The sequence below is a fragment of the Mesocricetus auratus genome, unplaced genomic scaffold (genome assembly GCF_017639785.1).
Source record: "Mesocricetus auratus isolate SY011 unplaced genomic scaffold, BCM_Maur_2.0 Super-Scaffold_100018, whole genome shotgun sequence".
Classification (NCBI taxonomy): Eukaryota; Metazoa; Chordata; class Mammalia; order Rodentia; family Cricetidae; genus Mesocricetus; species Mesocricetus auratus.
Genome location: NW_024429199.1, coordinates 22,477,623 through 22,621,801, shown reverse-complemented (window position 1 = coordinate 22,621,801; position 144,179 = coordinate 22,477,623). Strand labels below are relative to the sequence as shown.

At 41.3% G+C, this 144,179-nt stretch overlaps 2 protein-coding genes across 3 annotated transcripts; one reads left to right on the top strand and one right to left on the bottom strand.

Moving 5' to 3' along the window:
* The first annotated feature begins 18,171 nt into the window (after nucleotides 1-18,171).
* Nucleotides 18,172-21,371, top strand: Ccn2 (cellular communication network factor 2). Its single transcript, XM_005065805.4, has 5 exons — nucleotides 18,172-18,492; nucleotides 18,580-18,799; nucleotides 19,060-19,311; nucleotides 19,449-19,660; nucleotides 20,037-21,371. The coding sequence occupies exons 1-5, from the start codon at nucleotides 18,427-18,429 to the stop codon at nucleotides 20,331-20,333; spliced, it is 1,047 nt and encodes a 348-aa protein (XP_005065862.1). The 5' UTR covers nucleotides 18,172-18,426; the 3' UTR covers nucleotides 20,334-21,371.
* A 52,954-nt stretch (nucleotides 21,372-74,325) lies between these two features.
* Nucleotides 74,326-137,970, bottom strand: Enpp1 (ectonucleotide pyrophosphatase/phosphodiesterase 1). 2 transcript variants are annotated; one of them, XM_005065803.3, is made up of 25 exons: nucleotides 137,785-137,970; nucleotides 111,264-111,336; nucleotides 109,862-109,978; nucleotides 108,512-108,637; nucleotides 106,939-106,999; nucleotides 104,983-105,080; nucleotides 102,825-102,904; nucleotides 102,554-102,673; nucleotides 101,772-101,881; nucleotides 98,298-98,363; nucleotides 97,604-97,676; nucleotides 94,832-94,940; nucleotides 93,258-93,389; nucleotides 90,753-90,784; nucleotides 90,095-90,222; nucleotides 88,829-88,898; nucleotides 86,799-86,886; nucleotides 85,966-86,132; nucleotides 85,190-85,241; nucleotides 83,633-83,787; nucleotides 82,209-82,338; nucleotides 81,074-81,154; nucleotides 80,159-80,291; nucleotides 78,462-78,624; nucleotides 74,326-75,600 (listed from the first exon to the last, which is right to left on the bottom strand). In XM_005065803.3, exons 1-25 carry the CDS (start codon nucleotides 137,968-137,970, stop codon nucleotides 75,430-75,432), a joined length of 2,721 nt encoding a protein of 906 aa, XP_005065860.1. In that variant the 3' UTR covers nucleotides 74,326-75,429. The 2 variants fall into 2 exon arrangements, with proteins under 2 accessions (XP_005065860.1, XP_005065861.1); XM_005065804.3 differs by having other exon boundaries at nucleotides 83,633-83,784.
* Nucleotides 137,971-144,179: the final 6,209 nt, after the last annotated feature.

The following is a 144,179-nucleotide window of genomic DNA, read 5'->3' as shown; positions in this document are numbered from 1 at the left end:
GAGAACTACAAGGCAGTTTGGAGCAGGTTTCCTTGTGGAAGGCTTTTCCTGTAGATAGGAACAGGACTGACAGTGTCTCCTGGGTTACCACCCTCCTTCCTGGCAGATAGAACACAGCAAACAATGTTCAGAGGCCAAATACAGAAGATATGATGCCTAGCGCTACCAGTTAGGCCAGAAGTGACTGTGCATGCCGTAATCGCAGAACTCCAGAAGCAGGGGGGAGGGGACTACATATTCGAAACCAGCCTTGGCTATGCAGCAAGACCTCAAAATTAGCAAACATTCCTAAGAACCCTTCCCCAGGTCATCTAATTTAATCAATTATATATTGTTCATGTCCAACAAATACCTAGTTTACTAGTGTAAATATGAAACGGCACGATCTAGTCAGCCTTTTTACAAATATATTCTCTCTGTCTGTCTGTCTCTCTGTCTCTCTCCATTCCTTACTCCCTCTCTCCCTCTCTTCCCCTTTCTCTCTCTGTATGTACAAACAGTTTCCCTATATGTGTGCGCATGTCAAGTGTATTCCTCAATCACTTCTCTACCATATTTTTTAGACAGGGTTCTCACTGAATCTGGAGCATGCCGTCTCAGTTAGAATGGCTGACCAGCAAACCTCAAGAATCTGCAAGTCTCTGCCTCCCAGGGCTGGGTTACAAATCTGTACCACCAAACCTGACTTTTAAACAGTGTGCTAGGGATCCGAACCCAGGTCCCCCCTGCTTGAGCAGCGAACACATTTCCTCCTGAGCCATCTGCCCAGTCCTGTTCCCTTCTTTCGTACCTTTATCAGAGCAGGAAGCCACATTCCATCAGCTCCTTCTTCGTTCTACCACAGGAAGCCCAAGTTCACAGTGTCACTTTCAGAATTCAAAAGAAAGCTCTTGATAATACGGTGTTAAACACCTCTAAGTTCTCTTGTGAGAAGTGCAAGTTCAACTTTATATGCTTTAATTTTTAAAGTTTAAAGTTAACATCAAATATTCGTCCACAAAACAAATGAGTACACAATCAAAAGGAAAAGGTTTGCTTTCAGGCTAACGTTCCCCAAGTCCTTGGGTGTTTGTTATGTGTCCACTAAAACTGTCTCTGTATTATTTAACCCTTTCATTTTATAGTTCAATTCTTGGTTCTTGTTTGATGACAATAACCCACCATGGCACTGGACAGGTACATAATTCTCTTATAACATGCTCAACGAAAGGGACTCCACTGATTGCCATGTATGTATAAACATATTAGTAAAATACAGTCTACTGGGGACTGGATTATGCAGTGTGTCAGAAAAAAAATCAGAGAGACCTTGCCTCAAAAACAAAGTGGAAAAGGAGAACCAGCTCTTGAAAAGTTGTCCTCTGACTTTCATACTTTCTGATGATGATGGTGGTGGTGGTGATGATGATGATAGTGGTGATGATGATGATGATGATAATGATGATGGTGGTGGTGATGATGATGGTGATGATGGTGATGGTGATGATGATGATGGTGGTGGTGGTGTTGATAATGATGATGGTGGTGATGATGATAAACTTTTTTTAACTCAAAAGGAAAGCTTCTTACCTAAATAATTTTACTAACACTAACAGTCATGTGGCTCAGAGCCTTTCCTTACAGAAGGAGAGAAACTAGACCTGACAAAGGTGGCTTTAATCTCAAGTAAGACACAGTTCTGTGTGCTAGAGAAAAGAAATCTTACATCTCTTCAGATAAACTCAATGCATATCAACTCAGACTACTATTCAAAGTATTTGGTTGGGGCCTGGAGAAAGGAAAGACAACCTCGAGTTGGGCCTAGGGAGCTATAGGGATGATGAATACCTCATAACATCTCTTGAGACAAAACCCCACTTGTGCTGACTCACCGGTTTCCCATGTCAGTTTTATATTTAACTCTCTTTCAGATGGCATTCTTGGCATGAGGTGATGTCATTGCTACCATCCAGCTAACTAGGGCATGGCAATTGCTTCACAATTGCTACTTTACCTTATATGTAAATTTGGGATATTCTGAAAAGTTTTGGAGGAGACTGAAAATTCATAATCAAGTCAATAATAAAATTGTTATAGCTTGTATTCTACTTCTTATGAACAATATTACTAAGGGCTATGTGTGTATCTGTGTGTGTGTGTGTGTGTGTGTGTGTAGTACATATACATTAGTGTGTGGGTATGTGTAGTACATTAGCATGTAGATGCATGATGTCTGTGCACAGAAACCAGAACAAAACATCCCATGTCTTTCTCTATTGATCTTTGCCTTATTGCTTTAAGACAACCTAACCTAAAATGGTAGACTGGCTGTCATGCCTAGGTGTTAGGGATTTGAACTCAGGTCAATGCGCTTGTGAAGCAAGCTCTTCTACTCGCTGGGCCTCATGTTTTCAATTATTTTTTTTAATGAATAAGTATCTATTTCTAGTTTAAAGTCAGTGATCAATCACTTATTTGTTCAGGAAATATCAAAAATGTTTTGTTGGTTGGATACTTAGTCAGTTCACTATTATCTTAAACTTTTAATGAGCACCGTGCCTTTATTAACATGAATACTTCACTTTCATTTTTAAATCTAGATCTCTACTGTTAAAATAATAAGGTAGTAACATTTATGTGGGTTTGAAGAAAGGATTGTATACATTTTAAATGACTGTAATTTATTTCAAGTAAGCTTAAGCATGAAATGTGATTATATAATATAATTAAACAAAAATGTATGGCCTACTGTGGCAACAATTGAATTCAGCCTTTCTGTTTCATATTTCCAGGAAACTGTAATTTACTATAATTGATAATAAGTCTCTTGTGACAAGGTGACAATTTTTTGTTTGTTTTAGGAATCACGTGCTCATTCAGTATTGGTTTATCAAAAACACTAAGTTGGTATGTAAAATTTCAGAAAAAAAGAATTTTGCTTTGCTTGCTTGACATACATGTTACCTGACCATATTCTCATTACTTTGTAAACTGTGTCATAGTGTCTGGGAAACCTATGAATTGGCAGTATGTATAGGTTGAGTAAGAGCCCTGGTGTCACCACCTATCGGTTTCATGATGTTCCCTCCACAACTCGCACCCCCTGATTTGTGAAAGGGAACTGACATTGTTAGGTTCGGTGGAGAGCAGGTAGAACCTATACAACCACTCCTGCACAGGTAACCTGTAAGTGGCAGCCACTACAGGCAGAGTATCTCTTTTCTCCAAAATTCTACAAATGATGTTTCAAGTACTGAGGTATAAAGACAGGTGTCATTTGGCAAAAAAAAAAAGGCTGTGAAAGGCTGGCTCTGGAAATTCACAAAGAAAGTGCATAAGAGCTGGAGAATGGGTGAGGATGGCCAACTTGAACAGCATCATCAAGATAGGAGATTTCTGTAGAAATCACAGTTAGATAAACAGTCTTCAATTAGGACATTGGGAGATGCACCTTTTATTGAGTGAAAGAACAAGCAGAGGAATTTGTGGGGCAACTTGTTCTAGTAATGACTTTTGTCATATTTGTCTCTCTTCAGTATGACTACATCCAATAATTACGTTTTTCTCATCTAGACATACTTTATCATGTAGCAAATATAAACATCACTATGTTCTCATTACTTTGTAAATGGTGTCATAGTGAACCTGGGAAACCTATGAATCGGGTATGTGGGGAGAGCTGGTAAGAACCCTGGTGTCACCACCAATCTGTCTGTGATGCTACTTTACAGTCCACAACCTGTGCATTTGAAGATGAATATTTTCAGCACTTTACAGTTGTTGGATGTATATTGAATACAAAACATCATAGCAGAAGTGGTAAAGAGTCATAAAGAATGTATCTTCCCTCAAGGAGTATATATTAGTTCAATGAATATTTATTGTGCTTTGCATTATTTTCCTATACACATGGAATTTTCTAAAGTATGGTTTTAAAAAGTTAGGTATTATTTACTAAAGCAAGAAGAGAAATAAATAAACATTATCAGTCTAACCCCCTAAATCTGTCATTTACCCTTGAAAACTATTAGGATGTTGCACACACACACATATGCATACATAAGTCGGTAATAGAACACATTATATCCTAAAAGGACTAGAAATGAAAGTGACAGATGAGACATATGAGTAGAAGATATAAAAAGAGCAGGATTAGATTCGGCTTCCATATTGCAGTCCCTTCTTCACCCTTTCCAACTTGTCCTCATATTGCCTTGGGTCCAAGTCATCGTCATCTCTCGTCCATCTATGCCACATCACTCCTGAAATTTTCCACTCTTTGGGTCTGTAATACCGGTTCCACCTCTCTGTTTCTTTTCTTCTAACTGTATCCATGAGAAAAATCCAGGCCAGCTCTTTACACTTTGGTTGCCTCCCCTTCTTCACTCACGGTGGGCTTAGCTCTGTTCTCTCGGTCACCACACAGACAGCCCACACACACACAGACAGACAGGTGAGCAGGGACTCTCAGAGTCATGTCACAATCAGTGCCTCAGATTCCACAGTCGCTCCATGTTCAGGGTCATGACACATTCTATTTCTCTGGCACTTTAGAATTTTCCGTGTTTTACGGATCCCAACTCATACCCATATCAGTACATATTCCTGGCTTTTGTGACCAGGTAAGGATCTTCTTGCAAGCAAGTATCAGGTACCTGCTGCACATATTCCATCACATTTAACACAATGTTAGAAATAAAATGCACAAAATATTGTAGATTATCTTTTTTACTCAGAGGTAAAGTAAGAATAAATTGCTAGCTTTCCGTTCAGTGCCTTGGAAAAGATTAAACAATCTGGGAATTGCATGCTGAAAGATTTTTAAACCTAAATTTTGAGAACATTGACAACTATTTACTTATTTTTAGTTCATCAGCCAGTCAGTAACATGTACTAGTGACACTATCTGATTTAGACTTAGTCACTTTAGTAAGTAACGGCTTGAGTTACATAGGCACTGTATTCTCTAGTGGTTTGGGAAGAATGAACTTACACGAACATAAACCCTCAGAAGTTTTATTTATGTAATCAATAAACACAAAGTACTTACCTAAAGGCTGATAAAAATGTGCTGTATTATAAAGCATCATAGTTCCTAAGACCTTAGTAAGCATGTAATCTCAGATAAATATGAACTATTTATAGGATATTTTACAGTTCAAGCTATTTCCCAAGCTTTATATAAGGAACTTACCCAATGGTAGATTTGTTTATACTCAATGTTATGTGAGAAGTTATTCATAAATTCTCAGAAGTCAGCTTCTGAGAAATACCTTAAATTACTAGAAAACTTTTTTCAGAAGGCAGCAGTTTCCCAGGGAACTCTCTATGGTCTTCGATACCTTGAAATCAAAGGAATTCCTCTACCAGTTCCCCTCCAAATCTTCAGAACTTTCAAAAAGCTTTTACCTCATAATCAAATATCATAATATCATCTTCTATATATCCTATCATGTTTAAAAAAATAAAAGGCTATGAGTTCCTGTTTCATCCTAATGCTATGCAGGAATATTTTAAGTGCTACAAGTATTATGTATTATATCAGAAATATTCATGTAAATGTAAAACAGTATGTCTACCACATTAGCAAATTCTGTGTCTGACAGAATTTTTTGTAGTACAACAACCAGACATCATTTTTACAGATGGTAGATTACTTGAAAATCTCTCTCTCTCTCTCTCTCTCTCTCTCTCTCTCTCTCTCTCTCTCTCTCTCTCTCTCTCTCTCTCTCTCTCACACACACACACACACACACACACACACACACACAGGAATACTATCCAGCCACTAAGAAGAACTACATTCTGCCATTTGGAGGGAAATGAATGGAGACCATCATGTTAAGCTAAGTAAGTCAGACTTACACAAATATTGTCATTTTTCTCTCATGTGCAGAAGCTAGACCCTTGGGGGACTACTCACAAAGGGGAGGGGACCATTAAAATAGGGAGAGGTGATGCGATTTTTGACTTTATGGAGCTGGGATTTGAACCCAAGATTTTATGCATGCTAGATATCTTAGTTATTGCTGTGACAAGACACCATGAGTAAGGCAACCTAAGAAAGAAAGAGTTTGTAAGGGGCTTATAGCTTCAGAGAGTGAATCCATGACCATCATGGCAAAAGGTAAGGAGTGATTGTGCTGGAGCAGCAACTTGACACAGAAAACCAAGAGGCAGAGAGCTGAGAGAGACACTGGGCATGGTGGAGGCTTTTAATGCACCTCCTCCATAAAGGTCGCACCTCCTAGCCTTCCCAAACAGTCCCACCAACTGGAAGCCAAGCATTCACATTCACTAGCCTATGGGAGCCATTCTCATACAAGCCACCATACTAGATAAGTGCTCTATCACTGAATTAAATCCCCAGTCAATGGAGAAGCACTAAAAAATGATAAGGTAAAAGTGCATTACAAATACAATACGCATACACTATCATAATGAAGCTCATAATTCTGTATAATGAGCATAGATTAGTAACAATAACTAAAGGTATATACACGCATATACATATACACATTTAAAGATCTATGCGTGACCTTCTGTCCTGCTAAGAGCACAAATGAATTTAGAGTGGCATTTCTGCTCACAATCTGGAGAGCAGGGAACAATCAACAATGCAGCACTTGAAGAATACAACTAAGGACAGAAGGTTATGAGTTACCCGGATCATAGACTGGCAGAAGGAAATGAGCTCGCAAAGGGACCAAGGAGAATCGTGAGAAAGATGGTGAAAGCTGGCAAAATACCAGCCCAGCGAGATCAAGTTGTCAAAGATCTGAAAGGATTGCAGTGGGAGTGGCAATGAAGAGAAAACTTGGTGGCAATTTGCAGTGCCTGGATCAGTCCTATTGTGATGGCTTGAGTGACAACTTAAACACAATTATTTGGAAACAATAACTCTAAGGTGTCTCTGAGTACCTATGTGTGTGGGCACCATGGTGGGGCATGCCTTTTAGCAGTAGCTAAAGCAGTGGTTCTCAAACTGTGGGTTTCAACGCCAAAAAGACCATCTGAAAACACAGATATCTACATTGCAATGCCTAATGGTGGTAAAAAAAAAAGCTACAGTTATGAAGTAGCAATGAACATAATTTTATGGTTGAGGCTCACAACAACATGAGGAACTGTATTAAAGGGTCACAGTGTTAGGCAGGTTGAGAACCACAGCTCTAGAGTAATGTGATGGGAAAAGAGAAGATGGCTTTGTTGGAGGATGAAAGATCGCCAACATGTGAGAGAATATGCGTACCTGGGTCAAGAAGCAGCAGTAGATAGACAAAGACAAATTGAAAGGCATGAGAAAAAAGGAAAGAGCCCGATTTTACTTCCAGTGGGAGGATGTCAGCTCTAAAGTACCAGAGCTCTGTTTGGATTATATCCAGCAAGGTTCCTCCACCAACAGAAAGTTCTGCAAACTATTCAGTGTGGCGCTGACTAGATATATGTACCACTGGACATACATACTATAACTGAGCAAGGAACTTTTCAATTTCATTCTTTAAAGTACATGTATTTATTTATCAAGAAAGGAATTTGCTGTGCAGCTCTGGCTACCCTGGAAGTTGGTACATAGAACAGGCTGACCCCAAAGTCAAAGAGAGCTGCATGTCCCCCACTCCCGTCCCTGCCCCTGCCCCTGCCCCTGCCCCTGCCCCTGCCACTGCCCCTGCCCCTGCCCCTGCCCCTGCCCCTGCCCCTGCCCCTGCCCCTGCAGTGCAAGGATTAGCCAGGTATCTCACCATGGTCATCTGAGTGCTTTATAAACTGCTAAAGAACTGAACAAAACAGTTACAAAGTGTTGGAAGGAAGGAATCGAGGACCCCTTTATCCGTCCGAGCATCAAAACTGGAGCTGTCCCTACCTCCTGGTCTATACAGGAGCAATCACTGTCCCTAAAGCAGGAGGACTGGTTGAAAACAATGTTGGGAGGCTACATACCAAAGTGGCTACTAAGAGACAGCTGATAAAAAATATTGAGTCATACAGAAGGAACTAAAGCCATGTGTTCAAGTGAAAGGGAAGAAACAAGAGATCAAAGTCTCTATTCAGCCCAAGAGCTGATAGAACAGGTAAGTGAGCAGGACTAGAGGGAGAGGACGGGTGACTGAGGATGAAGAGGGACAGAGCAGTTCTGACTGGCTTAGCAGGAGCAACAGGAACCTGGAAGTGAGTTTGAATGATTGTCATTTGTGGTTTCTGGGCAAGAGAAGATGGCAGCCAGAGTCTGGATGTGAGAAATAGAACTGAAAATTGATTGACATGATCTATGTTGACCGATGTGGTTCTTGATGGAGAGGTGATGATACAGCTTAAAGGTCTGAAAGCCAGAGAGCAGAGGTACAACTTCCAGATCAGGTCTGAAGGCATGAAAATAAGGAGTCCGGAGCAAAAGAGATTCACACTGTAATTCCCGCATCAGCAGAGGAAGGGGAACCCAGCTTCCTCACCTTCAAATCCTCGTGGGGAGTTCCCAACCACATAGGGGAGAGCCTATTTTACTCAAGTCTTCAGTTCACATGCTAATCTTTTATAGAAACACTCTCAGACACTCACCCAGAAATCATTTCTAATTAGATACTTGGGCTCCCTATGATTTCTGGGTAGTGGGGAAGAGAGGGATAAGACAGGAATGGTGGTATCTGTGAGACTGATCTGAGCCTATGAAAAAAGGCAAAGATTAGAAGGCTGAGTGGTGATAATTTCCCACCAGGGAAGGAATCAAACCATTCCTAGGGGGTTTACGTTTTACTTGCTTCAAAAGGGCAAAGGGAGTGATCATGGAATTTGCTTATTTCCTACCATTAACGTAAAATCAGGCCATGGCTTTTGTAACTATTAAGCGCAAAGGTAATATGTAAATGTTGTTCCAAGCTTCATTTGCAGAGTGCTTTCCATTTTGGAATTGCCCTATACGCTTCTGAATTTCATCAGGTTAAATGACTCTGTGTGCACAGGCTGTCATCCCTTGTGAGGCTGTGGTCATGTCATCATTGTTCCAATCATGCTCACCCTCGCGTTGTATATATAGACAAGCACGTTCTCTTCCTCTCTATCAATTCATGATTTTAGTGCAAAACTTAGAAATGTATATTTTCTCCTTCAATGCTAACACTATACACATATGCACAGATGCATACATACACAACACTCATGCAGTCATACACGTAAGCACATGCATCCATACACACACACACATGCACATGCCACAAACATACACACATGCACCCACACATGAACACATACACAACACATACGCACACATACACACATACACATCCTGCCATGTTGCACATAGATATTTTCTATATACTATCTCTACTACTATCACAAAATTATTAAATCTGAGAAGGAACAGTGACTTGTTATATTTTACTGTAAACTTTCCCCTTTTTTGGTAAGGTATACTAACAAAAACTACTTAGGTAATATATATTCTTTGTTTCTTTCTAGAACTTATGTTCCCCTATGATAATCTGATAACAGGAAAAAAAGAAAGAAAGGAGGAACAAGTGGAGGAGGGGAAGGAGGAGGAAGAGGAACAGGATCATAGGAAGGGCAGGATCACAGCTCATATATCATTCACAAATTAAACAACAATACATATGCCTTGCTGGGAAAAAATGTCAATACAATTGTCACGACCTTTGTTATCTCGAAGTGGAGTCTGCATAAGACTGATTGAAGAGAAGGAGGAGAGATCATACAAGCAAGGGTGGGTGTCAAGATCATGACAGGGAAAACCACAGAGACAGCCAACCAGAGCTAAAGGGTAGCTCACGGACTCTGGACCGACAACTAGGGAACCTGCATGAGACCAAACTAGGACCTCTGAATGTGGGTGATGGATATGGAGCTGGCCCTGTTTGTGGGGGACCCCTGGAAGTGGGACCAAAACCTATCCCAGGTACATGAACTAGCTTTTTGGATCCTATTAGCTATGGTGGGATACCTTGTCCAGCCTGATTCGGGAGGGAAGGGGCTTGGTCCTGCCTCAGCTTGGTATCCCAGACTTTGGTGACAACCCCAGGGAGGCCTTATCCATGGGGAGCAGGATGGGGAGAGGTAGGGAGAAGGGAAGGGATGGAGAACTGGGATTGGAATGCAAAAACAGCAAATAAATAAATAAATAAAGACTTTGTCCTGAAAACTGAGTTAAGGGTTGGTATTTAGCAAATACACTAATGAAGAATTGAATATCTGAAAATATTTAGACATATGCTAAAAGAAAATATTCATTAGACTCTAACAAACTTTTGTTGAGTAACTTTGTGACTAACAGCAAACTGGATGCTTTATAGGATTTGGGTCATTTTAATCCTTGCAAGTAGTCAAACCAACTTTATGAAATGTTATGAAGTGATCTTTCTATTGACTCCAAAGCTGAGAGGACTTAGGTAGACTCAGGGAGACATGCACTTAATATGGATAAATGCTAAGCCTTACACATATACACACAAAGTTGATTTCTCCCAAAATAAAGAGAAATACAAAGTGAGTTCTACATTAAGATCAATTCTGTTGTTATTTCAACTGACAGAGTATTTAAAATCATGATAGAACTTGGGTCTTGCTAATTTATACTGGCATCTAACTTTTGGAAGTGCTTTAGATCTGAGGTGATTCTTTTTTATTACAAAATTTCATATTAGAATTTGAAGCTAGAATTGCTTTTAAACTCTTACTTAATTAAATATAAGTCAACTTTATTTTGTCTGCTTTTTATTCTAAAAAGAAAAAACTTTAAAAACACAAAAGGTAAACCCTAAAGTTTTTTGGTGTTTTGTTTGTTTGTTTTTGTAACAGCCCTGGCTGTCCTAGAACTCGCTTCATGGACCAGGCTGGCCTTAAACTCACTGAAATCGCCTGCCTCTGCCTCTTGAGTGGTGGGATTAAAGGCAAGTACTACCACCACCTGGCTAAGCTTATTTCTTTTAATAATGTTTTGCCTAACCTCGTTTATTTTTCTAGGTCAACTATGGTTGAATATGAACAGCCTGAAAGAGCAAAGAACAAAGCTATAGCACTTTCCTGTACCACCCCTGCCAGTAATACTGAGGAAACCCAAACAGAATGCCCCCCAGTGCCAATCCTTGGAAGCCTGCTAGGCAATGTGCTGCTAATGTATTTGTTTCATTGAACTAACTTACGGTCTGCCTCTCTCTCTCTCTCTCTCTCTCTCTCTCTCTCTCTCTCTCTCTCTCTCTCACGCGCGCGCGGGGGTGGGCGGACCTGAGATTTCCTCGCTCACCTTTACCACTTACTGTGGAACAAAAAAAATGGCTTCCAGATGCCATTTCTGCTCAGTCAAAGCCCATTTTCCTTTCTTGGAAAGTTGGCTGTGATGCACGAGAAACATAGGAGTTTGGAGCTCTAGAGTCTTGAGCAAGTAAAATGAGAACATATGAGAGGCAGATGCTGTACTACTATACTGTGGTCCCTTTCTGACAGCTACTTCAGAAGCTGGCCAGGAAAAATCTACTTGACTGGTAAGGGAGGGGCATGCCTGGAAATTGGTCAAAGCCAGAATGGGATAATTTAGCCATGGTCATGCCCAGCCCTATTGAAAAGTAAGACTGGTTCAAAGTCTATCTGAAGCTACACAGGAAGCTTGCTTGCTTACCTACTGGTTTGAAAACAAACAGATGGAACCTCAGGAATCAGATGCATATGGAAAGAGCAGGGCAAAGCAGGATAAAAAAAATTGGCATAGAAATGCTAGAAGTAATGAAAATGCTGCAAAAGATCCATTTGGACTAAATAAGCGTTTCTTATATACATGGAAGAAATACCTTTATGGTAAAATATTTCCAGACATTACCAAGTCCAGGACTAGATGAAACTTTATGCGATAGTTCTTAACTTTCTCACACAGGATGAGTCAATGAGAAAATTCCCTTGTTATGAGCTTGCCATTCCTAGACAACACTCTCAAACCTTGCCACACGCAGTTACCACAGAGATCACATTCCATGAACAACATGAACTGAGACATGTTCAAAGCCAGTCACTCCACGCCTAAAGCGGGGAGAGCGGGAGCTACAGAGACGAGTGTGCATTCAAGGAACCTAGTTAGAGGAAAGCGCATTTTCAATGAAGACAAGGTCATAAAATATACTTAGCATCCATGACATCCAGGGACATGTCTACTGAGGGCCATTCAAGGAAAATCCACGTTTACTGTGGATGTCACCTTCATGTAGATAGCCAGACTCTTTCATATTTATTCATAAGGGCAGCTTATCAGTGAATGGTGCAGTTATTCAAGAAGCCTTTTATGATGTCTGTGGTTGGTCTGATTCTCAGCCTAAACAAGGCAGCGCAGTGTTGGACACGGACCTTTTCAGCGTGGGATAAAGCTGATGTCACAGCAGGGCACACCCTGACGTGAGCCTCTGGGATCCCAGCCATCATCTTGATTCATTTTTGCTGGTTGAGCTTCATCAGCTCATCTGTGGACAAGAAGCAACACATCTGTCTACACAGCAAAATCACAAAACCTTAACTGGCAACAATGGAAATCAATAAAGAAAAGTGCATCTTTAAGTCCAAATTTCTCTTCTAACACAGGCCAGTAACCACTATCTTTCGACTTCAAATTTATCAGACACACCTAAGTAAAAGGCTCCCTTGCCAACTAGCCTGGAGTGTTTTACATGCCTCTCAAGGTGTGTGTTTCAAAGGTTTAAGAGGATCTGAGATAACTATCTAAAGGACAGACACTGTATATAGAATAAGATGGAAAGCAAGTTTGGAAGCAAAGACAAGGGTATTGTTTTTAGAAAAGCGAAATCCAACTTCACACATTACTGCACCACCTCTAGCTACATTTGTGTTATGTGAACATCCTTGCACCTTAATTCCCATCCCTACAAACTGGAAAGAATAATATCTCATAGAGTTAGAATGAAGCTGAAATAAGATGCTGTGTACAGAGCCAAGTGTTGACCCTGCCTACAATCCCAGCCAGACCTTGTCACAATTGTCAGTATAAGTAAAGGGCTTTGTAAATGTGTGATAGCTGTTCCAGGCACCCTGAGCTTTCAGGACTGTTCTCATTAGATTGATCAAATAAAATCTGCGTGTGTTTAAAATACCAGATGAAACAAAGCACAAGGCATTACTTCGATTACTTAGAATCTGATACACAAAGCCTTTAAGGAGAATCATATTTTCCTCTTTAAATATGGTAATAGCTTTGATTTGGAGATAAGATGCCCTCTCTAAAAGCCTTATTTAGTGTGCTTGGGTTCTGTCATATGACTCCCCACAGGCATTCACACACAAGGGAATAAAATAGTTCCAGGGCTGGTAAATGTCAGGTCCAAATGAAACTCATACCTTCAGCCTCCTCTCTTTTCCTCTAGCTCCTGTCTGATGATTTTCAAGCATTAACCCAAGGGCCCCTGGCACAGCAAAACGGGGATTCGGGCTTCATGTTGAGATGGCAGCACATTTCCAAGGATTGGCTGATGCAGTTCATCTAAATTTATCCCACTCCCCACCAAAATTCTGGGGAGTGTTCATGCACAGCTCACAGCAGTTCTTTCTACCGTTTCATTTACTCCCCTTTCTAGGGACAGTCCATCTCGAGTCTCTCCTCCTAAATCTATTGATTAGTACCCCCAAACTACACATTTTAATAAGTGAGCATCTACCTTTTAAATTTTACATAACATCACATTTCATATCGCACTCAGTTTGATTAGGAAAGGGTGTTAAATACTCCCAAATTCTCAATTATAAACACAGACAGTCAAGTTCACCACCAGAGAAAGCTAGGTCCTAGCAAGACGTGCTCTCTAGCACCACCTCCTGTTAACAAGGGACTAGAGCGAGAACAGGCTTCTGAGTCAGCTAACACTGAACAAGTCCAGTTAAACTAGACACAAATGGTAAGGTGTGGGAAGTACCTCATTAAAACACAAAATACCTTCCTCCTCTGCCCTCTGCTCCAGGTACAAGCAAGGAAATGAGCAGGCAAACGCAAAACAAACCACACAGAGCGATTGCCTTCTGACCAATACCTTTGAATCCAAAAATACTCTAAGTTAGAGAATTCATTATAAAAGAGGGAAAAGCAGGAAGGCAATGAAAGTAATTTCCATAGCAAACATCCATGTTTCCTTCCAATTCTGACTCCCATGGGGTGAGAAAGGCGCTCTCCTTAACCTCCAACTGAAGCAAATAGAAGGTCATGGAAACTAAGCTAGGGTCCCTGAGGGTTTTAGAATAATATTTATTACTATTTTTCAGAAAGACTCTGGCATGTTCCCCCTGCTCCATTTTGGTTTTATTCTGTTTGTTTGTTTGTTTGTTTTGTTTTGTTTGTGGAATTCATTGACATGACTGAACCTAGGACATACCAGAAACACTGGGAAGCCCATTCCCTACTCACCTTAGAACAGATCACTGAGTGTCCCCATGCCCTTATATGGCTAAGGACAGACTTCCTATAAGCCTGACAGTTCTGTGTATGCATTGCGTATGGGTTTTGGCTTTGAGTCACATATTGGGACTTTTGATTTACTCTTTGAGGGCTGGCACTGACTTTGGCTTGCTCTTACAAGAAAATGTCTGCAACTGAAAATTGAAAATGTGCAAAATTCCTTCTTTAAGTACACAAACACTCTAAGTCTGGCCACTTTGCTGTAGTCCTGCCAGGTTCTCTCTCTCTCTGTCTCTGTCTCTTTCTCTCTCTGTCTCTCTGTCTCTCTCTTTGTCTCTCTGTCTCTGTCTCTCTCTGTCCCTGTCTCTCTCTGTCCCTGTCTCTCTCTGTCCCTGTCTCTCTCTGTCTCTCTGTCTGTGTCTCTATCTCTGTCTCTGTCTCTGTCTCTGTCTCTGTCTCTGTCTCTCTCTCTCTCTCTCTCTCTCTCTCTCTCTCTCTGCCTCTCTCTGCCTGTCTGCTACCTGGTCAAGCAACCTTTTCGGGGGCGGGGTGGCAACAGAAAACATACTGGAAGGACTATAATACATGCACAGCCAAATGTCCCACAAGACTCAACCAAAAGACCTGCACACAGGATGCCCCATTTTAGCCACACATGCCTTATGTGGCCACCTTAGTGAATTCCTCAACTATGTGGGGGGTCTGGGCAAAAAACAAACAAAAAAACGCTCTCTTAAAGTCATTCACTAACTAAACCCCTGCTTACAAGTGCAAATAAGTATCTTTATTGTGCATACAATTTCAAGGATTTTTTTCTCTCTCCCATTTCTGACCTTCTGTCAATCAAAGAGTTTGGTGTAGGGCAGAGTTGGATGAAGTTGCAAGAAGCTACTATTTCCACTCTACCGCCCAGGTGCACACAAACATTTGCTGACTCATTTATAATAGTGTAAGAATTCAGGTGCCATGGCATGAACTAAGGCTGGGGTGTCAGTCTTTCCTTCTGGATTTCCTGGCACTTAATGATCTGTATCATAATAAAAACATACTTTCCAGTCTATGAATGTCTTGGGTGTCCTCCGTGGCCACCACCTCTCCTCCCGCCTCCCTCCTTCCCCGCTTCTTTGTGTGATTCTCATAGAACGTCTTTTGTTTCCTCCCTTTCGAGTGTTTCGATCAGAAAGGTTCAAATTACATTCAAATGAACAGTACATTTCTTCTGAGATTTTTATATGGGCTATACATTTCAATGTACCAGCGTCTCCTAGTTAAAACCATTCATTTGGAACTAACTGTAGATTTATACTGAGAATCTGAGGTGTGAATTTTATGGTAAAACCACATTATAATGCTGCTGTTTTTTTTAACAGCAGTGCAGAATGGCAATATACTCTTGAAGGACAAAGGGGGGAGGTGAAGGGTGGGGAGAGAAGGAGGGAGGGAGAGATGAAGGAAGGAAAAAGAGTGATGAAAATTAAGATTAGAACATGAAGTATCTATTTTGTGAGAATTTTAACATGATTAACCTCACTGAGAGCTATGAAACTGAAGTTGCTTATCTTCATTTTAGAAATTGCAGCTTGGAGGATGGCTCCTCCTTGTGGCTTCCCTGAGATTTGTGAATGGCAGTTCTAAGAACACAGCCCAAGTTACTCAATTATAAAAAGCCCAGTCACTTACCCCCAAGGCTGAGCTTGCTCCCTGAGCACAGAAAGCCTTCGGTGATTCTCAGATGGTCTTGTGGTTTCAAAGACTGCTCCAAATTCTCTCCTGCGCCCCCACCCCCATCACAAGCTAGAGAGCTCACCTCAGAGCCTACATTCCACCATAGATGGAATCCCGCCCCTTCCTCACCCATCCCACCATTCTGACCATTGGTGGTAGATATAATGACTGGGAGGTTAGCACTTGAAAGAGTTCACTGTGGCTTCCCACATATTTGGGGCTTAAAAAAATCATCAATGAGGAAAGCAAAAGTCAGAGGCCAAGTTGCCTTTAATTGACATGTGGCTATTCACATCACTTGGAATGTTCCTCCTTTAAATAGGAACTCTCAGGCCTCTTCTCTTTGAGGAATGTTTGGAAAGAACATTAAATAACAATGATGAAAATCCTTCCTGCACTTCAGAGGCCACTCACACCGTTCTCTGTTGACATGCAACTGCACTGTGCTGCACTGTGGCTGCCTTAGTGAGTTAACTGTGTGCAGATGATGTGGTCACTGCCAAGGTTGAAGTGGTTATTCCCCACCCCCACCTCCAATCCTTGTGCTATTTGTCCAGGGATGAATTGAAAATTAAAAAAAAAAAGAAACTGGCCAATTTACACCGGCTATTTTCAGGTTACAAATCTATAAAGCGTTGCTTCTGAAGTTAGTCCTTGAAGATGTGCTGGCCTTAAACTTGTATTCAGAAGCATCAACAGAGAGGAAGCCATTCTTGGGTATCACCAGTGGCAAATGATGTGGCATGGAAAAGAGTATGGCCCCAGAATCTCCCTGCAGAAACTGAGAAGTACTGAAGCTATTAAAAAAAAAACCAATAAATAATACAGGCCCTAAATGACTCCAGTTTATAAAATGGGTCCTTACTGAAGCTAAGTAGCAATGTGAAGAAATGGAGACAAGCTTAGGTTCATTGTTTAAACTTAACATCAACAGGCAAATAGGGGATGATGGTCTTCTTTCCTTGAGTTGACCTCCCTTCGCCGGGCTGCAAGCTACTTGAGTAGTAAGAAGCCCATCACTTCTTACTACTTGGGGGGTAAACCAAAAATATATTAGGCATTGACACTTAGTTTATAGACAGGTTAGAACTAGATAAAACATCGTTAGATTATGGGGTGTAGTGTGTAAGTAAAATCCAAGTCTGGAACTCAGTACAGCAGTGTTTAAAACGTCCCAACTGATCCCCTGGGTCTCCCTCCTTCTGCTTCTCTTTCCTTCCAGCCTGGGTCCCATCCTGATACCTACCTAACACATAGCCACTTACTCTGAAATCATAGACCAATTTTTCTAGAAACTCGATGCCCAGTCGCTCCCCTTCCTTCCCTGAACCTCCAAAATCAAGTCCCTACAACTATACAGAGGGCTGAAAATCTCCCCCCAGGAACCTGCATCCTTACACAGAGTCCTGACTGTGTACTCTCTGTTCTCCCTCTCCCCTCCCCCTCCCCACTCTCTCTGCCTGTCGGCCACCAAAACCATTATCTCCAGTGACCAAAGAGCAAATGTCTGAATTTCAGATAAAGAATTCAGAGTTTTGCACATAGGCATCTTGGAAACCGGCATGGGGAAGGAGGTTTCAAATGGCTGTAAGCACCCTTCCGCTCTGATTAGAAGTTCAAAAGACTAGAGTAGAGCCTCTTTAAAAAACTGAAAAAATAATGAAATGGAAATATTTTTGGATTTTTTTCCCTAAATGTAGTTTGCCTCTTCAGTCACCTGAGTTTTGAGTTTTTATGTCAGTGGCTAGAACAGGCAAAGGGATTTTAAAAGAGAAAAGTTGTGAGAAATAACCATTGTCCTTGTATTTCTAAATGATATTATGAGGAGGAGTGCGAAGAGGATACGGAGGAGAAAAAATTCTATTTGGTGTTGTACTGGAAACACAGCGCCCTTTTTTTTCTGGTGAGCTGAAGTGTGCCAGCTTTTTCAGACGGAGGAATGCAGAGTGTCAAGGGGTCAGGATCAATCCGGTGTGAGTTGATGAGGCAGGAAGGTGGGGAGGAATGCGAGGAATGTCCCTGTTTGTGTAGGACTCCATTCAGTTCTTTGGCGAACCGGCCTCCGAGAGAGTATAAAAGCCAGAGCTGCCCGCCCAGCTCACACAACTCTGCTCTTCCCTCCAAGAAGAGGCAGCCAGAGCCACTCCAGCTCCAACTCCGACCCCAGGAGACCGACCTCCTCCAGACAGCAGCCGCCCCAGCCGACAGCCCCAGACGCCGCCGCCTGGAGCGTCCAGACACCAACCTCCGCCCAGAGTCCGCGTCCAGGCTCCGGCCGCGCACCTCGACTCCTCTTGGCCCCGCGGCTGTGTGTCCTCCGGTGCGCCCCGACCATGATCGCCTCCATGGAGTGTCCCCTCTGCCTTGCTTTGGTGCTCCTCCTCGCCCTCTACAGCCGGGTAAGCTTCTGCAATGACGGAAGGAACGGAGGGAGGGCAGAGCGAGCTGTGATCGCAGACTGACCGCCCTCCTCTTCCTCTCTGCAGCCCGCCACCGGCCAGGACTGCCCCGCGCAGTGCCAGTGCACTGAGCCGGCGCCGCGATGCCCGGCCGGTGTGAGCCTGGTACTGGATGGATGCGGTTGCTGCCGAGTCTGCGCCAAGCAGTTGGGAGAACTGTGCACCGAGCGTGACCCCTGCGACCCACACAAGGGCCTCTACTGCGACTTCGGTTCCCCGGCCAACCGCAAGATCGGCGTGTGCACCGGTAAGACCCGAAGCCCCCAATCTCAGTCCTCTGGCCAGAGAGAGCCCCCTTTTGGTGTTGGGCCGCCGCTTCCGTCAAGCCCATCAGGATTCCCTCTAGAAAAGGGAATTGCTCAACTAACTCCTTGTCTGCATCTGCTTCTCACAGGCCCCTTGCAGTCCTGACCCTAGCTTACTACCTTGATATGCACAGTGCCACAGTTGTTCTGATCTCTGCGACCCTCTGTCTGACGTCTACATCTTTCTCTTGCTCTCCTGCAGCCAAAGATGGTGCACCCTGTGTCTTCGGTGGGTCGGTGTACCGCAGCGGCGAGTCCTTCCAAAGCAGCTGCAAATACCAATGCACTTGCCTGGATGGAGCTGTGGGCTGTGTGCCTCTGTGCAGCATGGATGTCCGCCTGCCCAGCCCTGACTGCCCCTTCCCGAGAAGGGTTAAGCTGCCCGGGAAATGCTGTGAGGAGTGGGTGTGTGATGAGCCCAAGGATCGCACCGTGGTTGGCCCTGCCCTAGCTGGTGAGTTCTCTCTCTCTCTCTCCAAGTTACTGTTACTCATTCTCCTCCACCTCTGCCAAGGCCCAGGCACACCAAGCAAAGGGGAAAATGTCCTATCTGGGTGTTTTACCTTGTGTTTGTGTGTTCTGCCCTCACAGCCTACCGACTGGAAGACACATTTGGCCCAGACCCAACTATGATGAGAGCCAACTGCCTGGTCCAGACCACAGAGTGGAGCGCCTGTTCCAAGACCTGTGGGATGGGCATCTCCACCCGGGTTACCAACGACAATGCCTTCTGCAGACTGGAGAAGCAGAGTCGCCTCTGCATGGTCAGGCCCTGTGAAGTTGACCTGGAAGAGAACATTAAGGTACACATTCTGCCCCTAGTCACTCATTTTCACAGGATGACAGTGAAGACAAGCAAAGTTAGGTGTCTCACCTCCCTAGTTATTATAGGCCTGTGATCTCCAAAAATATCTAACCATGGAGCTGGCTGGCTGGAATGAGAGATTGTGTAATAGCAGTCACTAGTTTTCCACTACAAAATTCTCCACACTGCTAGTTAATTCAAGACACTCCAAAAGAGGCTATGGCTATTTTTGGAAAACTGGCAAATGAAACTTGCAGTCTCTCCACTCGGAATATAAACACAAGTCCAATGACATAGGGCTAGACTACAGAGAGAGGGTGGAGGAAGGCCACTCCCCTTGGAGTAATTGCTGTTTCTCTTCTTGTCTTCCTTAGAAGGGAAAGAAGTGCATCCGTACCCCTAAAATCTCCAAGCCCGTCAAGTTCGAGCTTTCTGGCTGCACCAGTGTGAAGACCTACAGGGCTAAGTTCTGTGGGGTGTGCACAGATGGCCGGTGCTGCACCCCACACAGAACCACCACCCTGCCAGTGGAGTTCAAATGTCCTGATGGTGACATTATGAAAAAGAACATGATGTTCATCAAGACCTGTGCCTGCCATTACAACTGTCCTGGGGACAATGACATCTTTGAGTCCCTGTACTACAGGAAGATGTATGGAGACATGGCATAAAGCCAGGGAGTAAGGGACATGAACTTGTCAGACTATAACTTGAACTGAGTTACATCTCATTTTTCTGTAAAAACCATTACAGTAGCACGTTAATTTAAATCTGTGTTTCTAACTGCTGGGGGAGAAAACTTCCCACCAAAGTGAGAACGTTATGCCATTGTCATGCAAATAGTCTGCTAATCTCAGACACTGGTTTGAAGACAGTTTAGACTTGACAGTTGGACTTCATTAGCGCACAGCACCAGAATGTATACCCAGGTGTGTCTCTGAGAGCATCGGGGACACCAGGAGAAAGGCTGGTACTATCCGAGACCATCCTAGAAGCAGCAATGTGCCAGCTGTTTGGAGAGTTACTGGGGGAAAACTATAGCATGCTTACAGACAGTCCTGCTTGAGTAACAGCTGGACTGTGTGTCCTCCTAGATGAGGCTGAGTCCAGCTGTTCTTGAACTGAGAATAGTGGATTCAGCTATGACATTCTAATTCGAACGACAGTGGTCGGGAGTCGGAATCCTGTCTATCAGACTGGACAGCTTGTGGCAAGTGAATTTGCCTGTAACAAGCCAGATTTTTTTTATTGATATTGTAAATATTGTGGATATATATATTTGTACAGTTATCTAAGTTAATTTAAAGTTGTTTGTGCCTATTGTTTTATTTTAAGTGCTTTGGATATTTTAAAGTGATAGCCTCAAATTCGGAACACCATAGGTAGGACATAAATCTTGTCTGTGATTCAAAACAAAGGACATACTGAAGTGGAGATTGTAGTCTATCAGAGCAGAAGGTATGCTGATGGTGAAACACAGCCTTGGAGGTCAGATTTCTGGTAGAAATGTGGCAACCTCACTGTCAGTGAACAAATGGCCTTTATTAAGAAGTGGCTGGCTCGGGGCAGCTGGTCAGATTTCCATGTGGAAGTGTTGGCTTCATCTTTGACTATGACTGTTTTTTGGGCAGTTTATTTGTTGAGAGTGTGACCAAAAGTTACATGTTTGCACCTTTCTAGTTGAAAATAAAGTATATATATATTTTTTATATGAAGGGCTTGACTGTTCATTCTTGTAAACATGTCTTCAGTCTTCCTGAGTGTAAGTTCATATTTATCTTAAGGTAATTCACTTAGGAGTTTACAAATACCGTTGGGATGTCTGAACAACATGAATCACTAGAACTTTGCATGAGCATCCTTTGCTCTGAACCAAATGTCATAGAATCACTGATAGGCACACCACGTTGCATGTGCAGGCATTTGGTAGTCTACACAGTGCTTTAAATTAATTTATCTGTAGATGGTTCCAGCCTCCACTAACCCCTGTGATATCCCACCCAATCCCCTTTACACAGGTACCTCTAGACTTGGTGTTAATTTCTAGTCTTCCACATCACAATTTACTCTGTACCTTGCATGGGTGAAATATTTAAATATTTACATATTATAATGAAATAATATGTTTCATTGTGCACAATTCTGCTTTCCTATTGCCATGACAAATGTAAAAGATAGGATAAGATAATTTTCTACCCATTAGGATTAACAGGAATGGTTTTTATTTTAAAATGATTCCACACTATTGTCCCACATGTTTTCCTGAAATCAGACCTAATAATAAGCATATCCTAATTACCAAAGTGGCTTATAGATGACAAAATTAAATTCTTTAAGAACTCTGATGTAGAGATGATATTGGACATACCTGGCTTCTACTGAACAGTGAAGCAAAGAGAAACCACAAACACTCTAAAGGTAACTAAAAACCCATTTTCTTTTCTGATATGAGAATAGCTGTGGATTCCAGTGAGGAAAAGCAATGCAAGCAGACCACCCTGTCCTGGGTAATTAGCAATCTTGTAGTCACTCTGGGAGACAAAAATACACCTGAAAGTAAAGACATCCTACAAATAGTGTCCACACCACAAACCAAATAAAAAACTTCCATGAGAAAAGTATTTCTGGTCATAACACTGGGCTTCAGGGTGCATCCTCTTAGGTATATGGCAACACTTGCAGCAGCAGTCATACCCTAAATAAACACACCCAAGTGTACATAAGCCATAAATTGCTGGCTCCCATTTCCTTTCCATCAACTGATGTCCAGATGCAAAGACAAAGAGCCACGGTAAGACAGCCTCACTCCTGCAAGGAGTTAAGAACTCTAGAAAAAAATAGAAGCTGTGGTGGAAGAGAGGATTTGAGATTTTTCCAAATCTGCACACAGAAACAGTAATTGCATAACCAAACTCCCATGAGCAGTATGTAATAAAATTAGGAGACAAGACACCTCTTGACCCCAAGATAGGAATGAAGACAAATCACCAATCACCCGAAGGCCTGAGTTGTGTCAGTATGCATGGGAAAAAAGAAAAAGAACAAGGGGACACGTAATGTTTTGGGACCAAGAGAGCTCCCTTGGAACCAGCAAGTGCTGCCTAGAACTACAGCCGTAGGAGAAAAGTGCTGACATGGGTAGGGGTGTTGGGTCACTCCAATACAACTTACATTCAGGGCTGCTTTCCAAGACAAAACACCCACACTTAAAAATGGAATCAAAACTGAGCCAGTCAGGGCAACCAAAGAAAGAAGACTGAGATAAAAATGGGAAGCTTGGCCAGGTGGCAGAGGCCTATGACCCCAGCCACTTGGGAGACTGATTATCTTAAGTGTTTGTTTTGCTACTGTAAGAAAATATCTGGCAAAAGCAACATAAGGAAGGAAGGGCTTACTTAGGCTAACAGTTGAAGGACACAGTTGTTGGGGGATATTCCATCATACTGCGATTCCCAAGTTTGCATTTTCATCAATTACATAAAATTAACCTTGGGTCAGGATGCTGCGTTAGTAACTAGCTGGCAGGAAGTAATCATAGAGCCTCAGAGGGCACCTGGGAGAGGCAGAGAGACACAGGAAGTAGTAGGTCGGGGTTTGGTTTTTCTGTTTTGGTGAAACAGAAGAACAAGTTCCATGGACACCAGCAAGGAGAGAGAGTGAGCTAGTTGCCACCCAAGCCTTTGAATCTCAGGTCTTATTAGAGCAACAGAAATTTACTTAAAGCTTCTTTAAGAGGAAGCAACAGGGCCAGTGCCTATAGGAGCAGCATTCTTGCCAGACTGAGGCCTGAGCAGCCAGACCACTGCTAGAGAAACAGGCTGGTATCTGTGGCATTGCAACTGATGGTTGAGACAGCAGTAGATTAAGGTGCAGCCACTGTGCAGAAGTTGAAACAACCCACAGATCATCGTGGAAGGGAAGTAGAGGTGGCAAGAGCTTGAGAGAGCTGTGTGCTCGGTCAATGAGCAGAGAGAGATGAATGCTAGAGTGTTAGCTAGCATTCTTGTTTTTATTCACTCTAGGACCAGACCACATCCCATAAAATGGTGTGGTCCCACAACTGAGGTGTGTCTTCTCATCTAAATTAATCTAATCTAGGAAACTTCTCTCAAGCATGCCTAGAGGCTTGTTGTTGTATTTCTCTTTCTGTTGCTGTAATAAAACACTGACCCAAAATGACCTTGGGAGGAAAGGGTTTATTTCAGATTACAGTATCTGGTCCATCACCAAGGGAAGTCAAGTAGGGAGTTCAAGGTAGACACCTGGAGGCGGGAACTTAAGCAGAGACTGTAGTGGAACATTGTTTACTTGACTTTCATCCCTGGGCTTGCTCATCTACTTATTCCTATACAGCACAGACCCACTGTCCACAGTGTCAAAGCTCTCCTATATCAGCTAGCCATCAAGAAATTCCTCTAAGTTCACAGGCCAATTCAATGGAGGAAACTATTCAGCTGAGATCCCCCTTTCCCTGGTATGCCAAATTGACAAATGAAACTATGGCATGTTCCCTGATGATTACAGATTCTGTCAAGGTGATAATATTTGCCACCACGAGTCTATGCTTTGCCAATTAGATGTGCAAACATAACACATGTAAGTCACAATCTTCAAGTCCTTATCTCCATGGGCTCTTGATCCTGTTGGCACTCAACACTAACCATCACACTGAACTGGGAATCCAAAAACGATGATTCATCTGTCAGGGGAACAATATTAAATTTGTCTAAAATCAGTTGCTTTGACTCAGCAGTCACAACGGCGAAAACGAAAGATACTAAAGCCTTAGAGGATGGTGTCTATGTTTCTGAAAAAGGAGGGATAGGGCACATAAGTAGGTTAAGTAGTTAAGTAGGATCTGAGTAATCCAGCTACAGAGAAAGATCCTGGATTCCATGTACAAATTGGGATGTCTTTGAATTCAATGAAAGACTTCTACTGAAAAGAGAAATGAAAGCAATGTATAAAAAAGTATGAAGTCAAACCATTAAAAACATATGAGAACTCAAAGGCATACTGATCCAAAGAACGGCTTTTAAGAAACTTATCAGTGAGTCAATTCCAAAAACAAATTTTTGATATGCTAACACAAGGACTTGTTAATCACAATGAATAAAGCACATTATTTTTAAAAATTACTCTTAAGAAGCCAGCAGGAAGATGCCACGTAGCTGTTGGGAAGATAGGACACTGGAGGTTCTCTGGTAGGATAAGACCATGTAGAAATACATTAGATTAGTAGTTATGGGTTACTAATTAAAAGAGAGCTAGCAAGTAAGAAGCCTAAGCCACTAGCCAAACCGTTTAAAATTAAAAATTACTCTTAATGTATAGTCATTTCACAAAATAATAGGCTTTATTTTGATATCGTCATGTGTATCATGGACTGAGCTCATATCCACTCACCATTCTTTTCCTTCTTTTCTTTTCTACTTGTCTTTTACTTCTTCATAAACACCTTCCCCTTCTTGTGTGTGTGTATGTGTGTTTTAAATCCACATCACATTCTCGATACCAAAGAAAATATATAATACCTACCTTATTTTGATGGTCTCCAGTTCCGTTTATTTTCCTACAGATGACATGATTTCATTCTGTTTTGTAGTCGAATAAAACTCTATTGTGTATGTATCCCACATTTTCCTTTGTAATGGCCACCTAGACTGATGCTGTAAGTTGATTATTGTGAATTAGGCTGCAGTTAATATGAATGTGCAGGTATATTTTTGCAATCTGTAGACTCGGATTCCTTCAGGTATATTCTCAGGAGTGTTTAGCTGGGCTGTGTGTTAGTTCTCTTTTTTATTTTTCTGACTCCTCATCAAAAGTGATTGTTCTGTCCTTGATAAGCATTTTTGCCAGGGTAAGAATATACATTATCTTTAGAACTGAGATGAAAAGGGAGTTCAAGAGAGGAAAACACTGCCTACAGCAACTGCATACAGAACAACCACAGTGAAAATGTGGTGAGCTACAACTTCTCTCCAGAACCTGACTTGAAGCAGCATGCATCAGTGAGTTCCCTTTAAAATGTACATATGGGCACTGCAGAGACACCTCAGCTTACTGATCTTACAGAGGACCTGAGTTCAGTTTCCAGCACCCACATGGCTGCTCACAAATACCTGTAATTCCAGTTCAGGGCATCAGAGGACCTCTCCAGGTTTCCCCAGATACCAGGCACACACATGCCGCAATACATTCATGCAAGCAAACATTCATGTATAATTCTTCTAATTTAAAAATGCGCACGCACATGCATGTGCGTGTGTGCCCCCCACACACCTCTTCCCCTGTATATTTCCCACTGGGAAAGCTTTCACAGAATAAGAAGTTAGCAATGAAAAATCTCTAAGCCCAGGTTTAGTTTGAAATGTAGACACTAAAACACCAAGGATTTTCTGGTAGTAGTTGACTCTAAACAGAAGTATTAGAACTTTCAAAGAGTGAAGCCTAGAGAAAGATGGGAAGGTAATTGAGGACACCATTTAAAAAGGATCAACGTGCTTCTCTCATGGACCCTACTGTGTTCCGCAAGAATGAATGGCTAGAAGAGAATGCAGCATGTCCATTGAGTCCTTCTCGCCTCTGGTCCCTCTGCATCTCTATTCTTTCCCCTTCCCATTCATTCCTGTCAAGATGTCTTCCTCCACACTGCAATGAGAATGTGGAATCTTTGACATTCAGCCTCAAAACTGTGCCAACCTACCGTTGGGGGGGGGGAACGCACTGAGGCTGGAGAGATATCTCAGTGGTTGAGAGACCTGGCTCATCTTCCAGGTGACTTGCATTTGACTCAGGACCCACAAAGTAATTCAGAATCATCTGTAACTCCAGTTCCAGACATCTAATGTCCTTTTCTGAGCTCCAATAGCACCAGGCATGTACATGTTATATATACATACATGTAGATGAAATACTGGTCTGCATAAAGTCAAATAAAATCTAATTAAAAATCAGCACTAGCATTGGGTCTTTTGTCATAACAAAAATGTCTGACACAGCTGAGCAGCATCATAATGCACAAAATAAAAAATTTCTGTTATTTTTTGGAGTATACTGCATGTCTCATATAGTACCTCAGAGGAGATTAGCCTCTAATGGACCAAGTTCAGAAATAACCTAGGAATAGCTTTGAAAAAAATTCCTTTAATCTGATAGAAGTTATGACCCAGTTGGGTTTAACAGGCATCTATAGAACATTCCATCCAAACACAAAAAAATATACCTTCTTCTCAGCTCCACATGGAACCTTCTCAAAAATCAACCACATGCTGACAACATAGCAAACCTCAAAAAATTCCTTTAATCAATACTATTATTTCATGATGTTTTGTTTAAAGAAAATGTGTCTTTTTTATCATCCTAGTGTAGTTTACAAATTTATGAAGTAAGCAACATTTCGTTATAGGAAACACAAATGTATCTCATTTCCTCATTTAAAATAACAAAGAATATAACAAAAATGTTGGCAATTGCCATGATTTTGGATTTTGATAAACAGTTCTCAAAAAATAAATAAGTGGCCCGGTTGTCCAATTTAGCATATCTTAATTAGTTTATTGCTAAAATGTATGACCAACACACATGCAGCCTCTATGAAATTAATGTGTTCATTGCATATCCAGTGTATCTGCTTCTTCCTTTTCTCCAAGCACGTTCCTCCACAAGTGTGTAACTATTCTTTACCTCATGAATCATGCTGATTATACATAGGCTGTTACTAAGAACAAAGTAAACAAAATAAAAACATTCCTAAAATACTCAGTTCTAAATCTAAATAGAGAATCCAAGGTAAAAGACACATGGATCCATCTTCTGTATTAGATGTTTAAAAAATAGTCAGAGGCAAGACTGGGAGAATAGCAGTGATTCACTGGGGCCTACACCTCAACAGTGCACACTTGAGGGCTAGAATTATGACTCGGTGGTTAAGAGATTTCACTGCACTTACAGATGCCCCAGGTTCAGTTCCCAGCACCAACATGTCAACTTACAAACATCTATAGCCCAGTGCCAAGGATCTGATGCTTTAGGTACCAGGCACACAGACATAGCATAGACATACAGGCAGGCAATACTCATACATATAAAATAATACAAATAAATCTTTCAAATTCACCAACTGGGTAGCAAATAGGATTTAAATAAATAAGTATAAAAGTTACCAAGACTTGCATTAGTCTATATTAGACTACTATACTCAGCAAAGCTTTCAATCACTATAGATGGAGAAAGCAAAATATTCCATGACAAAACCAGATTTAAACAATATGTATCTACTAATCCGACCCTACAGAAAGTTCTGGAAGGAAAACTCCAACTCAAGGAAGTTAACTACAATCATAAAAACGTTGGCAATTGATAATTACACTTTACCAACAGCCAAAATAAAAAAGGGGTGAAAATCCACGCACAATACCAACAACAACAACTCCAAGACAAACAAAAATGAGCAATCAATGGTCATTAATATTCCTCAATATTTTTTTTTGGTTTTTCGAGACAGGGTTTCTCTGTGGCTTTGGAGGCTGTCCTGGAACTCGCTCTGTAGACCAGGCTGGCCTCGAACTCACAGAGATCTGCCTGCCTCTGCCTCCCGAGTGCTGGGATTAAAGGCGTGCGCCACCAACGCCCGGCTAATATTCCTCAATATTAATGGTCTTAATTCACCCATAAAAAGACACAGGCTAACAGAATGGATTCGAAGACAGAACCCACCCTTCTGCTGAATACAAGAAACATACCTCAGTTTCAAAGACAGATATTACCTCTGAGATAAGGACTGGGAAAAGATTTTCCAATCAAATGGACCCAAGAAACAAGCAGGGGTAGCAATCCTAATATCTAACAAATTAGACTTTAAAGTAAAATGAATCAAAAGAGATGAAGTAGCCGGGCGGTGGTGGCGCACGCCTTTAATCCCAGCACTCGGGAGGCAGAGGCAGGCGGATCTCTGTGAGTTCGAGGCCGGGCTGGACCGATAGCCTCCAAAACAATACAGAGAAACCCTGTCTCAAAAAACCAAAAAAAAAAAAAAAAAAAAAAAAAAAAAAGAGAGATGAAGTAGGTCATTTCATACTCACCACAGGAGAAATCCACCAAAATGAAGTCTCAATTCTGAAGTTCTATCCCTCAAATACAAAGGCATCCACATTTGTAAAAGAAACATTACTAAAACTCAAATCACACATAAAACCTCACACACTTATAGTGGGAGACTTCAACACTCCACTCTCACCACTAGACAGGACCACCAGAGAGAAACTTAACTAAGAAGCAAAGGAAATAATAGAAGTTATTGGGTTTAACAGACATCTATAGAACATTCCATCCAAACACAAAAGAATATACCTACTTCTCAGCACTACATGCAACCTTCTCAAAAATCAACCACATACTCAGGAACATATCAAACATCAACATGTACAAAAAAAAATGGAATAACTCCATGTATCTTATCAAACCTCCATGCGTTAAAGTTAGAATTCAACAACAACACAAATTGCAGAAGCCCTACAAACTAGTGGAAATTGAATAATGAGCAATTTCACAATTCCTGAGACAAAGAAGAAATAAAAAAAGAAATTAAAGTCTTCCTAGAATTCAGTGAGAATGAAGCCACAACATACCCAAACTTATGGGACACTTTGAAAACAGTGCTAGGAGGGAAGTCCATAGCACTAAGTGCCCACATGAAGCAACTGGAAAATAGTCACACTAGAGAGTTAATACCACAACTAAAAGCTCTAGAACACAAAGAAGCAAACTCACCCAGAAGGAGTAGACTGCAGGAAATAATCAACTGGGGGGCCGAAATCAATAAAGTAGAAACTAGGGAAACAATACAAAGAATCAACTTAATGAAGAGTTGGTTCTTTGAGAAAATCAACAAGATAGAGAAACCTTTACCCAAACTTGCCAAACGACAGAGTGTGAACATGCAAAATAACAAAATCAGAAATAAAAAGGTGGACATAACAACGGACATTGAGGAAATCCTGTAGGAAAAGGGGCCCAGCCCAAGAAACACACCATGAGCAGAGCCAAAGAAACACACTTTGGCCCTGCAACCAGAACCAAAGAAATGTACCCTGACCCTGAAACAGGGCCAAAGAAACACACTTTGCCCCTGGAATCAGAGCCAGTGAAAGAAATACACCCTGGCCCTAAAACTAAAGCCAAAAGGCTAAAAAGAACCAGAGAAAGAAACACAATTTGACCCTGAAACCAGATCCAAATCTGACCCTAACCCTGTGCAGAAAACTAACCAATCCTTGAGCAGGAGCTCTAGCCAGTCTGAGCTCAGCATTAAAATCTGCCCAATCCCCACCCTGGAAATCCTATATAAACCCTGTGTCTGTTTAGTTTGTGGCTGTGTGTGCTACCCTGCTGTCCTCTGCCACTCTGACAGAGGGCAACCACTCTCCTGGATTCTTCCCTCCCAATAAACTCCTTCGATGAGCTTCCGGTGAAGACCTTTTGCTGCAGAACAGAGGCAACCCTGGGCATAGCAGAACCAGCAGAGCTGTAAGACTTTTGCTGCCTTCCCTTGGCAGAGAGGAGTTGTTACACTCCGCTGTCCACTCCAGAGCTGAACTGTAGCAACTTCCCCCAGGAAAACTCCTGCCTGAGCAAAATTGCTACACTGGGCAAACATCCCCATCTGGAAGACCCTATCCTGCTGGAGCAGAGTCTATACACTGAGGAAGCCTTTCCCTGGGGCAGGGATGTAAGCTGCTACCTGTACTGAGGCCTGTGGTAGTCCTTGGCTCCCTAGCTCCAGGATAACTTTCCATCTGAGCTGTGTAACACTCAGTATTCTGTGACTCCCAAGTGCCAGAATACCTGTCCCACCTGATCTGCCCGAAATGCCTACAAGTCCAGAGAATCATCAGGTCATACTTTGAAAACCTGTACTCCACAAAATTAGAAAATTTAAAGGAAATGAATAATTTTCTGGATAGAAATCACTTGCCAAAATTAAATCAAAAACAGATAAGCAATTTAAATAGACCTATACCCCCTAAGGAAATAGAAGCAGTCATCAAAAGCCTCCCAACCAAAAAAAAAGCCCAGGCCCAGATGGCTTCAGCACAGAATTTTACCAGAAATTCAAAGAACAGCTTATACCAATTCTCCTCAAAGTTTTCCATGCAATAGAAACAGAAGGGTCTTTGCCAAACTCTTTTTAGGAGGCTTCAATAACCTTGATACCCAAGCCACACAAAGACACAACTAAGAAACAGAACTTCAGACCAATATCCTTCATGAACACTAATGAAAAAAATACTCAATAAAATACTGGTAAATAGGATCCAAGAACACATCAGAAAACTCATCCACCATGATCAAGTAAGTTTCATCCCAAGGATGCAGGGATGGCTCAACATGAGAAAATCCATCAATGTAATCCACCATATACACAAGCTGAGAAATAAAAATCACATAATCATCTCACTAGATGATGAAAAAGCCTTTGACAAAATTCAACACAGCTTCATGATAAAGGTCTTGGGAGATCTGGAATAACAGGAACATACTTAAACATAATAGAAGCTTTATAGAGTAAACCAACAGCCAACATCAAACTAAATGAACAGAAACTCTAGGCAATTCCTCTAAAATCAGGAATAAGACAAGGCTGCCCACTCTCTCCATAGCTCTTCACTATTGTACTTGAAGTTCTAGCTAGAGCAATACAACAACAAAAGGAGATCAAGGGAATACAAATTGGGAAGGAAGAGGTAAAACTTTCACTATTTGCAGATGATATGATAGTTTACATAAGTGGCCCCCAAAAAAACTCTACCAGGGAACTCCTACAGATGATAAATACCTTCAGCAAAGTGGAAGGATACAAGATCAACTCAAGAAAATCAGTAGCCCTACTATATACAGATAACAAAATGTCTGAGAAAGAAATCAAAGAAATATCACCCTTTACATTTGCCACAAACAACATAATATACCTTGGGATAACGCTAACCAAAGACCTATATTGAAAGAACTTTGAGTCTTTAAAGAAAGAAATTAAAGAAGACATAAGAAAATGGAAAGATCTCCCATGCTCTTGAATAGGTAGGATCAATGTAGTAAAAACAGCAATTTTGCCAAAAGCAGCCTACAGATTCAGTGCAATCCCCATTAAAATCCTAGCACAATTCTTCACAGACCTTGAAAGAACAATTCTCAACTTTGTATGGAAAAACAGGATAGCCAAAACAACCCTGTTCAACAAAGCAATGTCCAGAGGCATCAACATCCCTGACTCAAGCTCTATTACAGAGCTATAGTCCTGAAAACAGCTTGGTACTGGCACAAAAATAGACAGGTAAACAAATGGAATCTAATTGAACACCACCACATTAACCTATACATGTATGAACACCTGATCTTTGACAAAGAAGCTAAAAGTCTACAATGGAAAAAAGAAAGCATCTTCAGCAAATGGTGCTGGCATAACTAGATGCTGACATGTAGAAGACTGCAGATAGATCCATGTCTATCACCATGCACAAAACTTAAATCCAAATGGATCAAAGACCTCAACATAAATCCAGCCACACTGAAACTCTTAGAAGAGAAAGTGGGAGGTACCCTTTAATGAGTTGTTACAGGAGACTGCTTCCTGAACATAACACCAGTAGCACAGACACTAAGGTCGACAATTAATACATGGAACCTCCTGAAACTGAGAAGCTTCTGTAAGGCAAAGGACACAGTCAACAAGACAAAAAGGCAGCCCACAGATTGTAAAAAGGTATTCACTAACCCCACATCTGACAGAGGGCTGATCTCCAAAATTTACAAAGAACTCAAGAAGAAAGTCTCCAAAACACCAAAGGATATGATTAAAAGTGGGCTGTAGAACTAGAGAATTCTCAATAGAGGAGTCTAAAATGCCTGAGAGGCACTTAAGAAAGTGCTCAACATCCCTAGCAATCCAGGAAATGCAAATCAAACCAACTCTGAGATACCATGTCACTCCTGTCAGAATGGCTAAAATCAAAAACACCAAAGACAGTTTATGCTGGAAAGGATGTGGAGAAAGGGAAACACTCCTCCACTGCTGGTGGGAGTGCCAACTCATACAGCCACTTTGGAAATCAGTGTGGAGATTCCTCAGGAAAATGGGAATCAGTCTACCACAAGACCCAGCAATTCCACTCTTAGGTATATACCCAAAATATGCACAGTCTTATGACAAGGACATCTGTTCCACTATGTTCATAGCAGCATTAATTGCAGTAGCCAGAACCTGGAAGCAACCTAGATGCCCCTCTGCTGAAGAGTGGATATAGAAAATGTGGTACATTTACACAACAGAGTACTATTCGGTGGGAAAAAAACAATGGAATCCTGAAAATTGCAGGCAAATGGATGGCACTAGAAGAAACCATCCTGAGTGAGGTAACCGAGTCACAAAAAGACAAACATGGTATGTACTCACTCATATATGGATTTTACATATAGATCAGGGGAGTGCCAACCTACAATCCCACTGCCACAGAGTATGGGAAACAGAGCCTTCATCCAGTGACTGATGGAAAGAGAGGCAGACAACCACAGCTAAACACTGAGCTGAACTCAAGGAACCCAGTGACAGAGAGGGAGGACTGATGAGCAAAGGGGTCAAGACTGGGCTGGTTTAATATAGAGAAACAGTTGACCTGAACAGGGGGGAGCTCTTGGACCCCAGACTGATGGCTGGGAATCCATCATGGAACTGATCCAGACCCCCTGAATATAGGTGTCAGTAAGGAGGCCTAGGCAATCTATGGGGCCTTGGGTAGTAGATGAGTATTTATCCCTGGCATACAAATTGACTTTGGGTGCCCATCCCAGTATGAGGGATGCTCTCACAGCCTGAACTCTTGGGGGAGGGCATAGGCCCTGCCCTGAATGAAATGACAGACTCTGGACACCTCCCTGGGTAACGGAGTGGGGATTGGATGGGGAGCTTTGGGTCTGGTAGGGGGGTAAGGGGAGGAGAGGAGCGAGAGGGAGCTGGGAAAGACAAAAAAAGCTACCTAATTGTCTTATTTAGTGTTTTTAGTGCTGTGAAGAGACACCATGACCACAGAAACTCTTATAAAGAAAATATTTAGTTGGGGGCTCACTCACAGTTTCAAAGTTTCAGTCCATTATCATCATGTCAGGGAGCATGGAAGCATGCTATCACATGGTCCCAGAGTAGTTAGGAGTTCTACTTCTCGCAGGCAACAGGAAGTTGACTATGACACTGGATGGCATTTTGAGCACAGGAAACCTCAAAGCCCGACTCCACAGTGACATACTTCTTCTAACAAAGCTGTACCCACTCTAACAAGGCCACACCTCCTAACAGTGCCACTCCGTATGAGATTGAGGGCCAATTACATTCAAACTACCACACTATATCTTTGACACTATAAACCTTCACTCCATAGTACACATGTAGGAGAAATTTAAAAAGACACATAGGAAATTTCAAAGCAATTTTATTCATTAATAGATTGAAAAATAAATAAATATCTCTTAACAAGAAAACAGACAGAATAAGGGACTATACAACAACAGAAAAGAAACTGCTATTTCAGGAAAAACAAAAACTGAGCACAAAATCATAAAAACTGAACAACTCTATCAATATGAGGCTGAACAGGAAAAATGAATCAACAATGATAGAAATCAGAATTGCACCTACTTTGGAGGCAGAACATAAAAGAACTCGACCCTAATCGCTAAATGTATACATTCTATTGAACAAACGCATTCAAGAACTTTTAGTAATTTTGCTGTAACACTAAAAAGAATTATCTGGAGGGACTTTTCATCTTCGTAATTTCTAAATTATCCACACAAAAAAACAGCTATTACTCTTTTTTTAATGTAACATAATTCTTTATTGATTCTTTGGGAATTTCACATTATGCTCCCCAACTCCACTCAGCTCCCTTTCCCTCCAAAGTTGCTCTCACCACTTCAGTGTCCCTCTCCCAAAAGCAAATGACCCCTCCAGATTAATTAAAAACAAAACAAAGAAAAGAAAAGAAAACCACCTGGCTCCTCTGTCTTTCCTGTCTCTCTAACAACTCTTCATTCATCCCAGAGTTCTGGGAGCTGCAGTGTGTCACGTATTATATACTCTTTTGTCTAATCAGCCTTACCCACAAATGTTCATTGCAATGAGTCATTGGTCTGGTTCAAGGCCCCGGATACACCGTCATCACTGGATCATTGCTGAAACTCCTCTTGAATATCCCGCTGTTGCCGTGAGGTCATGGAGATCCTGTGGCTATGGTTCTACGGTCCCTTCATGCACTCCATCAGGTCATAGATGCCATAGATGTTAGGAATGGACAACCCAAGGCCCAGACTCAGGCTCTCCCGGGCCCACGCCATCAGCATCAGCTCTCCCACACCTGTGGTAAGAGGTGGAACATCTCTCCGGAAGTGTGGGGGAATCAGCATTCCCATGAGGGGCGGGGTCAGCTATCAGAGGCCAATGAAGGGCAGGACAGTTCAGCAAAACCCCTGGATTTCAACACACAAGGTTGCTATGATCTTCTGTGGAAACACGGGCCATGGGCATCACCACAGACTTCAGCTGCAGCAGGACCATAGACCCAGACATGGCCCTCAGCAGAGCTATTACTCTTCAGTCAGAAAAATAAGCTATTCTTAATATTTCATCTGATTTCTTGAAAGATCATAATACACATAACAAGCTTTATGGTAGTACAATTAACTACAGTGTTATATGTATGGAAAATCAGATGTATCATTTAATGAGGGTAAAGCCTCTAACCTGGAAGCAACTTTGAGAAAGTCCCAGGATGCAATTCTTTTACCGTTAAGCTACATCTGTTTAAATATCTGGTGGACTCATGCCAGCATTTATTTAAATCTTACAAAACACATCAGCTTCTTCACAATTTATTTTTGTATTCACCTCTCAGCCCTGTCTCTTAAAACATAAATTCAAAAATGAGTAGAAGCTACAAAGTTATACATTTGGTTTATACTTAATGGATGCAAAGAACTTATTTTGATATAGACTACAGCAAAGTTCTAAGGTTTCTGGAGTCCCATATTGAAAACAGTGTCTTACTGTGTGCAGTCCACTTTAGAAATAGTAGCTATCAACATACTATGTGTTTGTGAATGTATCCCATCAGAAACCTGGTAAGAAAATACCACCTGATAGAAGATACCACTTTTATATAAAAAAATAGTTCTTTTCTACTTTGCTTTTCTCTAATTAAAAAGTATCAAAAACTAACATAAGAAAAGCTAGAAGCACCTGGGAGCAGGAGAAAATCAAGTGTTCTTTTCAATCATCTGAGCTCACATATGTATAAATAAAAATTATTTTTAAAACATTCCGTATAAATATACTTTTAAATAAGACAACAGGCTTGAATGACTCCCAGCACATCCAAGTCCTTCCTCTACAAAGGCTGTTGATTAAAAAAAACTGCAATGCATCAATTTTTCACCCAAGATGTTATAAAGAGAAACAAAGTTCCTTAGGAACTCAGCTTCGATGCGGGAGATTTCATAAACATCGGTTAAATCAAATAGCTTATTCAAGTCTCATTGGGTGAGGCAACCCAGCATGGGGAATGGGTTCCCCAAAGCCAGCTTAAGTGCTAGGGACAAGTTCTGAGGATCTACCATCACTCATATACAAGTAACCCACAAAGGCTCCAATTTAGCTGCCAATGTGTTGGGTGCTGCACAATGCAATTTAAACTTGTGAAACAAAGATAGATCAAAACCACATGCAACCCAAGATTCTAAAAAGCAATTTGCACTGGAACTTTTTGTTAGTCTAAGGACTTTGCACTGGAAATCTTTGGTCCATATCTCAATCCTAAGAATCTTCATCCATTTTTCAGCAATACTGGCTTGTATTCGTTTTTGAAACCCAGTACATCTGGTCCATTCTGTTTGTGACTGGAGTCCTCTAAAACTTAAGCATCTACCATAAAAATAACATAAATTTCTATTATTTTCATATTTCAAAAAATATTCTTTTATGTCATTCCAAAGATGTGAACAGACAAAACTCCTCTTTCATCACAATCCGAATTCCTCCCTAGTTAAGTTCTTTCCATGTATGTCAGCTTTGCTTCGTGTTTGCTTATTATACCCTCTGCAGAAAGGGCCAAAATGACATCTAATACATGATCTTAGGAAGCGCTCTCAACAACATTGGCAGTTTTTTATTTTAATTATTTGCATTTTAAAGTTCTTAGCTTCATTTGTTTATTGTGTGTAGATTGTGTGTGTGTGTGTGTGTGTGTACAGGTTTGTGAATGCTGTGGTATGTGTGAGGAGGTCAGAGGATAAATTTTAAAAGTAACTTCTCTCCTTCGACCATGGGTTCCTGGGATTGAACTTAGGTCATGTGGGTGCTTTTACCCTGTGAGCCATCTGACCAGGCCTTTATTTGCATTTTTAATCTTAACCCATCATTTAGGCTGATGAATCTTAATGCAGGAATTATTTCATGCTGTTCGTAATTTTAAGACAGGGTTGTTGGGCAAGCTTAATATTTATATTAAAGGGCTCTGGGATGTCTGGGCCATTTCCCAGAATACTATTGACATTGATGCCACAATGTCAGGATGTGGTGAGAGAGGGAGTCATGTGGGGGAATTGGCCAACACCACAGTTCCCTAAATTGGGGTATTTTGGAAAAAGAATGGCCAGTTTTCTCGTGTGACCTTAGGAGCTCAGTGTGTGGCATTGGGTTTGACCCTGGTGCCTTAGTGACCAACAGAAGCAAGTCAAAAAAGCAACCAGAAATGTGACCATGAAATAATACCTCATATGCCCATTCTGAGTAATGTATGTAGTTCTTAAGGACTACCAAACTCTTTGTCAAGGTTGTCCATTTTCTATCTGTTGTAATATTTTTTCTCTTGTACCATTCTAGACATGGCTGTTTGACGACCTCTCATAGATACAACATGCTTTGCTGGCCAAGTGCATAGAGCAGTGCTTCTCACCCTTCCTAATGCTGTGACCCTTTAATACAGTTTCTCATGTTGTGCTGACCCCCCAGCCACAAAGTGATTCTCATTGCTACCTTATAACTGAAGTTTTGCTAATGTTACGAATCATAATGCAAGTATCTGTGTTTTCGGATGGTCTTAGGTGACCCCTGTGAAAGGGTCATTCCATTCCCAAAGAGGTTGTGATCCACAGGTTAAGAACCGCTGACATAGACAGAGGAATCCATGATGAAAAAAATACCTTTTCAGTCATTCAAACTGAAAACCCAGCATCTCTAAGCAACGTTTCTGCTCTTGTTATGGAGAGGAGCTATAAGGTCAAGACTCAGAAACCAGGGGCATAGGAGCCAGGAGCAAAGGGTGACCTTGCAGAGAAGTATCCACAGCTGAGAGCTGCTAGGAGGTACTATTGGTAAAGATGTAGGCCAATGGGAGTGGCCCCAGGAAGTGACTGCTATGGCAACGCTTGGTTACCATTGTTGGAAAGAAACTCCTGGAAGCTACAATTGCCAGCAGCTACAGCCAGAAGGTTCCACTGAGAGTTCATAGACGGGAAGCATCATTGGGTGTATCCAGCAAAGAACTAGGTCTGTGGACCAGCTATGTGGAGAGAGCTTTTTGGGTGGAGGGTGTTTTTCTCTTAGTTGTCATTTTGTTGAAACATGCTTAGGTGACTCACCCTCGATTTTACAGAAAAACTGTTATTCTTATTACCATTGACATTGAGCATCATAATTTCCCTCAAAACCAGGGTGCCCATGTGATCCCGTGTGTCTATTAATAGCAGTATTAATCTACTTGCTGCCCAGGTGGAAACTCTTCATTATTCTTGATGCTTCTGTTTCCCTCTCACCCACATGCAGATATTTTTAACTCTGCTTTGGAAACTCATCTAGATAAACAGTGGTCGTAGAGCCAGGAATCCCCTGACCTTCCCAAACCTCTTTCGGGAGTTTTACCCACAGGAGCTCTACCGTGTCTTCACAGTGTGTACTAGAGAAAAATTACCCCTAGGTCCGGGAAGGGAGTGAGGGAAAGGAGTCATGTTAAAATAAACAGTGCGGTATTCTGTTTTTCTTAACAAAGCTGCTTGCAGAAGACCCTGCTTTAGCGGGACGTCATCTGTTGCGGTTCTGTCAGAATCTAACCCATTGAAAGTGGACTTCTTGTGGACAGCAAACAGCATGTCTTATTTTTAAAATCTACTTCTTATATGTTTCTAATTAGAGCATTGTGACAATTGAGTTTTAAAGGGCTTGTTGACACAACTGAGCTATTATCTGTACTGTCTGTTAATGTTACTGTTTTCCCCCTTTTTCTCTGTTCTTTCTTGCCATCTGCGTATTTTGTCTGTTGTGGCATCCATTGAGCATGGTCTATGGTTCAGTTTTCTCTCTTTTCTTAGACACCGGTTATACCTTTAAGCCATTTGTAGTGCTTGCTCTAGTATTCAGACGACACATTTGTAACTAATCCAGGTCTACTGTTAAAGCAGCAGTCACTTCATAGACAGTGTGTTTTAGGAGCAAGGTCCCTCATTCCTCCTGCTTGTCTGTTGTCTCACTGTCATCGCTCATTTCCCTCACATATAAACACAAATATACACTCTAATACGTGCAAATATTTCTTAAATAGTTTATCAACTAAAAGCATGGTCCCATGTTGTGGTATCAACGAAGCAGCTGACAAGGAAACATAAGGTAACTCTGGATGAGCATGGACTTAACACCCTGACTCCAGGCATATGACCATAGGCCATTGTCTTCTGTGGCTGGTCACTAGGGTTGAAGAAAGGGACTGGAGAGACAGCAGAAGCAGTCATGTTACACATCTGGGCCCATGTGCTCTTTTTGGGTGATCTCTTTGCTTTCCCTCTGATTACCTGGCTGCTGTTAGTGGCAACTGCTAAGATTCTGTCTAAATATTGTTCTTGGTTTAATTGGATGATGCTCAGCATTAGCCTATCACCTTCCATCATTGAAGTACTACTCATGGTGAGGCAGTTACCTACACTTCTACTTAGGTGTGATTTCCCAGAGCTTTAGGCAGTCACTGGTTCTCTCCATCACCATGTCACACGCCTCAGGGATCAATGAAAGCAAAGGGATCTCCCTTACATTTACTTGGAAGGCTTCAGGAGAGTGAAATTGGGTGTGATGTTCCCCCATATTATCCTAAGGTTCAAAACCATCTAATAGTAGAAGATAAGTAGTAAACCATTCTATCTGCAGAAGTTTTCCAAGGAAGCAAGTACCAATCCATATTTCACACATTCCCATGCCTTTAAACTCAAAATCTCTTCTCCACCAGCTCTGTGTTCCCATGATTCTTGTCATAGGTTTCATTGTTTTTACTGCAATGTTTTTTAAGTCTACTAATTAATTTCCTATTCCTCTCACTTACCCACTCTATGATATGCAATGGTTCCATACCTATTATCAATACCCTCCTTTTCAACGTGGCATTCAAGATGACCTCACAGGATTTGCACTGTGCTATCTCACATTACTCTTGTACACACATTTTATGATCAAATCAAAGTAGACATCATTTTTCCCACCAAGTTTCCACATTTTTCTTTTGCTCACTGTGGTTTTCTTCTGGAAGGTGTCCCCCTGCTGTTTCCACTAAAATACACACACACACACACACACACACACACACACACATCATCCTATTCCATCCTTTGTACACTTCCTACAAGTGTCTCTCCTGAATCCTCTGCCATGTCTGCAGCCCTTTTCCTTTTAAAATGCTCTAGCAAACATCTTTTTATCTCATTTATCCTATTGTATCACTCAGACTACCTTTACTCATATACTAATATGTTTGTAGCCATACTGGCCAATCAACAAATATGAATAGCAAAAGTTGATGAATTTAAATGAATTATAGTATAAAATCGAGCTTCTCTGTCCCACTAGCAATATTTAAATTGTCACAAGGAGCAGCTAGTAGTTCAGTACAGGACAGCACAGGAAGGAAACATTTTTACCATCATGGGAAGTTACACTACAAGAATTTGCCCCCCCATCAGCTCAAAAGTTCTAAAGCTCAAAAACTCAGCTTCAATGTGGAAGATTTTCATAAATACCTGTTAAACCAAATAGCTTATTCGAGTATACTTACATCGCATGAGTACAGAGGTGGTGTTTTTTTAATTTATTTCCTAGACCTAATGTTATCAGTGTATGACTTAAAGAATCAAAATCTCTTACATAATTGATACTTTGAATTTAAATCCCAAAGTCACATATGTAAGAATAAATTATCAGGTATAGCATATTTAAGTAGCTTATGAAGTAGACTGCAATTGGTAAAACAGAGGAAGGGTAAATTTTATTTCCCATCCATGTCAAACTCCTAGATATTAAACATATTTTGATAGATACTCAAATCCCTTTTCCTAAAACATCTGGAGTAAAGCCCATGATTTTCTAGTTATTTTTGGTCATCACATTATTTTCTTTCAGGCGTTTTTAAATCTAATCCAATTTAAATCAAAATTTGGTCTTACAGTATATATTTTCTTGTCCCTCAGTTCAGGGAAGCATGTGGGGAAGGGGAAGTCCTTCCTGTCATTCTTTGGCCAGTTTTGTTGACAGATCTTCAGTCTGCTTCAAAGGTGGGTCTTCCCAGGGCACACTCAATCATCTGTCCGTCCTCATTTTAGCACTTACTGTGGTTCACTGATGTGCTGTGCTAGGGAATAGAAATGATATAAGGGCAAGATGTGGTCTCAGCTCTTACAGACCTTGCAATGTATAGGCAAAATTGTTCTCCCTCAAGTAACCATGAAGCCAGGTAGAATATGTGAAACATCTTGGGACTTGTGTAGGAAAAAAGTCTAATATAAAAATGAATGAGACTTTATGAATAGGAACCATTTGAGGCTGGAATGTGTCCAAAGGCACTTATTAGTTTCATCTCTATTGAACGGGAGGGGAGGGGAACAGAGAGGAAGAGAGGGGAGTCGGGGAGAAGGGAGGAGAGGAGAAACACACTGAAACATGCCACCACAATTTCTGTCTTTCTCCAGAAACTTGCCTTGTAACTTCAATCTAGAAGGTAAGTGAGGCTTTCTGTCATAAGAAGGCTTCCACCCCCCCCCAAAAAAAAAGCCGGGCGGTGGTGGCGCTCGCCTTTAATCCCAGCACTAGGGAGGCAGAGGCAAGCGAATCTCTATGAGTTCGAGGCCAGGCTGGACCGACAGCCTCCAAAACAATACAGAGAAACCCTTTCTCTAAAACCAAAAAAAAACAAACAAACAAAAAAAAAACAAAGAAGCCTTCCACCATGACCAACAAGACATTCTTCTAAACTCAGACCATGCATGAAAATCTAGAACTTATCCCAGAATTCCAAACAAAATTCCTGAGTTTTCATGGATGGCACGAGTTTGGCTGAATAAGTACCCTGAACTAATCAATTGTCCCAGCAGAAAGAATAGAGAAGAACTTGTTCTATCTAAGTGAACCTTGAAACCCTTAAGTCAGTCAACTTTGAAAGCTGGGGTGCATTGGTGCTGGGGGTATCCTGCAAAATAAGGGTTGGCAATCTTTTCATGAGTGAGTCCTGTGGTGCCTATTTTAGTCATTTGGGACCATAAAACCTTACTATTCAACCCTGCCATGGGATACATGTCATGAAATTTAATATGCACAATCATGAGGAAGGTCAGATTTAGTCAATAGACCAGATCTTGCCCATTCCTACACTACAGAGAAATCGGATATAGTCATCAGGATGTGAATAAGTGTTCACTATGTATGCAATGCATGATGTGCATACTTCTCTGTGTATTTATATCCCTTTTGAGGTGATTATAATAGCCTGAGACCTTTGGGATGGTCTTTTTGTTTCTGAAGTTTACTTGGTCTTAAATTTAAGTGACTTACAGAGTCCAGGTGGCTCTAATAGACATATACAACCCAGGAGGGAAGGTGATAGCATTCACTGCAGCAAGCTTGTGTCCATTGGCAGCCCCAGTTACAAATATTTGCCTCTAGAACAACATTTCCACATGCTAAGGCATGTAATCTCCCTCCCCATGCCCAAATAATCTACTTCTTTGTTAGTGTTCACCATGCCAGCCAATAGCACACCACAGTTTTTCCAGTCATTCAAGCCAAATGCTGAGGTGACACCCTGGATATACTTGGGGCTCACACCCAATAGCCGACCTGTCAGCAAGTTCTGTATGCCAGATATATCCTGAATGTCACCATTTCTCCTTCCCACGATGCAGCCAGTCGTCCTGTCCCTTTCCAGTAGCCCCCACCCCCAAATCTCCTTTCTCCTCCTTGCTGCTCTCCCATCCCTTACCCAGCAGCTGAAATTATCCTTCTAAAACACAAATCTTTTCTACGTTTCATATTATATTTAGAGCAAAATCTAAATTTCTTAGCATGCATAATGGTTGAGTAAGAACGGTCTCCCTAGGCTCATATATTTGAATGCTTGGTTGACAAGGTGTGGAACTTATGAAAGGAATAGCAGGTGTGGCCTTGTGGGAGTAGGTGTGGCACTGGGAGGAGGAAGTGTGTCATGGGCAGTGGGCTTTGAGGTTTCAAGAGCCCCATGCCAGGTCCAGTCTGTCTGTCTGCCTGTCTGTCTCCCTCCCTCCCTCCTTCCCTCCCTCCCCCCTCTCTGGATCAGGATGTAGCTCACAGCTACTGTTTCAGCACTATCCTTGCCACCATGCTCCCTGTCATGGTGACAATGGACTATCCCTCTGAAATTGTCATCAAGTCCCCAATTAAATGCTTTCTTTTATAAGTGTGGTCTTGGTCACGGTGTCTTCTCACAGCAAAAGAACTGTATGGATCACAGGAACTCCCATTCCCAGAGTCTCAGCTCCCAACACTCTGCTTTGGACTCAACCTTTGTTGTAAGCTCATTCCTGCCTTATGACCTTAGGACTTCCTGGTCTCTCTACCCAGGTGGGTGTTTTCCTAAGAATTTGCAAGGATGTTAACCCCAAAAGAGCAAGATATGATTTCTCTTGCTCTCCCTTACATATAAAGGGTATAAGACGGTACTTTGCATGTAGTAGGCAAGCAATACATTTTTTGGTGAGTGAAATGAAGGCTATATGGTGAGATAAATTAGGGAACAAATATATGTATCATGATAATGCAGGATTGTCCAGAATGACTTTATCATTCTGCATCAAGCTGCTCTATTGAGAACTTAGAGAACAGAATCACACTATGTAGGAATAAATGCCCTGCTAAACTGGGCTATTGAGAAATGAGCTGATTTATTTAACACTTATTTTCTATGAAGTGCAGACAGTACCTTGTAAAGAACCCCTAACTCTAGCAAAATTGGCAAAAAAGAAAATGTCACATTCGTAATTGAAAATGTAAAATGCCTACATCAGTAAATTCCAGAAGGCGTCATTAGGGAAAAATAAGTAACTTTATTGGTCTCTCAAATACCTCCATGACCTCACTCTCAGCATCCTGACATGAGACCCATAGCACTGGAACACAAGTAGCACAAGGATTACTCTCCCATTACAACTTTAAATCTATTCAAGCATACTTTATAGCATAAAGCTTGAAGAACATTATTCTGGGAAGAATCAGCATGACGGTTGTCTTGACTGCCACTTGATAGGAAACTTTTTCAAATTACATCAATCAAAAAACTATGAGAATGGTCTTCTCACCAAGGTGAGTATTCTTCAAGAAATCAGCATTTTTTTAGTTTTCCTATGGCTGTGTCAGTGACTCAAAAAAATATTTGTTTTCACGCGTTTCCTATTAGCTGGGGCTCCATTACCATGGCTTTGTTCCATGTTCCTTCTTATTCCAGATACAAATGTATTGTGGACACAACATACTTCTGGGTGTGGGTAGCAGAAGCAAGAGCCTAGAACTCCATTGCCCATCATGCTAATATTTGGATGTGGCATCATTGCACTTCCATTGGCAGAAACGAGTCACATAACCAAGTAGGTATGGAGCAGGAAGTGTATTTTTGCAGAAGCAGCCTCTGAATGCCACATTATAATGCATGGTAATGGACGATGCCCTCATGGGGGAGGGAATGATAAGCTGGAAGGGTAATTAATTGGGAAGAGAAATGTAATCTACCAATTAGTAGGGTCATCTTCAGTACATCCTTCCACCAGTTGATGATACGTTTATCCAGCTGCCTTAGTCTCACTTCTGTTGCCCTGGTTAAACAATAACAACAAAGGATCTCAAAGGAGAAACTGGTTATTTTGATCTGCAGTTCCTCAGGGGACACATCATGGTAGGAAGACTTGGTGGCAGGAATGTAACTGGGCGTTATATTCAAGTGGTAGTCAGAAAGCAGAGAGAGAAGAAGTAGAGTCCAAGGCATGAAACTGCCATGGTCCCACCAGAGCCTGGGTTCAGGTTCTGAGACTGGCAAGGAGTATCTACATGGGGAAATAAACTGTCTGACCACCAGATGAATTTTGCACAAGTGGACAGCCCCGAATAGTTCCAACTGTCTTTATTTTTACATCAAAACAAGCATGTTTTTCCCCACTAATAAGCAAGTTGCTCCAATCCTCTAAGGTTAACCTTCAGCAAAAACAAATATGTCAAATAAGTTTTCTCCCAACTTTTACATCAAAACCTCTTTAAACCAAAAACAACACTTGCTATTTTGCTAGCTTGGCCAAGTATCAAGCCAGGCACATCCTGTCTTTACAAAACTAAAAGGTGATGACAACAATCTCGTTCAAAACATATTTACAGCAATAGCGTGATCTGCCCCAATCCTGTCAGCACTGAGTCAGAACAGCTCCCAGGATCTGGAGTGACAGCTGGCATCCCTAGACAAGAAACCTGAGAAACATCAACTTCCAGAGAATTTTAGGAGAAAATATTTGAGACAAGTGGGATTTCCAGGAATAATCATATATATTCCATGCATGTCTGACAAAATGACACTAAAACTGCCACAAGAATCAACAATATTAAGAGAGAAGAGAGCATGTACGCTGCAATTTCCCAACTGTAGTCTTCATTGTTCCAAAGTCCACTGGTCCTTGATGAGTAAGACTGTATCCATGGACTTTGCCTCATCTGGAGATCCGTTGGGCAAGTACTTATACACTGGTCTGAAAGTTGGCCACACAGCTCCCATAATGAAATTTCCAAGTCTGCCCCCCACCCAGTGAAGCATTTCTTTCAGCAAAATTCAACCTCCTAAATGTTTCATAACTTTCCCAAATGGCACCACCAGCTAGGGATCTAAGTATTGAAATATATTCATCATTTAAACCGTAACAGGTATGGTGTTTTGAAACTTCCTGCACATTTTAATTTCTGGATTAAGTCCTTCACTCTGAATTCAATCCTATCCCTCTCTTCAGATTCATTCTCCTGCTGTGTGCAAGGATGGAACATTATGTGTACCTTTAAAATATCATCAGTCTATTAAGTACCAGACTAGTTTGTCACCTACCACAATCCTTCCAGGAATATTTGTATCTTCAAATAAAAGAAAGGATTGATGAGTCAAAATTCTCACTGCCAGCCAAATTAACGTGTTCAATGATAGTCCATTGACTCTCTAGAGCACCTCACTGTCCACCAGGTAGAATTACCTACTCACAGGAAGGAACGTCTAATATGACCTAGGTAGAAATGGGTGTGTAGATGGTGAGGTCTCCTGCAGAGGGAACCTTTTGAGGAGCAGATTCATTTCTTGATGCTCTGGGATCCAACTCCCACAATGCCATCTCTCTTATGTTCTCCAAGAGGCCCTCCAGCTCCTTCCTCAAGTCTTCCTTCAGTGAGTGGCCCCAAATCTTCCTTCCTCAGACATCGGACTGTCCTCAGCTGACATTCCAGGGAAGGATCTCAGTTCATCCCAGAAAAATGTATGTCCTTGCTAATGTGCTGCTCCCTTCTTGGTCTGATTTAGTCAAAGCAAATCTTAACCGCGGAGTATTCCTGAGTAAAGTGGTATTTCTAGTCCCCAGAGTCAAATAGCATTCCACTCCATGTTTTCACTTCTTGCATTTGTACTCCTGACTCTGTGACCTTAGCAATTAAAGATTTCCCCTACTGGGATGGAGCATTTCAAACCTCGGACTTTTCTCATCCATCAAGTTCATTTGGTCTGCAGAGCAGTAGGCTAAGCAGAACCCACTATTAGACATCAGTAAAAATCTTTTCCTTAAGTTGCCTATTATGATAGAATGGTGTCTCCTCATCTAATCCCAGAAGGAGAATTTTACAACCTATTTTCAGGTTTTAATAAATTATCTTTTACTTTTAATAATGATGCCTTAATGAAGGAGCTTTGAGGTTTCAAGACTCACCCCCCCACACACACACCCCAGCAGGCCTGTCTTATCCCTGCTCCATCTTGTGAGAATAAGACTTTCTGAAGCAGACTGGATCTCAGAGCTAATGAGGCACTGCATGCTCATGGTAAGGAACTCTTCTGAATAGAATTCTCTGCAGAGGACACATGGCCATCTGCTCCAGTCCCAGGCAAATCTGGAACCATGTTGAAGCAACCCTGTAGAGCCCATCACAGCAGAAGCTGATGGAGAAAGAGGCACGGTATTAGGCAGCCCACACACCAGACCTGGAATTAGGAGAGGAGGTCATCTGACATGATGGAATTATCTAGAAGTCATAGTAGTGTACAGCAGAGTCAGTAGTGTCCTGAGTATCATACAGTGACATCTTTGACATTTCACAGAGTGATCCTGACACAGGAAAGAGCCTGGAAACAGGAAAAGGTTGACAGGAGCAACCTTTCAAGCTTCAGGACCAGGAAATAGCATCCTTGGAGATTGGTCAGTATCCTGTTTGAGACTGTGAGTAAATGCATTATTTTTCCTGCATCAGAACTTAAACACTCACCAGTAGTACTTGAAGTGCATCTATCATAACTCACAACTTGAGCTATTAAACCTGTATAACTGTAGATCATATAACTTTAATAGGACAGAGATAAATTGTTGAAAAAGTTTTGTATAGAGCTTTATATTTAAAAATGAACAAATCAATTATAAATATATAGAAGTTTATATATACAACACATCAGTAAATCATTGTAATTAATTTTACCTATTTCTCTCCTTTTAAAATGACACTTCTAAAACGTTTAACTCTCATGTAAGACTCATAAGACTTAATTGGGCTGGAGAGATGGCTCAGCCGTTAAAGGCTAGGCTCACGACCAAAAATATAAGACTTATTGTCCAGCAATATTCTGTTTTATATTGTTTGTATATCCATAAATACCTTTAGTAAATATTATTTTTAATGATTAGACAGTGTGTAAAGTATTTGATGACTGTTTTTTCACTTCTCACTACATAAAGAACACCTTGTTGCATCTGAAGATGTCTATTAATGTCCTATAAGCATTGAAAAATGAGAGTCCAGCTGGGCAGTGATGGTGCACGCCTTTAATCCCAGCACTCGGGGGGCAGAGGTAGGCGGATCTCTGTGAGTTCGAGGCCTGGACCAATAGCCTCCAAAACAATACAGAGAAACCCTGTCTCGTAAAAAAAAAAAAAAAGAAAAAGAAAAGAAAAAGAAAAATGAGAGTCCTTATTTGTGGGGACAACCTGATTACTGAGTAAATTGCATGTTGTATATCATCTTAATTGGCTTTTATCCTTAGATCTTGAATAGGGTATGGGTGACAGATTCTGACTAGGGCTTGGATGACAGGAGTGGTTACAGACTCATTTGTTCCTAATTGCTAGTCCTCAATGAAGTAAACAATACATGATTGGATGTCAATAGTATCTGTGAGTTCATATGTCACATGGGCTTATGATCAAGCAATAAATACTATTTTTAGGATGTGACTGTATAGCTAACTGGCCATCAACTGCTTCTAAGCAACTGAGACAAAATAAATTGATGGGGCTCACTGCACTTTAAGTCTTACAAGAGAACAGGGATTAATAAATTCCCAAAATAAGCTTTCTTATATGAAAACTTTCCCTGTAAATGTCAGCTTTTGAAGTTCAACTCAAATATAGCAAATCTGAACTTCTCATACCTTAGGAATAATTGCATTGACTCATGGACTGGCAGGAAGGCTGACTCATTTCACAAAATTCCTAAACTATAAAGGATAGGCCAGGGTACCAATATGCTTTGCATGGTAAAAAGCTGTCCAAAGACAATAGTCACTATTAGTGCTACATCTCAGAGAGACCCTGTAGCACTATGGGAAAAGTCAATAGTTCCTACTTCATGAATGACTTACATATAAATTTTGTACTCACAGTAGCCAGTGTGTGAGAATAGAAACACTGCTTCCTAAACTTTAGTTTGCCCTTCTGTAAAAGAAAACAGCAATTATTGTCTTAGGAATCAATGTACCAAATTCAGTATTGTGTTTAATGGGTTGTTTTAAGCCTTTTATTATGTGCTAGACACAAATAAAGGGAGCTAACACAAGCACCAGCTAATGCTCTCTTACTGCTGGTGTTATTTTCCACTTTACACTCCTCAGATATTTAAACTTGTTATATTAGCAAACACACAGGGAAAAGAACAGGAACAAGAAAATAGAAATGAGGTGCAGGGAGTGGGCGGAGAGTTGGCTCAGTAGTTAAGATCACTTGTGTCTCTTGCAGAAGACCTGAGCTTGATTCGAAGCACCCACATGGTGGCTCACAACTATCTGTAACCCCAACTCCATGTGTGGTACCCTCTTCTGACTTCAACAAGCACCAGATATGAGCTTATTACACAACCATACTTGCAGATAAGGCACTAATATACATAACAAATAAATACATTTTTATTTTTAAAGAAATAGAGATAAAACACAGCAAACTGTCACAAAAGGCAGATAGGATTGCATACCATTTGGGAGGTATTTTTCTCATTTTAGGTAATGTTTTAGTTTTAAAGGTGTCTCACTAAAAATCCGATACAATAGTATCATTTTCTATCTCTTAGATTACACTGGCATCTCATGATCATCTGAAAATGGCTCTGGAATGTCTGTGCTGTCATCCCCACATTTTAAGCCCACACACACAAAGTATCTCGCTATCAAAGTTGAATGTAGAACTAAGTAACTAAGAACTAAGTAACAAGTATACTACATACCCTACAGATAATTTTAAGGATTACTTGAATAATTGACATATTGCTTTGTATTTCACATTAAAAGAAATTATTATTGAGTTTATTTAGAATCTTTATTTCTTAGAGAATTAAGTATATTTCTGAAATTGCAGAAAGCTATAGACCTTGAAAAATTCCAATGTCCGTAGAAACTGCATCCAGAGAGCATCATAGATAAGAGGGTGCTTGTATTGAAAGGGCTTTTCAGACATAACTGCTTTCCTGAACCCTTACATGGCTTATTGAAAGAAAGATGAGAACCCACCACTTTCCCACAGAGGTCCACGGGTCCTGGGTAGGATCTGAGATTTTGCATTCCTTGCTAATGTGACCAATACTACGGTGGTCTGGGAAGAGCACTAGGAAGCCATTGGTGTGTTTGATACTGCTGACACTTTCAAAGCCAAGACTGACTAGTTCAGAGCTGCAGAACATCTGTGGGGAACCACATTTGGATGGGCAAGGATGTGGGCAGATACATAGGAAGAATTTGGATTTTTTTTAACACCTAACTGCCTACTGTGTGGCAAGATCTGGTGTCCAAAGGCATGACTCCAACCAGTCAAATTTCTTTTTATCAACTTATAGAATTCTTTGGGGAAAGTAATTTTCCTTCCACGTTCCATTGTTGGTCACATGGGGGAACCATTGTGGAATGGTAAGGCATTATCCATAAAAACTATCCATGAAAGTTTTTATTTAGCATTAAGAAAGAAGCAAGAAGGATGGGGGAAGCCTCATATTTACAGAGATATTTGGCAGTTAAGCTCTATTGCCATGCAAGAAGTCAAGAGAATATGACAGTGGGTAGCTGAGCCCAAAAGGCCCTTGGGACCAGCTATAGTGACATAGCCTTAGGAAACTATCGCTGGAAATCTGGACTGAACTAAGATAATGTAACCTTGCTCATCTGAGCGAGCCTCTTCCAAGCATGAGGAAAACACCAAATGCTGTCTCCTGAACCCAGCTAGATACTTGTTCAACAGTGACTCCAGGTGGCAGAGACTGGTATAGCTGCCCTGGAGGAATTTTAGGCTCTCTGTGCTGGGGCTGGGAAAGGGTTTGAATCCCTTTGTAAGGAACAATTTGAGCAAGTTCTTGAATGATTTGCAGGAGAAGGCAAGGCCTCCTAAAGGAGGTGCTGGAATAGCCTAACAAATATAAATGGATTAAAGTGATTGTACAGAAAACTAAGAAAGTAACTGTATTTGCACAGTAAAAACTTGTGATATAGGTCACATCTGAAATAGATTGTTTACGTCTGCCATGGGGAAACTCAGGCAGGACTCCATCTTGTGTGTCAGACTCTCTGAAAGGTCCAATAACTAGAGAACAGATGCCACCACTCTGTTGCTGGGTAGAGAGAGCTAAGGATCAATTCAGCATTGTAAATATTCTGGATGGTTTCAGAAGCACTGAACAGGTTGATGTTTCAAGCCTAGTTACACGTATAAAATATAATCAAATATTCTTTAAAAATCCACTGTTGAGTTCTCAAGAATAATGGGGATTTCTACAGTACCTTCAAATAATGAAAACTGAAAACCTATCACTGTGAGTGCCAAGCAACCCGGGGCTACCCTGGAAGGTTTCTCGTGTAAGTTCCAAGGAGCTTAGCACTCCTGTGAGCAGAGAATAGGGAACTGCAAGCATAAGAGACAAAGATGAAACTTAAGTCACTAGGCCAGGGTCATTCTTCCAGCAAAGCCAGAACTCCTACTTCACCACATCTTTCTGAAAAGAATCAGCTAGAGTATCTATGCTATAAGCACAAGGAGAAATATTGCTTGGTCTGGAGAGGGGGTGGGGGAAGACTATAATCATGGGTCTTCCCACAAAGTGTTTGGGGTTTGAAATAGTACTACCCATGTCGTCTGAGAAACCCAAGCCAAGGGATTACTATAACAACCATTCCTAAAATGCTGAACTCTCCAGGCCACTTGGCCTAAAGCAACGTGGAAGTCTCTTTGAAGAAGTGTATTTCCAAGCTAGTCTGGGGAGAATACCTGTGGACAAGGCCTAAGATGTGTTCACAATATGAAATTATAAAATATATTAAAACTCCAGAGAGATGACTCAGTGGTTAAAAACACTTGCTGCTTATGCAGAGGGACCCAGTTAGATTCCCAGTACCCACATGGTGGCTCATAACCATCTGTCTCTCCAGTTCTATGGAATCCAAGGCTCCTTCTTCTGGGCTCTTTGAACATTACATGCGCATACATCTAGGCCAGTGGTTCTCAATCTGTGGGTTGTAACCCTTTGGAGGTTGAATGGTCCTTTCACAGGGGTCACCTAAGACCATCAGAAAACACAGATATTTACAGTATGATTCACAACAGTAGCAAAATTATAGTTATGAGGTAGAAGCAAAAATAATTTTATGGTGGGGAGGGTCACCACAACATGAGAAACTATATTAAAATGTCCCAGCATTAGGAAAGTTGAGAACCAATGATCTAGGAAAAAAGTTCATACATGTAAAATAAAAGTAAATAAATCTTTTAGAAAACATACAAAATAGGCCAGGCATTGGTGGAGCACGCCTTTAATCCCAGCACTCGGGAGGCAAGGGCAGGTGGATATCTGTGAGTTCCAGGTCAGCCTGGTCTACAGAGCAAGTGCCAGGATAGGCTCCAAAGCTACACAGAGAAGCCCTGTTTGAAAAAAAGAAATAAAACATGCAAAATAATCCTTGATGAAACAACGTGAGAGGAACAGAGAGCGGGATATTCCACCCCACAAGATTAGCAAAAGGAAAAAAATCAATTAGAGATGAGAATGGGTAAGAAATGACTCTGTCATCTACACAAATGCCAAATGATTGGGTGTGGCTCTCACAAGCAATGTACTAAGAGCATTCTGAAGCCATGACGAGGCTCTGAGGTTCATAATGCTTCAAGGACAAAGCTTGCCGATGGCTCTTTAGTGTCCCCTTGCTACTGGAAAAAAATTCCCTCATTCACTTTCAGTCCGTCTGACTTCACAGGCAAATGAAAGTTATTTACATCACCCAAAATAACAAGAACGGCAACAAAAAGACACAGCATTTATGTGAGTCTCTAGATCCATCCTACACTGTGCCTCATGTCTGCTACTATTCCTGGTCCACAAGAGGGTTCAAGGAGCTCTTGATAAATGATCGCTAGGTCAGCTTCCCAAAACAAACTTCCTCAACTTTTCTGGAATCTGCCACCTAAGAGGTAACAGCAGCTGGAGCGAAGTATCAATGACTGCAGCCCACCCTTGGGGGCCCAAGCCAGTGCACACAGGAAGGCAGCTAATGAAAGGGTTAGCCACCTCAAGACCCACTATTTTTACCCTCACATGACATTTCCCCCTCCAGATTCATTGCCTTCCCTACCTTTGATATATCTCACTTCCAATTAAGTTTCAAGCTTCCTTTCTTCCAGTTTCAAACCAAAATTCCCTCCCAAGAGACACCTTTCCAAACATGGTTTTATGAGGGAAACTAACAAACCTGGACTGCAGGATGTCAAGGGCACCTTTGATAGGGCCCGGGAGCACACACAGTCCGCTAGTCTCCAGGGAGTGCTGCCAAAGAGACAACCACTTTAAATAGACAGAACGGGGACTCACAGACTTGCCTGCCCTGCTTCAGCATGTCCCACATCCGAAATCTCTAGCCATCAATCACAATCCTGTTTGGTCTGAACAAGAGAGGAACTTTGGCAAGCCTCGGAATATTCCTCATGAACTCCAGCATTCCGCGGTCTTGTCAACCACAGTGGATTAGTTCAGTTTCCCCTTTTAATGGAACTCCAGAAGCTGACTGACAAATGTAAAGACTCGTGGTGTGGCGAGATCAGATTACTGAGAGTGGCAGTGCTGGAAGGCTCCGGAGATAATGGTTCCATAGAGAAAATGCCACTGGAGACAGATGGGGGGGGGGAAGACTGCTGAGGGGAGGGGTGGGGGTAGAGACGATGTGAAGGAGGCAGAGGGCATATCAAGGTCACAGTGTGCAGGAAAGCGCATCAAATATAATAAGATGCATGACAATGGAAAACAATGTTAACAAGTTGGTTAGAATCAGACGGTAGAATGTACCAGAACTGAGACATTATTCTGCAGCAATAAACCAAAGCCACAGGCATTTAATGAGCATCTAATAGGTGCCGAGACCTACCATGCCCGTTGCGGTCACCACCCTGTCTCGGACTTTGGGCTCAACCTTTGAGAAATACACACTATGAAATAAGAGTATTTAACCTTATGGCATCAAAAAAGGATTTGGGGAGGCAGAGGTAAGGGAAGAAGACACGCCTGTGGCAAAGTGATTAAGTTCAGTGCCACTGAGAGGGCAGGGGCTTTGCGTTGGGCTTTGGGGAGTGAGATAAGAGGAGGTTTGCGCAACTGTGGGATGCTGTCTGTGGGGAAACGGGCGTGCTAAGGGAGAACGAAGAATGCTAGGATCAGTGGAATACTGGTAAGTATGTCACAGCCTGTTAAAGCAGGGGCAAGCATTGGTCTGCCACAATGAAATATATTGATTGCAAGTGCTTTCCCTTTCAAGCCAGAGATCTGAAGTCCACAAGTTTGCAACATATGACAGTTTACCAATTGGCTCAGTTTCCCAGTGGAGACTGATGCTAGCACCATACTCTTTAGTTTGAAACTGTTAATCAGAGGAGAATGCAAGGGTGCTAAGGAGATAACTAGCAAGAACTGCAGGTTTGTTCCTCCAATAAGAAGATAATCCCAAACGGAGATTGCACTCAACATGCCCAAATGTGCCTGTGCTAAAAGTGGGAGGCATTAGGACGTTTGACTCCGGACAGCAAGTCCAGATTCATCTCTAACGTAAGTTTGTTTATGCCCAAATAATATGTGCTACTTCACCAACTTAGGGTGTCAACTAAAAGAGCAGTTAGCCTGATATCCAAATCCAAATCTCTAACCAGATGCACAGAATATTTATTCAACATGCTTTGAAGTAAGGTACTCTAACAGGCATGTCTGTTACTGTATTTCTCATAATCACATACTGCCACCTGCTGGGTAAAAAGTTGTATCACAGAAGGACAAAGTAGAGAAGCAACGACAGAATCCTCAGTAGCTATGGCTTCCAGGGGTGTCAACCATTAGCAAAAGTTCTGAAAAGTTAGTGAATGTCCCTGGCGGCTGCTGAATCCATTGATGGCCCTACCAAAAGCATTCAGGGGCCCACTGACAAGTCCATGGACAGGCCCAGACTTGATTGAGCTTTGAGATAAAAGGAATGACAGTCCCTGCTGTGTGATGTTTTCCCTCAGTGCTGAGATTCCTCAGAAAGCAGCCATATAGGAATCCCTCATCTTGTTTCCCGAGAAATTCATGTGGTGCCTGTGTATGTAGTTCACAACCACACCAGCTTGAAATGCCCTAAGACTGCCGAACCTCCTGGAGGTGATATTTCACTGATACGATGACATTGCGAAGGTGCCATACAATCCATTGCATATCAACAATCAGACGAGAGCTAACGTTTTGGCAAAACAATTGCAGGCTTGCAATTCTGCATCAAATGCAATCGTAAGGGCCAACTAGAATTTGCTGTCATTTACTTTCCTTAAGATGGGGATTTTGCAGTATGGGTGAAAAAACAAGATCAAACCCAAAAGAAGGCACAGAGGTCATTACAGAAGCAATTATTAATGTGACTACTGATTTTCACATAACAGTAAGGTAAAATTTAATTATAAATAATGTAGTTACAATAAAAATTTTCCAAAAGTAAAAGTTTCTGTATTATTTTTCTAGTGATTTTTAAATGCATTTGGTGTGTGTGTGTGTGTGTGTGTGTGTGTGTGTGTGTGTGTATTCCTTAGAATAACTTCATATATCTAGGTGAAGGCTCTACCATGGAGCTACATTGCAACTGACATATTTATGCCACAAATGGGCAATCATTATTAGGAGAAAGATTCAGTATTGTCTCTTGTACATTATGGTGATGGACACATTAAAATGTCAAACTTTCTTTTACCATCAGTGAATACTACCACCCTCAATGCCCAAGAAAACCCTGCAGTTTCTGATGAGAAGTAATGTGTCATTGCTGGATTGAGAACCAGGGAATACTGCTTTCAACAGAGTACCATGTGTTATGGTCAGTGCAATCAAGTATGTTGGGCCCCAGCCCCACAGGGTCTCTGTAGTTGCTGGTCAGCCTACAAGTGCAACTTGTTTTCCAGTCCAAGTGCATCCTGTTTTCTAGTCCTGGCTTCCTGCCCCAGTCTTGACCCTTTGACATCAACATCTAGCAGGAGGAAAACATGCTGTCTACCTCCTGGGGTTTCTCCACTGTGCTGTAAACCTGTATATAAGGCTCTTCCTTCCCTACAAGAGAAAGACCTCTTAGCACTTGCAATAAACACACACACACACACACACACACACACACACACACTTTCCTGGCAATAAAGGCAGCACATGTATTCTCTTAGTAAAAACAGCTGGGTGTCTTGTCTTTCTTTTCCTGATTCCTTGGACTTACTTGTGGGGCGGGCACCACAAAGTAAAGCAAAGAAACAAGACCAGAGACACTAGAAAATGAAAAAAAAGATTCTTCTCTTACTTGCAAATGGCATGAGCACTTACATGAAAACATCACAAGGAATATACAAAATAACACTAGTACTGGAGCTAATATGAGTTTAACAAGGTTGTGGGATATATGACAGATTTACAAAAATAATTTTAACTTTATAAAACAGCAATACTTTGAAACCAATATCTAACCCATAATGTTTCTTACAGCTACTGAAAGAAAAAGAGAACTTAGCAGTATATTAAAGATAAATGCATGAAAAACACACAGAACACTAATGAAAGGAAGAGTGAATCAGATGTAATAACAGACTGACTGACCCAGTGAAGATCCCATCTCTCCCTAAGCTGACACAGGAGCTCACTACATCAGTGAGATATTACAGTCTGAGATTTTCATTAACTCCTTCTGTAGCTCTAGTACAGTGGTTCTCAACCTGTGAATTGCAACCCCGTTAGGAGGGTCAAACAACCTTTCCACAGAGGTCACCTAAGGCCATTGAAAACACAGAAACTTACATTATGATGCATAACAGTTGTAGGGAAAAGGGACCAGTCAAAGAAACACACCCTGAGCAGAGCCAAAGAAGCATGCTTTGGCCCTGCAACCACAACCAAAGAAATGTACCCTGACCCTGAAACCAGTGCCAAAAGAACACACTTTGTCCCTGGAATCTGAGTCAGTGAAAGAAATGCACCCTGGCCCTAAAATTGGAGCCAAAAGGCTAAGCAGGACCAAAGAAAGAAACATACTTTGGCCCTGAAACCAGAGCCAAATCTGACCCTAATCCTGTGCAGAAAACTAACCAATCCTCGAGCAGAGTTCTAGCCAATCTGAGCTCAGCACTGAAATCGGACCAATCCCTACCCTGGAAAAACTTCCCCGCCCCCAAGAATCCCTATATAAACCCTGTGCCTGTGTACATAAACCCCTTAGAAGAGCTTTGGGTGAAGATCTTCTTTTGCAGCAACGTCGACAGAGACTGAGCAGAGGCTATCCTGGGCAGAGCAAAGCAGAGCGAGCAGGGCTGTAATACTTTTGCCGGGGAAACCTTCCCTTGGCAGAGCAGAGTTGTTAGGAAACCTTCCCTTGGCAGAGCAGAGTTGTTACACTCTGCTCTCCTCTCTCCGCTCTCTCGGAGCAGAGCTGAACTGTAGCAACTTCACCAGAGAAGCCTCCTGCCTAGCAAAACTGCAACACTAGGCGAACATCCCCAGCTGGAGAAACGGAGCCAATACATTGGAGAAGCCTTTCCCTGAGGCTGGGCTGTAAGCAGCTAAGCTTACTGAACCTGTGGTGGTCCTTGGCTCCCGAGCTCCAGGATACCTTTCCTCCTGAGCTGTGTAACACTCAGTATTCTGTGGCTCCCGAGCTCCAGGATACCTTTCCTCCTGAGCTGTGTAACACTCAGTATTCTGTGGCTCCCGAGTGCCAGAATACCTGACCCACTCCTGTCCCATCCTGATCTGCCCGAAACGCTTACAACAGTTACAAAATTACAGTTATAAAATAGCAATGATGATGATTTTATGGTTGTGGATCACCACAATATGAGGAAGGGTATTAAAAGGGTCACAGCATTGGGAAGGTTGAGAACCACTCCTCTAGTGGTTTATATTTTATTTGTAGATTCATAAGGGATTGTGTACACAGACAATCATATCTATAAATTTAGTCTCATTCTCCTTTCCTAATCTGTATGACTTTTATTTCCTTTTTCTCCCTTATTGAACTACCTGGGACATACAGCACCGTGTTTAAAGTAGCAGACATCTTGCCTTGTTCCATTTATAAGCAGGATAGGAAGCCCTGATGTTTGTCAGTACAGAAGCCAATGTGCAGGCAAGATCTGTGCTTCACTCAGGGAGCTGGTAACCTGGCAGAGAAGAGCGACTTCTTCTGGCCATCTCCTAATAGCACGTTTTATAAGAAAGCAGAACAAAGCTTGCCCCTCTGGCAGGCCACCTACCTTGTCTTTGAGATTCATCATGCTGCTGCATTTCTCCTCATTTCCCCTTGCACCTCACGCTGGCCTCTGAGTCTTGATTCCTCCCAATCCTGATCCATCCTGGTCACCTTTAGGTTAAAGATGAATTCCAAACAATCAATTAGCATGTGTACTTGCTGGGAAACTTACAATGCACACATCTGGATTTCTTTGTACATTAGGAAGTACAAATGCACTCTCATGGTTCAGAGAATCAAGTGCCCTATTCCTGTCAACTGTACAGGTGGGCTCTTATAATGTAGAACATAAAATGTCCCTATCTGTCCCCTCTAGCTGTCAAGTTTCAGAGAGACATGCGTTTTGATAAAGACAGCATCTTGGAATTTATAGAGATCAACAAAAGTGCTAAATCACCTTGAGCAAATATAAAAAGCATAAACTGAGAAGATTCACTCTACTTGATTTTAAGACTCCACACAAATGGACAGAATCCATGGCAAGACAGAAATACAGACTGATGGAACAGAATACATACCCAAAATGAGCCCACAGAAATGCACCTGATTACATTTTGTTGTTGTTTTGTTTTTTTAAGACAGGATTTCTCTGTGGCTTTGGAGATTGTCCTGGACCAATTAATTTTTGACAGAAGTTTACAAGCAGGTCAGTGGAAGGAGAAAGCCTTTTTAATATACAGTGGTAGAATTATGAACCTTGATCTAAACCTTACACGTGGCTCAAAAATTGACCCCAAACTGCAAAAGTATTAGAAGAAATTATAGATTTAAAAACTTCAGATCTAGGACTTGGTGGAAAATGACCCTTCTTCCTTAAACACATAAGCAGTAAGGACTACTTCAAGACACACAGTTAGACCAGCTGAGCCTCCTAGAAGAAACAGTAACCAGACAAGCTGCCAAGAAATAGAGATCATCAAAGATACCTGGACTAGATTTGGGCCACCCAAGCTACCCCAAAGAGACCATCTCCAGCCTGTTGTGCACTGAGCTCCAGGTTTCAGCTGTCATGAGCTGTCACCATGCTGGGATAGGGTTTGGTGATGCAGCTGTCTTTGAGTCATTTCCTTACCTGTGACTAACCCTAGTGAAACTCATTGGTTCACCAAATTGGACTTTGGAGGTACCTGTAGTTTTTGTCAGTTCCCTATCTGAAGTAAGTAGAGTAGACATTGATCATGTCTCCCCAGGGACAGTGTCACACAATACAGATGCCTTCCAGAATTTAGGAATGGCAGAGGAAGGAGGAAAGTTTAAATAGGAGTAGCCCCAGAAAACTTGTGGGAGGTGGGACAATTCTCCATCTTGGCTGTAGTAGCATTTATCAGATCCACACATATGATAAAATTACATAGAAACACACACACACACACCACTCCTTTTAAGTGAATTCTAAGGGTAAAAATCCAATTCACTAGTTACAAACCTATAAGACCTATTTAATCATTTTTGCCTAATTCTTATACTCTAGAATCAAGGTGGCTTCTGTCACACTTATTATTTCTCAACATTTGATTTCTTAACTTGTGTGTTTGTATCTCTCTATGAGAAAATAAGCTCAAGTTCACAGCAATGTCATATTTGAAACCATAACACATAGCAGGGCTTAAATAAAGACTGGAAGGTAATTTTGATAAGCAAAATATGCATGAGTGTGATTTTTTACAGCAACTATTTTGGCGATTGAAAAATGCTTATATTTTAGTGACAGTAACCCAGCATTCTTTATTCCCAGCTCTCAGAAGGCAGAGGCAGGTGGATCTCTGTGAGTTCAAGACCAGTCTGACCTACAAGAGCTAGTTCCAGGACAGGCTCCAAAACTACACAGAGAAACCCTGTCTCAAAAAATGAAAGAAAGGAAGGAAGAAAGAAGGGAGGGAGGGAGGATGGAAGGAAGGGAAGAAGGAAGAAAGAAAGAAGGAAGGAAGGAAGAAAGAAAGAAAGAAAGAAAGAAAGAAAGAAAGAAGGAAGGAAGGAAGGAAGGAAGGAAGGAAGGAAGGAAGGAAGGAAGGAAGGAAGGAAAGAAGGAAGGAAGGAAGGAAGGAAGGAAGGAAGGAAGGAAGGAAAGCATTCTTAAATTTATAATCCTATTTTTCTCCCATCAGAACAATTCCAACACAGGCCAGCAGGGGGCGAACAATTCCTTAATGCAGGACGATACCCATACAGCTCTGATGGTCTAACATGGGGGTGGTTTTCACAGATGTTGTAAATTTTTGTTTGCTTGTTTCCTATTAGTAACAGTCTTGCATGTATGCCATCAGCACCCAGGACTCACCATCTATCATGTCAACCCATCCCATCATGCTTTTATAAGTGGTCGTTTAAAAAACAAGACATAAAAGCCGATTGTTTTATTGTTTTGTTTTGTTTTGTTTTTAACTAATTTAAAACAAAGTACACTCCAGAAGCATTAAGCATATTCTCATTATTTGGCAAGAGATATCAAAAACTTTCATCCTTCAGAGTACTAATTCACCGCTCATCTCCTTTTCCATAACTCCAGGTAATCATGCTACCAATTGTGTCTACAAATACGACTTCTTTAGGTAGCTCTCACTTGAGTGGGGCAATGAAGCGTTTTCTTGCTTTGTTTGGCCTTGAATCCTCCAGGTCCATCCAAGTTGCAGCATGTAGCGGCATACCATCCCACTGCGCATGTCCCCTCACTCTGTCCATGCGTCAGTGAACACCTACATCGTTTCCTCCCCTTGGCTGTGGCAAATCCTGCCGCTGTCTGTACAGGAACAAGGAAACAGCACACATTTGAAAATGGCTTGTTTCTCGTTCATTAACTCAGCATTGTCTCTTTGAGGAATAAACACCTACACTTAAGCGAGCAGAATTACATTTATTCATGGTTGTATCTATGTCAAGGGCTTTGCCAAAGACCTCCACTGGCCTAGGAATTACTCAGCGTCTACCTGGAGGAAGATCTGTGCAACAGAACCTGGATGTGATGAGCACGATCCTACCTGCCAATGGGGCTTGCTGAGTTTTAAAGGCAGGAATGTTCCCAGGCTCTTTCCCTGAGGGGACTGCAATTCATTTCATTCATACAATCCTAGGAATAAAGAGCAGAACAAGCCTGATATTCAGACATGCTTTATTTGTACAGACAAGGTATCACCACAACAGTGCTCTCTTTTTAGTAGTGTGTTGCGGGATTCCCGCCTGGGTCTTGTCAGGGCTTCAAAGCCCCCAAATAACACATAGAGACTCTATTAGTTATAATGCTGTGGGCCAATATCTAGGACTTCTTATTGGCTAGCTCTGTCTTAAATATTAGCCCATAACTACTAATATATATATTTCAACAAGGTCTTATCTTACCCTGAGAACACCAGACTCGTGTCCTCTCCTCCAAGGATCACATGGTGACACCCTACTACATTTCCCAGAATCCTCCTTATCTCCTAGTCCCGCCTATCTTGCTCCCCCTGTTGGGCAAAAGCGTTTTATTCATCAACCTATAAGAGAAATGTGTATAGAAGACTTCCCCATCAGTGGTGATTTCCCACTCTTGGTGCACTAACGCACTCATTTTAAGATCTGTTTTGGGGGATCTGAGGAGATGGCCCAGTGGGTAAAGGCACCTGCTAAGAAAACATGAGGGCCTGAGTTCCAGTCTCTACTATCTATGAAAAAAGCCAGGCATAACCTGGCCCAGCCAGGTACATTCTTTTAACCCCAACTGGGGGACAGACACAGATGGTTTATTAGGGATTACTGGCTGTCAGTCTAGCTCCAAGTCCAGTGAGTGACTTTATTTCCTAAAGGAATAAGTAGAACACCTCACTCCTCTGGCCTTGATGTACAAATCACACCACACCATGTGTGTACATACAACACACACACACACACACAAACATAAAATAAAATTGAAATAAATTTACTTAACAGGCACTATTCTGGTTTGTATGGAGACCTTGACGAGTGAGCTTGAATATGATGAGTATGATTTTAAGCAGCCATCACAACATTGTGCATAAATGTACATAAATGTATGATGTGGGCATAACCCAAATTGAAGAGTGTTCCTATTACAGACTTACTGAAAAAGCATGGAAGTCATTTAGCACAAAAGTTTGAAGCGCAGGAGGGATAGGAACTAGCGGAAGCAGCATCACTTGATTCGTCTTCAGCAATGCCTTTGATACCTCAGGATTAGTGGTCCACTGGGCGTGTGAACATTAATGCTCCATTGTCACTCTCAGTCTTCTATGGGACACCAGATGGGCAGGATTATTGTGGGGACGCCTGGCACTGTTTAGTTTTCTGAATCTGAGCCGTTGCCCTGGGTTTCAAGACAGGAAGTAGTGGAGAAGCATGGCTGTTCCCTGGAAAGATGCCCAGAAGCTGACAGGAAGTGGCTTGTGCCAGATGCAGGCTGGTTGCTGCCCGCTCTTACCTCTTTCCGGAAGACCTGATGTAGGGTTGGTGGGTGTGATACCCTGGCACCTGCATGCATGTACACCTTTGTCAAGCAAGTGTTTCTGCTGGCACTGTGTACCTGAAGAATACTGTGAGGTCCTTAGCGTGCTTCTTGCTTGAGACAGCAGAGTCTGGCGAATGCTTTCTTTCCTCATCTCTTCACAAGACAGATTTTCCATAAGGTGGACTCACCAGAACAATTGTAAAAGGTCCTTGAGAGGCAATTTAACTTTTATTAATTAATAAATGTCTCGTGCACTAGTAAAATATCTATAAATGAACTTTTTTAAAAATTTATTACCTTGGTACTGGTGGTACATGCCTTTAATCCCAGCATTCAGGAGGCAAAAACAGGTGAATCCAGTCTGGTCTACAAAGCTACACAGAGAAACCCTTTCTCAATAAACAACAACAATATAATAATAATAATAATTATTATTATTATTATTAATGATGGCATGGTGGAGCCTTCCTGTAATCCTAGCAGTTGGGAGGTGGAAGAAAAATCATGAGTTCCTGGACATCCTCAGATAATAGGGAGTGAGGGCAGCCTGGGATGCAAGAGGCCTATCTCAAAAACAAACAAATAAACAGAATTAAATAGATATAAAATGTAAATATCCCATTAAAAACACCACGAGCAGCCTACATAATTGTCTCCTAGCTCCCCTACAATGCCCTTGCTCTCAAGTGGATATCTTGGTAGGGCTGGCCCACTGCTTTTCGTTCACCTGCGTATCTTTTAACACAGATGGGTATCTGCACTGGAAATGAATGTGCAGTTTATTTCTGCTCTTAATAACATGCGACTTTGGCACCCTGACAATAAACATCTGAAAAATGAATTGTCGGTGTGAACACATGCTTGTAACCACTATGGAAAACTGTCCTGCCTTATTGAATTACAGCCTCCATGTAACAGTACACTTTCAGACCATGAATCTTATCAGCTTCAGTTCTGGGAAACAAGCTCAAGGGCTATAATCTCAACAAGCTTAGTGGGAGCCCAGGTTGGGAAATGTTTACAGTGCAGTCTCTTGCGCATCTCTGTTGCCTTCTGAAGTCTGTGGTGATGATGTTCTCCTCAGGAAAACATCATGCCAGATCCCTGGAGGCCCTGTAGGAGATAGGGATCCTTTTACACTTATAACTATATCCCTCCATGGTTTGAATGTGTTGTGTTCCCATTGGCTGGTGTTTGAACATGCGGTCCCAAGGCTGTGGAACCTTCTCCAGGAGGTGACACTTTAGCAAGAGGAGACAAGGGGCAAGCTTTGAGGTTTTGTAGGCTGTACCGTGCATTCTTTCCCGTCAGCTGCCTGGGTCCTGACACTGTCTCAGCCCCCAAACAACACACGAAACACTATATTAATTGTGAAGCTGTTGGTTGTTTGCTGTGGTTTCTTAGCTAGCTCTGACTTAATTATTAACCCATAACTGCTAATCTGAGTATTTTCATGTAGTCTTCTTTTACCGAAGAAAGGGTCCAGACCTCTTTCTTCTCTTGTGTCCTACATCATGACTGACTGTGCCTCTGTTTCCCAGAATCATCCTTGACTCCTAGTCCCACCTATCTTGCTTCCCTATTGGCCAACAGTGTTTTATTCATCAACCAATAAGACAGCATATACACAGAAGGACTTTCCCTATCATTAGGCTGCTACCACTTCCTGTATTCTCCCTGCATCTTTTCTGCAGGTGACAGGCAGGTCTACTGCCCCTGCTGTGAAGCTTTCTTTGCCATAATGGACTGTATTCCCTTATAACTGCAACCGAGGATAAATGTACTTCCCCTAAGTGGCTTTGATTAGGTATCTCATGGCTACAGTGTGTAAAGCAACTGAGCAGTCTTGAAACCACTCTATTGCCTCTGAAGGTTGCAGACACTGCCATTAGCAAGCATGTATTTGGTTTTGCGTCTGAGATCTGGATGCAAATTGTTGGTACAGTGCCATCTACCCACACTATGCAGAAGCTATGGGACACCATTAATTGCATTATACATCCACAGCCATGTTACTGAAAGTGGTAAACTAAACTCAAAGACTTCACTTTTAAAAACGAAGGGACCAGATCCTCACTCAGCCCCTGCTTTAGCAGCCATGACAGGCTACAGAAAAGACATGTAAGCCTCTGACACAAGGAAACTCCAGATCCTATGGCCTCCCGGAGTCTAAAGCCAAAACTGATCACAAAGAAACTCCAGGCCCCTTTCCTCCCTCACACACACACAACCTCCTAGATACTTGGTTCCTGGGAACTGTTTGGTCACAAAAGAAACTCTGGGGTAGGAAGCCCGGAACTATTCTCCGGTAAGAGGAATACTTAGATTAACAATTATGGGGTAATTACTTAAATCAGAGCTAACCAGTAAGAAACATGCAAAGGCCAACACCTTCATAATTAATATAGCCTCCTGTGTGTTTATTTGGGACTCATGCGGCTCTGGAATCAGGCTGGCGGGAATGCTTCTCTCAAGGAAAAAGCCTCTTTTTACATAATGGTTGTCAGAAGCAGGATTGAATTTCCACGCAAAATAACAAAAGCTTTAAAGGAATTTTAGAAACAGAAGAACGGAGAGAAGCACAGATTTTTCGTAGCAGCATTTTCTCAGGTGGGCTCTGTTCTGCTAGCGACAAGCCGAGATTCAAGTCGCTCGCTTAGGGGAGTCTTCCTGACTCGGCATAAAAAGAAAAGAAAAGAAAAAAAACAGCCAGCAAGGTTGTTTTAAGAGACTCTGCTAACGATTAAAAGGTGTGTACGTACAGCTGGAAGTGGCAGCTGTTGCTGGATGTCAGCATGAACTGAGGCGGTAAGCTGGAGTCACGCTTACGCCCGCCAAAAAAAAAGTCAGTTTAAAACAACCGCAGTTTTAACAGATAAGACACGTGGCCAGAAAAACATAAAGATTTACAGTAAAGTCAGACTTGGATAAAAAAAAAACCTCTAAAGGTTTACAGTATGTTTAGAAATATTTGTGAAATTGAGAGAGAAAATGAAACGGCAAAGTGGTAAATAAATAGAAAAGCCACCATTGTGGTGGCACACGCCGGTAGGATTTACTCCAGAGGCAGAGGCAGGCGGATTTCCAAAGAGAAACCCTGTCTCAGAGAAAAATAAATAAAGTAATAATATATAAATAAATAAGCCACGTAAAGATGGAAAATACATAGAGAGTCTGGATACTGTACGCTATTGTGTTTTTCAGTTTTTTGATTGCTCAGGAAGGAACAGCTGCTAAAGTACACTTGATTATAAATGCTGCTAAATTAATCCAACTTCTATCTTTTGAAAATGCCTTGACTTCAAGATTTAAGTATAAGGATATGTTACTTGGGAAAGGAGATTTTGCTTATGTTTCTACAGAAAATGAAAAGCTGAGGATTCCTTCCAGGCTTCTGTGGTTTGATGAACCAAGACCCCCAGAAGCAGTGGACCAGATGTTCCAACAACTGAAACAGCTAATATGATGTAGTCTTACAGACCACGAAAATAAGGACTTATACAGGTGTCTAAGTTTTGTCATGATCCCCACGGTATGAACAGCGCCCCCTTCCAGCACGAAGCAGTTTGGAATGAGCGACGTCCTAATTCCCATCTTGTTTATAAATCTTTGTTTTCATTTAAATGGGGTTGTTTATAATTGGTTAATGATCACAGCCAATCTCCAAGTAGACACCAAGTAGACCACCAGAGTAAGAGGTCCAGACCCTTTTCTACGGTAAGAGAAATATTTAGATTAACAACTATGGGTTAAACACTTAAGTCAGAGGGAGCCAGCAAGAAACCAAGCAAATGGCCAACAGCTTTATAATTAATGTAGTGTCCTGTGTGTTATTTAGGGGTTCAGACAGCGCAGCAGGGCCCAGGCAACTGGCAAGGAAGACTATACTCTACAAGTGGATCTGTCTTCCTGGAGGTCTCTGGGTACTTTGCAACTTGACCACAACATTTAGGGGCTCATCTGGGATCCCCAGGATCCCAGACCCCTACCTACCAGACAGGTAAATGTCCTGTGTTTGTTTGTTTTTGTGTTATCCATTGTGCTGGACTGGCAAGTTCTGTGTCCTGAATTCTGTGACAGGTTTTTGATTTTATGGTTTTGTGAATTTTATGTTTCTGTTTTTGGTTCACTGGTGGATAATCTGAAACTGTAAGAAACAGATCAAGAAGACCTTGGCAGATGTGCTATAAGGCCAGATCTGGAGGAGCTGAAAGAGAGCTCAGCTTCTTGGTTTCTTATCTGTGTGGGAATACCACCATTTGAATCTAAAATTAGTTAAAAATATGGCTAACTGACAGTTTCTTCTTTCACTGGCTCTGTTATACATGGCTTGTTTGCAGAATGTAGTGCCTTTCCAGGGCCTGGTAGGGCACACATTCCATGTAAAAATCCTGCCTATTCCATCTGCAGCAGATCTACATTCTTGTCACCAAAAGTTTTAAGTTAACTCTGTCTCTTCAAATGTCCTGTCTGTTTGCTAAGGTAAAACCAGTTACAGTCAGACTGGAGGGCTCTGAATAAAATATCCCTCCACAGCCTCTCAGTTTAAGTCCAGTTCTCCAGACAGATATTACACTAACGTCATTGTTCCATGCTAAGTACAGAAAAATTTTATAAAAGGGATAAACCTTACTCAGTCCCCTGTATATGTTTTCAATGGTTAATCTTAAAACAAATAACTGAAAACAAAATTGTCTATCCAGATTTACCTAGACAACACCCCTAATGCTTCCAGAGATCTACAGAATATGGAATTTTAAATGTTAACTAAAAAATTTACAATATCAGACAGAGAATTCCAGATCCTGACAGTGACCCAAAATCTCCAAAAGATTACAGGACACCTTAATGTCTACACAGTGCTGACCAGAGGGCAGGATGCCCCAATGCACACCTGCTGCCAGGACCTGGCCCAGACCATGGACAAGTGACAGGACATTGGAGAACTGATTGTGCCCCTTTTTCCTAGACAAAATAAGGTCAGTCTTCTCCATTTCCCTCTTCCACAGAGAGAAAAAAAAACTCTCACCTTGTAGGCCTGGCAAAGATTGATGCTTGATATTTATACCTGCTAATGGAGACTTGGGTATGGCTAACTGTATATGGACTGGACCCTGTCATTTTTAGTAGATTCAGAAACTGTATAAAATTTATCCTTCTCAGATCTCTGATAGTATTGATGGTGAGACTGTAGCCAGCTTACTAGCTCATTTAATAAAGTTCTGATAAGCTGACAGAACAGTGACTACCTGTTGTTCAGTCACAAGCTCATGGTTTTTGGATTTATTTTGGTTGTCATCTAAATGTTAACTTAAATGGTTTTTCATCAGGCCAAAGGCATCTCTGTCCAATCTATACCTGATTCACTTGACAGAAGAAAAATGTACAAGCTTCCTACTCAAACCTGTAGTTTTTGCTAGGACTCAAAGGTATGAGTCTGTTCCTGCTGTTTTACAGATACCTGATACCTGATACCTGCTTCTTCTACAATGTAGATTTTGGTACAGGTTAATAATACTAATATATCTAAAACTTTTATGTCCTTTTGTATAATAAAGTCTATGTAGGCTTCAGAGGATCAAAAGCCATAAAGCTTGGATCCACTTCTCACAGGTCAAAAGGTCTCCAGATAAGTACAGCTTTTGTTTTCCCACCTGTCTGTTCCTGAGGATGTGGTTTTCTCCCCTTGTCTTGGGACTCCTGCCCTTCCTGATCACTAAAACTGTGGAACTAGGAGTTCTAATTAAGTATATAAGTTTTAACTTCTGTTCCCAATTTAAACATGTCTCAAACAGATTTCCACTTCAGGTTTCTGCTTCCGGCAGACGCATCTGAGCATCACTTCTTGACTACAGCTCCTAAAGACTGTGAACTCTAAATTTGCTATGGATATGAACCACTCCAGCCGATGTGAACACTCCCTGTTTCTTCAACAGAGTCTGCCAACAAGATGCTTCCAATAAATACTCCACTGCCTAAATTCCCTCTTTGCTTTTGACCACCATTTCAACCTACGTGAGCCCCTGGCTATGACACCCCAAAGTCAGCAGGAAGTAGCACAGAAAAGAATACACTGCCCCTTTTTCCTAGTTGAGATGCTAAGCCAAAAAAAACCTCCCTTACATAGGGGACAAGATAACAATAAAAATTGTTCACTACTAACCCAGGATTAGGTTACCTGTAAGAAGATGACAGAATGAAATGGGCAAACTAAACTCAAAGACTTCACTTTTAAAAATGAAGGGAACATGCTCTCACTCAGCCCCCTGCTCTAGCAGCCATGACAGGCTACAGAAAAGATATGTAGGCCTCTGACACAAGGAAACTCCAGATCCTCTGGCCTCCTGGAGTCTAGGGTCAAAGCTGAATACAAAGAAACTCCAGACCCCCCACCCAACCTCCTAGATACTTGGTTCTTGGGAACTGTTTGGACAAAAAAGAAACTCCAGGGGGGACCAAAACCTCTCCTGCAATCTCTAGAATATAGTTCTGAAAATTATTGGTATCTATGCACAATAGGCTACCTACAAGTAACAAGACAATGCCATGGAAACCATAGAATATTCCCTCTCGGCACTGACCAATGAAAATAATTGGTGCACAGGTATTTCATGCCAAAATATGACTTTGAGAAATTCTCCTGATTGTTCCCAAATGTCAACCAATCAGAAACCAACCCATACATACTGATGTAATCCTGTAACTTTTGTCTTTAAAACCTAGCAGTAGACAGGGAACTTCACACCCTCTGGGGGCTGTTGCGACAGCCACCCAGATGGGGTCCGTGTCATGGGTGGATGAACAATTAAAACCTCGCTTTTGCAGTTTAGTGGGCCTGTGTTCCTGGTGGTCTCTGGGGACTTTGCAACTTGGGCACAACAGTTACAGCCACATGACGAGTACCAGTAGAGCATCTTGGAACAGATGTTGTCGGTTATTTCACATCTCGAGAGTCTGGCAGATGTTTTACTAAGGCCGTGGTTCTCAACCTTCCTAACATTGTGACCCTTTAATACTGGTCCTCATGTTATGGTGACCCCCAACCATAAAATTATTTTGTTGCTACTTCATAACAGTAATTCTGCTACTGGTATGAATCATAATGTAAATATTTTATGTGTCCCCCAAAGAGGTCATAACTCACAGGTCAGAACTGCCAAGAGACAAGAATTCCATCTGTCCTTCCTTCTACCCCAACTTACCCAGATACGGGATAAGCACAGCTTCTGAATCCACTGTTAGTCCTGCTCTGATTAAATCCTACCAGATTTCTGTGTTAAAGTGGGCTGTTGATAACACAGTGGCCATATCTTAGAAATAAGAGCAGGAGGATCCACAATTGACAGCCTCTTTTCTGTTTGTAACTTAACATGCCCAAGTAATTCTTCAAGACAGCAAAATTGTTCAAATGCATAGCAGTCTATGATAAGAATCCAAGATTAGAGGGGTCATCCTACATGTCTAAAAAGTGAAAATTTGAGCAATGAAATGCATTCATTGGACTAAGAAATTTTGTCTTGTTTAAAATACTTTAAAGTTTTCCATTGCAAACTTCAAATTCGGAGGCCTTTTCCCCCACAAATAGCATAATTACATGTATACCTATAAACAGTTTTATTATTTTACCTTTTTTTGGCTTTTCCAGACATGGTTTCTGTGTGTATCCCTGGCTGTCCTGGAACTCTCTTTATAGACCAGGCTGGCCTTGAACTCACAGAGATTTGCTTGCCTCTGCTTCCCAAATGCTGGGATTAAGGGAGAGAACCACTGCTATCCAGCTTGGCTTTTACTTTGTTTTGTTTTCAGGTAGCACATATATATGTTCAGATAATATATATATACATATATGTGTATATATATATATATATATATATATATATATATAGTTCAAGCTGGCCTTGAACTCCTGATCCTCATGCCATAGCCTCTCAGTGCTGAGATTATAAGAGTGTGTCTCCATTCACAGCTATAAACATTTTTATAGTAAAAAAATGTCTGGATATTCTAGGACAAAATTAACATTACCAATCTTTTCTTCTTGTACAATACTGTTCTGCATCAATTCTGACTTTATATTTTGTGTGCACAAGTGTTTCACGGATGTAGTGCCTGCAGGGGCCAGAAGAGGGTGCTGGATCCCCAACAACTGGCATCAGACAGCTGTGAGCCTCCATGTGCTGCTATGTGGAGTCTGGGAAGAGAACCTGGGTCCTCCGGAAGAGCGGTCATTCCCCTTAACTGCTAAACCATCTCTCCAGACACTGAATTCTGAATTTTTCACAGTCAATAGAATTAGAAATTTAAGTCAAAGTATTAGTTACTCTTATTATAACCTTGATAATCTCCCTGAACTGATCCTTTGTGCTTAAGCACGAGGTTAAACTGAAACAGCATGGGGGAGGGGCAGTAAAGTGGAAGTCAGTCATGTTTTAAACTAATGTGACGAGAAGTCTTTTCACAAAGCATGAAGAAGCCGAGAAAACCATACAAAGGTGAGAAAAGCTAAGCCTTGCTTTATGTCCATTCCTGTGGCATCCAGACTGATTCTCCCACTTGTACCAGATTAAGACGTATTTCATGTGTTTAGTTTCTTTTCTTTTTTGGGGGGAGGGGGTTTCAAGACAGGGTTTCTCTGTACTGTTTTGGAGGCTGTCCTGGAACTCAATATGTAGACCAGGCTGCCCTGGAACTCACAGAGATCCTCCTGCCTCTTCCTCCCCAGTTCTGGGATTAAAGGCGTGCGCCACCAACACCCGGCAATAGATAGAATTTCTAAACATTCTTTTTTTTTTCTTCAGTCATTACCTATAGTGGAAAGGATAAATGCAAAAATTTCACACTGAAGATTATCTATCTAGTTGTTACAAGTTGGTGACCTTCCTTCTGGTTTCAGATTATTCGAGATACTAGAATGAAAGTCGCACGCACTTTGCCCCTGAAAAGGACACAGGTCACAGGCGGACAGTGTTTACTCTATGAACCTGAAGTGAACTTTACTTCTCTTTTCGCCCTCCAACAATGCAGCTGTGGTTTAATGTCAACAACACTTGGACTCAGTATCACTTTCTGTGGGGAATTCCACCCCTCCTCCACCCCGCCCTGCACCCATAGCCACTCAGGAAAGTTGCCAAGACTTAGTATATTAAAGTTTTATTAGTAAATCCACATTTCTTAGCACTGACACACCTATATCCTGTAGAAGAAAAATTTTTTGTCTTTTACAGTATTTAGACTGCCCCAAACCACCCCCTGAAATGTCCCTGTTTTGTAGCCATGATACAGTTTGATTTAGTGCTTAGAATGCATTACCATCACCCCAATCCTGTAACAAGCTTCCACACGAAGGGCAGTCACTTAGATTGTTTCAAAGTTCAAGTGCCAGTTCCTCCGGGAGATAAGCATGTACCCACAGGACACACGTTACGGTGGCCAATAACAGAAAAAACAAATCAAGGGGACAAAGGTCTGAAAAAGACAGGTATCTGTCTATCTGCTCTACCTCATTATCTCCTCGAACGCGTGCCTCCCCTGCAGTGCCGTCAAACAGTCCCTGAACTTTTCAGACTCACTCTACAGAGACTTTGCTTTCTTCCCACTATGGTCCTGTCTGCTCCTCTGGTTCTAGAAAGGCTTTAAGATTAAGATTTTTAAGTTACTAAGAATGTGATAGCTTAATCGATATGTAATGGGAAGGGTACACTTGAGCGGGCTTAATGCAGTATGACTTAGAGGACTCTGGGACTGACTAGTGAGAAGGCCGTAGGAGTCCAGACATCTTTTCTTTTCCTCCTCACCCATCCTTTCCCCCTTCCCTTACCATGCTCTTCCCTCTCCTCCTTCCCCTCCAACCTTCTATTCTCTTCCCAGTTCTTCTGTCTACTCCCCTCTCCTAACACTTCCCTCCTCTCCCTCCTCCTCTGTTTTTGTTTCATTTTTGTTTTTGTTTTCAAGATAGGGTTTACCTGTGTGGCCCTGGCTATCCTAGAACTCACTCTTTAGACCAGGCTGGCCTCAAACTCAAAGATCTGCCTGCCTCTGCCTCTCAAGCATTAGGTTTAAAGGCATGCACCACCCCCTTCCTGGCTTTAAAGTGGGGTTCATTTTGCATAATAGCCTTTACCAGAAAACAGTAGGATAGAGCCACCGACATATATCAGCAGCCCCCGAGAGCTATGGACTTTGAATTAATTCTGCCAACTGCCAGGGAGTACCCAGTATCTCCTTCTGGGTTTCAGTAACAGTTCCTACTCTTAGGGTACACTCACACTTCCGCTGCCTTCTCTGTTTCCTCAAGACTGCAGGAGCTGGAACCCATTCCTCTTTGCAACTGTAGTGTCTAGCTCAGAGAATGGCACCTATCTATTAAATGAAGCTCTGCCAAAATGCTTCAGGGCAAAGGGTCATGTCATTGTAAGTGTCTTAAAGAACATATACAGAATCAATGAGACGCTTCTACAAAAGTGAAGCACATATCCTGCTAATTGCATAAAAAAGCCCTTATATTACATATTAAAAAAAAACACAGGAGAACTGAATAATAGTTAGGGAACCGAGTACCTCAGGACTCAAGAATAATGTTGGATGGTGTTCCAGGTTTTCATTTTAGTTCATCTGTCTCAGACTTGATGAAGGAGCAACATGGAAATACCAGAGTGGGGAGGCGGCAGGGACTGCTCTCCCCATCCAAAGGGCCATAGAGGGGGAAAGTAGGACACAAATAAAATCTATTTTAATGAAACACTCAAAAAGAACCATCTCCCCCCAGCACACAGACACATGATTTGGGGAACCTAGACTTCTACCTTCGGCAAACTATAAGGCTAGCACACCAGCAGAGAAGGCTGAGTAGGAACTGAGATTTCATCCCCATTGAGTGGTAATGAAGTTTGCTCCAGGATGCCAGCATCACCGGAGACCACATGGGAGCAGTAAGTGGTACTGCTCACACCCCAGCCAGGGAGGCATCAGCAGTGAACTAACAGAGAGCTGAGTTCCCACCCTGCTTACCTCTTCTCATCCCAGTCCCAGTGGAAGGAGGGTGGGATGCTTCAGTTCCCAGGCACAGCCTGCAATAAGGAAGCAGAGTCCGCACTATTCCTGTTAGGATGATATCAGTGAAGATTTACATAGGATGCAGAGTCTCAGAATCAGAATGCCTTTAAAAAAACCACTCATTAGAAGCAGAAAAATATGTTGAGAAAAAGAAAACCTACCATCTGTAGATGCAAATACTGACATATGAGATGCTGGAATTATCCAAAGAAGACTATACAACCGCCATCATAAAAATATTTCAGCAAGCAATTGCAAACACACATGAAACAAATGAAAAAGTTGATACTCAATGGAACTGACAAAAATTCTCAGCAAACAGAAAAAAATAAAGTTTAGAAATACAACAATATTTTATGTTTAAAACCAATAGGAAGGCTCAACAGCAGAATGGATAAGATAAAAGGCAAAATCAAAACAAACAAAACATTAGACACAATGACAGAAAAATACTAAACCTGAACACGCAAAGAACAGATAAAAAATGCACATACAAGAGTTGAATAGACTACGAGCTAAAATAAAATGACGCTTTCTAAGTTGTTCAGTAAATTTCAGTTACAAGTTTTATTATTTAAACATATTTGTGGATGACACAAAAAATGGTCATCCTATGGAGAAAGTATGAAAATCTTTGGTAGATAATATTATACCAAAAGTGGACCCAGGAAACCTGCAATTTAACATAGCCGTGGAAAGTCACAGGTTGGAACAAGGGCACAATCAATGCAGAGGGGAAAATCACCTTCACTGTGTTATTTGTCATGGCCACAGTGAAGATGCTAAGTGATGGGTAACATAACCTCTTCAGATCCACACACCCTCAAACCTAAGAGCTAAGCCAGGCAAAGGCCTTCTCCCACAGGTGGGGCCCCTTGTATAGAGGTAAACATTCTTCTCAATGGAAAATGCCACTTTGCAAATGTCAATGAGTTCAAGGCCAATTTTAAGTGGCCCAAGAGAACCACTTTCAGAGCTGTTTTCAATATTTGTTTATTTCTAGTGAAGATAATGTGAATACGTGTGTGTGTGTGTGTGTGTGTGTACAAATGTAGACTCCAATTTTTAGAATAGCTAGACATATTCAACTCACAACTTTCCCATCAGAGTCCTACTTGTCAGAGTCACTAAGTCTGAAGAGATCCAAACACAATTTGTTTTAAAATCACCAGACTAATGATTTCGCTTTTGGAAGAGACAGAAAAAAACAGAAATGGGACTTCAAAAAATTTTAGTTAAAACCGAAACTCCAAGTTAAAATTAATCCAGAACCACTTTCTATTTTTAATGCGACAAGGATTACCCCAGTCCTTTACTTAGCTTTATTACAAATAATAAGATTCCAGCATCATGTCCACTGCCCCTTCTCCCTGAAGAGAGTCCCAAGAGCACCTGCAGGTGTGAAGTGTCTTTACTCCCGGTGTGTCAATAACACACTTAAGCCTTACGCAGGAAACCTGCACGACACAGGACACGAACAGCGTCTGATGTGTTGAGTGTCAATGGCCCAGAGTAGACATCACAAAGGATTCCCAGTTGTAACTCCACTTGACAGTTCTCAAACAATTCGAAAGTGTAGAGGACGGTATAAAATATAAGATTCTCTCAAAAAAAGATTTAGGGTCCTTTTTTATTTTAATAAAAAAATCAGTCTTCTTGGCTAAAGATTGGCAAATGTGTTTTCAACCTCAACAGGTCTGAAACTGATTCTTGTCGTTCATGGTAGAAGCTGAGTCCAGTGATGAGTTCGACATCTGCAATCCGAGCTCTGTGCAATGTCAGTAACTCTTCGATCCATGTAGACTCCTGTTTCCCATACTGGAATGCAGGAAAATGAAGACACGTCACCAGAGAACATGCAGCCCACTTTCCCAATAAGATCTCCCTCTTCCCACTTCAGTCACTAACGACTTTTTGGGCTGAGAAATGGTAAGTCATATTATGCATAAGCCACACTTTTGGGTAGCATATTTTCCAGTATCTACAATATACATGTCTGTTAAATTAGATGTATCAAACTTGAGGGGGCAAAAATAATCATTCCTGCGAACTTCAAAGGTACCAGAAAGCTGGGTGGTGGTGGGTCATGCCTTTAATTCCAAAACTTGGGAGGCAGAGGCAGGTGGATTTCCGAGTTTGAAGCCAGTCTGGTCTACAGAGAGAGTTCCAGGACAACCAGGGCTACACAGAGAAACCCTGTCTCGAAACACCAAAACTAAACAATATGACAACAACAAAACAGAAAATGGGAACTATATGGCATGGTAGAGAGAAATGTGGGGGATACAGATACAGGTTCTGATTGTATTGTCCTATTGGAAAACTACTTGACAAGTGAATTTGTACTCCTTTACCATATTCTTCTGGGGTGGTTTATTTACTTGTTGAGTTTTATTTATTTTTCAATTTTGTATGTATAGGTGTTTTGCCTGCCTGCATATTGTGCACCACAACAGACGAGATGAGCAGATCTGGAACTAAAGTTACAGATCATTGCTGGCTGCCATGTGGGTGCTACAATCCAACCTGAGGCCACTGGAAAAGTAGCCAGTGTTCTTAACTAGTGAGCCATCTTTCCTGGCTCTGTGTTAGACTGGGTTTTTTTTGTTTTGTTTTTTTTTTTTTTTTTTTGGTTTTTCGAGACAGGGTTTCTCTGTGGCTTTGGAGGCTGTCCTGGAACTAGCTCTTGTAGACCAGGCTGGCCTCGAACTCACAGAGATCCGCCTGCCTCTGCCTCCCAAGTGCTGGGATTAAAGGCGTGCGCCACCAACGCCCGGCTAGACTGGTTTTTAAAGACCAAATATAAATTGTGAGCAACTGTGTTACACAAACTCTAGTCCCCATAGGAATGTGTAATCTTTACAGCTGCATGAAAATGGGTTTGGAAAATATACAAAATGCAATTTTGTTTCTATAGAGAGTAAAGACCTAGATAATATGGGATCAGAAAAGAACCAAAAGTGAGTTTTCAGGGAAATGAAAGTAGAGATCATGGTTAAATCAGATAACATGGATAGAAATCGTGTATCCATAAGCATTTCTGAAAATGGCCATGGGAATATGTCAAAGACATATATCAAAAAAGCCTATAGGGCCAGTGAGACAGCTCATCAGTAAGAGCCCTTGCTGCCAAAGTTTATTCCCAACGACAAATGTCAGGGAAGGAAAGAACCAACCCCTGAAAGCTATTCTCTGAGATCTGTATGGCATTTGAACACACGCATGTGCATGCACACACATTATAAATAAATGCAATTGGGGTTTTTGCTTTATTTTTCTTTTTGCTTTTCATGATGGGGATTTGTTTTCTCTGTAGCTTTGAAGCCTGTCCTGGAACTCACTCTGTAGACCAGGATGGCCTCAAACTCACAGAGATCCACCTGTCTCTGCCTCCTGAGTGCTGGGAATAAAGGCGTGAGGCATCACCGCTCTGCTAAATGTAATTGTTTTAAAAGCCCCATGCATTCTTGAGACGTATTAGTTGAAAATAATAAACAGGCATTCCCATGCAAAGCAGATCAGCAACCTACCATTTCCCATTAATCTTCAACTTCCTACTGCCTAATACTCAGGTCCCTCTCTACCACAACCCTTACTCTGGCTTTGAGAGGAGCAGCTAAATCCGTGAATTCAGTAGGTAGTTTCCATTTGCTTCAATATCCATGGGAATGGGTAAAAACTATGCATAAAGAATCTGTTTCTTCTGGCTAATGAAACTAACTTTCAGTCACTCCTTCAGAGGTGAAATTGAAAGATCATTAACTACATGTGGCATGCCTTAAAAAAAAAAAACCTCTTTCTGGCTCAAATCCAATATTTAGCATCTTGTAAGTATGTTGCCATTAAAGAACTGGAATCAATGTTTTCATCACCAAAGGAGGGCATTTCCTTTTGGAATGGTAGAATAGAAGAGGGGTTCAATGTTTGACTCATGTCACTCAACATCATTTTGGTGAATGAATACACTGGTGGTGGCCTTTTTATTTCGGCAGGTTGGTGCAGAATGGACAACTGATATATTTAATGGCAATTTAATCTCTCAATGAAAAGGCGTGATGAAGAATATAAGCAATATTTCCATCCTCCAAAGAAATCATTGAACTGACAAACGTGATAGGAAAGATTTTCATAATAACATAACATGTAGAAACTTATTTAAATGCTGTCTGACTAGAACTGTAAGATATTTATAATAGTGGAATTATCAGTCTTGTTAGGGAACCCAGGAAAATTTCTATCACAAATCAACCTAGACTTTAGAAAATAGGCCATGGGAGAAGTTTCTGACCTGATTTTTACTGTTTTTAAGGACAAGATGGTCTTCTGTAAAGATGTGTCATTTTCAAAGATCAATTTAAGGACCATTGAGATGGACTTGTCACAAAGCTGGATGACCTGAGTCACACACAATCATAGGCCTCCACATGCATGATGCACTAAAGCAGCTATGCCCACAGATAACACACACACACACACACACACACACACACACACACACACACACACACACAATACATGCTATCTAAATAAATAATATAGTAAATAGCAAGGACCACATTTAACACCATCATGCAATTCTAAAGCCCATGTACACACAAGAGTTCTGTTTTTTCCAGAGCAATGTAAGGCACACACACTTTACATGTCAATGTGTGAGGGAGGCAAGGAAGGCTACTTACAATACAGCTCTCGATGTGATCAGGCCGATGAGGCAAGATGAAGGCTGAAGCATCCAAGTTTGTGCACTGGAAGAGACTCTCAGATGACAGTTTGCAGCAGGTCAGCACAATGAAGAAGTGAGTGGGAATCAGAACTTTCTGATTACGGATGACTTTGCTGTTTCTGTAAAGCACACAATACACACTTCCATTAAGAAATATCTACCTTTCTTTTAATAGGCACTTCAGTACGGCCTGCTCTTAATAAGACATATCTAAAATTCAAATTCAATTAAATAAGCATGTTATAAGAAGTTAAATAATCATGATGTCTCAGTATTCCAATCCTGATGCTGGTAATTAGAATATTCAAATAACTTTTTTCTATTGAAATTTGTTTTTTCATTTCTGCCTAAAGAATATCCAGACAGTATATATATATGTATGTTTATATATATATATATATATATCTTTGATCACTTATAACCAATATTCTAACTCTAGATCAATATTGATGTTGCCTTGTCTGCCACACAGTTACAGAGAATAGACCAAGGTTTCTTCTTCCAGTCCTTTCAGAGAGAACACATCATGAACTTTCCATCCCTTTGAATGAATTTTTATTTTATCCCCAAACTTTAACTGAAAAAAAAAACAAAACCTAACCACAGCCTGTCATTAAAATTATGTCCTCTGTTGTAACCCTATGCTTATTTGTTGAGCATCTTTGAAAATTTAAGGTAGTGATGTTACTATTTTCCAAATATGATCCTGTGTACAATCATAGCATGTAAAATAGAATGAAAACACGAGTTCTGGCTAAAGCTGTTAGTGGAAAGCATATAAGGTTTCTTCTACATGCTCAAAAACATTGCTTACAGGCCAACTACGTAAAAATGTTCTGTCTCAGTAAACACAACTGAACGGACTGGGTGTGGTAGCACATACCTTTAATGCTAGCACTAGGGACACAGAGGTCCTGGGTCTGAACCCTCCCCTATACCTTCTTCTCTTGTAAGAACCAAAAGCATCAACCAGGTTCTAAAACATGTTCCCTTCTCATTGTATAAAACCAACTCCATTGATAATTTCTTCAAGATGGTGGTTCCTTATGTGTCATCCAATGGAGATGGCTCATTGTCATGTTGTTAACTCAAGGCCATCAGATGTAAGACACTACATTTCCATGTCCTTTCTCATTTGTCCACTCTGGACCTTTGTCACTGGACCAATATTGTTCTCAGCTTCTGCTTCTAACTGACCGTCTCTTAAAGCATCCCCTGCTAGACGTTGGTGGCACACGCCTTTAATCCCAGCACTGGGGAGGCAGAGGCAGGCGGATCTCTGTGAGTTCAAGGCCAGCCTGGTCTACAGAGCAAGTTCCAGGACAGCCTCCAAAGCAATACAGAGAAACCCTGTCTCAAAAAACAAAAATCCACTTAAATGAGCATCCCGACACTGAGCCACACAGATTTTAAAACATGGTTACCATTTACACTATTCATATAAACTGCTCTACTAAATCATATAGGGAGGCATGGCTTCTCTCACTGAAAAAAAAATTTGATTGAAACCCCAGTAATATACCAAAATATATCATGGCTCCTGGGTGATAAAAGTCTCCTATGAATGAGTGAATTGTGCCGTACAGAAAAGGGTCTGCTGACTAGATGGAAATCCCCGTCTACAACCACTTTTAAGGCTGAATATGTCCTTACTGTTTCAGGGTCTCTAGGGAATCATAGCGTCCATCATAATCAAAGTCGAACACAGGGCCGCTGATGACGTTGACACCACTCCTTTCTTTGGCATACCTTTGCAGCAGGGTGTCATGGAGGTACTGCCATATAACTGAAAGAGAAGAGAAGGTCCTGGGTTCCAAAAGAATGGCAGGCCACACTGCTGTGTGGCACTGGCTAGCAACAAGCAAAGTCAGTCCTCCTGATAACCAAGGACAAGTTCAGGGTTGGCTTCGGTCTTAGTGTCAAGTCCACATTCCACTATTGACTTTTAGGTTTTGGAGGGGACTGAGGGGCAAACACTGGATTCGACTCTGAATTTGGAAATATGTTCGTTGAACTGTGGCAATGATCACGTGACACCATTAAGCACCAAAGCACCACAAATAATGATTCACTAACTACTGATACCTGAATTTGCCCTCTGAAAATATACATGTGTCATACACAAAAATCTAAATAAGGATGTACTTATATGTGGCATGTTTTGGTATTCTATATCATAAGTTTAAGTAGAAATATTTATCAACTCTTGCATGCATCAGATACTGAAGTGGTTAAGGATGCTATGAAATCTATTCATCTTAAAAATGAGAACAATTACACAAACTCACTTAAATAAGAAACCATACTGAAAGTTAATGTATTAGTTTATTATATTCACTAGGTAACTTTAGAGGGCATTCCTTACACTTTTTTTGCCAAAATAATGTTTATAACGTATAAATACAAAGCAAACAGATAATAGACTATATAGGATTTTTTTGTGAGTTCAAGTGCTTTCAGAGTTAAACTTTGAAGAGTGTACTTGACAAATACATTTAATCAAAACCATAAATCTTACTACATATCAACTAAATCTACACATACTGAATAATCGCTAAAGGTCTTTACCTTGAAAACTCTGATACATAGGCACGATATTAGAAGTAAGCAATGCTTCAGAATATATTTTATTTGAAAGTTTATTTAGTCCTGTAAATAAAACACAGACAAAAAGGACTGATTCATACAACACAGACAATATTTTGCAATTTCTTGGATGGAGAGAGCAGCATTAAAAAATTAGCTGAGTGTTGCCTGAAGCCTGGAAGAAGGGAAACATAATACATTTGACCAAGTTCCTTAGAAAAATCAAAATTTAAACTCTTCTTTTCACTGACCCTTTATCAAAGAGACAGAAATTAAAGTGAGAAAGTTTTGAACCACACACTTTCAAACTTTATTTGTTGTGTTTCACCTGAAAGAACACTGTGTTTATAACTTTCTTAAGCTTTTCTTAACAAAGAGAGGCAGTTCTGAAGTTCTAACTTCAGCACGACACCTACCACCCCCAGAAAACAACCCAGAAGTCTGCCTGAGCAGGCCACACAAGGCTGCTTTGAGCCAGGACGTGTTCTCTTACAGCCCAACAACCAAGGTTTGTCTGCCGACAGATACTGGGGGCTGAATGGAAGCTGAGGGCTTGGGCATCTGGGACCTTTCCATGTTTGCCTTTTAAGGCTAGCCTTAAAGTCTGCCACTTTAGAAATGGATCCATTCCTTCAAAAGGGCCATTCCAGAAGATCTGCCAGCGAGGGATGAGCAAGCTATGAAAGCCACCTACTTCCCTCACCAGTCACCTTCCTCCTAACATGTACCCCCCCAAGACCCAGATGTGGCCTTTTACTCCCCCTGAGTTTTCTACCTGAAATACTTGTACCAGGTCAATTATTCCCCCAATGCACAATGAATCATACAGTCAAGCCTTAGATCAATGTAATGTTTTCCCAATGTACAATTTTCAATATAAAAAGGTTCTACCACACGGTGCCACAGAACACGTGGAAGATATTTCTCACTAATTTATTTTATTACTTTCATTGTTGTTATTATTACTTGGGGGCTGACACTCTGACCTAGGGACTCCTACATGCCAGGCGAGCTTAGCAGTGAGTCACACCCTCAGACCCATGAGAGATATAAATGTTAGCAAAGACAGAAGCTAAGTGAAGGGAAAGCCACGGGGCAGAGGTGGAGAGGTACTTACTTGGTGGAGCGAGGAACCCGTAACTTAGCTTAGAATTACTTTTATAAAAGGAACATTTATGGATGGGACTAACAGGGATCCGAAGGTCCTGGTATAGGCAGCTGGAAAATTCGTCTGTGGAGAGATAGTCCTGAAGAACAAATAATGAAGGGTCAGCAGGGACCTTACATGGAGCAGAAAAGGAAGCTAATAAACGAACTAAAGGAAAACTGCACTGCCCAGGCCTGGATGGCATCACAACCCTCTCCTGTTTCCCATTTGTCTATGGATGTTCTCTAACTAACACACAGACACACTCTACAAGGGTAAGACTATCAATCCCCATAGGTGCAAGTATCTTCCGCTGTGATGGTTTTATGTTTGATTTATACAGTTTTAAACACTGTATGAAATAAAATCTCGGTTTCCTGAAATTCTACATCATCTTCTATATCCAAAAACACAGCTAAAAGTTGCTGAGAGAGGGAGGAGAAGCCACTGAGAACCAAGGTGAAGCCCTCGGGGGTTATGGTGGATGTGACTTCCCATAGCTTTGCTTAGGTTAAAAAACAAATCAATTCAAACAGAATCAATGGCCATCACAAAGTAAGGCAATAAGTAACAATAAATGCTGTTGCTCACCAAATATGGTGAATGCTACATACTACAAAGTGAAGAAAAGGGACTGAGGGGAACCGTCACAAATTTTTTAAAAATGCTCAAGAAATGTTGCATAAATATGAATGTCTGGAAAAATAAACATTTTAATAGAAATGCTATGCACATAGACATATCCGTATCTTTTTGTTTAGGAGCTTCAGAGACTATTAACATTAAGTTCATTTATTAAGTCTAACTGCTTCTATCACTGGAGCTCTCTTCCATCCCTGAAGGGTGTCTGTATGTCTTGCCAATCACCCATAGTTCCTTTACCATTCTCCTTCCATCTAAGCACCATGGGGCTGGAGCGAGTGACGACGATAGTATCTTATTCTGGGATATTGACACTGCTCTGTTATTGGCAGGAGCAGAGAGAGGAAGGACCGACTCCTGGTCTGGGTTGTGATCCTCAGGCAGATGGGAGGCAGTGACAGGACTGAGCTCTTAAGGCCCCCTTCGATTTGGTCAGTTGAATATAACCCATGAGCTCCGTAGCCATGCATTTAGAAAAAGAGTAATTGTGACTGATTGCCAATCAGATTTCCTTAGATTATAAATCAGAGTCACGCCATATGAAAAATAGGGGGTAAAAGAGGATAACGGGAAATCAGCTACTGAGCAGTTTATTCTGACTCTCAGAGCCACACAGATAAATAGTGTTAGACCTAAAACTTGCCTCTAACTTCCTGGACCACTCTGTTCAGTACTCTCTTCACTCAGGAAGAGGTAACATTTAACACAAGCAAACAGCTTCCAACAGAGTGTAAGAGGTGACAGATACTTGCATTACTGAGGAAGGTGTAAGACGTCCAGAGGGGCATGAGGATGTCCTGGCTGTATCCACTCATAAAGTGTTGCTGGTAAAGAAGACAAGTGCTGTGTTTCTTCTGCAGAAACCGGGGCCTTCCATAAGGTGCAGTATTATCACTGATATCCTCTACTTGAGTTACAAAGAGAAAACAAACCACTCTTCATGTTATTTGGTACCATACAATGGGACACTCAGCCACCCCTCTCCTCCTTTGAGGCATGTAGAGAAATGAGATTTTAACCAAAAAAAAAAGTCACAGACACTGCAAAGTACAGAACCACACACAAATGTGAATCCCAAAACTTTCCTCCCTGGAATGTCAAGGTCCAATGAAATATCACAAGAGGAAACTACCTTAAATTACTAGGAAGTCTAGCTAACTGGGAATTATTTTTTTGAGATAATCTCAGGTAATCCAGGTTGGTCTCATAGTTAATGTGTAGCCAAGGTTAACCTTGAACTTCTGGTCCTCCTGCTTGTGTCCCTGAGTACTGGCATTACAGGTGTGTGGCACTATTCCTAATTTCACGTGGTGCAGGAAGCCTGGACCCGGGACTTCACGAATGCTGGCAAGCAATCTACCAACTTAACTGCAAAACCAGTCCTCTGAAATTCTTTAATATTATTTTAATTATCTGCTCTCCACTAAGTAATTCGACATGAAGAAAACATAGGTAGAAATTTAGAAGGGAAAGCCTAAAAACAAGGGAGTGAAATGATGACACTGTAGACCATGGCCTGGTGGCCTTTTCTAAGTGTCAGATGATTTGCAGAACTACTTTCATCCTCTCTCTCCTACATTTCCTACACCTGTGAAATAGGTCCTACACCTGTTCCACAGATGAGGCGGCAACACAGCTTTCAGGGAATAAATACATTCCCCATCGCATTGCTCCTGAGCCCACAAACTCAGCTACACCCAGGTCTGATGCTGTCAGTCTTGCCACATATTGTGCTACCTTGGGTACAAAAGAGAATGTCCTAACCCAACAGTTACACCAGTGATTTAACATAGACCAGCTCAGGGCAGGATTAGTGCAGAGTTGACCACTTCATTCCAGCAAGGAAAAAATACCAGTCAGATCATTTGAAGATCAGAGATTGCAGCAAAGTGGCTCTGAGCATCTAGGTCACAATTATGAGACATTGCCTCTGTTACCTACAAAATCATAACCCTCATTTATGAGGAAGTAACTGTAGATAGAAAAATTAGCCTATATTAGAGAGACAGTAATTTTCAAGGTATTCTAAATGGAACCCTAAACTTTCTTATAAACCTACAAAAAATCGTCAAAATTTGAAAACACTTTTCAAACGTTCAGAAAGAGAAGCACGACAGGGTGTACACCTTCCCAGTGTCAAATGACATTTCTTGCATTATTACTTACAGGCTAGACCATCTGGCAAAGAAAACGCTATGTCTCATGAAACAGCTCCTTGTTTCCTTATTTTATTGGTTCTTTATAAAGACCCTGCCCCTAGAACAACTCTGTTGCCTCCCCGTTTCAGATCCAAGTGTAACGTGACTTACCAACTTCCATGGTCATATTAAACTGTTTCTCAAAGTCCACAATTGGCACAATCTAAAAGAGGTTCATAAAAATGAGTTTTAAAAATTAAGAGAGAGACATGCTTTAATTCTGTCCCATATCATTTCTGTAGCATTAACTAATGCAAGAAAGAACAAAAATAACATTTACAAAGTACTGTATAAATCAGAGGTTTTCCTTCTTCCACAAGGAGGGTGGAAGGGGACCCACAGCAGTTGCAATGAGACAAAATTATCTGTGGCCATGGAAAGCTATAAATCTGTTTTACAGTTCTGATCTACTCTAGGTCTAAGCAAAACAAAAGAGGAAGTGTAAAATAATCTTCATCTGATAACTTTACCAATGTTTCCCATTTGGTTCACAAATTACTGGATACTTTTACATTCTTATAACTTAAGATGTTAACACTGTGGCTAGGGTAGTCACAATTAATGAAAATGGGACATCCTATTATATCCATTTGAACAAAAATAAAATCCCCCACCCAAAATGCAGTATGTTGGGGTATATTTTAGAGAAGAAACATTCAACAAGATGGGTTTACTCTGCTAAAGGGATCCTCTAACATTTACTGTACCTGCCCTGAAGGAATTTAGATTTAAAAACAAACATACAGATGCTTAATAATTGGGTTATATCTATCCAGCTTTCTACATCTTAATTTCATTTTAGCTATTTCTGTAGCACCTTCTAAACACACACACACACACACACACACACACACACCAGTGCTGGTAAGCATTGTAACTAGACCTACCCAGGGGTCACACGTGCAGCCGAGGTTACTGGATGCTGATTTGATTGGACACTGTGTCAAGGAGCTCTCTTCTTCAGGAAGACTTGGAGTGTAAGCAGGTTTCTTTAGAAGGTGGTTAAGACTGCCATGACTTCCATTATTAGGAGCTGGGATCAAACCCAACAAATCTGCATTGTTCCAAGAATGGTCAAGAGATAATTAATTAAATTAATTGATGTATACCATGAGTTTCATTTTGTTGTTTTAAATCCAATGTACTTGATTCTCTTACTATTTAATTATAGTGAAGATAGAACATAATTCGGCTTTGGGCTATAGCAATCTGTGGCTCTTTTATCCATAAAAGTTTTTTTATTACTCTTTAAAAATGTGAGTGCAGGCCAGAGAGGGTGTTGGATCCACTACAACTAGCTGATGTGTTCTGGGAACTGAACCTGAGCCAGAAGTTATGCATCAAGCAAGCCATACTCATTGTGGACCTTCCTTCACATCCATTGACAGTGGCATCCATTCGGCTATCATGGATAGCAGAGACACCACACGTTCTGGAAAGCTTTCACTGTCCCCAAACTCTTCCGTGGTTCCCATCACTACTGAGTCAAAACTTGTAACATTAAGCCTCAGGCTCTGAGTGTTTTGCCATGTACTATGTTAAAGGAACAGGTAAGTCATCAGGCAGCATGCTCTGCATAGCCTTCCAGCAGCTCTCAGTCAGGACAAAGACCATGGAAAAAATGTAAGTATCTTCTCTCGCTGCACTAGCATGCCCACAGAGGTGCCGTGTGTGTGCCCTACTCCACCTGTCTTAAAAGAAATGTGCTGCTAACACTCACCACACATTAAGTTATAGACTTCAATGTTTTCAAAGGAGTCAACCTCAGCGCCGTGTTTGAAGGCAGGTCCATAGCCAATAAAGAGAGCCTGAAATTGCCAGAAATGTTAAAGCTTATCAGTTTAATTCAGTTATTCGTGTAGCAGATCAAAATGTTATACTGTCTGCATTGCACACATATATGTACATACATACACATATATGTGTATCTAATTGAAATGCCATGCCCAAGAGGCAGTCTTGGGGATTGTTTTAATTTTCATTACATATGTAACTCTTAAAGAGACCTAGGACATTTCTTTTGACTATAATCTTTGGCTTGACGACCAGAACAGAATGAAAGATGAAATAGTTCTTTATTTTTTTTTACATCTATGAAATGGGACAAACACCTCACCCTGCCCACATTACGGAGTGCTATAGAGATGATCATTATTATAACTAGATTCAGAAAAATGTCAAAGTGCCAGCAAACACCAGGGGTTACCTCCTTTCAGACCATAATCATGATAATCTCTCATCATTCAAATCACTGAGTTTTACCATGAGCCAAAATGTTCATATGGCACAGATACATTCAAAATGACCAGTGGACACATAGGAACCAGGTCAGTAAATCCCATGTTCATGAAAACAGGAATACAAACTCAATTACTGTGTCATTATACATCCACTCTGGGTTTTTACAACTTAGACTTCGTTTATCTGGCTTTCCTCAGATCAATCCTACTGGTGGAGTATGGTATGGGTATTGTTTTTCATTTATTGATACAAATTCAGGGTCAAATTTGTGATGTGTATATTTCTCCTCTTGATTAAGTATTGTGCTTATACTGATCTTTTAAAATGTAATGCATAATTGAATACAGGCTATAGATAGTTACTTATAAGAGTCAGATCTTATAGTTAAGTAAGTTAGGTTTTCTTCAAACCTCTCAAAGACCATCAGAAAATGGCATTTTAAATGGTTTAGGGTTTTTCTTGACAATGAGAAATGTCTGCTCCTGGCAGCACCAATTACATCTGAGAGGAAGATGGGCATCGAAGAAACTTGTTATGGAGTTTGCTTTCAACATGGCAAGATTAGCCATTTGGGCAAGAAACTGCTCTTGCCTGTACTGCTTGACTGTTGTTGTATAATCTGGACATGCAGGACCCACGGGAAAGTGACTGCCGAACTCAGTCTTACAGGGTTCCTGCTTCATGGAAGAGTCTACGAGACTTTCTGCAGGACACAGAAAAATGACTGACAGACTGCTGATGCAGATAGACAGTTTGAAATTTCCTGCTTGGCTGAGAAATCTTCTGGATCCATTGTGGCCTATGGGCTGAAGATGGATGCCCCAAGGTTACAGAGGAACTTCGGGTGACTGTCCAGGCAGTAAGATGTCTCTGTCAATCCTAGTGTTTATATATTATCCTTCTGTGGTCTTTGATGGAGTTGAAGATAGATGGTTATAGTTTTCCTTAGTTATGATAAAAGATAAGCTACATATAGGACTTTGGACTCACAAGAATGAAATAGATGATATTTTCTTTAGATATTGCTAAATGTTAATAGACAAAATGTTGTAACTGTGTTCTTACTTGATAACTGTTCTGTTATATACAATTTGACTATGTTAAAGTTAAGACCTTTCTTTTTGTTTAAACAGAAAAGAGGAGATGTTGGGGAAGTCCTGTGTATATGTCAATAAATTACTGCTGGCCAATAGGAATCTAGATAGGTGGGGCTAGGAGTCCAGGAGGATTCTGGGAAGGGGAAACACAAGAGAGTCAACATGTGACGCCATGGGGGTAGGACGCCGGGAACTATTCTCCGGTAAGAAACATACTTAGATTAACAATTATGGGGTAATTACTTAAGGCAGAGCTAGCCAGTAAGGGACAAGCTAGGCCAACAGCTTCATAATTAATATAGCCTCCTGTGTGTTTATTTGGGACTAATGCGGCTCTGGAACCAGGCTGGTGGGACGGCTTCACTCAAGGAAATAGCTTCTCATAACAGTGGAGTATAAAAGGTTTACTCACTTGCATATTTGAAAAGAGGTTGTCAGAGCCGTGAAATCCACTTCCACAATACTTCCTTTCTGATGGATTCCTACATTTTGACATAATGTAATATTATGAATTATAATAAATTAGTAATATGACTCTAGCTATTAAACAAATCTTCAACCACACCACTACTTTCGTTCAAAAAGAACAAGTGGCTATTGTTAAATCAATATAAACTAAGTAAAACCACCTCTGTTTGAAACTCCTGGGTATTATCCCTTATACTATGTTGCTCAGAGCTGATCTGATCATGAAACAAAACACAGAGGTGACCAGACTTTAGCATAGAGATGAAAGGGGCTTGAAATGCCAACTATGCAGCTGTGATCTCAAAGAATGTCATTAATCTCCATTCTGCTGACTTCTCCTGTAGGTCATATATAAGATCTCAATAATGACGAAGCTTACAATAATGCTTGGATGTAGTATCTTGTTGTTATTGGAGGTACTGGGGATTGAACCAATGGCCTTGAATATGTTAGGCAAGCACTTTACCACGGAGCTACATCCCTACCCTTCATATAGAGTATTTAAATTGTGACTACATATCAAACCTCCTGAGACTAACCACTGGCTCTTCTGGACTAAATGCCCAGCTCTCTAATACAATGGAGAGGGTGTGACTGTGTTGACAGAACTATGTTTCACTGCTTAGGTATTGCTTATCAGTGGCATTGGTCACCATTAAAGAATGGTTTTATGGGTGAATACCAAAAGATTTAGTGGTCAAGTTTTGAGATATTAACATTATTAATCATCCAAACTAGTGAGTAGCCCAACAAGCTGAGGTTTTCTGATGGTTTGGTATAAGAAAATGAAAAAGAACACCTATGTGTAATGAAGATATTGCTTGTTATAAAGTTGTTAGAAATGACTCTTGTGTAGAAGAGACACAGTGGTAAGTGGTAACACACTAATGTAGGTAATCAGAAACAATCAACACGGATGTGAGCAGTCAGACAACGACTCTCAGGCAGAACTAATCAACTAATCACCTCTCCCCAGAAGATATTTAGCAACATCTGAAAACATTTTCGGCTGTCATAAGTGAAGAAAGTCCAGGGTCCTGCCAAATTTCCTATAATGAACTGAGCAGCAAACAGAACTACCTAATTCGAAATGTTCAGAGTTTCAAACTAGACTAAAATATCCTGCAGGTACTGTTAGAAAGGTGCCAGTCTTCACCTTGAGTGGATACTAGATCAGGCTGAGTAAGCCCAGGGTATTTACAGAACTTACAATGCAAGCTGCCACTGAGGGTCCAGATAGAAGGTCAGCGGCTCAATCCTGTCACTTTTAGCGAAGTGCAAGCGCTTGGGTAAGAATTGTTTCAGGTAAGGCCTAAAGTGCTGGTTTGGCTCCCGGCACTGATGGCACAAAAGACAAAAACCAAAAAACAGAACTGTTATTCTCTCGTCAACTGGGGCATAAGTATCTCTTGAAAAATCTCTTAAATGCAGATAGGCTTTACTCACAAACATTTTATCTGTCTGTCAGGGAGACATGGGTGCTGGTAGGAATTTAAGGGTTCTTACTAGCTACAGAATTTGAATGGCAGCTGAAGCTTTTATTGGGTATTATAATTACTGCTGAACAAAAGTCCTAGGACTCTTGAAGTGTCACTAGGTTACAGTGGGGTTACAACTGATGCACGTATTTCACATGCCCTGTTAAATATAACTATAAAACATCTTTAATACCTAAAGTACACCAAATATGAAATATAGTATATATAAAACTCAGCACTTGAACATAAATGTATTTTTAAAATAGGTATATGATAGAAACCAAATCAAAACCAAGATTGTGGATATGTAATTCACTGGGACACCCCGACCAATCATGTATATTACCAAAAATAGCAGTAACGAAATAATAAAAAAATTAAGATACTCACAGAAAGATTTTTTGCCAGGTCTTCATAATTAACTGAAGGGACAAACAAAAGAATTAATAGGTAATGATACACTACAATTAAAAGCACAAATGATACAAGATGTACAATGTTATATTGTCACACTCAGACTCATCAGTGCAATACCAAAGCATGTTTTTCTTTCCTTTCTTGAGGTAAAACAGGATCTCATGAATCTCAGGCTGGCCTCAAACTCACTAGATAACAGGAAATATCTTTGAACTTCTAATCCTCTGGTCTGCAACTCTGGGATCAGAGGTATGTGCCACCATGCCCAATTCATGTGGTAGCGTGGGATCAAACTCAAGAGTTTTGTGTGGCTAAGCAAACTCTCTCTGCCAGTGGAATTATATCACCAGCCCCCAAAGCTGACTCTAAAGAGCTCATTCACTGCATCACTGAATGGCCACTGGAAAGAACAGACAGATCCTTAGGTACCTCTCTGCAGTGATGGCCAAGAAATGGTGTCACACTGGTACAGATCCTTAGGTACCTCTCTGTGGTGATGGCCATGAAAGGATGTCACACTGGTACATTAAAAGGGAAACTAACATTATCTATCTACACATCCTTCTGTGCATCTCTGTGCTTGCCCATTCATCTACATCTGCTTGTCCATCCGGCCATACACTCATCTATCCAAACATCTATTTGTATACCCATCCATCTAGATCTATCATTACTGTGTAATAATAAACATACATGTTTCAGATACATTATTAAAAATACTTAGGAAAACATATTCCAGACGTAACAAGTTGTCTCTAAGGAGAAGGTATGAGTTGTGATGTACAGAAGGAAATTATTTTCTTTGCATATTTCACAATTCAACGACAATTTTAGAATTTTCAAATAAAACAGACACAATGGAGAGGGCAAGGAGATTAAAAGCTGGGTGTAAAGGTAAGTTCATTAGCATAGTCTAGTGAACTTTGTGCTACATATTAGTAACAGTCTAGTTGTCTAAATTTTCCCTGGCTTCTCTATTTAGTTCTACATAAACTTGAGAAAATTACCCAGACAAAAGAATCCACATTGTATGTACATAGATGAATTGACACACAGCTTTTGCTGTAATTTGGGAAATTTGGAGCCCTAACTGAAATGAAGTTATAGCTAAAGCTCAGCCACATGTCGAACACCACTCTGGAATATCAGTCAATGTGTTAATCTCAGTCATCCAGGGATGTCAGTCTATATGTTTTCTAAAAGGTTATTAACCAGGCACAATCACCCCTCAGTATCCGTGAGCAATGTCTCTAGGGCCTTCCCAGAGACGCTAGCATCCTCAGATGCCCAAATCCCTACAAAATGATGCAGTCTTAGTACATAACTTACATTATCTTTCCATATATTTTGAATCATCTCTGCATTACTTATAATGCCGCGCATTGCCTTACAATGTAACTGAACTGCAGATAACTATTAGACTGTATTATTAAGAGAATAATGACAACAAAAATATCTGTACATGGCTAAAAGAGACATTTTCTTTCTTTTCTTTTCTTAACCCACAGTAGGTTGGGTCAAGAGACTTCTATGGAACCTCTGGATAAGGTTGTATTACTTTTCCCAATTTAAAAAAAATCCTTGTTTTTTGAATGCAGAGCCTTTGGTTTGTATATTGTATATATATATGTATTCTTCGTCATTAATATTCAACCATCTCTACAGAAATTTATTTCATCACAGAGCCCAAACCTAACCCAATTGTGATAATTCAAGCACATTTATATTACATTGCAAAACTAATTATATCAAAAGATGAACAAAACCAAAGACGGAAAGCAAAGGGGGAAGTAGATATAAAAGACCGTTATGAAATAAGCTTGATCTATAGACTAATAATATTTTTGTGTGTGCAGTTTTGTAGACCAGGCTAGCCTTGAACTCATAGAGATCTGTCTGCCTCTGCCTCCTGAGTGCTAGGATTAAAGGTGTGCACCATCAACTACCTGGCGATAATAAATACCTTTAAACATGCCTTGGCAGTTTGTGTTCCGATGTAGTCAGGAGAGAAGATGAAATTGCTTACCTTACTCTATGTAAAAGATACATGCTACCATTTTGGGAAATTGTTGAAGGAGGTCGTTTCTTAGTAAAGGAATTGATTGCCTACAGAATACATAATTTCTGGAGTATTCTTCATAACATAATATTACTCTAAACTGATGTGAGTTATTTTAATGGAATGCCATTCATTATCTAACCTTTAAAATTAAAAATATGGTTGAATTTTTCTTATAAGCAATGTATAAAACTTAATGAAATAAACCGTAAATTGTAATACAAAATTATATTAAGATCATCAAACAATGTTTAGCCCAAGAATATAAAATTGGGGAGTGGTGAAGCTATCTTTTCTCCGACTTAAGTACAGAGAATCTGATAGGGAGTTAATCATGCTTTCCTACAGCGAACACACACTGATGTAGAGGAATGCATTTTCTCTAGAACTATCTGAAGTTAGCTAATAGCTTCACTCACATGAATAATATTTCTCTGGAACGTCAGTGGGTCTCAGTCGAGCAGCAGGTCCATAGACAACTTTAATATTGTTCACATCTCCCAAATACTTATTCAGGTACACATACTTCTTACAACTGCCTTGTTCCATGCCTGAGGGAAATAAGCCACAGAACAGGTCGCAAATTGACTAGAGAAGGTAACACATAAAGCATAATTTCTTTCACCTGCAGAATTTGTTTTTGTTTCTTTGTTGTTATTGGTTTTCGTTGTTGTTTTTTTGTTGTTGTTGTTGTTTTGTTTTCTGTTTGAGACATGTTTTTTTCTGAGTAGTCTGCAACTCATTACTTAGACCAGACTGACCTTGATCTCACAGAGCTCTGTCTGCCTTGGCCACCAGATACTTCCAGAATTTAATTGATTATGTACACACATAGAATTTAGTACTCATAATAATTAAACATCTGATAAGACACAAAATGTCAGCTCGATGCACAACTTTGTAGTTTTCACTATATCTCTCTTTAAAAATATTTATTATTTTGACTTACGTGTATGTGCATGTGCCTACATGTGTATATATATCACAAATGTGTAGACGAAGCCAGAGGATATAGATCCCTTGAACTGGAGTTACATGTGGTTTTGAGTCTCCTGATATGGGTGCTGGAAACTGAACCCATGTCCTCTGCAAGATCAGTTAACACTCTTAATCCCTGAATCATCTCCCCAGACTTTCAATATATTTTCCTATTCCTTCATCCCCAAATTTGGCATTTGAGTGCTGATGAATTATGATATCAACATGTGTGCAAATTATGATGTCCTATCACAGTTAAAGAGGGCAATTTACCCCAAATCATCTCATATTAAACTGGAGTATATGCGTGAAGCATGAGATACTGAGCATACAATATGCTAGTATTGTTTCCTAAGATGGCTATCTATATTTCTGAAGCAATATCAAGTGATATTAGCAAAAGAAAACTGAAAAAAAATAGTTTCTTGCATGGACGGTATTATGCAGTCCCAAAGCTGTATATAATCATGTATCACAAAAACTACATTTCAGGGACTAGCCCAGCTCAGAATCCATGGTAGAAATAGAACTGACCCCCAAAAGTTGTCCTCTGCCCCCACAAGTAAACCGTGGTGCATAGGTATGCATGCAAAAAATTAAATAAAAAATGTTAATAAAGTATATTGTGAGAAACAGAAATAAAAGTATTTATATACTACCTCCAAATTGCAGATTACCATGCTAAAACAAATAGAAGATATACATAAGAATGTGTCCCAATTAAAACTAAATTATAATTACCGAAATTTAATACTGGAGGGTATTTAAGTCATGATGTAGAATTTTCTTAAACCAGAAATTAGATAGGATATGTTTGGTGTGTTCACAAGTTTCTGTAATTTTATGCATTACTTATATTTCACATTTAATGCATCTTCCCTAAAAACTATGCAAAATAACCCACATTTTAAAAAGTCTTACCCATAACATTCAATAAAATAATGAAACAAAGATCAATCAAGCCAACTTAAAAACACTGTTTAATCTATAGAGCAACTGAATGAATTCAGATTACCATGATCTGAGACAAGGATGAGGTTCAGGCACTTATCCAAGCTCAGGTCCTTCAGGCCATCCATCAGCATGCCAACCATTCGGTCAACCTTCTGCAAGGCCTTGATGACCTAGGAATGGGAAGCAGCCTTGTGTGATGCATACACACTCATGCAATTTCTACATATTTACAGTCTACTCAGAGGAAGGAGGGGAAGAAAGAAGTTAAGGAGGGAAGGAATGGGGGGAAGGAGGGACGGAGGGGCTACCAAAGCATTGATAAAATATAATACATACACATTAGACTAATACAGGTCAAGATCATAAAACGCCTGCCTATAATTAAGAATAGCATGGTACAGATTCTATATTTATTCAACCACATATTCTGAGGTTCCTCCATTAGTTGGTCCCTCCGTGAGATCAAGTTATCAGACCCACCTAGACTCAATTAAACCAGAATAATGCTTGCTCAAGACTGTAGTTTCTGGGCAGAAAACAATGCAGTCTTAATCTGCATTTCACTTTCCACAATCTATTTCTTCTTTATTTTTTAATCATTTAAATGATCACTGTATGAGCACAATGTTTCCTGCTTTTCAAACAGATTAAAGTTAATCCTTAAATGCTTCATCTAGTGCTACGTACTTTTAAAACAAAGACTTAGACCCTCAGGAATGGAACTCCTCATTTCTTTACAAAATGCCTATATTTGTACATTGATACAAAGGCTACGGAAGAGCTAGTAATTTGGCTAAGCTGCTTTCTGGCGTTTTCTTTTCCTCTCACCTTATAAAGGAAGTCTTGCCTGCATTTTCTGTACTCTACCCACTTATAGCGTGTACATTTCGGTTTAATAAGAGACAAGCTCATTCAATATGGTCTTCCACTCACAGGAAGACAGACAAACAACATAGATTTTAAATTTCAAATATTAAAGTGGTTTTGAGGTGCCAGTAATACAAAGAGGGTAGAATAGAGTTTATAGGTTGATGAATATGATTGAAAAGTAGTGAGCTTCATCCTGAATAAGAACACATCAGAAAAAACAGGAAAATGAGCAAATCAGAAAGGGTTGCACTAATCATAACCATATGACCTAATAAACACTTTTTAGCGAAACTAACACTGTCATGGACCTTACGTATCAGTCAAATAATAAAAATTAATACTTGAAATAATGAAAACCACACCAGCTGCCTAGTCAATTGCCCAAACCATGGCAATAACCATGAAAAGAAACGGAGAGTTTCTCTAGACCTACTGTGATATGGCCGAGTTCTGGTCACACTTCTTCATAACCCTCTCTTTAGCAAGGAGCATGTCTGACTTTTACTGACTACAGAGTCAAAGCAAGGGACGGTGAGGCTGCTCACTGCTGTGGAGCCACAGGACACATATTCTGGTGGAAAGACTAGGAAGGACAGAAACGGTCCTGGCTGAGGGGCAGTTTCCCTCTCTTGTGCCTGACGTGAAAACAACACGAACCAGTACCTGCTCTTTCAAAGGGTTTGACTCCATGCCAGACACAGGTCCAGAAAAACAAGGAAAGGTGGTCTATTCAGTGGTTTAAATTCAAGTGAGGGGGGGCAAAAACACTTGCCCATCCCTATTATTACATTCACCAATATTGCGTTTAGACCAAGGAGCACAGATAGGGCTACCCAAAGGACATGGCAGACCAGTGATTAAGAATCCTAAAGACTCACAAACTATCCAGCCCAGGACACTTGGGCAGGGAACTAGCATTAATTTGGGGTGCAGGATTTGCAGTCTGACTTCTAGACTCATAGGAGGCAATAGATATTTAGACAACGCCCCCTCTTCTTCTTGTTATGCCCAACAAGGATTCCAAGGTCCTGAGTTTCTATGCCCATCTTAGGCTATAGATAAGAATTCAGGTATCAGAAGGAAACAGAAAGTGCAAGAGCAGAGAAGCTCAAGTCACCTTGGGTGCTAATATTTCTGGCAATCCAGGATATGCAAATATTATGTCTTGACATGCAAATGACTTGTGATGTGAGCTCTGAAAGCTGTTAAGTGCTGCTTTCAACTACGGTCAGGGTGGCCAGAACCTGGCTAAGTTCCTAAAACATGACTGGTCACACAAGACACATTATGATCTTTACTCCATAGGTTCCTGGTTCCTATCTCTAGTGTCACAGCAACTAACATAAACAATGTTGTTTGCCTGGTTCTGTACTTTTGGTAGTGTCTTCCACCCTTTCAAGTCCTAGCTCTGTTAGGACAGGCAGGATAGGGTCACCTGAGAAGAAGAGGCTATTTCTGACATGAGGCTCACTACCTGGCACTTCCATAGAAATTTGGAGGCGTGGATACCAAAAGACTTCTCCAAAAGCACTCAAGTTTTGAGGGCAAAGAGAGAGGATACGGAGTGGAGAAAAGATTCTGAATTGAAAAGTCAGGTGGTAGTGATGGTGCATGACTTTGATTCCAGCACTCAGAAGGCAGAGACACTCAGATATATCTGAGTTCAAGGCCAGGCTGGTCTACAGATCAAGTTCCAGAACAGCCAGGGCTACACAGAGAAATGCTATCTTGAAAAAAATTTCAGAATTGAAAATTCACAATTTAGTTCAACAGTTCAATTTAGCACTGTAAAAATGTAAGCAATGTCAGTTCTCTCAGCTCTTGTTTTGTTTAAACTGATCTCTGGTTAAGCAGAATTTTGTGTAATATTCCCACTTTCTATAAACTACAGAATACTCTAGAATCCCACTCTAAAGATATTAAGCTTAATGAGGCAAGCATATACAGATAAGAATGAACTTACCTCACTGCTGACAGGTCCATGTGAGTGCCCTGAGGAATCAGGTTCTTCTAAATACAGAGTGTAAAAGTGTGGTCTAAATCAAACAGTATCAAAATGTAATATTTTACGAACACATTGAAAAACAGAATGGAAAGAATAATTCAACAGTTGATCCTGATTAAAAATCCTATAGCACCAGGGTAACATTACTAAAGTTCTGAGGAATTATTTACAAACCTGGGATTTTTCAAAGTGAAGCTATAATTTCTCAGTTTCTTTGGATATAAGACATCAGAACAAGCAAGGGCTGGAGGATGGCTCAGAGGATAAGAGCACCGATTGTTCTTCCAGAGGACCAGAGTTCAATTCCCAGCACCCACAGAACTGTCTGTAACTCCAATTCCAAGGGATCTGACACCTTCCCACAGATATGTGGGCAAAATACCAATGCACATAAAATAAACTATTTTGGCTGGGCAGTGGTGGAACACGCCTTTAATCCCAGCACTCGGGAGCCAGAGGCAGGCGGATCTCTGTAAATTTAAGGCCAGTCTGATCTGCAGAGCTAGCTCTAAGATGACAGCTACACAAAGAAACCCTGCTTCGAAAAGCCAAAAAAGAAAAAAAAAGACATCAGTTTTGTTATTGTCGGTTTTTTAGAAGCACACACATCTATAAAACAAAAGAGGCTTTGTGCCAGAAACTTTCTACATACCTTTCAGAGACAGGAAGCTGTAGCCACTTCAGAATAGCTAAAATTCTTTCTTCAAATGGTACTGACCTACAATTAAAGATAAGCAAATTAAAACAAACCTGCAACAACTCCATATCAAAAGTAAAAACTTTTCTCATTGGAAATAATATTAAGTGTAACCAAAGGAAGCCAAGACACCTACTGCATTTGAAATTTATTTGTTATCCTATGATTCCAGTGCTCAAGTAACTAACAAAGAAATAATGTAGTTTAAGGTCAGGCTGGACTGCAGAGAAATACCCTGCTCCCCCCAAAAAAGTGTTATTTTCAAACTTAAATTTGCTTTTTAATGAAGACCAGAATTTAACTTTATACAAAAAAAGTTGTGATTGGGTTTAAGGAATTGTTTCTTGTCTTCTTTTGAGGTGTTATACATTCAGTTGAAAACAGTCACTATCACATGAAGAGCTAATGCCTCAGAGGACTCACTCACTGGTGACTGGGAAGCAGACACAGGGAGGGCAGGTAACAGTCCTCCAGGCAATGTTCCCTTAATGAAATTAGTTCTGCTTCCTCTGAGCCCTGGGTTTTGTTAGCACAGTCCACAGTTCTCCCCAACCCCCACATACAATCAGCTGTGACCTTTACTGCACCTTGGAAATCTAGTCTATTCCTCACTAATCTGTGGGTTCACCCAGGCTAGTGTGAAGGTCAGCTCATCAGAACTCATTGACAATCTCAATCTATGAAATGAAAACCATGACAAGCTTTAACAAGAGGGACAGACAACACTCTCTGCTTCTGTGAACCATACCGACCACACAGTAGCATGAGATGGCCAGAGAAATACCATCCTTCCCAGCCTGGAATTTGTGAACATTTTGACTCTCTCAGGTAGATTGTGTTGTTGTTTCATCACAAATTTCAAAAGTACAAAAGGACCTTCTGAAACTAAAAAGCTTCTGTAAGGCAAAGGACACAGTCAAAAAGACAAAAAGGCAGGCCACAGAATGGGAAAAGATATTCACTAACCCTACATCTGACAGAGGGCTAATCTCCAAAATTTATAAAGAACTCAAGAAACAAGTCTCCAAAACACCAAAGGATCCACTTGAAAGGTGGGGTACAGAGCTAAATAGAGAATTCTCAGTAGAGGAGGCTAAAATGGCAAGAGACAATTAAGAAAGTGCTCAACATCCTTAGCCATCAGGGAAATGCAAATCAAAACAACTCTGAGATACCATCTTACTCCTGTCAGAATGGCTAGAATCAAAAACACTGAAGACAATTTATGCTGGAGAGGATGTGGAGAGAGAGGAACACTCCTCCACTGCTGGTGGGAATGCCGACTCATACAGCCTCTTTGGAAATCAGTATGGAGATTCCTCAGGAAAATGGGAATTAATCTACCACTAGACCCAGCAATTCCACTCTTAGGCATTTATCCAAATGACGCAGGTTCATACAACAAGGGCATCTGCTCCACTATGCTCATAGCAGCATTGTTTGTAATAGCCAGAACCTGGAAGCAACCTAGATGCCCCTCAACTGAAGAGTGGATAGAGAAAATGTGGTACATTTACACAATGGAGTATTACTCAGCAGAAAAAAACAATGGAATCTTAAAATTCGCAGGGAAATGGATAGCACTGGAAGAAACCATCCTGAGTGAGGTAACCCAGTCGCAAAAAGACAAACATGGTATGTACTCACTCATATACGGATTTTAGATATGGATCAGGATAGTGCCAGTCTGCACTTCCACAGATAGAGAGTCTGGGAAACAGGAAAGAACCTAAAAGATATGCATATATGCATAGTACCCAAGAGAAGAGGATGGAGACAAGATCCTCTGAGTGGATGGGGAACACGGCGAGGGGTGGGGGGGGAGTGGGACCTGGGAAGAATAGAGGGGGTAAAGAGGAAGGGAGTTGGTCATGGGGGAACAGGAAGTTGAGGGGGTGGGGGTAGAATAGGGGGAAGAGGGAATCATAGGATCGAAGACAGATCAGGCACCAGAGTGACCTCGAGTGATCTAAAGGTAAAACATCAATTGGCAAGCTAAGCAATAGTGGAGGGACCACCTCGAATGCCCATTCCTGATAATGAACTTGATGTCTATAACCATCCGGGAGCCTTCATCCTGTGACTGATGGAAGCAGAGGCAAACACACAACTAAGCACTGAACTGAACCCAAGGAACCCGGTGACAGAGCGAGAGGAGTGATGAGCAAATTGGCAAAGAATGGGCTGGCAAAACCAGCAGAGACAGCTGATCTGAACAGGGGAGTGCTCTTGGACCCCAGACCGACAGTGGGGAGGCCAGCATGGGACTGATCTGGACCTCCCAAATGTGAGTGTCAGTGAGAAGGCCTGGGCAACCTATGGGGCCCTGAGCTGTGGATCAGTGTCTATCCCTGGTATACAAACTGTCTTCATGTGCCTATAGCACAAAGAGAGATGCTCTCTCAGCCTGGACTCTTAGGGGAGTGCCTTGACCCTACCAAGAGTAAAATGACAGACTCTAGATATCCCCTATGTGGAAGGATTTGGCAATAGGGTGGGGGGGGGGAAGGGGAGTGCGGGAGGAGGGGAGGGAGAGGGAACTGGGATTGACATGTAAAACAAGCTATTTAAAATTAAAATAAAAAATGATAAAAAATATATTAAAAAAAGGGAGAAAAAAGTACAAAAGGAACTATTTTGGTAGTTTTGCTAAAACCAACCAAAGAAAGTCTTCCTTAAAGTGTTTGCATGGTTTTGAAAATCGGAGAGGCTATGTTAATAGCTCTTATATTAGACAGTAAATATATTGAAGTAATTTAGAAATGGAAATACAAAGATGCAACAATCTTCTTTTCAGCGATGTTCCAAACTCCAGCCCGCAATAGCTCCTACCTATGTATGCTTTATTGCGTCTGTTCTTCCCTTGTCCTGTTCTCATGCTTCCTAGAGTTAAAACATGTAGTGCCTCTATGCTCAGAACTCTGTTTCTCCTGTGACCTCTCTCTCTCTCTCTCTCTCTCTCTCTCTCTCTCTCTGTGTGTGTGTGTGTGTGTGTGTGTGTGTGTGTATTTAATTTGCTTCGTTTGAAACTGAGACTGAGCATGAAACTCATGATGGCCTTGAGTTCACATAAGCTGACCTTTATCCCACTCTGAAACCTAGGCTGGCCTGGCCTGGAACTCAGCCATCCTGCCTCAGTGCCTAGCTACTTGAATTACAAAGTCTTGTACCAACGTGCCCAGTATTACCTTATTTTTTAAATCACTGCCCAAGGATTTAAAAACACTTTATCTGTGTTTCTACAAAATGTTGGTCTTATTTTACTTTGTATTTATCATCTTTCTAAAACACTGTTTTTAAAAAGTCCTTATCCTAAAGACCCTCACTTCACAGAGTCATTCAAACATTGGAACTCAGAACAAAATAAACACAAGAGAAATATAAGTTGTTTTATATTACAAAACCTAGGAAAGGTTCCTCTACACCTACCCATTATATACTTTGTAGATGTTTGGAAGAATTCCATCAATTTCCACATCTGATCCTGGCCAGAAGTATGTGCCAGACCTGACCTGCTGATGACTAGCTGTGACCCATATCTGGGGAAGAGAATGGAAGAAAGTTAGATAATGAAAACATTAGCTTCTGAAGAGACAGAGAGCATTATCAATGTATTCTTCTCTAATGATGCAATGTTTTCAAAGTTAATAAGCTCCAGCAGTTAGATTACAATTGTCATGTACAATATCAAACCATGGTAGCTAAAGTTTCTATCCCATTAGCATCACTTCATATTATTTAACAAAAGTCAAATGTTTGAGAAGCTGAATTTACGAACTACACTATTTTGATCACTATGTAGTGTGTACATGCATCAAATTATCACACTATGTACCATAAGCATATAAAGGTAAGTGATAATTGATAACAATGATCACGCCAAACAACTAATACTAGAAGAGAGAAGACTCAAGGTAGAAGAGAGAGGGGAAGGGGGGAGGATGGAGGAAGGAAGGAAGGAAGGAAGGAAGGAAGGAAGGAAGGAAGGAAGGAAGACGGTATAACCCAAATCTATCTCTAAAGTTAACTGCTCTTAAACTATGAATCATACATACACACGGAGTGTCAACATTGGTCTGCATTACAGAAGGGTAGCCAGAGGCATGGGGAGATCAAACAGGTTGCAAAATTCTTGGGCATTAGTTTATTTTTCTCTTATTCAAATAAGTAAGATTAACAAACCATTTCAGTGGCCACAACAAGCAGCTTACCGGCTGTCCTTTGTACCACAAAGGGTTGAATTTCTCTTTACTTTTCAGTGAGAAAGAAGCGTTCATTTTGGGGTCATACATCTTGTTGTCTATTATGCCATGGGATTCTGGATAAAGTCCCTAAAGAAAGATTGATTGCAGATTATAGTTCACCTTGCAAAACAAATTATTTCATTCTGATCTTGCTGATCTGAAGTTGAATTATCCTCTTGAAGAATGCATCAATCACATCTTCCTGATATGAACACAAAAAGTTGAAATGCCCACTCACCGTAACGATGCTGTAATGATTGGGAAACGTTTTTGTAGGGTATACAGGCCTCATGTTTTTAGTGTATGTTCCACAGTTTTCTAGACAGAAAAAAAGCAGACATTGCTATTAGGCATATCATATGAAGTAACTATCCCAGGATGCCGAGCAAGCAGCCAATCAAAGTTCAGAACAAATGAAAAGCAACACCATTACTACAATGAGAAAAATGTATTATTTATTTCTCTCTCTTTCCCTCACTTTCATGTACCCAGGAAGGCGTCAAGTTTGGCGTACAGGAAAGAACTTGAACTTCCTGTCTTGCTGCACCCACCTCCTAAGTGCTAGGATTACAGTTGTCCACCACCACGCCTGGTTTATGCAATCCTGGGGATTCAACCCAGGGCTTCCTGCGTGCTGGCCAAGCATTCTACCATCTGAGCCACGTCTCCAGGCCTTATTTTCTTTGCCACAAAAGCAGTAAACAAGTGATAAGTCACCTAGGCAGTTTGCCTACATTTATCAGAGGCATTAAGTCCTAGATGGACAGTCTGTAACAACATGATGCTTATAAGATCTTCATACTTAGTGACCAGACAGCTAAATTATAGTAAGTGTAAGGAAAACAGGCTACACTCTCAGCTAGATCTGCAAGTGAACACTAAGAAGAGGCAGCAGTTGAGGTGACATTGTCCTAGACTATAAAGCACGAAACAGCCATGCAGGAATAAGCTTATTAGCTACTTTAAAACCAGAAGGCCTATGAGTCCAGGAGAGCTGAGGAATCAGACACTGCTAATGGATGTCCTCCTGGGTTAGCCCTGTGTCTCACTCTCTGCACTGTCTACTGTTAGGGGAGGAACATACAATTGATGATTCAAATACATTATCTGAAAATGTTCCCCAGATCTGTGTGCACATGAATGACCTTCCTGAGGGCTCTAAGTCACCAGCCTCAACCCTCCCTCACCCCACCCCACACATACCCAGTTACCCAGTGCTTCAGTTTAAGCTAACTAAGCCTTGATTCTGTTTAAATGCCACACATAGTTGCTGACAGCTCCTTGACTTTGAATTCAGGAGTCATGCAGGTACCATAGAGGCAAGTTTCCTCAGGAAGGGACAAGGGCTGACCAAAACCTTCCAAGTCCACATGCCTGATTTATGTCAAGTGTCTACCTGGAAAGATTATCTTCCAGTAAGACACTAAAAAGTTAAAATTTTAAATTAACACAGAATAACGATAGGCATATACATGTACTGAGAGTAACTTTTATGTTTAAAACAGCATAATGTATTTGTCTAGCAGATATTTTAGAATCCCAGTTGAGTACTGCAAATAACTGCATGTATCTACTTATATTTCAGGCCCATAGAACCCTAGAGCAACTGTTGAACACTAACAACTAACAAAGTCTTAACAGTTGTCACATCCATTTATGTTCTTCCCTCTTTCAATAATGATGCCATGACTGCCTAATAAGCAGATTTAAAGCTTTAGTTTCAACATTAAGAAAATACTATCTTGTTTCATCAGTAATTTGGAGACTAGTTTTTTCAATGAACGCTTTAAGATAAAGAAATTGAAGATGCGCATAGTTCTGCATGCCTGTAACCTCAGGACTTGGGAGGTGAAGGCAGGAAGATCAGGAACTCAAGGCTATCTTTGGCTACACAGCTCTTCTAAGGCTAGCCTAGGTTACATAAGACCTTGTCTCAAAAATAGAAAAGATAAAGTTGGACAGATAATCAACTTGACCCAAATATATTCAATTTGCCCCACGATAGCAGAGGCTAGCTGACCACTCTTGTAGTCTACATGAGTAGTATACTAGTCTTCAAATTTTTCAGCTTTTGAGATTCTATTTTAGCATGAATACTCAGGACATAAATAAATATTTTTTTCCAAAGAACACAAAATTCTGAAAAAGAATAAACATGAGTAGCCATGGTCAAGGGTTAAGACACTATGAAAACTGGTTAAGTTGGAAGTATTTTCAGGGAAATTTTCAAGGATCTACAATATCAAGACCAGTGTTGTTATGGGTTTACTGCCGTGTAATGGAGAAGTTTGGTAAAGTAGTGAGAGGCTTACACAGTACTTTTCCAAAAGAAGGCCACCTCCCTCACCCATCTCCAAAGTCGTGACCCTCCAGGACTCAACTCTGAAGTTACTCACTCAGCTTGCTAATAACAGGAAGAAATCCACCCCAGGTGTGTAAATATTCAGCTCTGAATCCATCCAAGGAAAATAAGAGAGTAGGAGGTGAGTCAAACCTGGTAATGAGAAGAAAGAGCTGTGTCAAGAGGCAAAGCAAAGACACAGTTAATAAAGATGGCCTCTCCCTGGCTCTACCAGAGGGAAAGCAAAAAGACTCAAGAGAATGTCTTACTGCATTTATATTTATATTTACATACATATTTTATCAAGGAATAATTAACATGCGTGTAGCATCAATAATACTTATAAAGAATCTATACCATTTTGAGCTACCACACAGAAACTTCAATCATGGTCTCTGCCATTCTAAAAGATTGGTCAAATGTCACTGTCACATTATGGGATTTTCATCCTTCCTACAAAAATAAATTTGAAAAATAACCTTGCCTAAATTACATTTTTCCAATTAATTCTTTTTCAGTAAATGATGCCTCATTAGCCATAAAACATATGTTATGGTTTGGCTCTTGTTGCTTTCTTTTCATATGCTGATGATCAAACTCAAGTCCTCACTAATGCTTGGCAAGTGCTTTCCCATTAATCTGCATCCTTGGTCTCATTTAACTTTTAAGTTCAATATATTTTAAATAGATAAGTACATGGTGCAGAAGCTTGAGAAACATAGCATTAAACAATGAAACGATTTACAGCTAGGGATGTTCACAGAGAAAGACACAGAAGACGTGTGACACAGAAAGACGAAGAGAACACTACACACACTAGGTGTGCTTGGCAAAAGACAATAGCTGTGGATTCCAAAAAGCAGTCATGGCTCAGGAATCATGCTGTTTTGGGTCTGCTTGTAGATGGTAGGAAAGTTGCATTACTAGATAACTACGTGCACACTTCCCACAGACAATTTCTCAGTACTTTAAAAGCTGAGGGCAAGTGCTTTCTTTATCTTAGCTTCTCAACCCTCTCATTTTAACCTCACAGCCAGACCTAAAGGTGACCACACCAAAGGAAGAACTTTGCTCTGCAGCCTTCAGTAACTTCTGTGGAGAACATAGCTCTCCTGGGAGGTCATACTTAACTGTGTGTAGTCTCAGCCAGTGCACACAATTATGTCAATAAACAAGAAGCATAAAATCGGGTTAGTGGACCACCAGGTAAATATACTGACATAAAAATACCCAGAATATTATGCTCTAAACTGTGGCAGGAATTGTATTTGCCACTAAAGGGCTTAAATTACATTTTCAAACAATGATAAACGTTTAGAAAGAAAAAGTAGGCAAGTGTAAACTTTTAGTACATCTCTGCATTAAGAAAACAAAACAGTTTAAAGAGGAATTCCCCTTTTAAAAAAAAACTTGTGATGATAAATTATTTAAATTAGGGTTATTTTTCGTTGTCATTACTACCGCTTCAAGCCAAAATGTTGTATGATAAAATGAATTACATGAACAAAATGAGCAAAAGTACAGGTTTCATGTGTTTTAAAGCTTGGAGGACATTATTTTATTATACGGTAAAAAAATTATTTCTTAACATAAACACTTCAAAAAGGACAAAGATCAATTACAAAACTCATGTAGCTTTCTCTCATAGATGTGTCATTTATTCCAAAAATGTATGCAATTATAAAAAAAATTAAAAGAACTGTAACTTGTTACAAGTTCAATATGAAAACTCCCAAAAGGGAGTCACAATATTTACTTCCAAAGAAGGTTACAAATACCACACCACCAGCAGTCATAAATAACAAATGCTGTTATTAATGGTATGTCTCTTTCTCCAGAGTCGGGTCACACCACGGTCCTCTGCAGAACCAGCAGTGGATACAAGGTCTGGTGAAAGCTCATGTTTAATCATCCAGTGATTTGTTACTGTTTTAAATCTTAATTTAGAAAGAGAAAAAAAAAGGCCCTTCTAAAGAAGGAAAAATATGTATGTCTCAGAACATAGTCTTACTCTGCTGGACACTGTGGCGTATCGATGTTTTCACACGCTTCTTCTACCCAACTTTTCTTTTCTGGAATATTTTCAGAAAAATAAAATAAAGTGAGCACACTTGGTAATGGCAGGAATGCAATGTTTATCAGATACAGTAGCACAGATTCCCCAAAGCCAAACAAAGAGACATCATGCGGCATAGACGGTAGAGAAATACGAACACAGAGAGTTACTCTGTTTCACAAGAACAGTTAACACCAGAGAGAAACCAAAATACATAACTTCAAGATTAAAATATACTACCACTCATCCCTCTGTCTCCAAATATTCTGCACCCATGGATTCAACCAACTGCAGAATGAAAATTTTTTAATTGCATCTGTAGTGAACATTACAGTTTATTCCCTAAACAGTGTCATACACACCAACTGTATATACTGTTTACACAGCACTTGTATTTTATAGGTACTGTAAGTAACTAGAGAGCATTTAAGCTATGTGTAATGATATGTACAGGTTCTGAGCAAATGCTGTGCCATTTAATATAAGGAACTTAGTGCCTGGAGTATCCTCACAGGTTCTTCAAGTGGTCTCCATTGGATACAGGAACAACTGAGTCATTTTTGTGAGAACTGAAATATTCTTTTCCTTTTCTAAGTCTTAATATTTTCAGGCAGAATTTATAACCTGCAGCCACTCTACAAAATTGGGACTTTGGTATCTTATAGTTCCCTCACATTAGAGTTAGGTTGAGATTTCAAGAAACCTAGTAATTCTTGAACAAAACATTGTTGCAGGATACAGGTACACTGTGTGAAACTGGGTTGCCGTGATTGGTGTGATAAAAAGCTGAATGGCCAATAGCTAGGCAGGAGGTATAGGTGGGACTTCCAGAGACAGAGAGGACTCTGGGAAGAAGAAAGGCAGAGCTGCCATCCAGATGCAGAGGAAGCAGCATGAGCAGTATGGAGAGATGAGGAAATGAGCAAAGCAGCAGAATATAGATGGAAGTAAACGGGTTAATCTAAGTTATAAGAGCTGGCGGGACAAGCCCAAGCTAAGGACAAGTTTTCCTAATTAATAAGAAGTCTCTGTGTCATTATTTGGGAGCTGGTGGTACAGAGAAAGTCCCGTTACAAAACATTATCATACTGTCAGCATCCTTAAAGTAATTGTGAATGCCTACAACCATTCCACCCTGAATGCGTGTAACCTAAATCAAATTTGCACCAGCTCTAGCAGGGCATGGCATACTCTGTTACAAGGAAACCTGGGACATAAAAGTCAGCCTGATCTGGAAGAGGATCCTTACCCAAGTACAATATTAAGTATGAAGGCACTATCTAAATGGCATGGGGAAGGCGACAGGAAAAAAAGGATAGAAGGATGGCTGCAGGTAAGTAAGGTCAACCACGTGTGGACCATAGCTGTCATTAAGCTGGGTGACAAATTACACATGCTTAACTCAGGCACACATTTGCACCATTCCGTAATAAAAGTCTCTACAAGTCTTTTTCAGCAGATATAACCAGCCCATCGATTAAGCAGGCATGGGTATTTGAGTGGGAGAAATGCCGTAGGGAAGTCTGACCTTGGCACACAGAGTTGTAATTGATGCAGCAGTCATTGTGAGTCTGGCAGTCATCTGAACAAGAGCACAGGAACCTGGGCAACCTCTTCTCACCGCACCTGAATTTGTTGCAAGTCCATAGGTATGCTAGAAACCAACATTAAAAAACCTCATTTACAGTTCAAATTCGACACATGCATAGGATCATCACCATCTTGGACAGGAGGCTGAGGGTCAATGACGTATTTTATAACTGAGTCCCGAGCTTCCGCCTCCACTAAGCCACTCTGAACTAACAGCTGCCAAACATGCAGGCACCCATCATTATTATCTCACTAGAAGCCTGGGTCACATCATCATTGTCGTTCAAACATAAGAAAACCTTGGCGGGCCCCAGAAGTAAGAGTCAAGATTCTCAAAGTTTAATCTAAAACCATTCATGGCAATAAGCAACTATAATCTGACCAGTAGTCCTCCAGAAGCATAGGCAGGAGAATGCCAAGTTGGAGGTCAGCCAGGGCTATACAGCAAGACCTGATGTCAATATATATGTAAATTTGATCCCTTCCTTATCTCAATTTCTCCTGTTTTGGTGGCTTTGTTTTAAAATGTTCAGTAATTCAGTGAATAGCCAAGAATTCTTTCTGTAATAGGCCCCTAACGAAAACATTCACAAAATTTAGTTTAAATGTATATTAAGGCACAGAGATTTTAGCATCCACAAAAAAAACAGACACAATTTTGTTAGCCATAGAATGTTTAACAAATATGAATTAAGTGAATATTTTCCTTAAGTGTTGAAATGCAAAGGCTACAGTAGAAAACACGTAGATTCTAAATTAGAAAAGAATAGAAAAAAAAAAAAACGATGCTGGGCATGGTGGAGCAAGCCTTTCAGCTCTGTACTCCAGAGGAAAAGGTAGGTGGATATCTGTGAGTTCGAGTCAAATCTGGTTTACATAGCAAGTTCCAGGCCAGCCAGGAGTACAGAGTGAAACAAACAAACAAACAAACAAAAAACCTCCAGGCACTGGTGGTGCACACCTTTAATACCAACCCTTGGGAGGCAGACGCAGGTGGATCTCTGTGAGTTTGAGGCCAGCCTGGTCTACAGAGTGAGTTCCAGGACAATCTCAAAAGCAATACAGTCTCAAAACTGTCTCAAAAACAACACTGTCTCAAAAACAACAAAAAAAGATGATGGATAGATGATGGATGGATGGATAGACAGACAGACAGACAGACAGATAGAATAAATTTATGTCTAGAAAAAACATTGAGTTAGTCAATCACCAACCTGGAAGATGAACAGCTTCCCTGCTGTCTTTCCTTGATGCCTGTAACCCCTCTGCCTTCCCCCAACATACTTACTTGGTTCCACACAGGTCTCCTGGAAATCCAGACAGCAGTTCCCAAGGCTGACACAGGAGCTGTCACAGCGACAGTTGCCGAATGTCCTCTCATAGCAGCGGCCTTTGCAACTTCTTACTGAAAATTATGAATAAGTTAGAGCCTGCCAATCACAAAATGCCAAAGCATGCACCAGGTAAGGCACCCCTGAGTCAAGACGCCATCATGAAGAGTAACTCACTTCTGTTGCTTGGAAACCAGGCAATTTCGCAAAGAGAAACAGTAATTTCTAGAATAAGGGAAAGCTTGTTCCTAGCACGGTCTGAGGAAAGGAGACCCCATCACACTAATCACTGTTACTTCATATGACAACTGTTAAGACAGTGCACACACACTCCCTTGAGCTCAGATTAAAATTACTATTTTTTTCAGTTTCTTTGATAGGGGGTGAAATGACTTCATGTATGGATGGCTACATAAGTGAACACGAAAGTCTACGTTTTCACTTGTATTTTAGGTGTCCTAGCTAGGCCTGCAAAATTTCAACCAATCACGAAACATTTTAGAAGAGTAAAAGTATAATAACAGGGGAGTTGAACAGGACACAAATGTATTGGATTTTGAAAACTGAATCACCAAAGAAACCATATGGGTAGAGGAGGAGACAATATAAAATCAAAAGCATGACCACTGATATTGCCTGTGGTTTACTTCCTTTATCTATATGGTGATTTTTCAATGCTACGTAGATCCTGATCTTGACACCAGGAAAACTCAACTTGTGATGATTTCATTCCTATTTTCAAACTAGCAATGGCAGAAAAAATCTAAAACCCTCTGAGGTTCTCATCACCCAGAGATGCCAACGTCTCCTGGTAACCTCCAGAGTTGCTTTAGCAACCAACTCCTTGGGGCTTAGGCACAGCATCCCAGTCATTCCTCAGTGAGTTAGAGAGAGAGGACCATAAGCACCATACATGAGCCTCTGGTCATGTCCTCATGGTTGTGTGTGTGTGTGTGTGTGTGTGTGTGTGTGTGTGTGTGTGTGTTTTGTTGTTGCTGTTGTTGAGGGGATTGGTTATTTTGGTCACAGGCCTTATTCTACACTTTAATATAAAATTTTATAGCCAAAATACTTTTTATGGCTAAAATAAGAAAGGACTACAGGAAAAAAATTTAAGCCAGCATCAAATTTATCAAATTCTCAATGTCTGTGGAGTATACACAGGACATGGAGATTACAGTTGTCTCAATCACACTGTAATGCTGAATACACACACACACACACACACACACACACGCATGCACATATACACACAGATGTAAGTATACAAACATGCACAAACAGAGACACACAAAGATGTGTCACACACAAACAAGTACACAGGCACACAGATGTACCATGCTCTACAGTATTAATTACCTTCTTTAGAACAGCTTGGTTTCAACCCAAATATACAACCAAGAATCGTTGTTAGCACACACACTGACAAAACCTGTAAGGAAAGAAAAAGACTATTAGATTTTTCCCACATCCTTCCATTTCCTCATAACTTCATTCTTTTTAGTGATTATGACTTTTCTAGTGAAGGTGTTCCCAGATGTGGCATCTGGTCACAGGGATGGGTTCACTTTTTTGAACATTTTAAACCATACACTTATGGTTTATGGGATATTCTGGGAGTGCTGACAAATGTCAGTGATAAACTTACTTAGATGTCAGCAAATTTCTAAATCATCCAAAGTTAATGTAATGAGGAAATCACTTGGCTATGCAAAGTAATTAGCCAGAAAAATGGTAACCCTTAAAGAGGAAAATCTATTAGGAGACTCAACTCCCTCCAGAAGTCTAGAAATGTTCTAGGCCACTCTTAGCCATTCACTGGCAAACCTAAACCAAACACAGAACCCTCAGATGTATTGTATAGATCACATAGGGATGATCATGGAGGTGAAGGGGACCATATTCCAGACCTGAAGGTTGCTGTGAGCCGGCTGTATGAGCTGAGGTAGTGCCTTAAGAGCTCTAAGCACCCGTTTATTCATCTACGAAACTAAACAGCTGGGCTGCACCAATCTCTCAGAGTCCTTCCAGTGTTAGTATTTTCCCAACCTTCTCCCTCCCCATGATTCTTACCTTTAACATTTAAAAGTAAGTAGACAGAGCTTGCAACCTCCAAGGCCAATGAAAACTTTGCGAGTCATAAGACAAAGGAGAAAAATAATCCACAAAACAATCCTTTTGGCTCATTTTTATTTGTTTGTTTGTTTGTTTGTTTTTGCGGGCTGGCATTTCCTTCAAAGCACCCTGGGGCATCAGTTCACAGGGCACTTCAGCCCAGTGTTCACTGAGAATATGTCATTGTGCTCTCTCATTTGGGATACGCAACATCTTTGCACATATCTATGTGGTATATTCTGTCTGTCGACTGTAAGAGTGGTCGTGGGACCTCAGACTTCCTGACATGGTACTCTAGCACTTACATTCAAGGGACCCCTGACAGCAGCCTGACACCACATCCCAGCGCCACATCTCACTGTATCTCATCACAAGGAAGAGGAGTATAACCAATTAGATATTTTGAGAGAGATCACATAACTTTATGATATATTGTTATGACTGTTTTATTATTGCTTTGATGTTTTTTATCAGTTTTGATATAAATATGTGGCTACTTTTTAAATTAGACTTTAATAGTTGGATAGAGAAAAAAGTTTTGTGTATATAAATACACACACACACACACATAGAGACAGAGAGTCCAGGACTGCCCTCAGTTTCAGATATCCACTTAGGAACTTGTACATATATTATACAAAGGGGAACTATTATCACATCCATAAAAATGGGAAATTATCAGATTAAGATATGAATTGAAAATAAATAAGGACAAATGGACAAGATGAGGTATCAGAAATGGGAACTAATAGAATTTTCTGGAACCCCTAATGGGCATATAAACGTGATTCTACAGAAAGGCAATTAGCATGTATCTATGCAAAACATCAAAATTTCTTCTACTGTAAACTGTTCATATAAATAGAGAATCTAATAGAACTATTCTATATTTCATACACTGTCATTTCAAACATTAAAACAACAGAGAACTGAAGTTTGTTTTGTAGGATCTATCTAGAACAGTTTGAACAGTACTTATATATTTATTTCCCTCTCATGTATCACATAACTTACAAAATACAGATCTTTTCTGTGCTATGAAGAGTCGTTTTCCTTTTGAAGCTCAGGTTTCTATCCTATTGTAACCTTTCCATTTCACGAGTTTATTGTCACTTCCCCTAGGAACTCCCCCATCCTTAGTGCCACAGCCACTCTCCTCATATACACTCATAAAGCAGCCTTCATTCCATTCCTCTGGCTTTCTATCTTCATCCACTAAACTTCTAATATCAATATCCCCATAGTAAGCCACGTCTTCCAAAACTCCGTTTATAATTTGTTAAGAATTTCAATTTCAGCATCATTACTTTTCTGTTCATTTCTGCACGTCACTCTTTTACCCATCAACTGCTTCAATCATTCACTGTTATAAACACACATTTCTGTCTGTGCATAACTGACTAAGATATGCCTGTCCAGTAATCATTGTCAGACTCTGAAATCTGTGGTAGGGCTGCCTACCGCTGATATGCACCTGTTATTCACACAGTAATCTAAACAAACAAACAAACAAAAAAAAAACAACTGCTAAGCTAGCAACGAAGTCTGTGTTTCATGCAATTGCTCAGGGTCAATATACCTAAAAATCGAACCATATTGCTGAGAAGCAGGTGTTATTTAACTAAACAGTGGCAAGGGAACCTGTACATATCAAGGAGCCAGGAAGAGCAGCACGAACTATCCTCAGTGACACGCAGGCAACCATTATCTAAGCACAGTTACTTCAAAACTGAATGCAACAAATAAAACGCAGAAACTGGCTTTAAAAAGGCATGTTTTGTTTTCCTCTACCAGGGAAGCATCTTGGGGAGTTAGCCTCAGAAACAGACATGGCAGAAGACTGAGCAAAATAAACAAAGGCAAAACACCCACACATACACAAGAGCCTGGGCCAAAGAAATGTGGAAGGGAAGCGGTTAAAGTCTTGCTCAAGCAAGGAGCATGCTGGGAGAGAGGAAGTCACAGCAGGGCTCTGATGTCCTGGAAGGATGCAGGGATGCCATCCATGCCTTGGGAAAGGATGGCCGTATATACAGAGATGATGAAGACTACGTGATCAGGGACAAAGGGGGAGGGACCCAGGGCTCTGGCAGCCCAGCTTGACCTATGTAGATTACAATGGACCTAAATGGCATGAGAGTCTGGGAAGGCGGTGGGAAACCTGCATGAACACTTGGCACGGCCTAGGAATGAGAACGGGAGAAACAACAAAGCAGAAAGCAAACTTGGGAGTCAGTGTGGGTGGAATAGCTAAATAGGGTCAAGCAGACATGGGTGTTTGTGTGGGAGAAATGGAAGGAAAAGAACAGGATGGAAAGAGTTGATAGCCAGCAAGCGTTTAAACTTTGCCCTTTAACCATGTAAGGAGTGACCATGGTACGTGCAGCATCCTGTCCTCTTGCTAATTAGCAGAAGGCACATGCTTCTGTTTCTATAAGTTCTTCTTCACTGTCAGAAAAATAGGTTGCTTGTATTTATATTTTATAACACAATGTGTATCACAGAATTGAAGCATAACAACAAAATAAACGTTCTTTGTGTATCCTTTTAGTCACAAAGAAAAAAAGGAAGGGAGGGAGGGAGAGAGGGAGAGAAAGAGGGAGGGAGGGAGAGAGGGAGGGAGGGAGGGAGGGAGGGAGGGAGGGAGGGAGGGAAGGAGACAGGAAAGAAGGAAGGAAGGAAGAAGTTGGCACTATCTGTTACTCTATTATAACATATTCAGTTGAGATCATTTTAGTGGGAAATTTCCCCTGGGACATTTTCAGAACTGTGAATTCTGACTCAACCTGGTTTTCTTCTCAAAGTCGTTTAATCTGATGTCAAAGTCCACCGAGCATTTATCCTGAATATCTTTTATCACATGTATGAAAGGTATCACCTGCATGTATGCATGTGCACCACATGCATGCCTGGGGTCCACAGAGGCCAGAAGAGAACACCAGACCCCTGGAACTGGAGTTCCAGGTGGTTGTGAAGACACCATGTGGGTGTTGGGAACTGACCCCAAGTCCTCTGTGAGAGAAACATGAATTCGTAACAACTGAGCCACCTCCCCAGCCCCTCACCAAGCTTTATTTACCTCTGAAACAATTCAGACACTTTTAAATTTTGAAGCTGAGGTACTTGAAGCAAAAGCAATGCTGTTGAAATGCTTTGTCTGTATGTTAAGGGTATTTATTTTTTTACTTTCCTGCTTGTTTAGTTCGGGTCCTTAACTAAACCATTAGGTTTTCTTTGACAGTGAGAAAAAAGACATGGGCATTTTCCAAACCTCATTTTTCTCACAGATTCCTTCATACACACTGTCATTAATTTTATATTACATTCATCTGTTATTTAGTAGTGTGAGTGCATGGGTGCGTGCCTCTGTGCACACATCAGAACTTGTCAGATCAGTTCTCAACTCCCACGTTTGGGTCTTGAGGACCGACCTCAGGTCATTAAGCAAGGCAGCAAGTGCCTGTAGCCACTGAGCCATCTTGCCAGCTCCACACTAGTATACTTTAATTTGCATTGCTCTCGCTTTATCAAGTACTTACTGAAATGTGAATGCCCAAACGTATGCACTCCCTGCACTGATGGCCAGAGAGGCCATGACAGTAAGTCTGAACTATGAAGAAACACAATGTAGGGCAGTGGACATTAAAATAAATTAATACAACAGAATTTGACAAAAAGCTACAGTAGAAAAATGCAAAACCTCCTGACAGGCTGGCAGCACTACAGAGATTCAAAAGGGAAAGATAACAAAAGGCTACACAAAGATATTTAGAGGAAAAAAAGGTCATTTCCTTCTCTGTCAATGAACAAATGTTCAACTGTCTGCAGTGTGTGATGAAATTAGGTTTAGTGAAGAGGCACAAAAAAAAAAAAGCAGAAGACATTGTCCTGAAGTTCCTAATCTCAGAGCATTGAAATGCAGTCAATGAGGAAGACATGAACTAGCAAGAAGCAACTTGACAGTTAACCAATATAATCACAGTGCATGCTATGGTGTTTCCTGCAGCTCCATGCAGGTACAGAAGGGAACATGAAACCTGAGAAAATAACCACAATAATATCTGCCACTTCTCCAGCAAGTCCTACACTTTCTAGCATTTTATAGTTAAGTCACTTAATCCTCACAAGAGCATTCTCAGAGCAATTATAATGATTACACAGTCTTAAGGAAACTGAACTATGGAGAGGTGAATAACTTGCCAAGGATCATGGGTTTAATTGCAAAAATGGCAAGATTGAAACCCAGCCAGGAATTGGGCACAGGGTTTATGGAAGATACTTGGAAGGTGAAAAGACCTTAAAGCCTCTAACTATGGAAGAAACATAGACAGACTGTTCTAGAAACTTGCAGAAAAATCTTCTGGCAGCATCCTGGAAGGCTGTGGTATGAGTTCACATGGTAGACTAGGTCTTGGGTTGACTACTTCCTTTGGAAGCGAGGTGCTCTTTACTCCTCTGGATCAGAGTCTCCCCTCTTAGGTTACAGCAGCCCAGACCACAGACATGAGTTAGTTTATTTGTCTGTCTCGTACTGACTGTAAGCTCCAGGCAGCAATAGACGTTATTTATTTACTTCTGTGCTTTCCATATCTAACAAGGCGCCTTGCACATATTAGTCCTTCAACAAATAAACCTTGAGCCGAAAGCCAGCAAGCAGTGATTGAATTGAAACATAATTTTGGGAAGAAGCAAAAATCCCCCACATTTTCCTCATTTGACTCTTGACCTACTTGGTCCATTTGTTAGAGGTCTTTATGCCTGATTCATATAAAGGATAACATACAAAAAATCAGAAAACAGTCAACTGTTGTATTTGGGATTCCAATGTGACAAAAATACTGATATTTTATGAGATGGATTAAGTGATTGCATTGACAATCAGACCTCTCACCTTTGACCAAGCTGTGTGCTTTCTGGAGAAACACGTTTAAAAAAAGAAAAAGAAAAACCCAACTCTGTGAGAACTTAGGCCTTAGCAGCGCGTTAGTTTTCTGAGGACTTCCTCCACTGTGGATGCCAACTAGAATTAAGCAAATCCAACTTGCCAGCATACAAAGGCAGACTGAAAAGTTACCATTTTATTGAAGAGTTTCTAAATACTGTGAAGTCCAAAGCATATATTAAATCTCCTTCTGAAGTCCCCAAGCCTCTCCAAAAAGGTGTTGATGGGCATCTCTCTTCAGGTGTATTTAACTTATCTGTAGATTCCCTCCCGACAATACGGTGTTACTGGTAATGGGGGAAGAGGCTGCAAGCCTGGACAGGCACATCCCACAGGAGCACCTCACACTCTGTGGGTATTCCATCAAACCCTAACACAGAAAAACACACACCTGCCTGGTCAAAAGAGCCGCAGCTGCAGACAAGACTGTTCAAGACAATTTGCTTAGTCAGCATGTCCCAGACATGTCCTGAGCAACATGTGGTGCTAGAGACAGACCAGGGAATAAAACCGAGTGATTGCCCTCATGTGACGTACATTTCGATGACTCGTAGGAAATAGCCAGCCATAAGGACTGAGAATGTTTCCCAGTCTCAGTAGGGTTTCTGGCTTCTGTTGACATCATTTTTCTATCTATGGCAGGACCAAGCAGACGCCTAGGGTTAAAGGTTAATCAGTGATCCCACTGGGAACACATAAGTTGCTGAGAAAACCACGCCACTCAGAGATCCTTCCGAGAAAACAATCTGCCATTCTGTCATGACCACTGAACAAAGTGGGCTGGTTGACACCCTTTCTAACTCCTGTATTACAATAATAGATAGATAGATAGATAGATAGATAGATAGATAGATGATAGATAGATAGATAGATAGATAGATAGATGATAGATAGATAAATGCCACATGCCTTTTCAAAAGGACAAATGTGATGAGAGAGGAGATGGAAACTCCTTGTGTCTAAGACACAGAACAAATCCTTAAATTATTGAGCAGAGCACCTTCAATTACTCTGTGTCACTGGTGACTGAGTCTTGAACTTTTCCTAAGGGAAAAGAAAGATAATAATATCTTCAACTTTCCCAAGACGACACCCCACGAGTGAAGACAGTGGAGACAAAGCCCACAAGCCAATAGGAATCTGACAACAGGGAACCCAGAGCACAGCACTTACTGACAAAACACAATCCAGAATTGGCTGGACCAGTCTCGCAGACAGAGGGGTCCACGGGATCCCCCTAGAAACTAAAATGAAGACTCAAAACCAACATCTGCTTCATTATGCCTCTGCTTTTTGATGAACTACCCTGGTACATAAGCACTTGAAGAAAGGACTCAAAGCCCCATTAGGAACCAGAGGAGTTGCAAATTAGAATTTTTAAAAGGTTCAAGAAGGATGGGTGAAAAATGAAGTATCAAATTTAAAGGCTGGCACTAAAAAAAAGGAAAAATAAACTGTACAGTTTAAATTATCAGGATATTCTGTGAAGTGACAGCCATCCTCAGTGAACACAACTCAGAAGTGTAAGCTGTCACAAAGGTCACTGCGAACTTCAAGCCTCTGTCCTGAATTAAAACATGAAGTACAACTTAGGACGTGGTGCCCTGAGCAAGGCTTGCCCTCTGCCATCCCTCCCCAGGGAAAACGCAGGGCTACCTGAGAATCTACTTCTCCCTCGCAACTTCATCTCATACATCTTGTAACGGAGAAGACTATTTGAGCATGGGCCACTGGAGTAAACTATGGGCCTCGAGCGCCAGCCCTGGCATGGAAGAGTAAGGTTAGGAACTCACCTTCTCCATGTCCTTCAAATGAGAACTCTATCAGGACGATCTGCAGATGAACCGATTTATCTAGGGGAGCTCTCTCCCTTGTGCTCACTCATTTGTGTTTAATTGGTACCCAGCTTCGTCAAAGGAAAGAATAAATGGTCTCTACAGCTTCTGCCTCAGCGAGCAAAGAGCTCCTCCAGTACCTTACCGTGCGTTCTCGTGAAACATTTCTCTCTGAAGTTAAAGGGAAAAGCAGGAAATGTTCATCTGATAGCATAAAGTAATTGCTCTGCTGAGCTTTGATGTCCATGTCCCGCCATGACCTGTACGCCTTCACTGACGTTTGAGACACAAGCGTCACAGCAGCATGTCGGGGGCACGACACCCCACAGAGGCAAAATAGAACCAATCTTCAAAATGCTAGAGGGCATGCCGTGTCTGCAACCTCCCACAGGAGAACTTTAGGTTATACCCACAAGGGATGGATGTGACCATGGAATCATTAACTATCACCAGTGTGTTTGTTCTTGCTCTGGTTGTATGACTGCCTTTTGTCTTGTGCTTCTGAAGAAGGGTAATCTATTAAAAAGAGAAATTTGGGGCTGGCAAAACAGCTCAGCAGGTAAAGGCACCAGGCTTGATATCCTAAGGACCCGCATAGCAGATGGAGAGAACCGACTCTCACAAGTTGTGCTCTGACTTCCACGTGCAAGCTGTAGCATGGTAGCGTCCCCTACACACAAATAAATAAATCAGCGTAACATTTTTTAACGCAGTGATGTTTTTTAAAAGTGCCCAGTAGAGATGCCCTATGAAAGATAAAACGGTAGATGGAGAAAATATTTAAAGATATAAAGTGAGAGACTAAGGAGATGGATCAGTGACTGAAGTTGCTTGCCCAGGACCATAAAGAAACCATGTGACCTACCCTTGCCTGATAGTAGACAATAAGACACTCCTTCAGTCCTACCCTGGATAAGGTCAATCTCATTCCTATTATGAAGGGAGCGTTGCTACAGAAAGAGGCCAGCAGTATTGCAGTGCACAAGCCTGCTGGATGTCCACAGTCAGTGTGTTAGCAGTAGCTGTTCCCCTTTTTGTCAGTGTTCAAACATAGCTGTCCATGCTTCAATCACGCATGAAGTGAAGTCTCCATAAAACCCAAAAAAAGCAGGGAGGGGCGTCCCGGGAGCTTCCAGAGAGCTGAACATACTGAGGTTGCTGTTAGGAGGACCACAGAGTGCACAGAATCTTCCTCACCCCCGTCTCATGAACCTGCTTCACACATCTTTTCCTCCACATCCTTTGGCAATGTTCTTTATAACAACCATAAATGTGTTTCTCTGAGATATGCGAGCCTTACAAGAAGCTGTCTGAAGACAAGGAGATTGGGAGAAGCCCAACTCACAGTCAGCCAGTCAGAAGTACAAGGTGAAGAAAACAACTTGAGGATGAAACTTTGGAGAGTAAGTCCCCAGGCTGAGGCTGTTAATCTGGGGCCAGCTCCAGGTAGGCAGAGTCAGAACTCACCTGAAGGAGAAGCTCTGGCAGATGTCTGCAACCAGAGAAGTCCTCACAGCTCTCACAGCTGTGGAGCTGAAAAATCTTCTGTACTGATTGTTGCAGTGTGAGAATGCAGGGGGAAAGGCATTTGGTTTTTTCCAATGTAAGTGGAAATGAAGACATCATGGTAAATTCACACAATGTGAAATACCAACTAACCATTTTGAATTATTTATATTCTTGGAATGCATACCCTTAAAGCCTCACCACCACCACCACCACCCCTGACGGGCTAGGTAGTGTCGAATGCCTTTAATCCTAGCACTCCACCTGGGAGGTAGAAAGAGGCAGCTCTCGTGAGTTCGAGGCCAGCCTCGTCTACGAAGGGGGTTCCAGGACAGCCAAAGATACACAGAGAAATTCTGTCTCAGAAAACCAAAAAGAAAGAAAGCTTCTAACCCCCACCCTGAATAAATGTTTCCACAGAATAAAGCAGTTCCTCTCCTACCAGACAGTGAGGAACCCCAAACTACCTGTGCACAGAGACCACACTTGGAAACTCTAACACCACAGGATGCAAGAGGACCCACCTAGTCAACCCCTAGGTCCTCTTTGTCTGGACACTGCAACATGGGTTTTATCTGACTGCTGCATGAGAGACCAGAAATGCATCTGCTCAGCCAACCCTTTCCTGGACTCTCAACTCACCAGACCCTTTCCTGGCTTCCCCACCCACCAAACACTGTGGGAGAGTTGGGGATGCAGAGTTGTTTACCACATGCTGAGAAGAGATAACTGTACAGTGCTAGCTAGTTTTATGTCAACTTGACACAAGTCCTCTGAGAGGAGGGAGTGCCTCCATAAGACCAGGCTGTAGGCGTGCATGTAGTGCTTTTTATTAGGTTAGTGACTGTTGGGGGAGGGCCCAGCTCACGGGGAGGGTGAGTGGTGCTGGTGTCGTGGGTTCTATGGGAAAGCAGGTTAAGCAAGTCATGGGAAGTAAGCAGCACCCCTCCATGGCCTCTGCATCAGCTCCTGCTTCCAGGACCCTGCCCAATTTGAGTTCCTGCCTTGGCTCCCTTCAATGGACTGGGATTCAAGCCAAATAATTGAGTTGCTTTTCATCGTGGTGTTTCATCACAACAGTAGTTACTCTAACTAAGACATATATACACGGGGGGGGAAGGAGGGGAAGAGAGAGAAAGGGAGGGAGAGGGAGAAGGAGAGAGAGAGAGAACAGAAGACCTCCAAATAATTTATAAAGATATCCCAACGTCAAGATGAAATATAGTAACCAGGTATGGTAGCAAATGTAATCCCAGCACTTGGGAGGCAGAAGGTAACATTCAACTTCTTTCCAACAGGATAATTTGAAAAAGGACAGCAACAACAACAAAGAGTGTCTTAACAGAAAACTAACAAGGACATCAGTCAGGCAAACAAGGTTAGTATCAAGGACAAGCCACATTAGCAACACATTCCTTTACATAATGTATAGAACAGCACTTCACCCCTCCAGTCTGCTCCCCACAAACTATACCATCCAAATCTAATCATGAGGAAAATATGAGACAAATCCTAAATAGGAGACATTCCACAGAACATGACAATCCTCTCCAAACGGTCAAAGTCATCAAAAGCAAGGAAAGTCTGAGACATTTAGCTAAGAGGCGCAATGTCAGGGCTATTCAGTATAGTGCATCGTTCCTGGATGGAGTCCAAGAAGAATAAAGACAAAAGAAGAGGAATAAAGACAAGGAAGCAGCACTGGTGTTTATTCACTACAAGCTTGCCTCTGTTAGCCGCAGGCAAGGGTGTGGGATCTCTTCATGCTAGCTTTACAACTTTCCTGGATGTCTAAAACGATTATGAAACAGAATATTTGTTGGGATACTGAGAAACAGGCAAAACATGTGTTCTACTACAAACTTCCCTTTTTGTTTAAAACTTCTGGTCTATTTTCATTGTTTTTTGTTTTTTGTTTTACGAGACAGGGTTTCTCTGTATTGTTTTGGAAGCTGTCAGTCCAGTCTGGCCTCGAACTCACAGAGATCCACCTGCCTCTGCCTCCCGAGTGCTGGGATTAAAGGCATGTGCCACCACCGCCCGGCTATTTTCATTTTTTAAAATGTGTCTATACTCTGCTATAGTTATAGGGAGCTAAGTAAGAAATGACTGACCCTTCATGAAGTTTTGATTCATCCTTTTGCATGTAATAGGATTTTATAATCATTTTCTTTATTACAAACTATTTTTAAATGTCTGTATATTTTAGTTTTATGGGAATCTATAGGTTGGAACATGGAAATAGATAAACAATCTATGGTATTGTTACATGATTAAAAACCAAGATGAATGTTTGAATATTTATGTAATGTCTGATCAGTGTACAGACATTATTTTCACATCTGCTTCCTAATTCTACTGGACACAACGGTCAGCACTGAACACTCACTCCGGTTGACCCCTCAGGGAGCATCGCAGATCCCTTCATCCTCTGTACAGTCCTATGCCATCCATAAAGCATCACAGCTCCCCTCCATCCTCTGTACTGTCCTATGTTATCCATAGAGCATCACAATTCACCTTCATCCTCTGTACTGTCCTATATGCTTACATTCTTTTCCAGGGTTCTGACCCCAGGAGCAAACCCTGATGAAATCCAAGCACATTGGTCTAGATCTCTAAGTCTATCTCCAGTTCTGTTTCCCAAGAACATCACTGCTGTAACACTGCTTCCTCCAGAACTGGGGACTCAGAGATATGACCTTGCCTGACTCAAGCCAGAATAAGCCAAAAGAAAATAATGGCAAGAGACTGAAGGAAGGTGAGAAGAGAAATAATATGGCGTTGCTGGTGTGGCAGTGGTGAAAAGAGGCACAGGAGAGCCTATCTGACTACCAACAGATTCATGAAGAGGAGTCATCATTGTCTCCAATGTGTGCCAACAAGGTTAATACACAGTTCCAGACCCATGGACACACAGACCCTCTGGTTAAAATCAGTATTCACAACACAAGACAAAAATCCATGAATGTGGGAAAGGGATTTGTAGGGAGGAATGTGGGGTGATTGTTGGAGGTGGGAAGGGGAACAAAGAATAACCATTATGCATTACATACATGGATATAACTGGCAAAAGACAAATTTAATTAATAATAAAAAGACTTAATAGAAACTAAGAAAGAAATTCAAATAAACTTCAGCTATATTTTTCTTTTTACTGGAAAAAGTATTAAAGGGAGACCAAGCAACCATTAACCTTGAGAAAAGCCTAGGAGTTGCTCCATCACAATTACACTGGCAACTTAAAGGCAGAATTTAGAAGCAGGTAATGGATATGTGGGCTTATAATTAGGAAGGGACGGCAGTTTTCCAGCCATAACAACTTTTAACATGTTCATTAGGACTTTAGCCTACTTAATTATACACATTCTTGTCTGCAAAGAATCTCAAAATTGTATTTATAAGAACATTTATGCTTAATCCTTTCCATTTGTTTTGTTCTTTTAGTAAATGTATCTTTAACAAGTGCTATGTGCTTTTATGACGATGACAATGATGACTTGAAAAACTATAAAGGGTTGAAAAAAAAGGAATTTCAAGGCTGTAAGTCAGTGGCAGGATGTTTGCTGAGCATGTACAAGGCCCTGGGTTTGATGCCCACAGTACACAAACAAACGAAATCAGTATGACATCCCAATCTATCCTGCTGTCCAACAGAAAATTTTAAGAGGACAGAAATGTTCTCTATATCTGCAAATCTCGATGTTTTATGAACATAAGTTAGTGTTTTATGTTGAAAATGTGATTCAAGTAATGATTTTCTACTGTATTTAATATTAACTCATTAGAATGTTAAATAATTGCATATGCCTTATGGAAGAAAAGAAAGTTCCCAAGTGGTCAAAACACAGAAAGAAGGCAGTGTGTTCTTTCTATACCCACTCCCCACTCTTAGATTTGTCCCTACTATTAACACTAAAATGATCTTTTTAAAATGTAAATTGGACCTTTTCTTGTTACTAAGAACAAAAAAAAGAAAACAAAACCCAACAACCATCCGAAAAATACTTCTGTAATTTCCAGTCACTCTGAGAAACTCAAACCCTTAGGATCGACTGCAAGATCTTGCCAGGAACCGGCCGTGATACACAGAGAGAGAGAGAGAGAGAGAGAGAGAGAGAGACAGAGAGACAGAGACAGAGAGACAGAGACAGAGACAGAGAGACAGAGACAGAGACAGAGAGACAGAGACAGAGAGACACAGAGACAGAGACACAGAGACAGAAACAGAGACAGAGAGAGCCCTTAGATGGACTGTAAGGCTCTGACAGGAACTGGCCCTGCCATTTCCAACCTTAGGACAAACACACACACACACACACACACACACACACACACAGGAGGGGGTGATGACAGCCAAGAGTTCTGTGCAGCAGGCAGGTCAGTGTATGTTCCTTATACTCCCAGGGCCTCTGTCCATGCTGCAGCCTCCCCTGGGAGCCTTTTCTCCAGGCCTATTACTTCCTAAAGGCAGCCTCCTCAAACCAGCACCTCAATTCCCCTACTCTGCACTCTCCACCCTGTGTACAGCTCCTGAGCAGCATTTCCCGCAGCTGCCGTTTGATCTCCCTTTTGTGATTCTTGGACAGCCATCTAGGCCCCTGGGTGTAGACTAGAAGAACAAAGTATCTTTCCAGTGCTTGTGCAGGGCTAGAGTTGAGACTGTTGCGCAGTACTTACTGCTCACCCAAGGAGCTCTAAATTCTTAGTAAATACATCACACACCACCATGGGAACAATAAACACAAAATCAGCATCTGCGGTTTATCAGGCATCAAGGTGGCAACTGTTATCTCTCTTTATAGAGGTGAAGAAACAAAGACACAGCAAAGTTGTGTCTTGCCCAGAACACACAGCAGTTATTGGAAGAGGTAAGATCAATACCCCAGCAGTCTGGTTCCAAAGTCTGTCCCCTCACTGCTAAGTTGGAGACTTAACAGCAATGCAGTGGTTTGGGGGCATGGGAGATAGGTCAAAGAACAGCAAAGGAATGTTTTATGTGAGAGGTTACACTGAGGTAGATCTCGGGGAGCCTGGTGTTGCACAAGGAAAGAAAATGGGAAGAATGCTTCTGGGAGAGAGAACAGAACCAGCCTGTGGAAAGTGCCAGCAACCCTGTGAAAATCCAGACGTGGTGCTGCATGCTTGTAGTCCCAGGGCTGAAGAAACAGGAACACACAGAGATTATTGGGTTCCAGGGAGGAAGACCCTGTCTCAAAAAAACAAGGTGTGAGTCAGCAAGATGGCTCTGGAGGAGGAATTGCCTGCTGCTCAGACTGATGGCCTAAGTTCCATCCTGAGGCCCACGTGTGTTGGGGAAGTCTTATGTCAATAAAGCACTGTTGAGCCAATAGGAATCTAGATAGGTGGGACTAGGAGTCCAGAAGGACTCTGGGAAGGAGAAACAGAGAGTCGAGATGTAACGCCATGGGGTAGGAAGCCCGGAACTATTCTCCGGTAAGAGACATACTTAGATTAACAATTATGGGGTAATTACTTAAGTCAGAGCTAGCCAGTAAGAAACAAGCAAGGCCAACAGCTTCATAATTAATATAGCCTCTTGTGTATTTATTTGGGACTGATGCGGCTCTGGGACCAGGCTGGCGGGAAGGCTTCTCTCAAAGAAAAAGCCTCTCACTACACACATGGTAGAAGGAGAGAACAGATTTTAGGAAGGTGTCCTCTGCCCTCCACGTGTGTGCAGTGGCACACACACAGGAATGCAAACACAGGGAAGGAAAATAAAGTAAAACCAGAAAGTTTCGTAAAAACCACCGTTTTGTTTCGTTTTTTTTAAAGTGACCAGCTCCTGAAGGATGACATCCAAGAATGATCACGTACCTCAAATATGCATTTGGACACACATGTTTACTACATACACATAAAGATAAAATGTATACATACGTATACATAAAGACAGGAAAAAATCTCTTAGTTGAGGGTAATAGAAGGTTGTGTGAGCAGAGCTGAAACATTTGGGACAGATATCTTGCCTTTGACTCTAATTAACAAAGGAGAAAACACAAACCAATACTACACACCAAGGCCGGGATGGGAGGTCAGACTCCGTCAGCCAAGAGGTTTGCTCAAGCTTACCCCTTGATGTTGTGCCAACGGAAGAACTCAGATGGGATGTAACAACAAAGGTGTCTACGCACCTACAAGACACATGGCACTTACTGTGTGCAAGGGTCTGTTGAGTGTCTGTCAGATATAAACTCATAAATAGCAACACAAGAATGTCCTTGGCCATCAGGCCTGCTGCCACAAATGGGGAAGTGTTCAGCACAAGTCCTTGGGTGATAAAACTTGCTAAACTTGCTGTTACTCAGTAGTAAGAAATAACACAGACAAGGTTTCAGAAGCACAAAAATTCTAAGCAAAGAAGCCCACTTAATCCAAGTCCTTAAACTGAAAGCCTCCTGGCCAAAGGCCACACAAGTAACTCTTAGTTTATACTCTCCATGATCTCCATCACTTTTGAGCCACTCCAGAAAAATCAACTATGCTTTTTCTTTCAGTTTCCAAAGGAGGACAAATGTATTCATACTTGTGTCTGCTGGAACTCTTCATATCACCTTCCTTTAAACTGACTGGAGAAGGGATTTAAATAAATAATACACAAATGGTTGTATAGTCATTTCCCTGGGTAACCCCAAAATAGCTAAGAATGAGAGTCTATCAACAGTGCTCCACACCCTCCTGCCTGAACATATCTCATTTATATTTCCTATAATCCCAGAATTCCAAATCTCTGTGAGGCTGGGTACCACTTTATCGGAAGTCAATGACTATGGACAATGCAATGTCATGGAATAAACTCCATGCCAAGAACATTTAATCTGATTCAACATCACCTAAAGAGCATTGTGAAGACATCCCTTTGCTTGGCTCTGTGTCAAGCTATCTGTCCTGCTATGCCACGAAGGAGGTTTACCAGGAGAGCTCTACTGATGGTGTGCTGTAAGAGAAATAAGTATGGTATTTGGGTAGATAGTTGGTGGACTCAGAAAAACATCTGTTATCTCACTGATGACGGCTGTGCTTGGAGAGATAAACAATTAAGGGACAAGCCAGTGCAGGGTAAGGAAGGCAATTAAAGTAAGAGCAACAAACAAGACCACAGGGAGTTAGTTCTCTAAGATGGAAACTGTGCCCTGCAGGGATGAGTTCACTGTCACAGTGTTCCACTGATGTCCAGGGAATCAGACAGGCCAACAGCAGCTAGCAATAGCAGCAGCACAACCCCAGGCTACCACAGTCACAGTCACAGAGGAACACTTGTTCTGTATAATTATATCATCCTATCAATGGCATGGTTGATTAGAATTCCCAGGCACAGAAGTTCCAGTTACTGGGCCTCGTGGCCCTATGGTATGCTGGAACACTCCAAATTTTAACTTGCAGATGATAGCCCAGAAGGTCTGGGGTAGGGCTTATGGTACTTCATTTCTTACAAATTCCAAGGAAGGACACTGTGGTGGTTTGAAAGAAAATACCGCCCAAAGGAAATGGCACTCTTAGGAGGTGTGGCCTTAGAGTAGGTGTGGTCTTGTTGGAAGAAGAGTGTCACTGTGGGGGTGGGCTTTGAGACCTCTTTTCTCAAGCTTCACCAGTGTGACAGTCAGTAGATTTCCTGTTTCCGCAAGGTGTAGCTGTCTCAGCTCCAGGACCACCTCTGCCTGAATGCCTCCATGCTCCCTACCATGATGACAATAGGCTGAACCTCTGAAACTGTAAGTGAGCCCCCCAATTAAACGTTTTCTTTGTAAGAGTTGCTGTGGTCATGGTGTCTCTTCACAACCCAGACTAGGACAGACACATGTTACAAGAACACACGGGGAGACTATTAACAGGAACGATGAACATTTACTCAGGGAATACAGTGTGCCACCTTGTATATATAATATCTGATCTCTAACAGCCCTCGGAGGTAGTTTTATCTCCATAACAGTGGACGCTGAAATTCAGGAAACATACTTTTCTTACTCAATCAGCTAATAACAGCACTAGTTTAAACTTAACTTTGTCTGACTCTAAACTGTGCACCAAAAACCACACAGGTGCGATTCACAGAATTATTAGTCTTGCGGTCTTTAGATAATTTCTCAGCTGCAACCTTTTGTGAGACGTGACTTCGCCATCTCCAACAAGGGGTAAAAGCAGACTGGACCAAATGTAGTACATGCAAGGAGAAGTGTTTTCTCATCTATAAAGGCCGGAGAGAAAGCTCAGTGAGCAAAGTGCTTGCCATATAAGACCTGAATTCGATGTCCAAACCCACATAAAAAACCAGGGGTGGCAGCACATGCTCATCATCTCCAAAAAAGAGGAAGCCATTGGGTTTTAATTTAACTGTAGGCTCTCATGTCCTCCAGAAAACTACTGTACTTCCATATGTGGCTGGTATGTTGTATTCACACTTTCAGTTCTGTCATACAGAAAAATTAAAGATGACTAAGTCTGAAATTTAATAAAATCTGTGTAGCCAGACCTGGTGGCGCATGCCTTTAATCCTAGCACTCCCGAGGCAGAGGCAGGAGGTAGTCTAGAGAGTACCAGGACAGCCAAGGCTGTTACACAGAGAAACCCTGTCTCAAACAAACAAACAAAACCAAAATAAAGTAAATAAAATAATAAAAAGTCTGTGTAATAAAAGACACGTGTACTGCTTCATCTAGGACATTCTTTTTAAGTTGAGGTATTTTTGGGGGATTTGTTGTTGCTGCTGCTGCTGCTGTTTTTGTTGTTGTTTACACGAAGGGTTCATGACCACTTGTCTAATTAATCCCATTGCCCTGACTTCCACCATGGCATCAATGGGTTTATCCACTCCCCTGCACTAAGGTACTGTCACCCAGAACCAACATGGATAAAGGACAACAAATGCCTCCCTGATATACTAAGATAATATTGACTTGAGCTGGGTGTGGACACACACCTTTAATCCTAGCACTCAGGAGGCTGAGGCAGGGGGACTTCTATGAGTTTGAGAACAACCTGATCCACATACAGAGATCCAAACCAACCAGGGGACATAGGGAAACCCTGTCTCAGATGATGATGATGATGATGATTCTGAGGTCCCCCTACATGGTCCTTAGGGAACCCCCAAGGATTTCCTGGCCCCATTTTGAGAACTACTGACTAAATAGTCTGGCTGAAAGTTTGTTCCAGCTGTGTTGTCTTTGGATTATAAATGTACTTATCCAAAAATCACATGAAGATGGTTTATATTAATGTGAGATTCTACTTGGGAAAATTCTGGTAATGCATGTAATGTCACAATAAAAACACTGAGTTCTTTTTTTTTATTTTTGTCCTCTCCATAAGAGGCCACAGGGCTCAGATGGCCCATTATGACTCTACCTCTGTGTGCTAATGCCAACAAATTGTCCAAGGGTAAGAAAGCAGCTTGAGAAACAAAGAATTTTTTTCTCGGGAATGCCTTGCTGAGGAACAACCTAGAATATTCCTTAAGGTTCTCAAAACACATCTGGAGATGATGCTTGCCTGCTAAATTATTGCGAAGTCCTACAGTGCAGTGATATTAAGCAGTGGCATGTCCATAAAAGTCAACACACCCAGTTTTTTGCATTAAAAACTCGGGGCCCAGAAGACCTGGCTCTGCCCAGGCCCAAAGGAGTGGTCCCAGTAGTCAGGACAACCAGCTCAGCTACCACCCAGACCCACATCCTGGGCTTTGGATTGGACTACCCTAATAGGCCCCCCATCTATGATCTGCTGTAGTACATGAAGTGGCTGGCTCTGTAGAATGATAACTGCAGGGTCTCCATGACTCAGGGCAAAAAAAAAAAAAAAAAAAAAAGGATGTCCAAAAGGACTTTCAATGACTGTGTACCAGAAACTAGAGGCCTTGAACCAGACCAGTGTCTCATTGCAGTGAACATTTTCTGGGTGGGGTTGATTAGACAAACGGGGTATACTGCATCCTGACCCACCGAAGATGACAATGCCACTAGGATGAAAAGGTGATAGAAAGATGGGGGTGTGAGGTAGGTTTTTTTGTTTGTTTTGTCTTTAACTGTTTACGGGGAGGGCATATTACAGGAGTGAGGAGTGGATATGGAGGGACTGGAAAGTGAGTGGGATTGGGGTGCGGGATGAGAAATTTCCAAAGAATCAATAAAAAAAGAAACTCACAAGACAATTTACTGGCATAAATGGTAACTAAAAGTATACTGGGTCCCACCAGGAAAACACAGTCAGCAAATTATCAAAAGAAACATATCTCCCTGTATAAGCAATCTGTAAGCAATCACCACATTATCAATCTCTTAGTTGTCTATCATCCATTATGAAGAACACAAAAGAGAAAAGGGAAAAGACCATGGCAGCCCAGTAGTGAGGAATCCAGATGTAACATTTGGTCTCTATGGAGAAGGTAAACAAATGAGACAAGATTAGGCCTGAGGTCTTCCTATAACCACTGCTGTGGAGTTTGCCCATGAATGTACATTTTTAGAAGCGGAGCTAATGAACAACGTGTTATCTGAACACCCTAGGCATTTATCAATGACATACTCCAGACGAGGGGAATAGCTCTGTCTGGAAGCACTTTCAGTGCCGGCACCAGGGCCTAAGTCCAGGCGCCAGAACCCACATAAAAAAATTAATGGAAGGAAGAAAGGAAGAAAGGAAGAAAGGAAGAAAGGAAGAAAGGAAGAAAGGAGAGGAGAGGAGAGGAGAGGAGAGGAGAGGAGAGGAGAGGAGAGGAGAGGAGAGGAGAGGAGAGGAGAGGAGAGGAGAGGAGAGGAAAGTCAGGTGTAGTGTGACCTGTGCTTGTAATCCCAACAGTGGGAAGGTGGAAACAGGCTGATCTCTGGAACCGCTGGAAAGCCAGCCTACCCTGCTGTGGAACAGTCTTTGTACACTGTAAATATATATTACTGTCATTGGTTTATAAAGAGCTGACTGGCCTATAGCTGGGCAGGAAGAGACTGGGCAAGACATCCAGACTAAGAGGATGCTGGGAAGAAGGGTAGAGTCTAAGGAGACAAGAGTAAGCAGGATGGAAAGTACACACATGAGGTAAATGAGCTTCAGGGCAGCACCTAGACTGATAGAAATGGGGTGATTTAAGTTATATGGGATAAGTAAAAATCAGCCTAAGTACATTTATACAATGTAGTACTTTTCAGCGGAAAAAAGCAATGGAATCTTGAAATTTGCAGGCAAATAGATGGCACTAGAAGAAACCATCCTGAGTGGGGTAAGACAGCCACAAAAAGACAAACATGGCATGTACTCACTCATATATGGATTTTAGACATGGATCTGGGGAGTGCCATCCTATAATCCCACTGCCAGAGAGTCTGGGAAACAGAACCTTCAACCAATGACTGATGGAAGCAGGGACAGACAACCACAGCTAAACACTGAGCTGAACTCAAGGAACCCAGTGACAGAGAGGGAGGACAGGTGAGCATACGGGTCAAGACTGGACTTGTTTAACCTACAGAAACAGCTGACCTGACCAAGGAGGAGCTCTTGAACCCTAGACTGATGGCTGGGAATCCAGCATGGGACTGATCCAGACCACCTGAATGTGGGTGTCAGTGAAGAGGCCTAGGCAATCTATGGGGCCTTGGGTAGTAGATCAATATTTATGCCTGACATACAAATGGACTTTGGATGCCCATCCCACAATGAGGGCTGCTCTCTCAGCCTGGACTCTTAGGGGAGGGTCTAGGCCCTGCCCTGGATGAAGTGACAGACTATGGACAGCCCCCATGGAGGGTTTCACCCTCCCTGGGGAAAGGAGTGGGGATTGGGGGAGGAGGGATGGGAGTTTGGTGGGAGGGTGTAAGAGGGGGGAAGGGGGAGGGAGAAGGAGCTGGGATTGACATGTGAAGCAACCTTGTTTCTAACTTATATTGAAAACTAGAAAAAAGACTTAAAAAATAAAATAAAATAAAAATCAGCCTAAGATATTGGCTGAACATGTATAATTAATATTAAGTCTCTGGTTATTTGGGATCCAGGTCCCAATGGAAAACCCTGACTACACTACTCTACCTGCAAGGCCCAGGCTAGTGAAGGAATAGGTCTTAAACCACAAGGGGTGGGTGCCTGAGAAACAGAACAAGTTGACCTCTATCTCACACACACACACATACACACACACACACACACACACACACACACACACACGCACACACACACGCACGCGCGCACGCACGCACGCACGCGCGCACGCACACACACACACACACACACACACACACACACACACACACACACACACACACACACACACACACACACACACACACACACACACACACACACACACACACACAGACTCCTTGGATGCATTCCACAACTTCCAGGACTTGAGACCAGACCTCAGCATTCTATGCCTTGAAGGCAACACAAGTCTCTAGGCACACAAGCATTCCAGAATTCTGAATAATCCCTTGGTGCCTGTTTCCTTGACTACAAGATAGAACTGGTTATTACTATATATTCTTAATACAGGATTGATCTGGCAAAGGCCAATAAAAACATATGTGATAAAAATGCTTCTGAAAACTGCAGTACACTGCATGAACATTTACAACCATCAAGACTTTGCCACCCACATTTCCACCAATTCTCCTAAAAACTAGAGGAGAAAGCAATAACCATTACAGATGTTATTCACCTGTTGTACTGAAGCCTTGGTTAACTGAAATACTCAGGTCAAGAGATCCAGTTAATATTTAACACATTTCTGTCAGTGCTGTGAAAAACTTCTTAGAGTCTTTCCTTAGTAAATGCATAACTTATATTTGACACCAAGGGATTTTTCATGTTAAATCAACATTTTGATTATGTATCCCTTCAGTGCAGACTTATATAAATAATCTATGTTCTATCTTGACCTCAAAAACCCAAAGTTTCTTGTTTACATTTTTGGGGGGCAGGAGAAATTATTTCATGATCAATGGAAGCAAATAGTTTATCCAAATATAGGTCCTCTAAAACCTTAGTCATTTATAAGTTGTTTGGAACTTGAAATGCTGTTCTCTCTAGAAAAATAATAAGTTATGAATCATAACTAAGTTCTATACCTTGAAATATATCTGTTAATCTTCTAACACACACACATTTTTCAATGGTTATTTGTAATGCCTAAAATACTATTTAATACTGCCTATAAAACTATTTAATTTTAAATATTGGTATCAGGAAGAGAAAGAGTAGTTAGGGAAAATAAGGAGTTGGAAATTTCTGTACTTATTTGAGAATGGATAGTGGCCTCCAGTTCTTATTATCCATGGTGTTTAACGCACGCAACACGGCCATGAAAGTTATTGCTCAGAGTTATGATTAAGGTGTTATAGGGACAGGAGGTGACAAAAGTAAAATATAAGAGAAATCAGAGGGATGTTGAAAAGGTGGTTATGTTTCCAAGAAAGAGACCGCATGGAGTACAAACAAAGCTCGGCTATAGAAAGTATGACAGGAGTAGTAGAACATACCTCAAGGCAAAGGAGAAGAATTAGAAAACAAGACTGACGAAAACATCTGTAAGAGTCCCCACGGCTGAATTCAGGGTGAGGGGGCAGAGTTACCAAAGCAAAAGAAGTCTTGGCATAAATGGGGAAGGTTTACTGTGGCTCTTTTAGATAGACTGGCCTGGCCACACCTGAGTTGTGTGTGCCAAAGGGAAAACTCAGGGTTACATTTCTGATTCTGAATCCAAATTAAGACAGGCTTAGCATGGGCTCTGCTTAGGCATGCAGGCTCTCATTCATCCTGTTCATTCATGACCTCTTCTATCACTGTCATCCAAATAAAATACTATCCCAGTTTTTTTTCTTACCCCTGCAATTAGAGCCAAGTGCCAAGCATATTTGGATTCCTCACATTCCGAGTTCATAACTGAGTGTTCTGTCTTCACATCTTGTCTTTTCTCAACACAAAGTGTGATTCTAACTAGAACTGGGTTGTGTGTGTTCAACCAACCAAATGCTGATGAATGTGAGGGACTGACAAAGAACCACCCAAAACACAACACCTACCAGGATTCCTCCGTCCTTTGGGTATATCAGAGCATAAACAAATACCGTTAGCGACAAATTTTAGACTGTTCCAGCTTTGAAGACCGTCTTGTCATTTTGAAATAAAATGCTAAAACTATGGCTAGGCATATATTAAATCTGAAAGTCAACGGGTAATGTCAATCCAAAGCCAAGAGGGGGTTATTCTGAACTCTTCAATCTATAGTCTAATGGGAAGGGGAAGGAAGCTAAGAGAATGAACCTGCATTCCCATGTTTCAGTAGGTCAAGGTCAATTTCAGTTTCTTAGAAAGAACCCTTTTATGGAAAGGTCAAAGCGGTCTTCAGTTCACTATCTACAGCAAAGCCTGTGTCATATAGCACATCTCTAGCTCCACAATTACAGGAGAAGGTTGCAAACTCATAAAAGTAATGCATTAGCAGGCCTAACAGGAACATGTATTGCAATATACTTGAAAGCTACCAGTCCTTTTAAAACTATATTGGAAACAAGGATATTCCAGATATTTACTTGAGCCCAACTTTAGAAGTAGTTATTTCAGTTCAAACTTGATCTGGAACCATGGAAAGGCATTCCACACCTAATACTTCTATACCTTGGATTGTAAATATCTACCCAAAGCTTCATGAGCTAAAAGTCATGATCCTCAGGACAGTGCAACTGGGAGGTGGTAGATTTGGGAAACTACCCCGTGGGAGATTCTTGGGTCATAGATGGTTCGCACTCAAAGAGGGCTGTGGGATTCTAGGCTCTATCTATGTTTGCTTGATCCATCCCTGTTCCCCATCACAATCACCCACTGTTCTCATCAGAGACCCAAAGTGATGCAACCTTGGTAAAACTATCTAACTCAACCTTTTCTCTTTGCAACTTAACTGCCAACATAGTTTACCACAGTCAGGGAAAGCTAACACACATGTCATAAAGGACAATGAGAGTAGTGCTTGCTTTTCTCTCTTGCTCTTTTTCTTAGTCCTGCTGAGGACCTAGGCATAATCATTACCGATGCCCAGGACCAAGGTTCTGAGTAAGCATCACCAGGGGAATCAAGGCTAGGACCAGATCCCCCTTTCTTCATTTACTCATATGAAACTACACTCTTTTCATTAATAAGAGAAAATCGGACAAAAGTGCAAAATGGCATCACCACTGTTTCCATCCCTACACTGCAAGGTAACCCTATGATTGTCACATTGAATTGAAATCCTGTAGTTAGGAAGTCAGGAGGTGGGGGGGATCTCTCCTGATCCCAACCTTGGGATGCAATTAGTCCAACCTGATTCTTCAGCTTTGTACAAAATGTGCTGATACTTAATCCAAGAAAAGAAACAAGATAAATCCAATAATTATAGTTTTCTCTAGAAAACACATGCCAGAGCTCTTTGATGACAGTTGTCAAATTCCTTTGAGGGCCTCAGATGAACGGCTATTAAAGCAGGAGAGGAAAAGAGAAAGAACAGGTTTCACTTCCAGTTCAGTCCTGAACTAAGAGCTTCAGTGATAAATCAAACACCTTGGTGTATGTTTGAGTTTTATGTCTCACAGTAGTCCACCAAAAGACCTGCCAGTGGGGCTGGAAGGGTGGTGGAGCAGGTAAGCACACTTGTCACTCTTGCAGAGGACCCAGGCTCAGTTCCCAGCACTCACGTGGTGGCTCACAAGCATCTGTAAACTATAGTTCCAAGGGATCTGACACCCTCTTCTGGCCTCTGTCAATACAAGGCACACACGGTGTACAAACATATACATAGGCCAAACACTCATCCTCATAAATTACAAATACATAAATTTTTCAAAATGATCTGGGACAAGGATTCTTTCTAATTCAATATATATGTTACATAAAAAATGAATATATATATATATGTTACATAAAAATTTCATATATTCAACTATACCAAATACTCATAGCAGATGTGCTTGAGGAAATTCTAGGGTATATTCCCGACACTTTCTCAGAGGCATGTCATCAGAGCCATTCACAATGATAGAATGCTATCCAACCACCTGATGACAGAGGTCAAGGACTGAAAGCTGTGTTCTAAAGATGAACACTTGCTGAAATCTACAGCAGGCCTATACACAAACTGGTAAAACTGAATTCAGCAACCGGTGACCCCTTAAAGACTTATAGTAAGCATATAAACATGTTTTACATTAGAATTTCAGCAATATTATGTGTTTGTTTAGTGAGTATTTCAATTATGCTAAGTACCTAAGGGCACTGATACTCAGTATTTTAAGTAGTCATGTAACTCCTAAGGTCTTCCATTAAAGAAAAAAAACCCAAAAGACTCACTAGACACAAACTAAATAAATGCCCATCAACATTGTATGAGTGACATATGATACAAAATTATACACCAAGATGCAGCAGCCTGTGGTTTGGGTGACTTCTCCTCTGAACCTCAGACTTATTTTTAAGAACTAAGGATATGACACCATCTCTTAAGTCTAGAAATTCTTGTCCTTAAAGTCCTAAGGTGTCTGCATAGAACCTTAAATATAGTGGAAATGGACATGATTGCAAAAAGCATCAGAAATGGGAGTTTTCAACAAAACACTGCTCAAGTTATAACCTGTGGCAATGTATTAGGATACACTATTCACAGAAAGCTGTGGTTTACACATACTATAAAATTACTACATCTTCCTTTGGTTCTGAATTTACTGCCCCTCCCCCACTGCTCCATTTGAGAGCCAGAGAAACTATACCATGTGCAAGAGAATCGGTGTTTCCATTTTAACACAACAAAACTGACGTTGGGAAGGACAGAACAAGTCCCCCAAGAACTTAGGAGGACCAGGAGACTTAGCCTCTGATACAAGGAAAATACCGAGTGAAAACCAGCGTCCTGTTTCCAAAAGTTGGCTGTTGATCCTGCAACTGTCCTAACAAAATAGCAGAGAAATACAGCAGGCAGCCGTGCCAGCAACACAAACAGTGCAGCCTGTGGTTAAAAGAGTGAGCAATGAATCCCAGGCTGCTTCCCAGTCACATAATGTGAATATTGAACGGGGCTTCTAAGCAGCTGCAAGGAAATATCCGGACAAAGACAAATCAGGGCGTTTTCTAAAATTCCCGATACTTTAAAAAGCTGTGATAAATCCTTTCAACTCTAATGAATTCATCTAAAGCCCTGAACACCTGCACCCTGAACACCAGGCCACCCAAACGGTTACAAACGTCGCTGCACTTTCCAAAGACTACTTGGTCATTTTTTTGCCTTTAGATATCCCTGTACTTTCTGCAGGAAGGGGAGGGTATTTCAAGGTGACTATTTTAGCAGTTTGCTCCCGCGGGGCAAGGGGCAGAGACCCGGCAGGTCCCCGCGTACTGGCACAAGAGGCGCCCATGCTCTCTCTGGCACCTGGGTGCTGACCGTGCTCTCTGTTCTTTCTGCTCTCCCTTGCTCCTTCCCTGGGTGTCGGGTCGCGGCTAGCGCACCTACCAGCGACAACACTTTGTAGGTGTTGGGGTCCTTGGCTGTGCGGCCGCGCTCCGCCTTCTCCAGCGGCTCCTCCCCTAGGTCCATGGGTGCCAGCAGCGAAGCTGCGGCTGGTGACTCCGGCTCGCGGCCGTTCCCGGCCGGGCCATGCCGGGGCCCGTGCCCTGCCTGGTCGCCTTCGCGCTCCATCGTTCCGCTCTGCCCCCTCTGGCCGTGCTTTAATAGGCTCGCGGCCCCGCCCCGTACCGCACCGCCCCCGCCGGACCCTTGGCTCCCAGCCCTCGGCCAGCGCTCTGGCCCGAGCGGCTCAACGCCCCGGATTATTTGGCTTCCTGTCTGATTTCGGGCCCTGGGCGCGTGGGTTATTTTGGGTTCCCTGACGTGGGCGTGTCTTTAACTTCCACCCCAAACCCTCTCCCCGCCCGCGACCGTGGCACCCTACGAACCCTTGCAGGAATCGCCCCGCGTGGCCTCGCCGCGAGGGCTGGACTGGAATGGCTGTGTGGTCTGCAGAGGGCATGAGATCATGGAGCCCCAAAATAGAGCCCTGAGAGGATGCGGCGGCACAGAGGTCTCAAAGGCGGGAGGCTGGAGGCTTCCTCCAGACTGCGCGTTTCTCAGGTGAAATGCAAATGAGCGCGTGGAGAATCGACTTTCTTTTTCTACCGGGAGCACAGACGAGAATTCCCTGCTCCGAGCTACTCAACATGGGACAGAGTGTATGCACACCACTGATGGGTTTGCATAAACACACATATAGTACATGTGGCTTCTGGGGTTGCTGTCTTAGTATGTCTATTAGTTATTGTAGACTTCCGGAGGTTTCCAGGTGTCTGTGCCGTGCTCCCTCGCGGTCAGCACTTTTAGTTGGTGAGCAATATCAAGAACTGTCAATCTGTGGCTCCATCTGGTACGCTTTATTTCTGAAGCCGTATATGAGCAGTAGACTGTAATTCTTGATGGGTTTTGTTCCTCCTTTGATTCAGCTTTACCAGTCCCCTCCCAGCAGCAAAACCACACCTTCCTGCAGTCCCCCGAGGCAGAAGCAAGGTGACCAATCACAGTGACTAAGGAAAATCCTACTTTCATAAGTCACCTTTTTGTTACCTTTGTTTACATACACATATACATTTATATGTGAAAATGGATGTTCAGTGGGTGTTAATTGGATCCCCTTAAAAACTGTCAACAGTGAATTGGCAAGTAAAGGGCTCTGAAATCAAGCTTGGGGACCTGAGGGGAAATGCCAAACCCAAGTAAAAACCCTGTAGCCTGAGTTTGTAATGCCAAATCTGAGAGGCAAAGACAGATGGATCTCGGTGTATGGGTGGCCAGACAGCCAGCCTACTCGCTAAGTTCCAGGCTAATGAGCTAATGAGTAACTGTCTCAGAGAGAGAGAGAGAGAGAGAGAGAGAGAGAGAGAGAGAGAGAGAGAGAGAGAGAGAGAGAGAGAGAGAGAGAGAGAGAGAGAGAGAGAGAGAGAGAGAGAGAGAGAGAGAGAGAGAGAGAGAGAGAGAGAGAGAGAGAGAGAGAGAGAGAGAGAGAGAGAGAGAGAGAGAGAGAGAGAGAGAGAGAGAGAGAGAGAGAGAGAGAGAGAGAGAGAGAGAGAGAGAGAGAGAGAGAGAGAGAGAGAGAGAGAGAGAGAGAGAGAGAGAGAGAGAGAGAGAGAGAGAGAGAGAGAGAGAGAGAGAGAGAGAGAGAGAGAGAGAGAGAGAGAGAGAGAGAGAGAGAGAGAGAGAGAGAGAGAGAGAGAGAGGTGAGCCCCCCTCCAGAAGAATGACAGACAAGGTAGTTTCAACCTCAGCTTTCATATATGGATGTGGGTGCAAATGCGAACACACACACACACAACACGATAAATAAAAAGTAAGTTAAGACAATGTGGAGACTTTCAACTTACACTGACTTCATTGAGTCAGGCATTTAATAATGAACATTTCAATATTTTAAATGTCATATATCAAAAACTGGTAAACTATAACTCTCTCAAAGAGGGTCAGTCAAGCAGGAGGGCAGAGTAGGAGCAACACATAGTGAGAAGGATCAATATATAGGTACTCAAGTCACCCGTATGTAATGGAGCCACACAGACTATATTGAGAGATGAGCAGAACAGATGACTGACAGAAGAAACAGCCACCTCTGAAAGCAATTGGTAATTAATTTTTTATTAATGTCACCACTGAGTCAGCTTACAAACCACCCACGAGAAACAGGTTTTTCACTATTTCATACTCAAACATACTTCTTTTCTTTTTTTACCCCAAACTTGGTTCCAATTTTTTCTTCAACTGTTTCCAGAATCCAGACTGAAGGACAAGGCTTCACTCTACTGAAACTGGCCAAATTCATGTCATAATTTCTAAAAAGCACTCAACTTTCAAAAGTGGTCTTGAGTCTGAAAAAAGAATATTATAAGTGCATTGTCTGCAACCCGAAGCAACCAGTGACTCTTATGCTGCCCTCATTGGAAAAGTCGAAGCCATTTGAAAGGTGACAATGTCTCAGGGATCTGGGGACTACCAGGAACAATAAACGGACTAGGCAGCCCCCTATAGACATGACAGAAAATGAGCAAGTTGCCCTGTTGGTAACAGTTGCAACAATTACTCAAGGATCATATGCCTAAGGTAGAGATTCCTTTTTTTAATAAGTAGGAAATTGAAATGTTTTTGTGAATTCTCTAGGGCATAAAATATTGTGCACACCAAAAAAAAGTTTTTAAACACTTTAAAGGCCAAACACAGTGTAACACATCTGCAGGGTGGACCTAGGAGATAGGCCACCAGGATGTGGCTTCTGCCTGTGATGATGCCTCGTCTGAACCAGTCAGGTTTTTATGGGTAGTTAGAGAAACCCAATTATAGCTCTAAAATCAGAAGAATACAATCATGTCCATCATGCCTCTCGTGTTGTTTAGTCACAGATATGGCACGGCCTTTGATGAAGTCTTGCCTTGGTCTTGTTTTTTCTGAATGATCAGGACCACAGCATCTCATTCCAAAGAACAATAAGATCGCAGGACATAAAACAGCTGCACAGCTTCTCTGGGTACACTAAAGATGAAAAATCAGTGTCTGGTCTCTAGTCTGAAATCACCTGCTTCCAGGACTCACTTAGCACAATAACAAAGATGATACGTAAGAATTGAAGAGTTTTTTTGTTTTATTATAAAATATGAGTACTTATATTTGTGCATCTTGGCATCTGAAATGGTAGATGTTGCTAAGGCCAAAATGCCAAACAAAACCAGTCCATCTGGAAGGGAACGATGTCATCTCAAGGCTGAGAAAAGCTAGCTTCTCAAATTTGAAATGTGCTGATGAGTTTAGCAGCAGTTGTTGCGCTCTCCAGCTCTCTCCACTTGGCCAGTGTAACACTGAAAACATCAAGGCAGATCTAAAAGGAGAAAGCCACAGAGGATTTTCCTCTGCATGAGGCCCAGAAAAAAATAATATCATGGCTTTTGTTTATTTTTAAGATTTTGGGTGACATCCTGATCTATCTTCCTTTTTTCTTCTTCCCTTCCTTCCTTCCTCCCTCCCTCCCTTCCTTTCCTTCTTTCGTCTTCCTTGTCTTTCCTTTTTCTTTCTTTCTTTCTTTCTTTCTTTCTTTTATTTTTAAATACAACCCTCTGCAGCAAAGGTTTAGGCAGCTTTGAATATATTCCCAGTCTTTAACCCTTTCTTCGCTTACAGTCTGATCTGAAAATGCACTGTTGCCTCCAAGTACCAAAGAATTGTTTTGCATTTACACCAAATTTATCTGAAAATTCCAGTCTATTCTTTTCATAGTTAAATCACTCGATCACTGTGCCTAAGAGAGTAAAGAACTATTATTAGATTATGTGTATCTTACACATAACCTTGAGTAAGAGAGCTGCTTTGGGTCATGTGTGCAACAAGGGGAGGCAATATTTCACATTAGAGCTGTATATAATCTTTGCCACTACCAACACCTCTACTTCAAACAAAACCTGGCATTGTTAGATTATTGAAATTTATTGACTTTGTAAAATTGACTAAGGATATGTTAATAACATTATTAACAAGTAACTTATTAGGAACAGTTTTAACTAATGTGCAAATCATAGCATTTACCCATACAGTTAAGTAACTATTAGTATAATCCACTTTAGAAATCTGTTCATCACCTGAGGAAGTTCCTTCCTATGAATTTGTAGTCCAAAACCTACTTCTGAGTTGGAGAGATGGCTCGGTGTTTAAGAACACATGCTAAAATTGCAGAGAACTGGAGTTCAGTTTCCAACTTATGTCTGCCTATGACTCCATCTCCAGGGAGATCAAGTGTGTCTGGCCTCCAAGAATGTTGGCACTCATATGCACACACACAAATTCACACTTAAAAATAATAAAAATAAATCTAAAGATACTGCTTCCACTTTAGCCCCAATTTTAAAAGGGGGGCTCCATTTTCCATCTATGAATTTGTATTTTCTAAGAAATTCATATAAATAGTGCCATACTGTTGTGGAATGTCTGCTAACACTGTTAAGACTTGTCTTTGCCAAGGCACTTCCTGATTGGTTTAATAAAAAGCTGAATAGCCAAGAGCTACGTAGGAAGAGGTACAGAAAGGACTCTGGGAAGAAAGGCGGAATCGCCAGCCAGATGCAGAGGAAGCAGGATGGGCAGTACAGAGTAAAGATAACTGAGCCATGTAAAAGTACATAAATTAATAGATATGGGTTACTTTGAGTTATAAGAACTAGTTAGGAACAACTGTAAGCTAATGTCCAGCTTTTGTAATTAATAATAAGTCTCCGTCTCATTATTTTTGAGCTAGAAGTCAAAAGAAATGTACGTCTACACCATACAGTAAGATCTTTTGTGTCTGGCTTCATTCACTTGGCAGAATCTTTAGTAGTCTATCCATGCTTACACATATAGCAGTGGTTCTTTATTAGGAAATATATCATTTATCTTTTGCCAGCCACTGAATATTTGTATCATTCCCATTCCGAGCTATTATGAGTAGCCCTGCTCTGGACATTCACAGCGTGTCCTTGGGAATCTGTATTTTCATTTGTGCTGAGTCATTAACTGAGAGTTGAAATGGGATTGTTGAACCAGGGGTCAAACGTGTTTCTGACTTTTTGAAAGCTTCAGTGTATCAGTTACTTTTCCTTTTCTGTGACAAAAAAAAATTTGACAAAAGCCACATAAGAATAAGTTTGTTTTGACTCAGAGACTGGGTGGCTGGGACCAGGTTACTTGTCACATTGTATCCACAATCAAGAAACAAAGGGATGAATGGTGATACTTGCTTTCTTCTGTTTATCCAGTCCAGGACCTCAACCAATGGGATGGTCCTTCCTACATACAGGATGTATCTTCTCCCCTTAGTTAAAACTCCGGGACAAAACCCTAACACACACTTGGTCTGTCTAGATGATGCTAAGTCCCATCAAGTTGACAGCCAAGGTTACCCAGCACACTGAGAAACCATTTACCGATGTGGTTTTTATGGATGCATGATGCATGATACTACAAATGAAGTACAAGGACACATTGTCAATTTCTAACTTCAAGAAGTCGACACACGCCGGGCGGTGGTGGTGACGCATGCCTTTAATCCCAGCACTCGGGAGGCAGAGACAGGCGGATCTCTGTGAGTTTGAGGCCGGGCTGGACCGACAGCCTCCAAAACAATACAGAGAAACCCTGTCTCGTAAAAACCGAAGGAAAAAAAAAGTCAACACACTTTGATGGCATTACACTTAACCTATAAATCACACTGAGGAGAATTGTCCTCCTACTGCTGTGCCAGTTAGTCTGTGATGGGCCTGGGCCTCCGCTCGCCTAAATGGTCTTCAGTTTCTCACAGAAGTTGCATTATTGTCTGACTGTCTATATTCAGGTCTTGATTCTTTTTATCTAACTATTTTCCTGATAGTCCGTATTCTTCTATTATAAATGGAATTATTTTTCAGTTGCACATTTAGTGAGATAGAAGGGCCTAAGTGTTTACTGCAGTGTACAAGGGAGTTTTGTGTGTATTTACTTTGTAACCTGTGACTTACCATTTCTAATTGCTTCAGAATTAGAAATGGCAGATGTTTTAGAACTTCCTAAATGTAAATATTTGTAGCTATGCATTTACCTCTAACATTGACTTTACCCTGTACCCATATACATTATATTACATGTGTCATATGTATTTTATATATGTGCAATATGCAGAACATAAACTAGAAGGGAAAATAATTGTTATTGAGAGAACTGTCCATTTTAATACTGGATTTGGGGGAGAGAATTTTCTGTTCTCTTCATAATCGTAGAGTTGGAAATTTACTATAGAGATTTACATTTGATAAACAGATATTTTCCATACTGCAATTTTTAAATATTCAAAACTGAGACAAGACTTATAATAA

Coding starts and splice junctions, on each gene's coding strand:
- Ccn2 (XM_005065805.4), top strand. CDS start 18,427: ATGATCGCCTCCATGGAGTGTCCCCTCTGCCTTGCTTTGGTGCTCCTC. Junction 18,800..19,059: donor CAAGATCGGCGTGTGCACCG/GTAAGACCCGAA, acceptor GCTCTCCTGCAG/CCAAAGATGGTGCACCCTGT. Junction 19,312..19,448: donor GGTTGGCCCTGCCCTAGCTG/GTGAGTTCTCTC, acceptor CTGCCCTCACAG/CCTACCGACTGGAAGACACA.
- Enpp1 (XM_005065803.3), bottom strand. CDS start 137,970: ATGGAGCGCGAAGGCGACCAGGCAGGGCACGGGCCCCGGCATGGCCCG. Junction 101,882..102,553: donor TGTGGTACAAAGGACAGCCG/GTAAGCTGCTTG, acceptor TCTCTTCCCCAG/ATATGGGTCACAGCTAGTCA. Junction 81,155..82,208: donor CGGGTTCCTCGCTCCACCAA/GTAAGTACCTCT, acceptor TTTTATTTACAG/GACTAAATAAACTTTCAAAT.